General features: G+C 36.7%; 2 protein-coding genes and 1 long non-coding RNA gene across 4 annotated transcripts; 1 reads left to right on the forward strand and 2 right to left on the reverse strand.

Moving 5' to 3' along the window:
* Nucleotides 1–27,280: 27,280 nt before the first annotated feature.
* prkg2 (protein kinase cGMP-dependent 2) lies at nucleotides 27,281–71,818 on the forward strand. Of its 2 annotated transcripts, none has more exons than XM_088911314.1 (19): nucleotides 27,281–27,321; nucleotides 29,577–30,107; nucleotides 36,550–36,716; nucleotides 38,385–38,498; nucleotides 44,544–44,649; nucleotides 44,735–44,798; nucleotides 48,319–48,396; nucleotides 50,519–50,613; nucleotides 51,228–51,296; nucleotides 51,755–51,853; nucleotides 54,214–54,364; nucleotides 54,820–54,956; nucleotides 62,107–62,196; nucleotides 62,596–62,737; nucleotides 62,967–63,130; nucleotides 64,126–64,248; nucleotides 66,553–66,615; nucleotides 70,850–70,916; nucleotides 71,723–71,818. In XM_088911314.1, exons 1-19 carry the CDS (start codon nucleotides 27,281–27,283, stop codon nucleotides 71,816–71,818), a joined length of 2,397 nt encoding a protein of 798 aa, XP_088767440.1. The 2 variants fall into 2 exon arrangements, with proteins under 2 accessions (XP_088767440.1, XP_088767441.1); XM_088911315.1 differs by lacking the exon at nucleotides 27,281–27,321 and having other exon boundaries at nucleotides 29,590–29,643; nucleotides 29,713–30,107; nucleotides 54,217–54,364.
* A 21,550-nt stretch (nucleotides 71,819–93,368) lies between these two features.
* On the reverse strand, nucleotides 93,369–103,459 carry bmp3 (bone morphogenetic protein 3). Its single transcript, XM_088910393.1, has 3 exons — nucleotides 102,940–103,459; nucleotides 100,641–101,551; nucleotides 93,369–97,368 (listed from the first exon to the last, which is right to left on the reverse strand). The coding sequence occupies exons 1-3, from the start codon at nucleotides 103,223–103,225 to the stop codon at nucleotides 97,177–97,179; spliced, it is 1,389 nt and encodes a 462-aa protein (XP_088766519.1). The 5' UTR covers nucleotides 103,226–103,459; the 3' UTR covers nucleotides 93,369–97,176.
* A 12,768-nt stretch (nucleotides 103,460–116,227) lies between these two features.
* LOC148837775 (uncharacterized) lies at nucleotides 116,228–118,817 on the reverse strand. The gene is made up of 2 exons (XR_016090798.1): nucleotides 118,688–118,817; nucleotides 116,228–116,663 (listed from the first exon to the last, which is right to left on the reverse strand). It is a non-coding gene; the product is annotated as an uncharacterized LOC148837775 (long non-coding RNA).
* Between the last annotated feature and the right edge of the window lie 25,362 nt (nucleotides 118,818–144,179).

Raw genomic sequence — 144,179 nt, forward strand, 5'->3', positions numbered from 1 at the left:
TCAAAAGATTAATAAAGGAAAAAGGAACACCGACAACCATATTTGTCAGTCCTGGTCCAGGGACTTTGAAACTAAAATTATATTGCTACAGTAGAAGCATCAGAAGCAGCACTCTGGCTTTACAGCATAACCCCCCCGGTACCATAGAGTAAAACCCTTATATAAATGATGTGAAGATAGAACAGGATACAATGAGGCTAAAGGAACAACCAGAGAGTCCAACTAAGTGTTTTGTGAAACAAAACATGGTAATATTCTCAAAATTTTCAATGCTTCAATAAACAACATAACAAAGGTTTCAAGTGAGAATAGGCCATTTGACCCTTCTAACTTTTGTTTGCTAGCAGTTAATTTATTCTATGATCCTATTCTGAATAATGGGAAATCAATCTATGTATATTGTAACCTTTGGAATAAATTGAACGACAAAATGGGGTAATTCATTACAAAAATAAGTCATATGCTTTTAAAAACAACAATTGAAATCCAGTATGAAGGGTAGACAATAATTGTATTCTCAAGCTGCATTTTTAGGCAGTATTATGAAAGTGATTAATAATGTATAAAAAATGCAAAATCAAATTCTATTTAATTTGTACAAAACTGTCAGAAAGTTGCCTTCACTACAATACATTGCTGGCATAACAAAACATATATACATTAAATTAACTTTGGATAAAAAGTATGATGTCAGACACCAGCACATCAATCACATGAAAACTGAATAAAACAACAATATACTTTATCAATTCACATATCTACGTTATTACCACCAGCAGCTGAGAATGCAATATTTTTCATGCCAGCAAATGCAATTTACTGCTGTCAATTTGCATATAAATAATATTCAGTGTATACAAATGAAGAAAATACAATGCATTTTGAGTGCATTACCTCCCATCATATTAGTACTATCTATTCATTACTGTACTAGTAAAACTCTACTTATGCAGTGGAAAACAAATCACAAGATAGTAACAGTATTCACAGCTGTGGATAAACAGTAGGTGTTTTGAATAATTCCCCTATTGTTTACTGTAACTATAGGTCACAAAGAAAGGCAGTTCCACCTAGAGATTTATAATTTATGCTTTTTATATCAAATTATAAAAATGTATTTTTATATTATTTATTGCAAAATGTTACAAAAAGATGTCCATTCTCAAAATGTATTTCTTCGTAGTTTCCATGATTTGGTTTACAGTTAATTCTGAAAAAGTCCAGTTGTAACAGGAGCCGGTCCTGACTCCTGTATAGTTAGTATTTTAGGACCCTGTGCAGACTGTATAATCTGGAAGTGACTGGAAAAGGGCTAAGGGGAAAACAATGTTAGGACTGGAAGGGATGGCAAACAGGGGGTGGTGCCAACAGTGAATCCAGGTGCGGGCAAACAAGTCCAAAAACAGTCCAATATAGGAAATCCGGGAAGCAGTCCAAAATGCAAAATCAGGGAATACCATCCAAAACAAGACAATTAAAAACAGTAACAGGGGCATGGAACAAGGAAATTAAAAATGGAGTGACGAGGCCAGGCGCTCCGAGCCCGGAAATCAGCTTGGCCAGGACACCGTTAGGAAGTCTATGCCTTCAAGCCACAAACGAAGGGCAACTTGATGCTAGGTGGGCCTCCGGGCGTCCGTCTTCCAATGCAGAGCCCTGAGCTTCCAGAGCATCGGGTTTAAATAATGGACGGAACAAGGGGCAGGTGAACGTGATAATGAAACTAAAATACAAAAGGGTCGGAGAGCCCTCTAGAGGACGGATGAACATCGTGACACCAATGGGTTGACTTTGTCAATGGCATGAAGGATTCTGATTCCCCTAATAGTTTTCTCTACTTTTGAGTGAAAAGATTAGGTTGTTTTGGCTTTACAGTGTATGACATTCCTTTAATCTCAGCAAAGTGTCTTATATTCTTTAGTCTGTTTCAAGATCAGCAGTGTATTTTTTCTATGTGATGATTGATGATGAATAACTGTATATAACATTCTAAATAAGATCCTGCAGGTGCATTGTAAAATTTTAACATAACAATTCTTGATTTCAGTTCTACAGTTTTAACAATATATCTAAGTATGATATACAATAGGTTTTTTATTATACAGTACCCACGCTAAAGGATGGAAATCATGGGTTAACATAAACAATGACTACCAAGCAATTTTCAAACAAAAGATCAGTAAGGGAATGAGAAAAACAAATGCATCTTCACAAGGAATCTTCTTTTAGCAAAACAAATGGAAGTTCAGAAGAAATAACGACATCCAAGAATTAAGCATACTGAATGGTTTCTAAAGCCCTTTGAGTCACGATTGATTTTACTTAACCCGCTTGGCTGAGTGTCAGGCTCGTGGCCAGATGCCAAGGAGGCTATGACCCTTCTGCAGAATAAAGTGTGCAGGGGGCTGCTGTAAAGGTAGATATAGGATGGAGAAAAGATGCAAAAGATAAGGAAAGGAGAGAAAAGGATTACAAATAGTATATATAGTTTTGTATGTGAGGAAATGACACCCGAAATGATTACAAATCACTGACCACTGAGATTGATTGAACTTGGCTGCTGACATCCTAACCAAACCTTTGTTATAAACTCCATTAATGGAACAGCAGGGAATGTTATGCATTTTGAATGGTCAGTTTAAAAAACATGCTAGGAAAACATAAAAAAAATAATTTGGTCGATAGAAATCCTATAGACACCCACTTGTGTCTATAGAAAAGGGGGAAGGTATATATATAGTACTGTATATACTATTAAATACCATCATTCAATGCTTCCGAGGGCAGGGTACTGTATGTGAAAAAGTAATATCTATTCATATAAAAGTCCAAAACAGAGCAAGAGAGCTCTCAATCAGCCTCACCTCAATTACATCTAAAAATATTGAAATAAAAGATCTATATTAGAAAAGCTTTTAATGAACTTCTTCCTAGGAGATAGTCAACATGAAATTAATGAAGACATTTATAGAATGTACCAAAGCTATGAGATTTCTTTGAGCAAGTGACTAAAACAGAAAATAACTTTAGGGAATAATGACATTAGATATTTGGATTTTTAAAAAGCTTTTGCTAAAGCACCACATGAAATACTAACATTCAAATGTATCTTCTTTTAATAAGTGAGATGAACTGAACTTTTTCAAGGTTCAAACGGAGGTCATTTTCTTTCCCTTGTTGGACTGTTTTCACTCCATGGTGACATTTATATAAGCCCTTTGTGGCAATAACATAGGACTTCGAAACAAACCTTTATTGACCAAGCAGGACAAAGGGTAATTTAAGAATTTAATGGCGGACCACAGTGGCTATAATGACACTATTTTACTGTTATCACCCAACAACATAAACAACTACTATGAATCATTGGATAGTTTATGTCAATATCCCATAATTGTTCTCTCTTTTGAATTCTTCCCTTGTGTAACAAAATCACAGCACATATTTCAAAATTTGGCTCTCATCATTATACTGAATTGTTATATTCAGTAAAAGGAGAGACTGAACCATCAGAGGACTAACAGTAATAAAGTAATAAATAAATATCAGTAAAAAACTGACAGTAGCAAAATTTCAAATTCAAACTACCAATGAATTTGTGTTGTAGTTGTAATAACAATATAACATATATAGACATTTACAATAAAATATATATTTTTATTGTTATTATGCTATTTTTAGACATTTACATAGTGTCATATTACATATTACATAGATAATATGTTTTTTGTTTAAAACAAAAAACATATTATCATATTATTACACTCACTCTCTGTTCCTCAGGATGTGACAATCACACACTAGTTTCTGCTAATCTCCTCCAGTAAAATTGGAAGCTGCTCTGACCATAACTATTTTATGAGTTGAGTTTTCTGCTATGAAGCCAATGCGTACCTTTGAGTTCACGTATTTGCCAGGTACATTTGACTTTTAAAGGGTAAAAGGCAGCAAAACATAAATAAGTCAAAATTTTGCCAGAGTACCTCATTTTATTACACTGAATTACCAATCAAAAACCCATTATAGTAGTAGATTAGGTAATAAAACAACAGTATGCCATCAAATTTTGATTTCTATTATAAAAAGTAACTTAGTAATAATACATGATTAATGGAGAATTTAGAAAATAGTAAAACAGTGATATAATTTGTAATTCTTATTTTTGAACACATCAAATCGAGGTTATCAGCTATATCTTTCATCAGTGGAATGACCATAAAAACTAATAAAATAACATTTTATTTATCTACTCTAGGGCATATTTTGTTCATAGCTGAAGGCCTAACATATACATTATCAAAATGTTAAAACATATAAAGTGTATTGTGATAGTCTCATGTGTAGGCTGTAAAGTTGAATCAATACAGCTATCTGAAATAATCAGCAAAGTACTTTCTTCATTCACACCTAATTGATCAAGGACAATGTGTATTTTCATGATGTTTTACAATGTAAGACTGTTTAATATTTGCTGTATTACTTTGGACTGGAGTTCCCACATTCCTCCTTTTGTTCTCTTTGCTCTGAGAATAAATTATTTTCTGTGTTGACCTTCTTGTTTCTATGCTCGATTCTTATCACTGAGTTGAAAGACTTAGTGAATCAACTTAATTAATCATCCATGGAAAAGTGATTCATTTGATCCACTCTACTGATTTGTTCAGAGTGAAGGAATCATTCACAAACAGCACAGTTCTAGTCTTAAAAGTAGTATTTGTTTTAGACTTAATATGCAAATAATTCTTTGATTAAATGATATATTTTTCCAAATAAGTTTTTTCCCATAGCTATAGTTTCCTAAGAAGGTACATCAGTTTTTACTACCACTCTAGTTTTTATGAAAATAACTCTTTTGTATCTTTTATATTGTGTGTAATAAGATTGCCTGAGTCATGTTAGAATCATCCTGCACACAATACTACTATGGAATACATAGAAATTGAATAATTATGAAAGATTATGAAATATGAGTCAAAATTCCTTTTGGAAAGGCATTTCTTCTTCAAGCCAGTGATCCAGAAAACAGTGTGGGATAAAACTTGTATTCAGATCACAGCTGAAATCTAACTACCCAGCATTCAGTGGCATTATAAAATGAGTCTTTTTTCCATCCCAGAGTCATTAACACTCGTCAATCTCCCTAAGTAGTTCATATCTCCAATTTTCAATCCAATATCACTCAAAATACAGTTACTGAGCTACAATGGAACTCCCAACAAGGCTTTACTTGCATCAGCAGTACCACACAAAATAAAGTATTAGGACAGGTCAGAATCCAGTGATGGTACAGTTTTATATCAAAGCTTTTATCTATAATCATACCACCAAGACAGATCCGTTTCTGCTGTTGTGAGAGACACATCTAAGAGTCATCATCAAGAACAGTAAATGTAAATAGAGAATATCCTTACTTAGAATTATGGACAAACTGAAAGAAATCTGTTTCTAGAAATTTCAGTAACACTCAGCTCTGGGCTATTCCCAGCATGCTGCTTGGGAGTTTCATCACCCTGACTGCCTCTTGCCTTGCAAATGGGTTCTTCCATATTCTTGATTCATGCTAAGATTATGATTATAACTAGATTATGACAACAAAACCAAGGAAATTGATTGAACAAAGGATTGGCTTTGTTATTTCCAACAGAATCACAAAGATGTCAAATTAATCAGAGTAATGAAGGGAGCTCATGACTCTTAGACAGATCTCCTTCTTATTTGTGCAATTGTGTTTACCAAACTGGCTGCCGCACTTTTCTTCAAAAAAGCAATGTGCACAGAAATTCACAGTTGAATCACAGAAGGATCAAACCAAAATATTAGTAATCATTAGGGAATATCTCTCAAGCCTGAACTAAAATCAGAAGAATTTCATACCATTTAGGAAGACCTCAAGACAAATATCACCAAAAGCAAAATGATATATGCAGAACTGGTTTGTCAAAAAAATATATGCAGAACTGGTTTGTCAATGAACTTACTGATCACAAGTGCACAGTTTTCTGTGCTCCCAACTTCAAACAGGAGAAGCTTATCCATCAACATACAAAAGTGGAGGATCAAAGGAGAACTTGAGACAAAAACAACAGGTGGTAAACAGACAAGACTTCATTTTACAGACATGGCATTCAGAGTTGCTTTATTGTTAAAAGTGTTGTTTATGGCCTGAGTATCCAAGGACAAACACATTTAAGACCTAATGATGGAGATCTGATCAAGGAAAAACCTGTTGGAAGGAGTAAATCTAGAAGTTGGAAATCTAGTTCAGGTGGGTAGCTGGGTCAGCATGCGTAGGCTGCAAAGGAACAAGTAATAGGTTTATTCCATGCTTAATAGATTATTTTTAAAATCTATTCAATCAAGAATCCTTATTATTTGTTAACAGATTTCAGAACAGGGCAATAGATAATGAAATTGCATATAATAGGGAATTATTGCCAATAAAAATGAATGTAACTAAGTGGGGATACATTCAGATGAGCTCTTTATGATGCTTTTGTGGTGACTATCAGGAATTTGTATGTTATAAGAAACAGTGTAATAAGGCTGGATTAGGTTCTACTTTCAACATCTAGTAACACACATACCGTACATATTTTATATACTTCTGTGTGTTTTCTACAAATACTTGTTACATCACCAGTACCAAATTGATTTGGTGAGCTCTCGATCACCACATCATGCAGCCACATACATATTTTGGCAATTCCAAACTTTCATAAAAACATTTAAGTTTGAAACAGATTAATCAATATTAAAAATTGTTCCTTAATAAAGAAGAGACAATGTGCAAAACAACCATAAGGGGGTTAACCATAACCATAAGAGGAACAAATAATTCCCTGCTGAAATCGTATATTGACTTCTCTCCCAGTTAGAGATGAGCTTGGAACAATAACAATATGAAATAGAGCTTCCATTTTAAATGGTGCAATTATATGATAAACTTCAGATTTGTTGAGCAAATTATCATCACCATCAGGGAGGACCTTTAGCATCATGGAGTATATAAATAAGAAATGACTAATCTTATTTGTCAACAGGAGGCACTTCCTTATACAAAGGGTTGTGGGGGTATGGAACAACCTACCCAGTCAATGCCATCAGTTCTTTCAAGAAAAAGGCTGAATGAGATTCTTGGAGCAATTATCTACTAGCAACCAGAGAATCTAGATGAATTGATTGGTCTCTTATGTGCTATCTTTCTTATGTCCTTATGAAACGGACAAATGGGACAAATTGATAGATCTGTTGTTCAAGCCACTGTTAAAGTAGGCTCAAAACACATACATCCCTGATTAGTGTTTCAATGCAATGTTCATCTGTTTATGCCCCTGTCAGAAGGTTAATCGATTATTGTCTCAGATATTTTTATGAATTAAGATATTACAATTGATTATGTTAACAACATGGTTGGATTTCACAAGGGCAGAAGCAAAGTGCAGACCGATAGTTATTTACTCTTAGTTGGTACTGTTAAGTACTGTTAAATATCCAAGTTAGTTATTACCACAGAAGCATGATGATGTATTTACCAATCATAAGCATGACTGTGGTAAATCATGTCTTAACTCAAAAATAGTCATACTTATAATTTTCAAAAACAATATGACATTTAATCTGAAATCAATGATTTTATTTCTGTGGGAAAAGATTCTCTCTTACAGCCAGGGGTTCTAAGACTCTCCTTTTTGGCCACTGCTAAAACCTGAATACAGTCGCTCCAGGTAGTACACCTGCAGGAACAGACATTGTACATTCACCTTGCTTTCACAAGTTACTCCAAAAAGAAAATATGTTTCTGTTTTCAGAATATCTCATGGCCTCTGAAGTGCCAATACAGCTTCTCCTGTTTTCTTTTATGAGAAATTGGTTTAGGGATTCGAAAATTCTCCTACTGTTCTTAATTGTTGATACATTTGTCAGATCTATTGCCCTTTTTTTGAATGACTTTCTTCTGATTACAACAGCACTTTTACAGAATTAATTGGCTTACCTAGGAATTGCAGTTCCAGAAAAAGGAAAGTCTCTTGATGAGGCAACGGTGCACCTCATCATAAAACTAGTGTTGCCTGTTAAAAAACTGTACTTAGCTCTTTCCTCAACATTATTTGGCAACATGATAGGCTGTCAAATATTTTTATGCTATATTTGCTGTACATTAAAAACACTTTATGAACTGTTATAAATTGCTTTATATATGGACTACTAAACACACTGTAGCAAACACTAGAACAACTTATTGTACAGAAACAGGCCAAACCTGTACAGCTTTTATACTGTGATGTGTGAACTTCCAAAGAAGATCTCTTTACAGTATTTTAACAAGAATGACATAGTACATTGTGTTCTATGCACTTCTTCATACTGTCTGAGTGGTGTTAAAAAATAATATGAACCATGTACTAGACATTAGCTAATAACTGTTGAGCTGTAAAAGATAATACTTACTCTACATCACTACAGATCTGTTGCAAACATCACATACTGTACAGAATTACACCTGCTTTTAAAGTTATAAGATAATATGGTGTCTTCATAGAGGATTTTACACTGGGTTTTATTTTGACTGCACATTGAAAAAATACTGAATTGTTCCCTTACTAGGAAATTATGGGACATTTTATGCAGACATTATGACTTTTTTGCCTTTTAATGATGCACATGACTTTTTTAAAGTCACTAATGCCTCTTGTTTGTATGAATGCCAAGATCTATGAATGCCATATAGCCATATCAATGGTATTTCCCTAAGACCGGCAGGTGTAGTTTGATTCTATCATTTCTGTACTGATTCATGCATTGTGATGTAAAGTAAAAACATATATAGGTTTGAAATGTTTTTTTTTAAAACACAACACTTGACACCGATCAGTGCCTTATTGTTGCATTTATCCAATCCTTGACACACTTCATGTTGACAAAAACCTGCACAGTTAAGAAAATCACTGAGGTGCCCATATCCAAACATTACACTACTTTTACATGCTGAACCTCTGGGTGGTTATTCCAAGTAACTGTGTGTATCATGACAATGGAAGGATCCTCCATCTGTGTGTGACATTATGGATTCTAGCAGGGAGGAGGCAGGCTCATACTGACCTCTTCTGGAATGAAGTGGAGCTTCAGCTGGATTTGGCCACCATAGAAAGTCTAAACTTTTTGTGATAAGGTTGTCTACTTGCTTATGGTATTGGGAATCTAGATTTTTTTTTTCTTAAAAAAATATCCTAAAATGACAATATTTAATATAAATTGTAACTTCCAGAAGCTTCCAAATCCAAATGGGTGCTCTGTTGCTTATCACTAAACTGGATAGATTATGAAATATTTATTTCCATAGGAGATTTTTGAAATGGTGCTTACCAATGCTGGAACTGAGGTCTTCCTATCAGAGTATCAAGTTTCTGTGGGTAAATGGTTAAGTGGTTGACCATGACTAAATTAGCCAGTGCACATCATCTGAGACAAGAACTGTGAGCTTGTTTGTGCTCACTCATGCTTCAGTATTCCAAGCTGTAGCCTTAGACCTCAGCAAATAAAAGTCCACTTACAAAATAAATATTTGATTAACGCTAAGTCATTTTAATGTTTGCATTTTTTATTTTTTACACCAATAATTATCATATTCAAATATTTACAGAAGCATGTACTACTTTTTCTATCAAGCTAGTGCAGAACTCATGTTCTTTTATTAATAGTATAAGTATACTATATAGGTTTTGGGTTAGGATGGCTGGACTGGTGTCCTTCCAAGGTATATTCCATGCTGTGGCCCTTGCTTGCTTGGTTAGGCTCTGTTGTCTCCTGTAACTATGTACTGGATAAAGTAACTCAGAAAATGGATCATGGAAGTAAGGATGGACAGCAGTGTGGTGCAGTAATTAGTACTGCTGTGCTGTCAAAAGTATTCACTCCTCTTGGACTTTTTCACATTTTATTATGTTACTGTTATGATGCAGTTCCTGTCAAAAAGAAGATACAGTGTTTTGATTGGTTGAAGCCCAAGATAGCTCTCAGAGTGCTAATCAGGTAAAGCAGGGAGAGAGTGTGAGGGTGATGTGAGAGAGGGGTGATGCAAGGTGTAAACATCTCCAGGAAATAAGGTTGCCTGAGGCACAGTGACAATACTGGAGTGACTAAGCCTGAGCAGGAAAAAAACTCGGGGAAAACTGTGGGAAGAAGTGAGGCTCTCAGCAGAAAATGGCTGAAGGAGGTTGTTGAGCTGAAGTGCTGGCAGAAAATTAAAAAACGTTTTTTAGGTTTTGCAGTGTCAGTGCACCAGTAGAAGTAAAATAGAATTGTAGGGAGAAAATAGCCAGCACAGGGCAAAGTGTTTGCTTGCACTGATGCTGATTAGTTCAATTTCATAGCACTGACATAACAGAGTGAGCTGTCTTAAACAGGTAGTGGGTTGAGTTGTAATTTCCTGATTGCTAATTAAGTCTAATTGACTGGTGTCCCTACCTCATCTGCACATGTTCAGTTAAATGCTGGGAGCCAAAGCGAATGGGGCAGTTGTCTATGTGGTCAAGTGGATTTTTGCTGGGTGCTTCATTTTCCTCTCACTGTCCAAAAACATTCAAAGTGCCTATTCTAAATGCCTATTTTTCCCTATATGTATGTGTGCAATGCAGGAAAGTTCTCCTGTCAAAGGTGTATCTTGTCTTGTGCCCATTGTGTGTCACCCTACAACTCACAACTACAACTCACAATCCTTCAGATGAGACGTAAAACTGAGGTCCTGACTCTGTGGTCATTAAAAATAGTTCTGGTGCACTATGGCTGCCGTCGCACCATCCAGGTGGATGCTGCACATTGGTGGTGGTATAGGGGAGTGCCCATTACCTGTAAAGCGCTTTGAGTGGAGTGTCCAGAAAAGCGGTATATAAGTGTAGCATATTATTATTTATTATTGTGACTCTGTACTGGACTTAGCAGTTACTGAAAAGTGTTAGTTTAATCTTAAATCCCCCACTGCAAAGCAACATATTAATTAATAGTGAGTTTGTTACCTTTTATTAACAGATATTCAATAATCAAGTAAACACTCATCAAAGTAGCCAGCATTGTCAACCCTAATTTTCTTAATCATTAGTGATTATTAAATAAGTTGTTTGTTATGCCACAGCATGAGCATGATGTTTCTGAAACTGTGGTTCATAAAGGTTACCCAGGATTTTCCCCCCAGAAAGGATTTGACTTGGTGTGCTAATTAAATTTGTCACTCAATCAATTATCAATGAAAGAACAGATTAATTGTAAATTTCTTACCTCTGTAATGCTTCCAACAATTTAATCTAAATATTAGTATCTTCGCTATTATACTGCAAATCTGGTTTTACATAGGTCTACACTTCATATAATAATTTTAATTATAAATGGATTTTTAACTACAGGTGTTTTTCATATTTACTTTTAATTTTGTTTGAAGAAAATTGCAGATTGCATGCAAATCTAAATTAAACCAAGTGTAGATTAATTGTAGCATTTCAGCACCACCAGGTGTCCATGCCTGGTGAAGAAAATAACACTCTGCTCTTGTATGTTGAGTCTGATTACATGCTCAATGAGAATTTCAGAAAAGAATCCTAGTTTAAAATTTGAGAGTCTTAAATAAAAACTTTTAAAACAACCTCCTATTATTAAACTTTTAATGCACTGAACATGAGCCTGAAGTCCTTTAAGTTGAATGTTAAGGAAAATCAGCTCTGGCAGAACAAAGAACCAGAATTACAACCCATAACTCAGATCACATAGGCACAAAAAGACAAAAGTCATAAACATATGCCTCTGGGACCTTCTTTTGATCTTCCAGAATAAAGAATAGTCAGCCGGGTCTGAAACACAGAAGGCAGCCAAAAGCATGATCAGGCAAGCTGGGTGAAGCACGGGAGAACACAAATGATCACAATGGAAAATCTGGAGATGTGGTCAAAAGGAAACTAAATTGAGAGTACTAAGTCAGGGAATACTGAGACACAAATAGAGTCTGTGTGACTCTATGACAGTGTGGAGAATACTGTCATCACAAGTCTTAATATCACCTAGTAAACAGGGTAAGGTGGTCTCATACCCACTCTGATGGCAGTGTACCTGAAGCACTTCCATCACCCAGCAAGCCTCAACACAGCCGGGTGGCTGGTGGAAGAGATCGACATCCCAATCTCGTTGTTATGGCAAATTGTCACGAAGTGTCTTTCAGGACCCTACGCAGACAGCACAATCCGGAAGGTAGTGAACAGACATGGGGAAGAGACTGAGCTGGTAAACGAACAGGGGGGCGTGACGAAGGTGTTCGGTGCTTGGGGGGGCATGGTCCAAGGAAAACAAGTCCAAAGGCTGTTCATAAGGAAATCCATGGGATGCAAATGCCCAGAACCGGGTGGTCCATCTGTGGCGAAGACAAGACAGAGTTAAAAGCCGGAGCGGGATCCGGCGAAGGATCGGAATAAAAAAGGGTAATGGGGCCAGGCGCTCCAAGTCCCGGACCCAGATTGTCAGGAGGCCGTTGCGAAGCCTATACTGTCGAGCCACTCCTGGACTCACGGGTGGGTGGGCTTCCGGGCATCCATGTTCCAAAGCTGTGCCCAGATTGGCAGGAACGTCTGGCTCTTATAGAACGGGGGGCGGGAACCGGAGGCAGGTGCAGGAGATCAGGAAAACGAGAAAGGGCTGGAGCGTCTTTAGAGGAGAGGTTTATGATCGTGACACAAATGATGAATCCACAGGCTGTGTTGAGGCTTGCTGGGTGATGGAAGTGCTTCAGGTGAGCATTTCTGTCAGCGTGGGTATGAGACTATGAGTATCTGTGAATGTTAAGTAAAATTAAACACTCATTACTAATCTACAATTGTTTTGGCAAAATAAACTCTTCTTAGTGTTTCTAAGAATACTGTTACCAAGAATACAGAGCAAACCATCTTTATTTCATACATAGTTGACATGTCTGAACAGCCAAATAGTATAAAAAAGATGTTTTTGGTTCTTTGTTTTTGTTATGGTTACCCTTGAGCTGTCTGATCCTATGGTAAGTAACTGACCTATAAATTACCAATTTGTGTGACTAGCTCAAGACGAGAATTGTAACACGATTTTTTCAAAATGTTTTAAAATTACCTTTTTACCTAAAAAGATTTACCTTGTCCTTTTCTGTAGCACCTGGTAAGAGACCTGGATAGCAATGACATGTCCTTCCCAAACAGATGCATATTACCAAATATTACTAAACATGTAAACTATTAAAACACAATGCAATCTGGTTTTGTTTTCTTTGTAGCTCGTAAAACATTGTAACAGTATTTGAACAACTGTGTCATACGTAAAAAGGCCAAATATCAAAGAATGAAGTCTGTGTGTTACGTCCCAGTGTGTGGTCTATGTGTGTTTGTTGTTATGTTCCACACTGCTGACCTTGATTGTTCTCCCTCCCCCATTGGCCCACCATTTCACCACTGTTTCAGTATGACATCATCAGCAATCAGCCTCTCAGCCAATCAGAGTGCATCTTGTTCAGTATATAACATGCAGGTTTTGGGGAAGGATTGGCCTTTCATTTGACTTTGGTCCCACTTGGCTTTGGTTATTGCTTCTGATTTTGCTTCGGCTTTGTTGGTTTGTTGTTTTGCTGTGTGTGTGTGTGTGTGTGTGTGTGTGTGTGTGTGTGTGTGTGTGTGTGTGTGTGTGTGTGTGTGTGTGTGTGTGTGTGTGTGTGTGTGTGTGTTCTTATAGATTTGGCTTTTGTTTGTTTCTGTTCGACTTCTTTGTACTTTCATTTGTTTGTCTTTATCCTTGTTTCGCCATTACCTTGCCTTACGTGTTATATGTTCAACTTTTGTGTTCTTTTGTACCCTTTTCCTGTTGATTACTCTTGTTTTCCCTTATTTGTATTCCTAGTTCACTTGTGTTTTTGTGTGAACTTGTGTATAAGGTTAGTTTAGGTAGTTGGGTACATTCTACACACTTCGTTGATTTTGTATTAGTAACACTAGTTTAGTACGGGTGAGTGCCATTTGTCTTGTATGGTTTTGGGTAGTCGGTGGAGATTAGCTAGGGTGTTGAAGACGCTGAAGACCGTGTGTTTCGGGATTTCTTTTGTAGACAGGTTAGCTTTCCCTCACTTTCCTAGCCAGCTCCATTTTGTTTGTTATTTTCTTTTCTTTGGCACCACTCTAGTTCCTTACCCCTGTGTGTTATTGTGTCCTATTTTGAACCAGTCACTTATTCACCTTACAATGATCACTTTTTGCACCAACCCTTGTTATCATGCTTCCTAGTCCCTCACCAGAACCCACTTGCATCCAAAAATTATCCCAAATGTTACACCCTTTTACCCCTAGACACTTGGGGTCATAACATTGTGTTTACTCTGATATCAGTACACTGGACACTCCTGTCAAAACAATTTACAGGTAATGGCGACTCCCCTCCACTACGTCCAGCATGTAATACCCACCTGGATGATGCAACAGAAAAGTGCTCCCGTATGCTCACCAGAAATCAGCTTTCCGTTGGAAGGAGAACAGAGTAGTCAAACCAATTCATACATGCAGATTAGGAGGGCATGACTTGTAAAGGCCACAGGGAAATTAGGCCTGGACGTAGGAGTAACACCCCTACTCTTTTTGAGAAACCCCTGGGATTTTTAAAGACTACGGACAGACAGGCCCCTCTGTTTTATATCTCATCTGAAAGTCTTTTTTTATTGTATAGTGTCCCCATCATTATTAATGCCCCATCAGGGGCATTAAGTTGCACACAGCCCATAGCACTGAAGCACTAATTCCTTATTATTCTGTTGATTTTCTATGAATATACTGTATATTCCTGTTGGCTCCATTTATTTTACATATTTCAACTCCTGCTTTTTGTAGATACCCACAGCTCAGTTTGCCTCCTTCCCTGCTTTGAACTGAATTACATCTGTGGCTGAATGCACTTTGTGCTAAATGGCATTTTGAAATAAATTGGTCCACAGTGTATTAGGTTTATTATTTCCTTCCATTAGAGTCTGTTTTTCAGTGTTCTCATATAAGAAACATAATATGACAAAAATAATTAACAAAGATAATTGCCAGTTAACCCCTTTTCAACCCATAAATGTGGTTCAAATTACTTTGATTTACTTTTTAACTTTCTTCTTCTAATACATTACATTTATTAATATATCACATGCACCCATTGCTATATAAAAACATGCTTCTTATTCTGGTGGTTTTTCAGTTAATTAATCTGTCTCTATTGCTCAGGCTGCAGTATTTCCATTTTAGTCTCAGTAAAGTCTTTATGACAGATTATACAATATTGCAATTCACCTAACAATTCAGAAGTCATGACTAAAAGGAAGTTCATATATAACGATACTAGGGAAGACCTTGCTTCGGGTAACATGGCAGATATTAACCAGTTTGAATCCATATGTAAAACAGACCAGTAAGGTCTGTCTACTACCCTCACTTTTAACACTAACCTGTTGAAGTGGGACATTATTGCACATATCCAGTTCTTCAATATTACTACTTAACCACGGAGGGGAAGGTAGTAGCAGCTGCAGCAACCAATTTCCTTCCCAGGAATAACACTCACAAACACATGCAATAAAACAGGACAAACAATTCAACTTGTGTCACATATCAAAGGACAGGGCAAACACCCACCAAATTACTGTATCAAAAAACAGGACAACCTCTCAAAAAGTTAGGGGCAACAGACAAGCAAAACAGTCTGTGTTACATATTGTGGCACCCTCGTCTGGTGTTGCGGCCGAAGAGCGCCCGGCTATGTGTGTGGCAAAGGCCAGGATGGGAGTAATAGCCAGGGTCACTTGCCAGTGCGGCTGACCATCCGCATCCGGTGCGATGTACATAGTTGTACATACAAGTACTGTCAATCAGTGTGTAGATAGTTATTCCCAGTTTGTACCCCTTTATTCCTGTACCCATCTTCAACCCTATATTTATTTACCTGTACCCCGAATGACCATATTGTGTTGTACCTCGTGTTTAGCCCTGTTCTTGCTGCTGTTGTGCTGGGCGCACATCCGATAATAAAGTGCTTGTGCATTTAAACAAATGAGCAGAACTCCCTTTTATTCATCCTCGCCGAACCCGCCGCATTACAATATCAAAAGAAAGGACAAGAAGACAAGAAGTAATTACATATCAAAGAATGGAACAGACGGATTATGAAACAAATTTCTTTCTGAAACTGTATAAGAGTTGGGTACCCTTTGTAAGTTGCACATTTGCACATTGCACATTACTGTACTGTACATATTGAGCTCAATAATAACTGAATCTGCACAAGACTGCTTCCTGCTCCTCTGATGAAGAATTTCCTTATTATTATGTGCACCAGGTGAACTAATAAAGCCATTTTCTGTTTTAAAACTAAAACCTAATCACCTCGTTCAAAAGCTTTATGCCAAAAAATAGTGCTCTTTAGGTTGCTCCTTTAGGCAGGCTTTGATAGAAGTTCAGAAGTTTTCTCTGCTTTATGAGAGAGACGCTAATTTTCATGTCTGTAAATCAGACCACAACCTGTAAATGGGGCCATAGAGTGTGTTTCTGATTAATTCACAAATGAATTGAAAAATCTTCTGTAGGCTCATTTGTAAGCAAGTGCTTTGGTGAATTCATTAGGATATAGATATCGTAACGCTTACGGCCGACAGGCACTGTGTAAGAGCCGGCTTACCAGAGCGGTGACATCACCGCCCTTCCCTGTAATAGCAGGACCACAGCCGCTGGGCTGTGGGGAGATCTCTCTTTAGCTCACCAGGCTGGGTCCCTGTTGAGTGACACTGGAGGCCCCGGTTCGCATCCCCGACGGTGCGGGGCTGACCATAAGCGGCAACGGCAAGGGTGCCCGCCAGAACCCCGAAGCGTTACATTGGTGTCAGAGTGGGATGGGATAGCCCTTCGCTGAGGATGGCGAGTTAAGCGGGGAAGAGTGTAACGCTTATGGCCGACAGGCACTGTGTAAGAGCCAGCTTACCACAGCGGTGATGTCACTGCCCTTCCCTGTAATAGCAGGACCACAGCCGGTGGGCTGTGGGGAGATCTCTCTTTAGCTCACCAGGCTGGGTCCCTGTTGAGTGACGCCAGAGGCCTGGGTCCGCGTCCCTGATGGTGCGGGGCCGACCGTAAGCGGCAACGGCAAGGGTGCCCGCCAGAACCCCGAAGTGTTACAATATAAAACATTAAGTGAAATACAACATATCCATACTTTTTATAATCAATGTTTTTTCTGATAAATCACAATAATCACATATGGTATAATACTCGTTTACACAGATGATTCTCAAGACTATTTCTCTTCACTTAGATTTATATGTTTTGATTTATTTTATAGGGATTATATAGTTTATTTTTTGTATTATTATCTTGGAAAAGCTAGTTCTGGACATGAACATACTGTATGTACAATATAACCAAATCAATTACATTAGCTTTGGTTTTGCTCCCAATTTGTCCTAAGGTTGTTATCACTTTGCCTCTTTTTGCAATGCTCTGTCATTACTCCTTCCACACTCATCACCTCTGTAGCCCCAAGTCTTTGACTGGCACTTCTGCTTTTGCCAAAGCAGTCTGTTCTATCTATAAAGGAAAACGTCTGGATTTATTTAGTACACCTGAGATACAATCTGCTTATCTCTTGTCTGCTTATCTGCTTTAGACACTTGTACAGGAAGTTATTGTATTAAAGCATGCATTAATGATTACTTTGTGAGCTCATCTTGGTATCATTAAGAGTTTGCACTTCTATATCTGTTACAACAGCTTTTAATAGGTGATCAATTTAATGGTGATGAAAGGACAAAGTATCTTCCATTTTCCTTTGGATACTATTCAACTAATACAGAGAAGAAAATTAGGTTTGAAACTAAGAAATTGTTATGGGGTTAGTACAATCACATTTTTCTGGCAAAATTAAAAACTTGCCCCAGATAGGAAATTGATCGATCTAAAAGATCAAAACTCCTCTTAGTCTTTGTTGTACTACACTGTATGGAAATTGTGTGTAAATTACCTTGTATTCCTATGGCTCCTAATTGGAGAATTAATCTTTATGAGGGATCTTATCAAATATTTTCTGGAAACATTTACCTGAAGAAAAAATAGCACACAAGAAATCAAGAAGACACTTATTAAAAAGGATTATAGTAACAGTAAACCATGTCATGTTGCTGTTGGGTATGTGCATTTAATGCTGTTTTAAAGTTTTAACCTTCAGGCTATCAGTTTATCACTTATGTCCATTCAGTTTTATTCAGTTGCAAGATATTGTAATTAGAAACATTTAATCTGCAAATGGTAAACAAAGAGAAAGGGATTTGCCTGGCTGGTAAATATCACAATTTCGATAAACTTTTAAATGAAACTTCCCGAGATAATTTAAATGCCTTTCAGAATGACTTCAGAAAGTTTGGCACCACAGCTACTTTTCTTCCTTCTCACAAACCCATTTTGTATAAGAATTATGTGTAATCATGTACCTTCAACAACTTTGTGTTGTTGAATTTTTTTTCCAGAAATGGATAAAAGAATCAAACAAATTGTATCTTCAAATTTAATAATGTATGTAGAGAGAGTATGGGGGCAAAACAATAGAGTGGCAGTTAGCACGACAGGCACTAGCGGTTAGCTCTTGGATCCTGGGAGATCAGCTTATAAAGTAATAGTGGACAGGCACAGATGGCATACTGGTGTAGTGCTGTATATCCTAACTAGTTATACTATTATGGATTTTATTATATTACATATACATATACATATAAAATATGGATATAAGAATAAATCTCTCACAACATAATGCTGCAGCAGACAAAACTGTCTTATAAATATTACATTTAAAGTATAAAGTTAATTCTTCTAAATGATTTTCTAATTCAAATTGTCCACAAGTTGGGAAAAGAGCAGAGAGGTTTGTAAATTTATATTACCTGATTATGGTATCCCTGCAGTATACAGTTGGATGTGTAAATTATAATATAATACTGGGCTTCACAGCGGGTAACAATGCTGACTTGAAGCACAGGGGCCCTGGGTTCTATTGGAAGTAAATGAACATGGAGATTAGGCACAAAAGAACTCCCAATTTTCTACCAACCACAATAGATTTCCTATTTATAAGAATACTAATGTGTATCACTACATCAGGCAATCCCAGCATGCTCAGGAGGCACGAGGGACCAGGTCCACAGCTCTAGGAAGAGTGGATAGAGGTGCAACAGTGACCCATCTATGGGACCTCCTTGGTCACATCACAGATGCAGCTGCCATGGAAGACTCACCAGTAGGGGAAACCACATTTGGTGGGAATAGCCTTTACAACAAGCAGCATGTGGACTCCTTAGCAACAAACCTGAAGGCACATTAAACAATGTAAAAAATGTACCCACAATGCTGTGGGGAGAGCAAAAAATTGAACTTGACAAGTTGGGGATAAGTGCACATGTTTAAATAATTTCTTCCCCACCCTATGGTAAAACTAGCTAACATTTTCAACGTGTGAGAAATAAAACATTCACATGTGCAGACAGTTGATATGTGGCTTAACTTAACATTCAGGTATAATAAGACCATGGAAAATGCTTAAAAGGATGTGAACATCTGAGAATCAGAGAGAGAGAACTCCTGACTACAGCATCAGTCAAGGACTGCCAGAGCCAGTTGTTTTTCAATTGTTTGAAACACTACATATCTTGATTAGTAAGAACAGCACAGTTAAAACAAGTAAGATTCAGAAATCCATCTCTAAGGAGCTGGTAGGCTCTCAATGCAGCAAGTTAGGCAAGTGAAGGGCTAAGGTTAGTTCTCTTGTCAGAGGGCCCTGATTTGTAATGAGCTTCTGTCATTTGGGGTTTAAAGGGATGAAATCTCACTGAAGGAAGCCATCCTAGCTTCATCACGTTAGGCACTAGGTTTCTATGAAGATCAAGCCAGGGAGAAAATAAAGTATTAGCAGACTTGGTTGTTGCTTTGTCAGGTATGTCAGTAAAACAGTTATGGTAGAGCTGGCCAGGCCAAATGGGATCAACTAAGAGAGGGTTTACAACTGTTGTGGCTGGCAGCTAAATAATGTGTTTTAAAAAGATAGATTTCATCATGCAACATACACTGAAAACCAAAAATCCCTTATATGGCATAAATCTAAAGCCAATTTTAAATCCTGGCAGCTGCGAAGATACCAACCCAAGGTGATCTTGAGGCAGCCTTTGATAGATGTTAGTTTCCTTGTGGTCAAAATGTACTAGTTTATTTTCCTACAAACAACTAACACCTAACCTTATTTTTTAGCATAATTTAGCATATGTGTGAAGAAAGCAAGACAAATTTCTTCAAAACAACCTACTTCTGCTACTGCATACAGTATATGATTTATCAAAACAATCTAATATTAGGTTACTAATTTAACTTTCAGGAAGCTTAATGACCTGGGCATCAACACCTCTCTATGCAGGTGGATTATGGATTTCCTGACTGGCAGACCACTGTGAGGGTCGATGGAAACCTTTCTTCCATGCTGACCGTCAATATAGATCCTCAAGGATGTATGCTTAGTCCCCTGCTGTTTTTCTTGTTTACCCACGACTGTGTGGCCAGACACAGCTCCAACTCCACCTAGAATATGCTGATGACACTACCATCATTGGCCAAATCACCGCTAACGATGAGACAGCCTACAGGCATGAGATCAGGAACCTAGTGGAGTGGTGCCTTAACAATAATCTCTCCCTCAACTTCAGCAAAACCAAAGAGCTTGTCATCAATTTTAGAAAGCAGTGTGGGGAAACATACCTATTCAAGTCAATGGAGTGGCTGTAGAGATGGTTAACATTATGATTTAAAGTGGCCCCAGCATGTAACTGGAGCTACAAAGAAGGCACAACAGTGAGTTGAAAAACTTTGATCCATCTTCAACTGTTCTTAACACATTTTACACATGTGCTATTGAGAGTGCGCTACTGAACAAATACATTAAAAAATCCAATCCTTCCACACCCACACAAGCAGAGTACAATCACCAGTTGCACTGTGAGAGCTACCTGGTCCAACTTCTTCTGTGCAGAACTTGGCTAACACTGGATGAACCTAACAGGCGCCAAGAGCAGAGGCTTTGTTTATAACATGGTGAGAAGGGGCACTGGAAGAAACCTGACCCCACAGCAAGGGCCTAGGCCCTAGGCACTTTCACTCTGAAATGTGCAAAAAGAGGGGTAAACGCCAATTGAATTACATCGATTGACATGATGCACTTTAAACTATTCTAATGCTATTGCTGGAGCGGGTCGAGTGACCATCACTTTCATACTTCTAGTTTCTAAAACAGCCGCTACATAGTGTATGATTATTGTGACTGACTCTAGATGCTTCAAAACGCATGTTATTTCAGCTTGTTTTTCGGTAGTCACTTGTGTTTCCCTCCTTTTTAGGCCCTAAAAGCTTTGTAGGCCCTAGACACTGATAGGAAATCCGGCAGTGCCCACAGCTGGGAAAAGTAAGTCTAGTCCCACTAGTTTCCAGCAACCTCAGTCTCACAGTCTAGGCACTGGAAGGGAAGCCTATCAGCCAGGAACACATTTGCAAGAAGACTGGAGCAAGTATCCTTGACTGCTTTGACTTTTAGATGCAGAATGCATTAAAGTTCTGTGGTCTTGGACTGGCCTGGGAAGCAAAGGAACTCTTGGCATAGGTGTCCACCTACCAACAACTCGCCTTCAAGCAAATGTGTCTAGGAGGCATATATGTAGACATGTCTCTCTGCTGAATATTGTGTTCAACAAAACCAAAGTGGAGACACAAGAAGTACAGCTGTGCAATTGATCTCCTGCCTGGGACCACTCCCCTGAGCATTCGAGTCATTGGTCTCTCTCTCAAAGAAACTAAAGTGATGAAGGAGTACGTTCAGGAGAATCTTAAGACAGGATTTATCTGTACCTCCACTTCACCTGCAGTGGCTGGTTTCTTTTTTGTCCAGCAGAAAGACAGATCTCTCCACCCTTGTATCCTTAATAAAATCATAAAAACAAAACAGCACACTTTGCCACTGGAGAAGGCCAGTCAGGCTAGGGTCTTTACTAAGATTGACAAGAGAGGCGTTTACAACTTGGTCTGCATTATGTGAACTTCAACACCAGCTCTGGGCATTATGAATATCTGATAATGCCATTTGGCCTATATAATACTCTGGTAATCTTCGAACACCTTATAAACAATATCCTTTCGGACTTTGCAAACATGTTCGTCACTGTCTACCTAGATGATATTCTGGTCTTCTTTAGAAACCTAAAAGAACACATTGGACACGTCTGGCAAGTCTCATAATGCCTCAGAGAACACTGCTTCTATGCCAAGCGCAAGTTTCACTGGACAGAGGTATATACTGTCTTCCACTGGAACTCAGATGGATTCCAGTAAGCTTGCTTCAAAAATGGACTGGCTCACCCACACCAACGTCAGGCAAATCCAGTGCTTTGTGAGACTGACCAAGTACTACCGCAACTGTATTTGGAACTTCAGCACAGTGGTAGCTCAGATTACAGCCTTCACCAAAAAGGGACCAAGTTGGAGCTGTTGGATCTCCAGAGTGCAGAAGGCCTTGGAGGAGCCACTTCACCTCAACACTCATTCTCTACCATCTGGATCCCTCATACCCATATGAGGTCAAATTAGACACTCAGAAGTGGGAGTAGGGGCAGTCCTCTAGCAACGCATTGGCTCACACCCCAGACTCCCTTCTTATCCTACAAATCGTCCTGGTGGAGTGCAGCTATGATGGTGACAATGAGGATCTACTAGCAATAAAAATAGTCCTGGAAGAGTCAAAAAACCTTTTGGATGAAACACAAAAACCCTTTATGGTCTTTACCAACTATAAGAACTAGGAATATGTTAAGGCACAAAAGACTCAACCCTCGACAAGCACAATAGGCCTCACAGTCCTCCCAGTTTGATTTTTCTATCTCCTATTAGCCAGGAAGCAAGATTGGCAAAGCCAACGCCTTTTAAAGAATCCACATTAAGAGACCAGCTTCCAAAAGGTACCATTCCCATTATTCCTGAGGATCTTATTTTATGAGATGGAAAGGGCAGTCTTGGCAGCAACAGCTAAAACCCCAGCTCTTCCACATGCTCTGCTGAGACAAACTTTTGTGTCCCCACAGGCCAGACCTTAAGTTCTGAAGTGGGACCCCACTTCAGTTAGAAGTTAGAAGTACACCCCGGCGCCCAAAGGTGCTTCTTGGAACTCCTTGGCAGACATTTCTGGTGGCCTTCCTGAGGGTGGATGTCAAAGAATATATAGTGGCCTGCTCAATGGGACTCTCTTCTCCCTTGGGCTAAGTTTTTCTAGACAACCTTCCTCAACACAATGACAGGTATGTCCCTGTCTGAACGCTAGTGTGGGTTCAAACCCCCTCTCCTCAGGTTGAACCAATACTCCATGGGCATCACTGCTACTGACAGGGCTTCATAAGATCTGGAGGGGGATTGGAGAACCATGAAAGCCAACCTCCTCAGTCACTCCCTCTCTCAGTCTCGGTCAATGCATATTGCTGTCCATCAAATATCTTCGCCTTCACCTGATGTCAAGAAAGTTACCTTCATGTTTCTTCGAGCCCTGTAAGGTGAAGGAGCATGTGGACTCTATCTCCTACTGACTTGCCCTTCTCCAGCTTCTTCAGCATTCCATATTTCGGTTGTCAAACCCACACTGGGATCTCTAGCACCAGCCAGGGTGCCTGCTCTGGCTGTGAAAGGAGAGGAAGAACCCAAAGCACACTGGATCCTAGACTCCTGAAGGATACAGAACAGTCTACGATATCTGGTCCATTGAAGAAGCAGTGGTCCTGAGGAGTGCTCCTGGGTCCCAGCCCGAGACATCCAAACTCCCCGAATGGTGCATGCCATCCACATCTGGTTCCGGAGGAATCCAGAAGTCGGCCTTTAAGGGGGGAGGGGGGCACTGTTATCCCCGGATGGGTCAGAACTGTCAGGACAGTTCGCATTTGCATGAGGAGCTTGAGTTCTCCTGGCACCACCTGGACCCATGGCAGGCCCTTACAGCAACCTGGAGCTAATTACAGTAACAAACCCCACTTGCTACTGCCTTGGTGCTCTGTTATTCAAGCTACATTGACTCAAATTGTTATCTTGTGCCATGGATTACCAAAAGCTTGCAAATTAGCCATCAGTTGCCTGCACTTCCTGTGGCAGATTCAGCTCATGAAATATTCCCTTGTGTGCTGATCCCACCAGTCCTGTGTTTTTATTCCTTCAGCACCAGTACAGTGGCAGCCCTGTACCTCTGGATCATCACCCACTTTTTCATTGCTTCTGCCTTCATAACCTTAGCTTAGTCACCCCAAGGCTACAACTCACTTGGATTTCTCTGCCAGCCCTTGTGCATCCTCCTGGACACAAAACCCTTTTCATCATCTCTGTCTCTCGCAGATGGATCCTTTTTTCCCCTCAGCCACCCGCTGGCTTTTACACACCAAGAAGCAAAGTAACAGATTTTTTAAAATAATGACAAAGTAGAACTTTTTTTTTGTTATTTGTTAAATGAGGTTAGTTTTATCTGCTATTAAGATTTTCAAGTACAGTATGTCTAAATATGTTAAACCCTAAGATCTTAAGGGGATATACTTACTTTTTCACCACATTGTAGCTATATTCTTCCTAGAAGATAGTTTCTGTATATAATTCAATTCAACTCAATTTATTTTTATATAGCACCTTTCACAACAAGGTTGCCCCAATGTGTTTAACAATGCAAGTGACCATACATTTTGTTAATACAGAACAGAACACCAGAAGACAACGGAGCAGAGGAACCAAAAACTCCTTAGGAGAAAAAAAGCCTCTAGGGATCCAAGGTCAACTGGTTGCCCAACCCCTTTGGGCATGCTAGCATTATATAATTTTAAAAAAAGGAAATAAATGAATGGGGGTATTAGTTACTAATTTATTACTCCATGCAGATCTCTGTAGACCAGTAAATTCCTCCTAAACCATAGCTATATCCACAATGTCCCTCTTGGATCCATGGCAGCATCCAACTCAGATGGTGCCCAGCCTGGGCACCATCCGGACATGTGGGGAGGAGAATAAGATAGTTTGGTCAGAACAAATGCATCTGCTTGTACAGCAGCACCAGCAGACATGGTTGCATCAGGCTATAATGTAAGGTGTGAATAGGACAGGCTGGTAATAGGTCTTCAGTCTGGATTTGAACACTGAGATTGACTCGGCATCCCAAATATGGTGTGGGAGACTGTTCCATAAGCTAGGGGCCTTGTAACTAAAGGCTTTACCACCAACTGTTATTTTATATAAAGGTGTGATTGGTGCACTTGGGAGCACTGGCTTCAGTTAGGTGAGGACGTTGATGTTGTGCATCTTCAAAATGCTTGCAAGATTTCCAGTTCTTCAAGGAAATTCCTTCTATGTTGAATTTGAACATACTTGTTTCAGCACATATCTGGTATGTTGTTTGGATTGAAAAAGGCTGTCATAGTGACATTAGTTATTGCTCTGAAAACCAGAAGATAGTTAAGATAGAAGTTTGGATCATTAGATTAAGCAGAGAGAGGAAGTGAAGGATGACAGGCTGTCATCTTTCTCTTCATTTGTAAGCTTATCATAAATAAACTTTTAAAAATGTTTTCACTAAGGTTTGAAGGTCAAACACATTCTTTTAAACAGATATTTAGCTTTAGATAATAATGTCATCCTTCTCCCAATGAAAAAAAAAATGATTTCACTAACCTCTCTCTCTTTCCTAGTGTTTATCCCACATCAGCAGGGTCCACTTGTCAGCACACCAGTCTCCATTTGGTGGTTTGAACCCAATCTTTGAGCTGATGTTACACCCCTACTCTTTTTGAGAAACACCCTGGGATTTTTAATGACCACAGAGAGTCAGGACCTCAGTTTCACATCTCATCCAAAGGACAGCACTTATTTACAGTATAGTGTCCCCCTCACTATACTGGGGCATTAGGACACACCTGGACTGCAGGATAAGCACCCCTTGCTGGCCTCACTAACACCTCTTCCAGCAGCAACCTTAGTTTTTCCCAGGAGATCTCCCATCCAGGTACTGGCCAGGCTCACACCTGCTTAGGTTCAGTGAGTTGCCAATTGTAAGTTGCAGGGTGATATGGCTGCTAGCAATTTCACTAACCTGTATATGATTATTTCTCAGTATCAATCACACTTGATGTAAATTGTTATTTGGACCCATGCATGTTTTTGCAGTTACAAGACATTTACTATTGAAATCAAGAAGTGAGTCAATATACTGTAACATCCCCAGGACCATTGATTTTAGAATCAAACACCAATTATGGCCATGTACAGTATAGTGTTCCATTACATCGGTGTTGTAAGTGTTTTGTCATTTTACTTATTTGTGATAGAAGAGACTCATGCTTTACTCTTATACTCTAATACTATTTCTTTATTAGTAGTATAATAACAAACACCATCAAGGCTATTTCCATGAATTTACAACAAATTTAGCTGTCTTTCCACAACATTGTTGTAAAAACAAGATACAAATCTTCAGTTCAGAAAAATGTGTTGTGGAATTACCTAATTTCATAAAACCATTTTTCATCCACTATTCCAACATATTCTTTTTGACTAATAACGAAATTCCATGAGCCAAATACTGACAGTTAAGGACGTACAGTACAGTATCTACTTAAGCATAACAGATTACAGAGAAATGTATAATACAGTAATATAATGAGCTATCAGACTCTACGCTGAAGATCACAAGAAAAAGCGTTTTCTTCTTATTTTTTAATTCACGTAACAGGGTAACTTAGAAATTATGTATTTTATGTTTATAGCGATAGAGTAAGAATAACAAAATACTTCAATCCATTTCAAGCGTACTGTAGTTCATGCTAAACATGACCACTTGCTCACCTCACGTGACATCCCAGGTCAAATTCTACTGTTAGATTTCCTCTTATACTATTGGATATTAACAAGCAAAAGGATCGCTGATACATCACTTGAAAAAAAAAAAATGCAGAAATGGTGTTACGCTGATAACTGTCCAAACGGGCAGAGGGCTCAATACTAGCCTTATCTACTGTAGGTTGCCAAGAGAATCCAGCGAAATAGCGTGTCAGGCGACAGGATTTGTTTCATCTCACAAAACACGGTCTGTTCTTGGAAAGAGCAAGACATCGTTTTTGCAAATTAAGGGAATCGATTTCACTGAGCTACCGAAGTTTTTTTTTGCTCGTATTATTTCAAAATATATGAATGCTTTTAAAAGCGGACTAGACGTCACTGAACTGTCGTAAGTAAAAACATTTTATTAAACAAAGTTTATCTAGCAGTGTTGTTGATTCAAATACTTTATTACTTAGCAGTTGAATTTTTTTTCAAGCGTTAAACTGCAGTGTTTTAAATTACGACAGGTGCAACAGGATCAGGATAAAAGCAGCATATCGACAAATGCGTTTGACAACCGTATGACAATATAAATATTGAATGTAAAACAAGTCACAATTTAGTTTGTTTATTCAGTTAGTTTTACGCGAGTAAGAATTTACATTCACTACTGTTCAGTACAATGATTTCATTAATACATAAACGACTTAATGTACTACTACGGTAAATTGATATCAGAAAAATAAATTCTAAAGTAGCCCAAGTTAGTTTTGACCATTCTGACAAGGCTTGACATCACAGTTTCTTAATGTAAGACTAAATTTGAGAAAAAAAAAACAACAGTAATCTAGAAATAAAAATATGCATTAAAATTAAAATAGAGTCCTAGAAAAACAACCCCTATTAGGCGTTCTGAAATGACAGAAAAATTGAGCGAGTTCATTTTTTTTTGTCAGACATGGTCTAACCATAGCCAAATAATGTTTGTGAAGGGATGCTTGTATTTTCAATAATTTTTTAGTGAAGAAAGTCTTCTGTCGGTAAAGATTTTCAAGATGGTTTTAAAGTAGCGTTATTATTTCAGATACAGCGTTTAGTAAGACAAAAATAGCTTTGTACACTGACAATAAAGATATATATATATATTTTCATCTGTATTCATTTAAAAAATAAACGATAGGTTGCATACATACCCAGTAACTTCCAATGAAATGTGTAATGAAAAAGAATATATGAGGAAAAAATATACTGTTATAATATTCAAGAAATATAATAAATGATAAGAAGATGAAGAAGAAGAAGAAGAAGAAGAAGAAATTAGGATTAGTTTAAAAGTACATCATATTGGGAATATAGGATCTTAATGTGAGGTCTCATTTTAAAAGTTCTGTGTAAACATAAATCTCCTGTTGTAAGAAACAGCCTGGCCCATTCATTAATTATGACTGTACTTGATGAAAGTAGATCAGCCTGAGTTTTGTGTCAAAGTGTGGTCTAGACTACAGTATATTGACATTTTCAAGTGTCTTACAATGGTCATCAACATCCTTTAAATTCTGATGTTTTTTTTCCAATTAAATAATATTGGCTTTAACGTGATCTATTGGTAATAATAATCACTGACCAGTTATCAATTACAAGTCATATTGAAATAGGTCTTTTTCAGGATCTTCCATGCTGAACTTCTAATTCATATTTAACAGCTTAACCAAGTTCTCAAACAGAGAGGGATTCCTTCTCCTGGATCATACCTAACCTCTCAACTTAATTTAACATGAAGTTAAAGAAGGCATCTTAAGACCCCCAATACAGCTTAGTTTGCAGTAATAAATACTTAACCTGCTTTAGTTGTGTGGTAGTAAATCCTCAATCATTTGTAATAGAATGTTAGTATACAAGATGCATGCTATGGATAGTCAGAGTCCTGTATCAAAAAAGTATATCAACGCAGTTTGTTACAAACCAGTTGAATTTAGTGTCGTCCAGCTTTCTTTTTCTCATCCTCATTTGAGTGACATTGTACACTGCTACAAATTGTGGTAAGTACAAAAATGATAGAATTATTTTACAGTTGCTATTTTTCAAGTGATTAAAACTAGTGTTAAATACATTTGAGACAGGTACATATAATTCTGAAGTTTTCCTCCTTAGGGTGACGTGTGGTGACGTCATCCTGAGTACCTGATATTGTACTAAATGTTCCTAAGTCCAGATTCTTTTTAGTCAATAAGCAACCAATTCTGACCTCCTCACTAAAATGGTTTGCAAGAAAGTTGGTATAAAAACAGATGATAAGGAAATCAATATTTTCCTTAATTTTGAATACAACTAAACCAAACACCAGAAACACCAACTTTAAAAATGTTATTTTCATCTTTTAGCTTATTTTCTGTACCCAGAATAACTAAATTTTAAACTAAGGCTGAGTTTCAGACATCCATCTACTAACAGGGCAGACATTTCAAGATGTACATTCTTTGTGCCTTGAACTCAAAGGAAAACATACTTCTATCATAGGTTCTACAGTTTAGAAAGTCTACCACACTTAAAGGTTAAAATCTTTGTAGCAATATCCACATATACTTTATACTATGTACTTTTATCTTTAACATTTCGCTGCTCCTTACATGAAGTTAAAAATGATCTTGTACTTTTTTCCAGGTCCTCAAATAGAATGGGGAATGGATCAGTGAAACCAAAACAAATAAAGCAACCAGACGGGACTGTAGTGAGTCTTTCTCTTAATGGCAATGGAAACAAGCTGTTCAAAGATGCTGGTACTGGCCTTAATGTCAAGGGCACATCTGAAATCCTCAGATTTAAAGTTTCAGATCTGGAAAAGGAAAGCAAAAGAAAAGATGAAGAGCTTTGTGACAAAGATTACAAAATCAAAGGGCTTCAGGAGCAGCTTGTCAAGCAGACTAGAGTTATTTCTGAGCTTACTGAGGAGCTACAAAACAAGTGCATACAGCTGAACAAGCTTCAGGATGTACTAAAAACTCAAGGTGGTCAGAGCCTTCATCCCTCACCACTCAAATTCAGATTCAGCCAGCATGTCAGTGATTTTTTCAGTCACACCCTGAACAAGAGGAAGGGTGCAAAAGAAGGAGTGTCAGCAGAGCCCACCTCCACCTCCACTAGCAGATTTCCCAAGTTTTCTTTAGAGAATGTCAGGGTTCGGAAAGATTCAAGGTAAGCTTACACCCTTTTCTTCAGTACTATCTTTCATCTACTGGGTATAGCTGGGGTGTCAAACTATTCAAATCTATGTTCTTAATCATAGCTTAAAATCTTTTTTTTTCAGTTTTTGCAGGTTTTAGGAAATGTTCATTTTTATTGGGAAATTTGTGTAAGTTCATAATGTTAACGAACTGTTCATTGAGAATTTAATACTGCTGTCTTTGACCTTTTCATATAGCTGATACATCCTTTGAAACTACAAAGAATGGAAACTCATTCGAGTCTAGGCAGCAGATTTTCCAATGAAGGCAAAAGACCTCTCTGTAGATCACAGCCATGCCACCCTTGGATCTGATTCTGTCAGATCTCAGAAGATAGAAACAGCGGGATCTAATCAGTATTTGGATTACATCTCTGGGTCAGGAAATCATGCTGGGGACTTAATGGTGTCCATTGAGTCACATGTACCATTCCTCTGAAACTCTTGACTTTTAGTAAGTGTCTCTTGACTTTTAGTATCATGGATATTTTAAGATTTACTGCTATGAAAGATAGGTCGTAGTCATACACATTAAAGCAGTAATCAATATAAATGACTTTGTAGCTACATATTATAATGCAGGGGTGTCCAACCAGTCCTGATCGATGTCATTGTTAATGTTTGGCAAACAATAAATGGGCTATTTGAATATTTACTTTTTTTGATAGCCTAAAAATTCATTCAGATCTTTGGATGTAATGTCATACATTTTACTGCCCTTGTGTGTGTTTAACCCTTGTCGAATGGGTTGTAAAAGTCTCTTTCCTGAGTGCAGGCTGACACTGAAAAGAAGGCTACAGGAGCTCAATAAATAGTGTTGTGAGTGCTTTCCAAGAACGTTCTCTTGGTTGTTGCTGCTACAGTGCATAGTGAAGCGAAACAGACTGGCCGTGAAAAATTCGCCAACAGTTTGATAAGTTTGACTGCCTATTGATAGTTGTAGTGTTTGAGCAAAAATGATGAAGCAAAGAGACCAAAAACTTACTGTTACCACAAGGAATGGGAGCATGATAATTTTTTTGTACTTTCATATTCAAATCTGCAATGCTAGCATCTATGCAAAAAAGGGAAATATAGAACAACATTTCAAAACTGCACACAAAACGTATGTTGTGGACTTTCCCACTAAATAGTGAGTTATGGAAAAGAAAAGTGGAAAAATTAAAATCTCAACTAGTAGCAGTAGAGGCCTAATACAAGAGAGAAAGCGGCAGTCATTGCATCATTCAGTGTGTGCCACGTCCTGGCTAAACACAAAGTCATTCAGGGATCGAGAATAGAAATAGTATTTGCTGAGGCTACTGACTTGCTGTTTGGAGATTTCAAAAACAAACATTTTTGGTGAGGTTCAGCTGTTGCCTGAAATCAAAGAGTTTCCCAAGTCCTCAAAAGATGGTGAATATGCCCAATTAGAGGATGACCAGCGGCTACAGGATTTAACATTCCTCACAGATTTGACTGAACTGCTGAATGAGCTGAATGTCGAGCTGCAGGGTAAAAATAAAAATGTCATCGAGTCAACATCAGTGGATCTTACATTAAAAAAGACTGCCCTGTTATAATGTGAGATCGAGGAATTGTGTACTTAGTGGACAGTGAAGAAATAGGGCAGCTAGCTCCTGGGTTGCTATTATATCCTGTAATGATATGTACAAACTGGGCAAACTAATAGCAAAATACATGCTGTGAATTTTTCTATACACATATATTAATGCATATGAAAGACAAAGGCCATCATTTTTTAATTTCTATGACTCCTCTGTTGTCTTATTTTTAATAATTTGGGATTCCTGAAGTTATTCAAAGCAAAAAAGACTTTTTAATTAATCTAAAGAATGAAGTGGACAAATCACTTTTTTTTATTTGTCCTAATTTCTTTCTTTTATTTCTGGAAGCCTCTGATAAAAACATTTTTTGTATCTATCTTCCTGGAGCATGTAGTATGTCTTTTAAATAGTCTTTTGGGAAAACTCTGCAAATTGCAAGGCAGTGTGGCTGTGCAAGGTCAACAGCTGATACCACTATATTCCAATTCTGTTGCTAGTGTCATTTTTCATAAGACCATTATTTGTCTTTGTGACTGGAAGATATTTGGAAAATTTGAATAAGTGGTTACTAGTCTTTTCTATAGGTGAAACTGACCATCTGGATGTGTAACTCTAAGCCCTATTTTTGCTTAGTAAGGCATGGGTAAGACTGAGTTCCATAGCTCACAAAGTAATTGGCATTTCTTTTCTTCATGAGAAATGAGATTCATCAATAGAGTAAGAGAGCAGACAATACGTGTTAACTAACTGCTCTTTGAGAAAAGAAAATGTTGTTTTTTAAGCATATGTGGAATATACTGTACATCATACAAGGATCCCTTAAATTCTGTGAATAATATTTTGTTCCTTAGCAAGCGATGTTTTTAAATAAAGAATTCATAGCCTGACCATTTGATACCAGAAGTCCTTACTTTCTCTTTAAGAAGAAAGGGAAATTTCAAAGGGAAATTAAAAAATCATCCATCCATTTTCAAAATCACTTTACTCAGGTTCCAGGTATTGGGGAACACTAGAGTCTAACCCTGCAACCATACAGCCTGGACAGGATGCTAGTCCATCACAGGGTACATGTACACATACACTCTCACACCAGGGCCATGTTTTACAGGAGACAATTAACCTACCAGTAGGTCTTATTCTGTGGGAGGAAACTAGAGTACCTAGAGCAATCCCACACATGCATAGGAAGAGTATTCTAACTCCCCACAGGTAGCGCCCCAGGAACTGAACGAGGGGCCCCAGCACTGCAAGGCAGCACTGCTAACCACTGTGCCATTTTGCCACCCCAAGTTTAGTCTTTTATCTCAAATTTCCAACATATGAGGTAATCCCTGGAAGAAAAATGAGACAGCACAGGCAATCACTTGCCCTGACTTCCCAACCACTCCCAAGTGGTTTAAAAAGTAAAAGCACTCATTTGCATTATGGCTTGAACTCCATTGTACAGACATTACTGATTTCAGTCTGGACTGTGTCATTATACAATGGGTCTCCAGGAATCCCCCTGGTATTGGGCTAATATGTGCATACTGTATGTGCATTTAAATATACTGTAAATCTACTGTCTGATATATACCCTTGTCTTGCTATGCAATAGTAAAGGAACTCCTTTATCATCAGGCGTGTGTGCAATTGCATTACTTTCAGGAAAGGTCTTGAGATTCCGCAACGTGATACAAAAGTTGCTTTGAGCTTCCAAATTTGCTTGGAAAATAGAAGAATAATTGTTATTTGAATAATTCTGTAATGTACAGTTGGTGTTGCTTCGGATTAGTGCTGGGCGATAATTCGATAACGATAATTATCGCGATATAATTTTCCTCTATATAATTTTAACAAAAGTTCGATAAATGTTCAATATATATGTTTTTATGCTTTGCGCATGTGCACAAAATACTACGCGAGTGCGCGTGCATGTTGCAGACCGGGCAGCTAACGTGGTGTTGTTTACCCACACGGTGGTGGCTGACAGGATGTAGTTAGAGTGGAGAAATGAGTGACACTGAAGCAAATGTAGTGCTGCCAACGACCAGCTCGAAGGACGATTACATCGTCGACAGAAAAGGTCATTCAACTTTGGAAATTTGGAGATATTTTGGCTTTTTACGATCAAACATAAAACAGAGCACTTTAAACTTTGAAGTCTGTCTGAGCCATCTTCTATGTGTGTTTTATCACACTGCAGTATTTAATTTTTCTATTAAGATATTTATTTTGTAAATTTTACTCATGCATATTTTGACATAAAAAAGACTTGAATACTCTCTACCTCAGATTTGTTTAATGTTTCTGCTGATTGGCAAGTGTTTGTTGTGTTCTTAAAATAAAGAGTTGTTTAATTTACCAATTAACTGGTTTCTTCAACATTCACTCAGGAGAAAAAATCTGCCTTTAAACTTGAAAGAAATAATGATTTGACATTTATCGTGATATAATTATCGATATCGACTGATATGAAATTTTTTATCGTGATAATGTTTTTGGCCATATCGCCCATATCTAAGTATAATATTACTCTGGTGTATTCCATCCGTTCATTCATCTTCAGTCCATTTGTCTTGATGAGACCCACAGCCCTGTGGTTACAGTATTGTAACCACACTGTATCACTGTATTTATTATTAAGAAAATCCAGTGGTTTCATGTAATATTTGTAAGTTGTTTACTTTTCTTTGATAATATAGTCAGGCAGCTTGAGCATCATTTAACTCCTCTAGGTTCTATTAGTCTTTATATTTAAAAGTTTTTTTAAAAAAACTTTACACATGCTTTTTTTCATTTTTATGTTAATAGAAATTTTCACAGTATGTGATTATTATGGTTTGCCATATGCTTTTCAATACATAAAAGAACCATGCTGGGATTCATTCTTCCTGCTTTAATGTCGCTGTCTAAAACGTATGCTTGATAATGTTTAAAATGAACGGTGTCAAGTATTTTGTAAGTGGCTAGACATTCAAACAGAAAAAGCATGAAACTAACATTTAGTTAAGTAAATTATTATAATTGAAAGGCTTAAAAAGAACTGTTTTGATTATTAAGCATTTTAACCACGTGTTTACTTACTATTCGCAGTCAATTTGAAATATAGCTTCATAGATTGTAGAGCTTTTAGTTTCTAAATGTACAATGCACCTCCCATATTATTTACACTTACAATTCATTCAAACCATTTCATATTTGTATTTCCTTTTCTTTGCTGTATAATTCACGAAAATAATTTTAAAATACAACCCATCCCTTTTCTAGCCATTTTCTCATAAGGTCACAAGGAAATGGAAGCCTAATTTTGAAATATGTTTTTCATAATTATTTAAACTTATACTGTGAAAACCCAGAAACTGATAAAATGATTATATAATAAAAATAGATATAAATATTCTTGAAATGTAAATTCTAAGCATTCAGCAATAATCCTTTGACAACTGGAGATCTTTGTAATTTCATTTTTTTCAGTTATTAAAAAAACAATATTTCTGTCATGTTTTAACATTTGGTCAAATAATTATATAGCTTTTCAAAACTGGCAGGCTAATTTCTTAGTTGCACAAAATAATTCCTGTGAGGATTTAAATGATAAATTATTTTTTAAGACATTTCACTATTGTGAAATTACAGTATATATTCAGGTATGATGTTCTTGGATGGTTTAATCTAAAAGAAAAAACAGTAGTAATCATTTGGTTAATGCATTCTTACAGATAGTGACAAGTAAAAGAAAATGCTTGGGTTATTACCGGTACCAATATGTTCATAACAAGAATTTTCCTGTCATGTAATATAATTTGGCTGACAGATTAGATAAAAATAAGTAGTTTAAAATTCAATTTCCCCTTTCATTTAAATGTGGAAATGCTCTGTAACCCCTGCCCTGTCCTTTGGCAAAGCAAGCTTGCAATCTGTTAAAATGGCCTTAGGGCACTGATCACATATGAACACAGAAAACCTCACATCTGTCTCTTACAATACATGTAAGCACACTTAAATGAAAACCTCCTTCAGATGTACAAATCTACTAGTAATCTTGCTAAAAAGCAAGATGTTGTAACTTGTAAGCAAACGATACGTCCACAGTCTTATTTTATGTTGCTGGATTCCTGGTTTTACAATATAAAGCCTTTGTAAAGATATACTTAGGTTTGTGTATGGCCTATAGAATAGAAGAATGCAGATGCATTTTATTCACTGTGTATCAATAAATGTACCTCTCCTACAATGTTGGAGAATGCTGAAGTTCAAACAGTCTTAAAGAAGCCAAATATTTTTTTCAGAAATGCTGTAGGGATTATGTTCTAATTAATTTAATGGCTCCAGTAAACATTTAATCAAATCCAGTTTCTTTTGGGCAGATGTTCTCAGCTGTAACTTTATTGTTACCTGTGGGATGAGTAATTTGAATGTACTGTCTTGCTGCAAAAGTCCAGATCTCTGTTCAGCAGTTCTGACTTTTTAAGTGATATTTAACCCTTAACAATTTGAGTTAAATTCAAGATCCATAAAATGTCATAAAAGCTTTATCTTTACCTTTAACAACAATTGAAGGCAAGGAGGTTTGTGGTTTTACATTCCTGCTGCAATCCATCTGTTGTACCTTGGAAGAGGTACTTTACCCCAATTGCTCTAGTCTATCTTAGATGGACTAGATGGATGGGGGGAGGAGATGCTTATTCATGCTTTTCATACCATGGATAATATAAGCTGTGTCCCAATGAGCTCATGTAGCTGGGGTATGGAAATTACCTGTTTAATAACAGTTGGCTTTAGAGGTAGATGTTTTTTTAAGAGATTTGATATATACTGTATAACAGGAGTGATTTATTGTTGTTTTGTTCTATTGGCACTCACAGTTATTTGTTGTGTTTGACAGTGTGAAGAAACTGATCACAGAGGCTCTCAATAAGAACCAGTTTCTTAAGAGGCTAGAGACGCAGCAAATCCGAGACATGGTGGAGTGCATGTATGAGAGAACCTACAACCAAGGAGAATATGTCGTCAAGCAGGGGGAACCCGGCAATCATTTATTTGTTCTGGCAGGTACTGAAAACAATTAGAAAAATAATACAGGATATAGACATTTATCTTTTATTAAGGTTAACTAAAAATGAAGACATATTATTTATAAGGTATTACTATACACTATTACTACAGCTACCACTACATATAAAGATTCCCATTTTGGAATGGGTTAAAAGTTAATGGTAGCCCCTCATGATATCGCAGCAGGTATAATTAGGAGAGAACTACAGGAACACTTTAATTGTTGTGTTGAACCATGATTATAACCAATGAAAAAGGAATACAGCTTACAGAGTTTTCTGAAAACAAGAAACCAATAAAGTGTTGAAATTGTAATTATAATATATTACAATTACAAGTAATTATTTGGTCTCTGAAAGGGAAATTAAGATTTTCAATCCATTCATTTCCAGTAACTGTTTTATCCTTAGAAGTAAGCAATGCACCAGAGTCTACTCTGGCCAGCCCAGGACACAATGCAGAGTGAAAACCTGGACAAAACCCCTGTCTCTTGCATGACACACACATTAAGGCTCACAAATATAGGTGTAGTAATTTAGAGGTGCTAATTAATCTTTACAGAATGTCAACAGGATGTGGTAGGAAACCTTATCACCTGGGGAAAACTCAAGAAGACAGAATGTGAACATTTAAATACACACAGGTTTCTCAGCATGGTATTAAGCCCAGGACCTGAGTGCTGTGAGGAAGCAATGCTATCTGCTGCTCCACTTTGCTGCCCTGTACAATTTTTGTTTCATTTTCTAATTCTGAATGGTGTCAAGTGCCTTTAATTTTTGAAAGGTCAGATCAATTCTTGGTGATGTGGTGGCTCAGCAATTAGCATTTCTGACTCACAGCGCTGGGGCTCTGGGTTCAAGTCTGTGTGGTGTTTGAATGTTCTCCCCATGTTTATGTGGGTTTTTTCCAGTTTATATTCCCAAAACATACTGGTAGGTCAATTGGCCTCTGTAAAAATTGGCCCTGGTGTGAGTGTGTACGTGTTAATGTCAGTATCTGCCACACAGAAGGAACTGAAGTGCATGATTTTTTATGCTAAAAGATATATGTAAATATAACAATAATTTGGCTAAACTCCTAATATAATTTTTTAAAAATGTTTTCACCCTTGTTACAGGAATGTCTAAAATAATTGTTATTATATATGTGTAATGGTTAAATGGCATGTGTTAAAATTTTTAGCAACTGGCCTTAAATTAATATTTAAAAGCTTTATTTTTGTGCATTTTCTAGTGTTTATGTCCAAATTAAGCCGGCACAAAAGACTTCTTATTGCATGGAAAGTGGTTCTGTGTTTATTTAAACAGACAGTTTAAATTTGTGCCATTGAATTAAACAATTGAAGAGTTTAAGGGCGGTTAAATCAATAATGGAAATAATCTTGTTTCGATTAGGCTTCCTGCAACAGCCTTTATTTACTTAGCATTTCTCATACATTTTTCAAATTTGGCCTTGAGTGTGATAAAATGTCAGCTTTTTTCAGAAATCCTTTGACATATAAGTAGACCAGTTAATGGTTAGTTGGGAGATTAAAGCATTCATTACTAGTCAGAAAATATGCAGCAAAATATGTCAATTGATAATGTACTTATCTCTCAATCCAAATCATAATGATGCTCAATAATTAAAATAGAAGAATAATGTTTTTTCATATTCCTTTCACAGAGGGACACCTGGATGTCTTTCAGCAGAGCAAATTATTAACAACAATATCTGTGTGGACTGCATTTGGTGAATTGGCAATATTATATAACTGCACCAGGACCGCATCAGTCAGAGGTAAAATATACTTGGTTTATAATAAAAAATTGTCATGGAAAATAGGGAAGACATGCATATAAGAAAAAAATATTTTTTAAAAATGTCATACTCTACATAATTATTGAAATTGCATATACAGTACAAAATGTTAAAATACTTAAATATAATGAAAAACATTAAAATACAGCCAGTGAGTATTCCAACTAATAGCTTTTGTCACATTTTCAATATGTCAAAGGCCTTAAGAAGAATGGAAGCTCTGTCTAGTTAAAGTATGAGATTTCATGAAACTGCAATCAAAGAATGACATTGATACAACATTATTCTGGTCATAATAGATGGGCTCTTGTAGGGTTCTTTTCAGATGTTCCCTCAGTAATCGCTTGTAAAGTGCATGCTTTGCCCAGGTGCATCATTCTTCAAAGAGCATCTCATGTTCAGTTGAGTTGGGATTAATCAACTTTATAAACCAGACCTTTCTGGTGACTCCTTTGCCTGTGAGGTTTGCCTTTTGCCAGTCTGACATGATTATGCATTATACTTCTCTCTATCAGAGCACAAAGATTGAAAAATCTGTGATGACCCGGCTCTCTCTGTTAATAACAGCTGTGTTGTGAATTACCTGTAATTTTAATTGTCACTAATTTGTGAAAAAACACAACTCCTCTGCTCCTTGTTTCACATTTCATTATTCTCAGAATAATATTGATATCTCATCTAATACTGTAGGGACAAGATCTATTATTATACGTAGAATTAAGTTTTATTAAGTTCTCTGATAATCTTTGTGTGCCTTGACCAGACAGCTGGATCCAAAATACAGAGGATTGTCTAACAGTGTAATCATATATATTAATGGAAAAAAGAAACGCAACACCTCCTCCTCCACACTCTGGCCCTCCCAGCATATAATTTGCGTGGAACAGGCTGAAGAGTGACTCAACCGTGAAGAGGACCTGATGCCACTGCTGACAAGTCCATCGCAGCCTCTTTCTAGCCCAAGACAGTCAGTGTGATGTCTAGGAGGTGTGAGCAGAAGGCCTCTGACAGGTCGCCTTACTCTAAGGCCAGCAGCATGGAGCCTCACTGTCCTGTCACTGATGCAGGCACTCTGTATGAAGGCAGTTTCAGCAGCAGTATGGGTAGCAGATCTGAAACGATTTCTCAGATGGACCAGTCTGATGTGTGGGTCCTGCTCTGGTGTAGTCACTCGAGGGCGACCGGATCTTGGACGGTCATCTGTCCTGCCGGTCTGCTGAAACCTTCTCTGCAGTTGGGACACAGTGGAGCGGCTTACTCCATAGTGTCTGGCAATGCTGGCACATGACATGCCTGCCTTTAGCAATGGCCAATGGCCCTCTCCCTTGCTTCTGGTGACATTCAAGGCATTATAGAATGCACAGAAAACTGACTAACTGTGGCCTTTTTCTTGTAGTGACCTAAGTTTTGAATTAAGGCCTTTTTAAAGGTGACCTAATGAGGCACTGTTCCACCTGGACGTCGTTGGGTAAAAGTGCACTTAACAAGCTTTTCTTGTGATTGGCTAGTTGCAGTGCCTCACTGCACAAGCTGTATTGCTGTTTAAAGGGCTTAAAACAAATTGATAATTTTTTGTGAAAGTACATAAGCTATAACTATAGTATTCTCATTCCAGAAGATGTTGCGTTTCTTTTTTCCATCAGTATATATCGCAGATAGACTAAATCTAATCTGTAGTCTTTTTTTTCACAAAACCATGGGTCCAAGGTTCATCACTCAAAGGTAGGTCCACCAGTGAGAGATCTGCAATGTGGGTTCTAGAACAAAACCCAACAGCATCTCCAATCACTAACTTGTGTTGCTGTATCTTAAAAGCAGGAATCAAAGTCATTTTTGTTGGTTAATTCACTCCTTATCTCTCTAGCTTAAATTGGCAATCTGACTTTTCTAACCATGTGACTGCAAGCAGTATGAGTCAGGACATAAACTTTTCTTCAAGACACCAAGCCAGAGTAAGTCAGTAAAGTACAGATATTATTTCTGCAACAGAAAAAGTCTTGTTATCGTGAATTGACTGTTATTTTTGCCTGATCAATGGAATTAGACAGCTGGACTCTCTTTTTTGTCAACATTGAATATCCAAGCATATTCAATACCAAGCTATAGCTGGGACGAACCAAGTTTTCCCATATCTTGCGGCTGGACTGCAAGGAGAACAAACTGCATGCACAGACTGTTTTACAGAGTGTTTTTTAAGACCGAAACTCAGCTAGAGGCTAACTAAGGCAGAGCTGCTAAGCAATGCAAGGCAAAGCTCCCCCTCTCCTTTCTGGTACGGGGACTCCTATCAGAACAGAGCAGCTTGAAGTGGACCGTGGACCAACTCCAAGCCCTGTCTTACCAGTGGAAAGTTTAACTCATCGAGGGCGTGTGGCCAATGGATCTTTGAGTATAAAACTTTATATTATAATTCGGAAGAGTTACATTATTCCATACACATTTGATGTTTAGTTCATGAGAGTAAATGCATACAGTATATACTTGTAATATAATTGTAAATGTAATGCAATTATATATTGAACCTGTGAGTTCATTATATAATTGAATATGTGAATTATATATTGAACTGTGAGGTAGACCATAACACATGTTATATTCAATGTGTTAATTTGTAATCCCCGAGTGAAATATTAGCCATTTGTATCATAGCAGATTGTCACTGATATATTCTTTTAGTTTGTTATTGATGTATGTTCTGGTTTTAAATCAATAAATTGTATGTTGTATATTTAGAATCCGTTTGTGAGATTGTAAATTATTATTTTTGATGAGTTCCTAACAGTCATCAAGTGCTCTTACAATTTACTGTAACAATTTTCTGATATTTACAGTAAATTAAATCTCCACATCACCTACAATATTTTGTCATTAGAATCAAATTATTGTAAACATGATTTATTGACTTATTATACATGAACCAAGCTGCCCAGAGAATAAGATGTGTTGTTTCAACAAACAACAGACTAGTGCAGAGAATCCAGGAAATCATTAAGTGAGGGACAGTCTATGTCCTGGTTGACAAAGTGTTAGCCCAGGATGGTCACATCTACGTACATCCATCCATCCACAATGGTCACATCTATGTTTTCAGATAGTCGTGGCTATATCACAAGAAATTCTAGTAACAAATAACCCATACGGTAAGAAAACGATGTAGCTAACTGCATGAAAATCATTGCATGATTTGCAAAGAGATAATATGTTGACAGGTCAGAGATTATTCTGTGGGCCATAGAATATCTGGAATTGTGCCAGAGACAGTTATGGAGCTTTTTATTCAATGGAGTATGCTGTTTTTCCTTTAACAGACCGTGTTCAGAGATGTCAGATGTCAGAGTTGTACATCATGCGGACTATTGTATTATTCTAGAGCAGTGAAGTGAAATAATGAGGGACAAAGTAAAATTAATGCAAACATTTACAACATTTACTTTGATACAACTACATTGTGTGATGTCATGAGGTGTTTCTTTTCCTGTGGTTTAGACCTGCCTTTTTTCAAAGCTGAATTGCCCAACATGGTGGAAGATTACAGACTGTCTGACAGGACACCAGCAATCACTGGAGCAGGATCAATTGTGCATCCTGCTTCTGACAGTATCAATGGATCACTGAGCGGGGATGAAAATGGTGTTGACATGCATAAAAATCCAAGGTGGAGCCCTGTTAGATTGCCTAGCCTTTATCCAGCACAGACTGGTGGGCAAAGATAGCCAACTGAATCTGTTTCTTGTCTGAAGGCCAATTATTAATTAATATTTCCCCAGCTCCAGCTGAAAGGGCAGCTCTACACCTAACTTATTTTTCCCCAGCACCAGTTTAAAGGGCTACTGCTAAATTATTTTTCTGTAGAACTACTGCAGACTATTATTGTTCCCCAGCTCTGGCTGGAGGGCTTCACTTTCTTTGCTATTATTTTCCTCTCCAACTCAGGCAGAAGGGCAGTGTCATACAGTAGCTAATTATTTCCTCTGGGAAAAGCTCTATAATTTTCCCCACAGCCCTGTGGGAAGAGCCCTATTTTTCCCAAAGTGGATTGTTCTTTTCCCCAGAGACCAGTTGGAAGAAACTTATTTTCACCACAGGACAAGAGTTCTTTGAATAAAAAACATCTTTTTCACTTTATATTTTGTGTTATAAAGGTACTTTATAACTTAGAACTTATACCCCTGTTGTGGGCAGCCCCATGCAGCATTACAACTGTCAGTGTATTTATTTCTGGAATATTAAAATTCCAATTAAAAATTAAATTAATCAGATAAAAACTAAATAAAATTAATTATGTTACAAATCAAAATACTATTAATCATAATGTGAAACAAAAGATTTTGAGAAATTGTGCCTTTTGTACCACACTTCTTATTCCATGAACAGCGATGTTTTGACCACAACAAGATCCGTTGATATGATGGTTTAATTACACATTTTTCTTCTGGTGTAACTGTGCCTTTGGGGAAGCACATAATCGTATTTGGTGTAGCAAGATTTATTCATGAAACCTGAAGCTATGTCCAACTTAATGCTGATCTGGTCATTCTGTGCAGTTGAATCCAAGGACATTGTGTCAGTCAAATGTAAATCACAGTACAACATTACAACTGAATTTTATGAGAAATCTTAATGGCACAATACCTACAGAACGGTAAAATGTATAAAGAGTAAACGTACAGATGCAGCCATTCAAAACGCCCCTGTCGGTCATTTTGGCCAGCCAATCACGTACCGCGGTATGACACGCTATGACGTAATGATTTGCCTGCGGCTTCACCACTGGCCACTATCACCACTGGCTTGTGAATAAATTTATGTTCTATGTGAAATAACACTGTATAAATTTCAGATTTGTAAAATAGTGTGTATTATAACAATATGATTACCAAACACACACAATACTATATGTTGAAACTATTAAATATAAAAATAATAATCTGTAAACAGTGCATAAATGGGTAATGTATTGATTTTGTCTGATACTTCTTCTGTCTTTGTATGAAAAATAAATTTTGTATGTAAAAATTTGAACCAGAGGATTTACATATCTAGACTTAAAGTGATGCATTGTGTAGTCTTGAAAAGAGATAACTATGTTGGGGCTTGATTCAAAGTTATTGATTTATCAACTCAACCCTACTATGACCTACTTCAGAATCAACACTAAAACACAAACCAGGGGACACAAGTGAAAATTAAACAGAAGTTTTAATTTATTTTACAGTTTCTACAGTCTTTGCTAATCTGAGCATACACATTACTTTGCAATTTTAGAATGAATGTTTCATGAGTAACTTTATTCAAACAAAATTTAATATACTCTATAAATAATAAAAATCTTAAAATCTAAATACAATAAATTGTATGGATTACTGTTGTTGCTTGTTAAAAGAACTCTTAACAAGTTACAAAACAAACGCTCTTGTTCTAGAACCATACAAACTACTTGTCTATTTCAGAGAAAGGTATATACAGTATTGTCTGAAATGTTTATTCCTAGGACATACTGCAATTCAGATGTTGAAGAATCAGGTAGATTTATACTTTGCATACTGTACAACTCATATTTTTGTCAAATTGCACGTTGTTTTATGAATATTTTACCCCTTTTTGAAAGTTTCTTTTGAATGTTTTCATGTATAATTCTTATGAAGGGTAAAATACTCAGCATTTGTTCATTTGTGGGCACTATACCTCATTTTTAGATAAAGTCAGAGGAGCTTATTTTCCTAACTAAATTAAAAAAATTACCTTGGTATTGATATTAGCTGACAAAGTACTGAAGAACTATAAATTAATCTGAACACTTGGCATGCTGGGACTTGAAGGCAGACACCAAAAACAGTTGCCTCTGGTTCTTTGTTCTTAGACAAATGGAAACATCTGTTGTTTCTTTGGGACTATAATATTTTATGGCTATACTCTCTGAGTTGGGCTATTTATGGAGCTCTAGGTAGAATATGTGCATAGAATATGTTACATGAATGATATGAAGAAATATGTTTCCCTCACACACATCATATCTTGTTGTAGCTGTCACCAATGTCAAAACATGGGCCTTGGACCGGGAAGTGTTCCAGAACATTACAAGAAGGACTGCTCAAGCAAGACATGAGCAGTACAGAAACTTTTTGCGAAGGTAACTCAGTAGTAAGATTGTGTTAATCTTTAGTTATATGTTTTCTTTTTCAGTAAACTTAAAATTTGTTTTGTTGTTTTTTAAGTGTTTTTCTGCTAGCCAACTTGCCAGAAGACAAACTCTGTAAGATAGTTGACTGCTTGGAAGTGGTAAGTTCAGACATTTCTCCTTATAATATAAGCAAATGTTTCCCATAAGCTGAACTGAACAAGTTTGATGGCCAAGAAAATTCATGTTTGCTAGTCTTTATAGTGTAAGGTCAATCAAGTGAAGTGCTTGCTTTCTGATCTCTTGATGCGTGACTCTGATCCTTCACATGGGTTATAGTGGTTTAATCAGTCTTGATTATATGCATTTACTTCTAAGATTTATCATTGAGAGCAAGACAAAAGTTTCTGCTGTGAAGACCACAAAATATTTTGAAAAAAGTTGTTTGTTTGGGGCATTGCCTGAGCCCTATATTCCATATAATTGATTCAGATCTGGATGGTGTCTTCCTCTGAATATGATCACTGTTCCCTAAGAACTGTACATGACTGACTAATTCAAACAAATTGAACCAACTAATGCAGCAATCCCTTCAACTTGTCAAGTACAACCTTGCTTATATTTGCATAAGTTTTATGATCAAATCTGATTGTCTCGCTTGCATCATGAGACTTACAAGTTGAAAAACACCAGATGGCCCTGATCTTTAAAGAAATACACATATCCTCATCTAGTGACTCTCTACTGATACAAGAATCATAGATGTGAAGCCAAGATGATTGAGAGCTTATGAATGGACAGCAAAAAAGAATGAAAGCTTAAATTAATTTAGTAAAAGTGGATGTTCACAGAGAATTCTCAGCACCCATAAAGCATGGTTACGATATCATGTTTTAATTACAATTAACTGAACTTTTTAAGAAGCTAGCACTATAATCTATTGTTTTTTGTAAACCCAAAGAAATACATGCAGTATGAGACATATTGCATCAGACAGAAACAAGCATAAAATAACTGCATCTTTATTCAGTTCCCAACAATGGTGTTACTGTATTCTCAGCCTCAGGAGTCTCATTAATTCCCCCTCCACACTGTGATGCATTGTACCAAAAGTGCTGCACCGGGCCTCCTGAGGTTATACTATCTAGTGATCTTGACTTCATGGATTTTATTGTCAAGAGTCTTTCAATATCTTTATTTTATGGTCTCCTGTCAACAAAGCAAAATATTTTATTGTAATCTTCTAATGTCTATGTTGAATCACAGTGTGTTTTATTGTAACAAACAAAATCATTACGGTTATGATTTCTGCCATTAGCACACCTAACTACTAGCCAATTGGAGACAAATTGTACTGCCTTTTCATCTATGTGAAGTATGATCAATTAAACATGAAACTGTGACTGCCAGTGTAGCTCAACAGCTGATACTGGTGCGTTTAGAACTATGACTATAAAATAGAGGGATTTCTCAGCTGAATTTATAATAGCCTTTTAAAAATACTTTTACAATGAAAACTTCAAGGACATTCCTTTCAGTTTCTTGTCCCATGGGTGGTTTGGGAGAATTCTGTTATTCATTAATTTCTGATGGGCTTGATTATATTCAGTCTCTGTGGAATATTGAGTATGTAACTTAATACTACCACAGATGTTTCAGTTGAATAATCAGATAATAATGAGCTACATTATTATACTGACTTTAGAAAAGAATTATATTTGGCAGCCTGTGAGACCAAATATTCAGAAGTTCTGAATGCTAAGAGTTTTAAAAAGGCTTGAAGTTTGTTTTGGTAGAGAATTGTTTAATTCAAAAATGTTAGAAGGTGTTTCCACAAAATAAAAAGATTAGCTTGGATCCCATAGTTTGCAGGGAATCTTATTTATTATCAAATTACACTGGCAAAGAAAATTATCAAAGGCACGATCTCTAATGTTATTTATATTTTTATTATAGTTTAGTATAGTTTTATTTATATTTATAATATCTAGTTTTATTATGGAACCATAATATAGAACTTTAAAAAACAAGCAATTTTACAAATATGGTAAGATTAGACAATACATAATCACTAAATTTAATATCTAAACCACAAGCACAGCCTTTTCAGCATATTATTGTGAAATTATCATTAAAATCTGATGGAGATAGTGTCCTATCTTTTCACCCATTTGCAAACATTACAATTTGCAAAGTTGGGTATTTCTTGTAATTTGATATTCCACAAATAGTGTCCTTATAATATTCTTTAATTAAAATCTTATTTCATTTATTTAATACAGTCCTAATTTTCAAAATTGTGTAAAATGACAATAGCTGTTTCTGCACTGGATGTGATATAATCTAAGTCTGTCCTTAAGGAGCTATTATAGAATGTCTGGGGGTTTGTGGGTGGGTAATGAAGTCTGGTATGTATGCAGTAGCAGAAGGAATGCATAAAGAGAAGCAGCAACAACAAAGGTTCCAGATGCAGATGGCTACTCTGAGCTATTGTCACTTGCTGTGTTGCTATTACATTTTGCTATGTAGCAATTATGTAGTAATTAAACAGAAGCTGCAATAATATTCTTTAGTCATTTGCTTTCTGTGGGATTCTTGAGTAGTCTTATTTTGTTGTTATGAGAGAGACTGGTAGTAAATCCTTTTTCATCTCTATGAAGTGATAAACAATCACATTTTTGTATCCCACTGGGGAGAGGGTGATGTATTGAGAATGTTTGAAAGAACATGACAGATTGCTATTAGCATCTGAACTCACCTATGCTAGATTGTATTATTTATTTGTGTTGTTTTTATCCAATGCATTACGGTAGTTCATCGGAATATATAACTTCAAAGTGTTTTAATTTAAAAAAGCTGTTTTTGAAATTAGCTACTTTTGCACTGTTTTCATTCCCTGAGAATATGACAAACATTGTCACTATGTTTAATTTTTCCTGTTTTAATATTGCATTCTAATATAAGGCATTTTGCATACATTCACTGAAGGTGATCTTTTATTTCATAATTTACAATCAGTGTTATGTAATTAAAGTTAAGTATTTGAGTTAAACCTTTATTCCAGTGTTTTGTTTAGATAATTGCCATGGAGTTATTCAGTATTCTTTGCTGTCTCTTGCTTCCTCTTAAGTCTTAGAGGATAAGTGAAATAGTAATGTTTTAGCTCACAATATTTTAAACACTCCAAAGTGCTGAAAGCCCTCTATAAATAATGGAACTACACAACCACAGTGTTGTAAAAAAGCACAGGATATGGATCTTATCTTTATTAAAACAATGACACAGGAGAACTGTTAAAACTCAATGAACCCTGTGGTGAGATAGGATTAAGTTAATGATCACAGTAATATTTCTGGCATTTTTTCTGTTAATACCTGTGATAAAAGCTGCAGGATATCCCAGAGGTATGTCAAAATAGTAAACAAATATTACCAGCTTTTGTCTGCTGACAGACTTAAATAAAACATGTTCATGTTGAGATTTTCTTTCAGAAAACATATATCATCCTCACTAATTCTGTGTGTGCAGCATGCAGCTGACTATGTCTTGCTGATTGAACAGATACTATAATTACTAAAGCAGTGTTCTCTATGCCAGTAAGTGGAACTGCGGGTGGCAGTGTGTCTTGTGGGTTGGAAAAATCAATGTCTGAATTAAGACCTCTATTTCCTCTGCTGTCAGGAATATTATGACAAAGGGGATTATGTCATCAGGGAAGGAGAGGAAGGAAGCACTTTCTACATTATAGCCAAAGGAAAGGTAATTCCCAAACCTGATTCTTTACTGTCTCTTCTTGTATAACCTATAGTTCAGTGTCTTCCCATATCCCGTCTGTCAATAAAATCCCTAAAATGGACCCCAGACTCGCCTCATTTTGCAATTCGACACCAGACTTTATAGAACATTTTAACACTTACAGCCATGTCTGTGGGGATTGCATTGGCATAAAAGTGTAATAGAATCAGTTTGGAATGGGCAAGTAACTAGACACTTAAGATAGAAGCAAGATTCAGACACTACCAGAGTATTATGAGACAAATATGCATGTGCTAAATCCCTACGTACTCTGACAGGAAGATATAGTCAGCATACAATGATACTTTAAAGAGAAAGCAATATATAATAATACACTGCTACAATTATGGTGTATTCCCAAATGATTTAGTGAAATAGTTAAAACACAATAATAGAAAATTAAACAAAAATACAGATAAAAATTAATGCAAGGATTTTAGAATGAAATGTGATATGTTGTCACAATGGACACATTATCAGGCTAGTTTTAGGTGTAGTAGGGAGCAGTGCAGTGGTTAGGGCTCTGGTTGTTTTTAATTATTGTGTGGAGCACTGCTGTTTTACTCCGGAGAATGGTGTTTTGCTAATATTGCTTCATTAAATACCCAGCTTTATAAATGGGTGGAAGCTGTAGATACAAATGTCACCCAAGTTGATTAATAATAATTGTGGTTTTCCCAGAGAATAAACTCAGTCCTGGTTGCACTGGGGCAAAGACCTGATCAGCCTATGGATACACTGCTTTGAGATGTTCTACTACTCTTTCTGTGCAGCTACAGCTAGCTAGCGAAGGTTGGCAGGTTGAGGTTGTCTACTATTGATGGAATTAGCGAGTTGATCCCACAGATGTCAAGAGACAGAACTGGTTGTGGAAAGACCTAATTTTCTTAACCTTTTGGTTAATTATGGAACTCTATGGAAAACTCACTCTTCTGGTTGGCATACAATGATACAATGATACATCTGATTGGCTTGCAGGAAGCAAAGTGGGTGGCTGAAGAACTTCATCCATGTACTGTACTAAGCAGTAAGACTGCCCTTATTCTTCACTAAACACATTCTTGCCCTAAAGGAGATTCCTTCTCACATCATCACTCTTTCACTTCACCTTAGTTGGTTTGAACAGTGCAACAGTCAGTATAATGTGAGTTCTCTTTGTTCAGGTCTGTCTAGGGCAGGGGTGTTCAACCAGCCAATCGCAATCGACCAGTCCATTTGACTATTTACTTTTTTCATTAGACTAAAAATTCATTAAGATCTGTGTAATGAATCTGTGTAATGTCATACATTTTACTGCCCTTGTGTGTGTTCAACACTGGACAATTGGGTTGTAAAAGTCTCTTCCCTGAGTGCTGGCTCACACTGAAAAAAGGCTACAAGAGCTCTGTAAATAAAGAGTGTTGTGTGTGCTACCCAATAACGTTCTCTTGGTTACTGCCGCAGGAACACCATGTTCGCTAAAATGCATAGTGGCAAATGACAAATTTGTGACAAATTCACCAACAGTTTGATAAGTTTGATTGCCTATTTGATAGTTTGATAGTGTTTGAGCCAAAATAATGAAGCAAAGAGACCGAAAACTTACCATTACCACAAGGAATGGGAGCATGATTATTTTTTTGTACCTTCGTATTCAAATCTGCAATGCCAGTGTCCACGCGAAAAAGGGAAATATAGAACAACATTTCAAAACTGCACACAAAACGTATGTTGTGGACTTTCCCACTAAAAGTGAGTTACGGAAAAGAAAAGTGGAAAAATTAAAATGTCAACTGTGAGAAAATAATTATAAAGAGCTATTTTTTATTCAATGTTACACTTTGGAGATGATAATTCTGAAATTGCAGGAGTAGCATGCATGCACAAATACATAAAAAAAATCAAATAACAACAAAAACTGTTTAGTAGAATGTAACATTACTGATGAGTCAGATTTATTTTGTCAATAATGTAAATAAAAAACATCCAGTTTCTTTTGCAATAGGTCATTTGCAGTTGCATCAATATGAGACTAGGGAGTAATTGTATTATAGTTATAGAAATCAAACTTTATTAGTAATTAAACTTGTCAGTTGATGTGGTTCAGGTTAAAGTGACCCAAAGCACACAGGACCATGTGGAACCCCAAACGATAAAGACTCTACAGAAAGGAGACTACTTTGGGGAGAAGGCTCTGATCAGGTCAGACTGCTGTATTTGTGGCTGTTGCTCACAGGTTGTATTCAGTCCACCCTAAACTGTTACAAAATATATTCCTTTTATTGGATTTTCAACAACAGAACCAACGCAATTCTGTTGTTGGCATGTTTTATTAAAAAAAATAATTGATATGGAAAAAAACTAAAAGCACAGTTCATTGTAACTCTTTTTGTCTGAGAAATGAAAGGTTTTCTTTTCAGTTGGATTTTGTTTTATTTAAAGTTAAATGGTGAGAACAGCCAGGTAATGTAATAATGTCGAGTTATTCTTGTGGCTTGATTATAAGAAAAATAAAAAATGAAAAGTATCCTAAATGACTTGTGGAGATTGAAACATATTTTTAACCTTTTTCAATCCCTTTATATCTGTAAACCCAGTATTCTTTCCACTATCGTATACAGTATACTGTACATATATTAGTCTAGAGTAGTATTTTCTACTCTTGCACAATAAATGTGTATCAGCAGGGTTTCAGGCAGTGGACAAATAAAATTCTGTTTGAACTCCAGTCTCTAAAGAGTTCAACAGCAAGGCTTGTTATTTTAAAGTGTGTTTGATGTGTGCCTGATGCTCTGTAAATCTGCTCCCTTTCGCAGTGATGATGTGAGGTCTGCCAATATAATTGCTGATGAAAATGATGTGGAGTGCCTTGTTATTGACCGAGAGTAAGTAATATTCTATCTGTGGACAAACAATAGAAGGGGCCTCAATACTCAAGAGCTTCCAGTTAGCTCAAAGTTAACTTCAAAGGGTTATTTTGTGTTATTATTGATTAAATACTTTGGTCTTCCATGTTTAGATTTATACCTGATTATCAGGAACTTCAAACCATTAAGAGAGGATTCCAAAGAATTAAATGGTTGCACAGAACATACAATATGCAATGCAGAAATTAAAGACACAATCAATATTATAATGTATGTACAATATCAGTATCAGTGATTTACTAAATAATACAAAATAATAAAAAATAAGAATATACATACACATTTTAAATTTGCTTGACAATAGAGAGGATAGAATATATGTCAGACATTGCTCTGCGCTTAGATGGCTTGGATCATCTTACTTCTAACTGTTCTGTGACTTGTTCCCGTTATTTCTTTGTATATTTTCTTTGCAGGACATTTAATCAAACTGTTGGGACTTATGATGAACTTCAAAAATATCTCCAAGGGTATGTGGCAAATCTCACAAGAGCTGATGAAAAAAGGCATGCTAAGTAAGTAATGCAAGTACAAGACAATATGAAGACTAATTGACACTGGAAATTGTTTTTCAATTTAATTATTTTCAATGAGAAACTCTCATTCAACTGTAATTAGTAGCATAAATTTATAGTAGGCCCAGAACAATTTAAAACCTCAACCCATCCACCAATCAAGTTACAAACCCATCAAGTACCGGGTTTTAGAATGTGTGATTAGAGAGCAGTTTGTAGGTTTGACTTGTTTTGTTTGTAGTACAGTACATGCTACACATTATTTTGCTGCTGTGGTTTTAAATTGCATTATGGCCTCACCCTTTTAGGTATCTCTGCCTCCTAAATAAGCTCGTGTCTCACAAGTCAGACAAGCAGAAAACTCTAGGCTAGAGCAACCACCCGGCAGTTGTGAAGATTTGAACCAAACTATTTAAAAGTTTTTTGTTCGTCTTTCATTTAATGATGTTGATATTAATTATAGGACTGGTCTTGTAGTTGCTGAAGATCACTTGTAGTGTTAAAGTATATGTAATTTGCTTATCTGCATCATGAATGTGCTTATAATGTTATTTGCTTGATTGATGGAAGCAATTCTCTCTGCTCAATTTAGCCTTTACTCTGCAATGCAGAAAGTAAAGACACAATCAATAGTATAAGGTTGAACAATATCAGTATCAGTGATTTACTCAAGGTTTCCAGTTTTACCACTTTTTACTCGATGTAAAACATTATTTTTTTCTTTTAAAACAACCTGTTATTCATCAAGCCTAGTTTGGATGCAAAGAAAACAATCAGAATCTTCAAACATGAACATTACAAAACTAAATATGCATTAACCCAATAGTGTTTTCCTGAGCTAGTCATACTGTAAAGTAAAACTAACAGAATATCACTTTTTCATTAAGTATAGTATACACATTTTTTTGTGTAAAATTTTATTTTGATTGTAAAACGTATTATACATAGTGGCTTTAAAAACATTGTATTTAAAAAGGAGGTTAAAAATGCTGTCACATGAACTGCTTGGCATCGAATCCCAAGTAATGCCCAGGCCCCTTGTCCCTGTAATAAAATTTAGTTTGTATACTATATTGACATGTTTATTCATTTAATATGCCTCAGTATTGTAAATATTAAATTAATATTTTTTCACAAAGCAGGATTACTCAGACTCATATATACAAAATAGGCCATTGTGAATACAGTGCTTTTTTCAGGTTTACATGCAGGTGGCAGCCACTCAGAATGCACAGTATTTGTTCCAAATACCTCAAAAGGCATGCAAAAATGTTATGCATGTTTGTAGCCACAACAGATCTCATGTAGATAGATAATGTGGCTTATATGACATTCAGACAACCTAAAATGTGATGAAATGTAATATTTTAAGTGTTTTCTCAAGACTTAAGTAAGTCTTCAATACAGTAGTGGTGATTTGGGGTTCCTTCTCAGCCTTTATATCAAGAGGTTTATTGCATTTAATAGTGGTATATCTCAGAGAAAATGAATATTCTGTTAAATAAAAAAAGAAATTGAAATCTTTCCATCCCAATCAATTTTTATTTAGTTTTAGAATACATTATAATACTGTTTTTGATAGACTCTCAAAAGGTCTGTATGCATTGTGGTTTATTTAGGCTCAACGATTACCATGTTTCAAAACCTTGGAATTTCAGTCTCTAAATTATTGTCTTTATATGTATAAATTAGATTACTTGAGATTACTATCTCAGCAATTGAAATCTGAACATTATCATTTCAAACATTATGAAGAAGAAGCGAGAAGCACTGGTTTTATTTCTGATGCCCTGGTATTGTGGTTTCAGTTTTGAACTGGTAGACTCCACTGTGATTCAGTAAGTTGCCATTTCAATCGGTGACGCAGATCCTCCTTCACAAGAAGGGATTTATCAAATGCACCCAGCATGGGGGTTCAGAGAAGCAGGGGCAGGCTTTTCTTCTCCTTGCCCCTGTGTTTTTGTGATATCTGTGGCTGCTTCACGTCTGTTTTTTTTCAAGCACAGTAGTAAATTCCTCTTTCAGACTATGGCTGTAATTTATTTTGAAGTAAACATTGGAGCTTGTTACTCTGTCAAAGAATTAGCCCTTAAGATCATAGCTTTAGATCATAACCTGTATCAGATGTTCTTGAACTTGCAATTTGAAATGTATCCAGAGGAAATGTTAATTATAGAAAATGGACTAAAGGTTTTGCATCAATTTGAATGTCTATTGTTAATAATGTTTAACTTTTTATTGTGAAATCAGATGCATCAAAAATAATAATTAATGTTTTCTCGTAAGTTGTTGTGATTCTACTGTGTGTCTTAGTCCTTAGAGTTCTGTTTATTTTTCTCTTTCATACCCACCTTTTGTAGGAGATCAACTTGTATGCACTGGGCTCCTGCTCTTTCCTTGGAGCTGATTCAGCTGAAGGAAAAAGTATCTAGCTTCTCATCCAGCTCCCCATTCGAGAACCTGGAAGTCATTGCCACACTAGGGGTGGGAGGTTTTGGCAGAGTAGAACTGGTATGTTCAGAGTACAGAGCATACTGGAATGTAAGACATACAATACAAAGCATTGAGTTATGTGTGGTAGGCCAAGTATTCTGTACTGTACATAAACAAATGTGTTAATATAGATGCTGACTTTACTTTGTACTGAAATCTTTCTATATTTTGTATTATATTCTTGCCTCTAATCTACTGTAGTATTAGACAAAGAATTGCCTACATTACTAAGCCTGTACAACACAGGAACAAATATGTGTGTTTTTGGGTATTAAGGAATTGAAGGCCATATTAAAAAAAGAAGTGCTACGTAAATATATTTTTCATTATCTAAAAGAAGATGCTGTTTCTTTTAGAATAGATAAGAAATGATGTGAAAGTTCATTAACACTTGTTTGTTTATAGTCATCTTGTGTTTTTTGCAAGTACTTGTGCTTAAAACATTTAATTTTATCATAAATATTTTACTGCAGGTTAAAGTACGAAATGAAGACATTGCATTTGCTTTGAAATGTATCAAGAAGAAGCACATTGTTGATACCAGACAAGAGGAGCATATCCATTCAGAACGGAAGATTTTGGAGGAAACCTGCTGTCCATTTATAGTGCAGTAAGTTTTCATTATATTAACAGTGTGTAGATTTTTCAGGGGGTTTAGTTCCAGCAGAGCTTTGACTATGGATTACAGTGCTTATTTGTAAGAATAAAGCATAACGTTTTTTGAGTCAGTTGTTTCCTATACAAGATGAATTAACCATATGAATATTCTAAATAATCTAGTTATGTAAAATGCAGGCAATGTGCAGTATACAAGAATAAACATTATATAACTGAACACGTGTTGGAACTTCATAAGGATGACGACATCCAAGGTTCAGATGCTTAGCAAATTTTTATTGAGTATTTAAGTATAATCAAGATACTTAGGATGAGGAGGTTCAAGAGAGAGAAGTTAACGAAAGGCTAACTGCAAAGGTGAGATGGGTTGGAGACGGGATGAATATAAAAAATGCAAATGAAAAGTGTGTGCAAGAGTTATATACTGTATATAGTGAAAGTCGATTGGTTGAGACAGTCTTGTCTGTCTTTATACTTCCCAAACTTCAGTTAAGTACTTCCATTTAAAAGCAATTATTTATTGAACCAAAAGCATATCTCAGAGGTCAAATGTACTGTGCCAGCGTGATTGCCTTAAAACTCATACCGACTGATGCAATGTGAAATTTGCTATTTTCATATTTATATTTCAATATAAACAAATTGCTCATACATGGTCTCAAACTATTTTTTTATTTTTAATTCCTCAAAATTAGTATATTGTAAATATTTTTTAAAATAAAAATGTCAGTAATTACTTAACATATTCCAAAATATACTGATGGAAAAATAAACCCAACTCCTCCTCCTCCTCACTCTGGCCCTCCTGTCTGTGTGGAACAGGCTGAAGAGCAACTCATCTTTGAAGAGCACCTGATACCACTGCTGACGAGTCCATCGCAGCCTCTGTCTGGCCCAAGCCAGTTGATTGTGACATCTAGGAGGTGTGAGCAGAGGGCCTCTGACAGGTCACCTTGCTCTAAGGCCAGCAGCATGGAGCCTCACTGTCCTGTCACTGATGCAGGCATTCTGTCTGCTGGCAGTTTCAGCAGCAGTACTCGTGGGAGATCTGAAACAATCTCTCAGATGGACCAGTCTGATGTGTCGGTCCTGGTCTAGTGTGGTCACTGGAGGGCGACCGAATCCTGGACGGTCATCTGTCCTGCCAGTCTGCTGAAAGCTTCTCTGCAGTTGGGACACAGTGGAGGGGATTGCTCCATAGTGTCTGGCAACGCTGGCACATAACATGCCTGCCTGCAGCATGCCAATGGCACTCTCCCTTGCTTCTGGTGACATTTGAGGCATTATGGAATGCACAGAAAACTGACTGAGTGTGGCCTTTTTCTTGCAGTGACCTAAGCTTTGAATTAGAGCCTTTTTAAAGGTGACCTGATCAGGCATTGTTCCACCTGGACCTAGTTGGGTTAAAGTGCACCTAATGAGCTTTCGTGTGATTGGAAAGTTGCAATGCCTCACTGCACAAGCTGTATTGCTGGTCAGAGGGCTTAAAACAAATTAACTTCTTGTGAAAGTACATAAGCTTTAACTATAGAATTTTCATTCCAGAAAATGTTGTGTTTCTTTTTTCCGTCAGTATATATGGAACAACAACAATATATAATATATATAATATAACAAAATGTTAATTTCTAGAGTAAATATCCACTCAGGATGGTAGGAACTATAACATATCTATATAACAAAACTTTGAAGCTGCACTTATTCATATCTAACACATCCTTTGGCTTTGCCACATTTACACCTCATATAAAATAACATTTATGATCTTTGGGTAGAGAATGTTGGGGTGCTTGTGAACATTTTGTTTTATAGGTATGGAAAACAGTCATTACAGTTTTATTAGAAAAATAAAAAAGTAATATTTAAAATTATGGTAAACCTAACCATTCTGTCTATAGAGTGTTATTTCTTATTTGAGGTCATAAACATTTGTTTACAAGCTTCTGCTGTAGTAAGTCACTTTTTTATTTACTTATATGTGATTTTTCTTTATCATTAATTATTATACTTCAAATCATTAATGACCATTTATATAGAATTGTGGATCATATATGAGTTACTCACTATTATTTTATTGGGTCGCTCCTTTTTGTAATATTTTTGACAAGTTTTAACTCTTTTAATTCTAGAAAATAATGGATAGAAACAATTGACAGAAGGGCAGTGTTTTATAGTATGAATATATGTTTTCTAGTTTCTAGTTTCTGTTTTTCTGAACAGACCATATGTTTAGAAAATCATGACAAATCTAGTTCTGCCATCTACCATTGCATCTCTAAATGAAGAACTGTCTTTATTTAAAGAGGAGATGTCATTAAAAACACAAACTATAATTATATTTAGTTAAAATTGTAGAATTTAGATCAAGGGCTATTAAATTTAAATTCTAAAACACACAAGTGGCCTAATTTAGAATACTGTGTACAATCTAGGTCACCTTGTTATAGAAAATATACTTCTGCTTCTGAATTAGTCCAGAGAACAGCAACTGTTCTCCAGACACATTCTTAAGGTACACCCACAGGGTAAAGGAACTGAACCTTTTTAGTCTCGAACAGAGACGATTATGAGGGAACCTGATACAAGTATTCAAAATTCTCAAAAGCATTGACATTGTCAACCCAACAGACTTCTTCAGACTCCCCAGTTTAACATGAACCAGAGGACGCAAGTAGAAACTACATTGAAGTTCAGCTTAAATGAAGAATAAGGGACATTTCTTTACATATATAGATGTGAGAGTATGGAACAAATTATGCAGCCATGCTGTTAAGGCCGACACCTTGGGTTCTTCAATAAATCACTGCATGAAATGCTTGAATCAATTAGCTACTAACTACCAAACTGGCTAGATTGGCTGAATGGCCTCCTCTAGTATGTATTACAGAAATAATTTGAAAAAAAAACAGACCTGTTAGGCAGTGACTTTAGAGGTATAAACAACATTTTCTGCAAAATTCTTTGCATGTTGGTGTAGTGGTTAGCATTGCTTTCTCATAATGCTGGGGCCCTGGGTTCAATTCCGGACTTGGGGTGCTATCTGTGTGGAGTGGGTATGTTCTCCTTTTGTTTGTGTGTGCTTCCTCCCTCTGATGAAAGATGCTGTCCAATTAATTTGCTTCTAATTGGCCTGGTGTGGGTGTGTGTACAGTATGTATGTGGGTACCGTGTGATGGACTGGTGTTCCATCCAGAGTGTATACTGCTTTGCGGCTGTTACTTGTCAGGATAGGCTCCACCTCCCCTATGGCCCTGTATTGGATGAAGCAGTTATAAAACGGATAGATGGATGGATGAACTACTGAAATGATGGTGATAGGAGGATGGGAAGAAATAATGTGTTAATTTGAACGAATTGTAAGCAACCTAAGTAATTTTATCATTTACAGTGTGCACTGTTATGCAAGTGTCTTGACAGTTTACATACAGTAGTTCTGCTCTTTTAATTTGAATGTTTTTCCTTTTTTATGTGGAAACAATTCTTTGATAATGTAGTAACATTTTATAACATTTAATGTATGCAAATTCAATTTCATGTAAATCCACCATAAATTATTTATTGTGGATTTACATCATTTACTAGTGTCCATTTAATCAATAAAAAAATGTTTTAATTTCCGAATACAGTGTATTACTTATATTACAAAATGTGTTTGTGTAAGTTTAGTCAAGCATTTAGGACAGAAACCTACTGCTAATAGAATATACAATAGTGTGGGAGCCATCACTAAAGCCTCAGTCCTTCCATAACCTCCTCTGAGTTCGTGCCTGGATTCTGTCATGCACAGGACTTTTCTGGAGCTTGCACCAGTGTATCAAATTCTATTAGAGCTGACAGCAGTGTTAAAAGCTACAAAATGTGACCACAGATGATCACAAAATGTTTTAAGCACATATGTGCAACAAAGGCAACAGATTCTGATGGCATCTCAGCTTTTCTTTTAAAAATGTCTGCTGATGCGTTCATTTTTAAAATGTAAAATGTTCCTGCACACTGGAAAAGTGCCATTCATTATACCGGAGACTAAAAAGTCCTGTCCCTCGGACAATAACAATTTTAGACCTGAAGCTCTGACATCTATTGAAATGAAATGCTTTGAAAGAATTATAGCTTCTATGCTTAGCTGAGAAGTGAGCTGCTGGAGGCGTATCAGTTTGCATATACTGTAAATGCAGACAGGGCACCGATGATGCAATTAACAGCATTATGCATGTTGTTGTCAAACACCTAAAGGACCCCAATGCCTATGTGGTATTTGTTGACTTGAGTTCTGCATTTAATACACTGCAGCACCATCCATTGATAAGCAAACAGAAGTTTAATCTTATTATAATCAGATTAATATTATTCATTTTTAACAAACCGTACACCATATGTCAGTCAATATGACTCTCTTTGAATTACAATTTATTAGTATACAGTATGTGCCCCTCAGTGCTGTGGAAGTTCAACAATTCTATTCACACTGTATGCAAATGAATACTCAAGTTGTAGTCAAGGCAACTATATTGTTAAATTTTCAAATGATAAGCTGTTGACCTAGTGTATAGAGAAAGCAGTTTGTCTATGTATATGTCTGAAATTCATATGTGCAATGGTGTAACGAACATAACCTTATTTTGAATGTAAAAAAACCTAAAGAAATGGTGTTCGAACCCAAAGCTGTTGGTGACCATTAATGTGTAGTGATTCACAAAGAACGTATTAACCAAGTTAATTCATATACGTATTTAGGAATATACATACACAGCAATCTAATTGTTTGCTCCAAACTTCAGAGTCTCAGGCTGAGAGTGCTGCAGAGTTCAGCATGGGTGATATTTTTTAACAAAGTGTTTGGAATTGGACAGAAAATAATACTCCTCTTTAACCATTGAGAGTGTTATTAGATATCCTATAGCAGTATTTTTTGGTAATATATCAGTCCAATTAATCAACAATCACCGATCTTGTCTATAAAGATTATGGGAGTGAAGCAGTACTCTTCCAAAATTTTTGAACAATCCATGATTAGACAGGCAGAAAAAAATTCTCAGATACTTTTTTTATTCGTAATTCTGAATATAGACTTCTTCCCTCTGGCAAACGTTTAAGGATTCTGTAGATCAAATAGATGCAAATATGTGTTTGTTCCCTTATCTATCAAAGCAATTAACGTGCTTAAATGACAAGGTTAAATGCAATTGTGTCAGTTCTAAAATGATTAAGCTTAAAGAAAATACATATGTGTAATATGTCATGACTATGTTGTAACAAGTTATGCATGTGCAATAGATGTGATGTATAATGTTTTTGTGATGTATTCAGAAGTACAGAAGTGCTGTGTGTCCGTAAAAAAAATTCAGCTATGACACAATAAAGTACATCTTATGTCATACATCTCTGACTTTTGGGAACTGCTGAGATTAGTGAACTCAATCACTCATATTCATAAGTCTTTTCTGAGAAGTAGCAGTGGGAGATCCTTTACTCTGTAAATTACTGGTACACCTCTCCATTGTGTCCAGCCACCACTGCCTTTACACATATCTCACTCACAGCTTCCACTGCATCTTCGTTGCAACTGTACCACGCTGTTCCACTCATCTCATTTATAGCTTCTGGTGCTCCTCCCTCATGCCAAAACCTCACTGTCTTCACACACATATGCAGTAGTGGTGTCCTCACACTTCTGTCACCACCACATTCCTTCAACACTTAAGGGAAATAACTCTCTTCCAGTGCAATCAATAGGGCAGTGCTACCCCTTAGAGCCAACCAAAGGCAAGTAGCTAGACAGAACCCCTTCACATCACTCTTTACTCCATATGTAGTGAGGGCCCCTCTATTACACCCCTGCACTCTGGTTCTCACAGTGCCAGAAACTAGCAGCTAGTAAGATCCTTCCATCACTTTGTACTTACTGTCAAACGTGAGGGTCTTCCTGTCTATAATCCTGCTCTCTGGACTTCACTCGCTGACATAAACCTCACTCATAAAGCAGACCTTATGTTCAAACAGCCCTGTTCCCACTGTGTCTACTGAATAGGCTGTGATTAAATATCAGTTCCCCCTGGGATTTTTGTTGTTAAGTTGTTCACCTTCTGGGTGAACCTTTCTACAAATACTATCTTATCGCCTCTGGGTTCCTCAATCTCACATCTCCCCATCCGGGGGAGATCTTTCACTTTCTCGTAAACTCCCCTGTGGGAATTATAACCAGGTGGTCTTTGTCCTAATCTCCTAGTTACGTGGCCCCTTCCTGGGGTGGAACTGTAGCCTGCTTAGTCTGCACTCAGCTCACACATGCAGTCACACACTTTCTACTGTATAAGTCACACAGATGGCAAGCCTTTTAACTTACAACAAACAGCCGTCTGCTCTCACACAGCACAGACCGACTCTCTCACAGCACATACAGTGGCAGACTCTAAAGGCTGATGCTTACACAGACAGACACTGACCCGTTCTATGATAATAGACCTTCTTTCACTCTCTAATAGCCATGCCTCATCATGAGTCAGGTGGACTCATATGGTCTGGCTTCATCAGGTTTTCTGCCTTGCCCTACCTGTGCTGGGACTACTGTTCACTACTGTGCATATTAGTCAGGATATACTATCTTATCTCTCTGTCTTGAGGTTAGCTTAGGAAGGTAGCCTAGCTTGCTCTCCTCAGTGAAATAAGCAGTCTGCACTTATAAGACTGCCCACAGCTGTGGCTCCTCATATCATATACTTCTTACAGCTGTGGTTGCTTAGAAAAACAAGCTTCTCTAGTAGAAGCTCCGGCCCTCTACATTGCCACACCTCTGTGAAATTACAACAGTAAGCATGCATATGTTTATGCATACCTGCACATTCAACTTACCAAATAATTGGTATTAGTTTATTATTTTTTTATATTGTTTTATTTTTCTTGATGTACATACAAAGATGTTATTAAATTATCCATTATAGCTGCAGCTAGACAGAAATAAATGGCGGTATCCACATTATTAGTTGTTTCTTGTTTTGCACTCAGCTTTGTTTTCAAAAGCTGTAGATCTGTAGCAGGTCTGAATTCAAACACTGAGAAATATAATGATTGAGGTATAGCAAGTGCAATTTATTGAGAATAGCCCAAAAAACAAAATCACTGCTATACTGTACCATTTGTTTCAGGTTGTACCGTACCTTTAAAGACACCAAGTGTGTGTACATGTTATTGGAAGCTTGTCTTGGAGGGGAAATTTGGAGTCTCCTACGTGACAGGTAAATAACTCTGGGATATTGAAAATAGCTTGAGACACCCCTTTGATTTTTTATTGAAGGGATATGAGATGTAAAAATGTACAATATGAGAGACATACATAATTCTTTAAACACTGTATATGGGAATAACATAAAAATAAATATGTTTAAGAAGTAATGAAAGAATTAAACTTTTATTTTAAATAAATATTCATTTTACAAATGGGTATACATCTTTTTTTTAATTTACCAAAAAAGGATATTATTAGAAGGATGTGTGTATTTTGCAAAGCACTGTGTGGACAGAGCATGTAAACATGATACAGTATATACAGTATGTGACTCACCCCTGATTAATGTCATGAATGCTTTTAACAGAGTTTTCAACAAAGGTACATTTCATTTATATTTTAATTACAGGGGGAGTTTTGATGATCATACAGCCAAGTTTTGCACTGGTTGTGTGACTGAAGCATTTGATTACTTGCATCAGAACAGCATTATCTACAGAGACCTGAAGCCTGAAAATCTCATGCTAGACTCAGAAGGATATATTAAATTGGTAAATTTCTTCCAGTATTCTACTACATACTGAAACATTTAAGTTCTAGAATGCACATAAAAGTACTTTGTAGATGTACCACCTTGTTAAATTGATATAGTAAACAAATTAAGTAACTTTAAGTGACTTTCATAAATACTTGATATGATCTATTGATACAAAGCTTATTTGTTTGAGTTTTTTTATGAAAGCATAGTGTTAAAAAATCTTTCGTATTTCTCAATCTAAGGTTGATTTTGGCTTTGCAAAGAAAATTGAATGTGGACAGAAGACATGGACATTCTGTGGAACCCCAGAATACGTTGCACCTGAAATCATTTTGAATAAAGGCCATGACTTTAGCGTGGACTTCTGGTCACTTGGGATCTTGGTATTTGAGCTTCTTACGGGCAAGTTAGTATGCTTTGTTTTAGATTTTTTTGGAGGGCTTTTACAAGTGGAGGATTATAATATCTTTCCCGAAAGCATATGTGTAAATATTCATTGCAGGAACATACAATACATTGTTTTATTGTGAATTATGCTATTAAATAAAAAAATACTGGATAATTAATTAAAAATAGCAGTGATACACTGTGATTTTTACCTTCCCAGTACGTTTTCAATAACATAACAATTTCTTTCATTAGGAATTTATCTTTTTGCATACCCCAGCTTGAGACACGGACAGGGAGAGAGAAGCTTGGGGTCAGAGCACAGGGTCAGCCATTGTACAGCACCCCTAGAGCAGATGGGGTTAAGGGCCTTGCTCAGGGGCCCACTAGAGTAGGATTCCTCTGCCAGCTGTGGGATTTGAACCAGCTACCGTCCAGCCACAGGTGCAGATCCTTAGCCACAGAGCAACTGCTCTGCCCTATAGTAAGAAAACAGACACTGGAAATGCAATGTTCCAGAAAAATTCAAATCTTAGGAGAACATAATCTTTGATCGATTGAAAAGTGTTATTGTACTTTCCCTTTTTTTGTTAGAAAAAGTGTAGAAAATCTTTGTTTATCCATTCTGTGTTAGCTAATACTTATTTATGTAAGTGATGTTCCCCATTTGGGTCGATAAATCAATTGAAACACTATCTTAATTATCTGTGTCCAGTAGTATTTAGCTACCTAGCAAAGTTTTAGAGCATCAGGATTGTAACAGACAAGAAGGTCTTTTTTTCCTCTCTAGTCCGGTTGCTAGTATATCATTGACTGAAGCTAGAATATTATCATGTACTGTACTTAGATTATTCTGAATAGTATAATGAAGTATATATCTTTCATAATATAATCACTTACAGTATATTTTGTAAATCACTGTCTAAAAAGTCTGACTTCAGTTTTGAATCTACACAATGAATTAAAGGGATAAAAGGATAAATCAATTCAATTTGTTACTATTTTTTCTAACAGCCCACCATTTTGTGGATCAGATCAGATGATGACCTACAATTTTATACTGAAAGGTATTGAAAAAATTGACTTTCCAAAGAAAATAACAAGACGCCCTGAGGACCTGATTCGAAAGCTTTGCAAGTAAGATTATCTTCAGATTGATTTCAGAAACACTTTAAACATAATGACCACAGGCACAGTTTTACATTTTAAAGCATTACTCTATAACTTCCTGTGCCATAGGTCTGATTAGGGTATCTCTTTGAAGGTAAACAGTTCATTGTCTACAACAGTGGTTCTCAAACTGTGGTACGCGTACCTGCAGTGGTACGTGGAGTGCCGCCAGGTGGTACGCCAAATGACCCTGGAACTGTGTTGTGTGCGCTGAAAAATCGGGACGGGTTTTCATATTTTGTATTTTAACACATGTCGAATACGCAGCCTACGTACTACGATACAGTGTGCGCTACTACTTCAGTGGACACAAGAGATACTCTGTAATTCTATACCACTCTATAGGAATGCGTGCTACGGACATAAGTGACCAATTGTATTTAAAAAAAGCTACTGTATCTCCAGCAAATAGGGAAGTAAGAGAATGTGCGTGATTTTGGAACAATGCCAACGTTGTAAACACAAGAATGCATAGAAATACGTGCTACGAACGCTGGTAATCTTGTGAGCACAGGAAAGTGTGATAGATAACAGAAAAATATTTAAGAACTGTTCTAAGTTAATTTGAGAAAAATACACCGAGCGTCTCTGTGTTTCGCTCCCATGCGCATGAAATAAAAACTTAAATACGGAAATAAAAACGGAAACGCGGAAAAATGCAAACTTGCTGATTCCTAAAGTAGGTAAGCCCCACACTATTAGGTGTGGAGAAAAAGCTGCTGAACAGCTCGACCTGCTGCCCCCGTTGAAAGACACAGTCATTCATAGAATTATTGAAATGAAGGATTATATCAAAAGTACGCTGATAGAGCGCGTTAAGATGAGCAGATGCTTTTCACTGCAATTAGATGAGTCTGTAGTCGGCCAATTTGCTCGTTTACGTTAGATACGAGTTTAAGGGTACGTCCCGTGAGGACTTTCTGTTCTGTAAACCGCTACCAACAGGAACTACAGAAGAGCACATATTTCAGCTTCTGAATGAATTTATCGAAGAGAATAGCATCGACTGGATAAAATGTGTCGGAGTTTGTACAGATGGTGCTAGAGCGATGACAAGCCAACACAGCGGTGTAGTTGCACGAATTAGGTTGCTCCAGAAATGAATGGGCACATTGCAACATCCACCGCGAGACCTTTGCTGTCAAGAAAATGCCTGACGATTTAAAATCTGTTAGACTCTTTTGTGAATTGTATCAAGGCTCGAAAAATTAATTCACATCTGCTTTGCTCGACTAAACAGGCTCACCCCTCTCACTGAAATTGTGCTTTTTTATTATTTTTATTTGTTGTTGTTACTGTTTTTTTTTCTGTAAAACACTTTGAGAAGCCACCTTTAAAGGCGCTACGAAGTTTATTATTATAATATTTATTATATGTATGTGTGAGTGTGTGTGCACGCGCGCTCATGTTGGTCATTGAGACTTTCTGGGGTTCCTATGAGATGATGACTTGTAGGTGGTACTTGGATGCTTTGGTTGGATTAGGGGTGGGACTTGGTCCAAAAAGTTTGAGAACCACTGGTCTACAACATTAAACAATTTGAAAAAAATTTAAAAACAACATCAACAACATTTGAGCAGTTCCAAAGCAAAAAATTGGGACTCTTATGAAATAATTCTCTGAATATTCTGTAGTTCTTCATCAAAATGAGTTTTCATCAGTTCTTCTCCTAAATGAGCTATTAATTTGAAGCAACTTCTGCTTCATTTTCAAGCCCTTTAGCCCACTTGAGGCTTAATACAATCTTGTATAAAATAAATCACAATCTGTAAACTTGTTACCATCAGTGTTTGTTAAAAACCAAACTAAACTGAAAGAACTTGAAAACATTAATTTGTTATATAATTAATGAAAAAATTAAACAATAATAAGTCAAGGACTGCAATAATAAGATAAAAAAACAACACAGTAATTTCTCAAGTTGTCAGGGTAATAATGAGTTAAAATAATATTATTGGACAGAGAAACAAGGAAGTAACAAAAGATAGATATTCATTCCAGTAGATGACATTGTATTCAGAACATGAATCCAAAAAGAAGTATTTTATCTCCATTTACACCTTTATGATTCATATTACCCATATCTCTCCTTGCCAGTGCACTTCATTATAATTTATTTCTAATACGTCTTGCTGCTGAAATGTTTAGTCTTGTTTGAGGCCACTCCGCTGTTAATAGACACATTTTAATTTAATTAAAGTTTTTATTATCTTTTTTCTTGTTATGTTTTTATCAATTTTTACCAATTGTTTAACAATTTTTGATTAACAGACAGAATCCAACAGAACGCCTGGGAAACTTGAAGAATGGAATTACTGATATTAAGAAACACAGGTGAGTCATTATGTTGTAAAATTTATTATAGAGTTCAGAGTTTGAGATAGGAGATGTATTTCATGGATCAGCAATATCCCAGTCTCTCCACACAGAGACCTAAGCTGGAAAGCATTTATGAAGCATTTCTTTAACTTAAAATAACAATTTGTAATGTTGCCAATTATTGAGGTAAACCTTGAAAGTCTGCCTCACGACCAAGCACTGCCCTCAGGGGATAGAAAGGAGGAGATAGCCCCTTGACTCGCTGAGAGTCGCATGAGAGGTGCTGCCTCACGACTGGGAACGAATCCGTCAAGGGGGAAGAGAAAGAACCCCTGACTGGAAGAACCACTTTAAGAAGCGCTGCTCGAGGGGTTGAGAATGACGAGAAAGCTGCTCGCGAAGGAAGAAAAAAAGTCCCCTGACTCGCTGAGGTGCTGCCTCGCAACTGGGATAAACTTTCAGGGGACCGAGTAAGTTAGAGTTCCCGAGAATAATGTGGCCGGGGGTCCCCTCTGGCTCGCACTTGAGAACCTCTTCAGAAAGGGTCGAGGTGGCGCTGCCATCCTGACATCGGGGAAGTGAGCTTTACTTGCCTCCCAGAGGGGAACCTGGATGCAAAGGCAACATGAAAGAAAGAGGAGGAGGAGGGAATTTAAAGACTCTAGATGTGTTTGTTAGCAAAGTTACGGTTTATATAGGAAATAATTTGAATGATAGATGAAGGGGCGGAACAGCCCCAGCTTCTCCCCTAGAACTCCGCCTATCAGATTCTATTTCATGGGGAGAAGCAGGGGTTACTAAAGTAGAGAAAGGAGCATCTGGACCGCACGGGGGAACCCAGTAGGCTGATTGGGGTAGCTGACTTGGCAGCCTCCGTAGCATGAAAACATGAACACCCCTGATTTCCGGAGAGTCGCTTGAGAGGCACTGCCTCATGAATGGGAGCTAGGCCCTCAGGGGTAGGGAAGGAAGAGGAAGACTCCCCTGACTCACTGAGAGTTGCTTTGAGAGGCGCTGCCTCACAACTAGGTTATGCCGTCGGGGGATAGAAAGCGAAGAGGAAGACTCCTCTGACTCCTTAAGGGGCGCTTTGAGAGGCACTGCCTCATGACCAAGCACTGCCCTCAGGGGATAGAAAGGAGGAGATAGCCCCTTGACTCACTGAGAGTTGCATGAGAGGTGCTGCCTCACGACTGGGAACAAATATCTCAATGGGGAAGAGAAAGAACCACTGACTGGAGGAATCACTTTAGGAGGAAGGTGAAGAGGCTATGTGTGAACCTGACCGCACAGTGGAGAGGAAAAAAACCCTACATGCCAATTCAGGGGAAAACCTCCAGTGGCCCCAGAGGAAGAGACACCCCAACTCTGGGCATACTAGCAATAGATAATGAGTAGCTAAGATGCCTGAGAGAGTGGTGTTGATGTAAAGGTGGACTGTAGAGGAGGATGACTGGCCCATTGTGTAAATATGTTGAATATCCAGGATAGCTCGAGCAGTGGAGATGACAACTACAATTCTGAAGAAATGAGGAGAAAACTGAGGGTTGAGACCAGCATTGGAGACTGAAACTCACAGCAGAGGAGAAAACGTGTATATGGGTACTGAAGTATCCATAACGAAGTGGATCAGGCTAGAAAGAATGAGAGTATACAAGGGATACAAGTCAGGTCACTCAATTCTGGAAGAATGAATACAGACAAACTGGTGAATTGAGGCTCTTAGAATCTGTGGCAAACACATTGCATCCATAAGAGCATCCTTGAAGGGTTAAAATGGCCTTGTCTAAGGGAAAAAAGTGGAGGATGTTGGAGGAGATAGGCTTCCTGGAAGGAACTCTTAGAGGTGCTGTCTCTGGATTCCACGAAGTGCAAGATGGAGTGCTGGACTAAAAAGCAGTGAGGACATTAAAGAGACTGAAACGTGCGGCAGAACTGAATCCCAGAGGTAAGATCCTGTTGCACTTGGAAAACAGCGAGAAGATCGAGGTTAAAATAGAAATAAAGGAGGTTGGTGGAACGTGGGAAAGGTAGAGCATGCAGTCCTGGCAGAAGAGTAGGCTGTGTGGGCAGAAGGGGATAAAGCATGTAGTAACATGTCCATTAAAGCTGGGTGGAGATTTGATTCTAGACGACAAAGGAATGCAGAACTTGGAACTTGAAGGAGAAAAGAGCTGAGATGGGCATGAAGATGAGATGACGAAGGAAGAGGAAGAGTGGATAAATTACAAATCAGTTCGAACTGAAAATTTAATTGGGCAAAATAAAGAACCACCTTAATAACGACAAGCAGTAGTAGTCCACTCCTGGCGCCGAGGAGGGTGGAAAGAACATCCCTGAAAAATAGAAAAAATTCAGAATAATTTTGCCAAGAGTGAAAGCTAAGACGTGGATCCCATGATTTAGAGCAACTGGAGATCTCCAGATTCCACTACTCAGTAATTGCGATCAGAGACATCTAATATGAGAGAAATGGAATTGATATCTTTACCTTCAAGGATCTGGCGGCGAAAATTAGGGTAGCCTAGAGCAGCATAGAGCGTGAGGCTTTAGCTGTACTGAGGGTAGAAAAAAAAAGAATGGAGAGGGGCGGGTCTGAAAGAGGAGGAGCTGAATGAAAGGAATTTTCAAGCTTGAGCAGACAGGAGTTAATATTGGCTACAGAGCGAGAAAGTGGTTCAAGAGTTTGAGAAAGCTGGTGGGAAATCTGCACAGAAAGAGAATCTGCTAGAGCTGTGTGGCTTTGGAGGAGATGAAGGTGGAACTGGAGAGTTGAGAGGAGGAGGAGGGGCTGTACAATTTTCAGAAGGTGGAGCTGCAGGTTCTGCTATAGAGAGAGAAGGATGGAGGACTGGTTAAGCTGAAACCGAATTCCATAAAAGTAGAAAAAAGGGGGCTAAATGGTCAGAGTGAGGTGGAATAGGAATACATCTGTCAAACAGTGATCTGAGGAGCCTTGGAAGAGGCCAGTCCTTGTAAAAGAGACAAGTCGGTGTATCCGAGGTGGTGCTGCGGTGTTTGAAAGGCGTAAAGTGGGTGGCTGGATGGGAGAAGCAAAAGCATCGGCGATGGTTGAGAGGAGAATTAGTTTGAAAATTAGAAGGTCGTGATGGCGAAACAGCAGAAAACAAATGGCATGGAAAATCTTCAAGGTATTGGAGGAGAGAAAGGTGGTCTGGAGATGACATAGAATTAGGCTTGCGAGCCATTATAGGTCTAGTGTTTAGAATTCAAGTAAGTTGTGTTAGCAGGGTTAGGGTTTAAATAAGAAAGAGATAATTGAATTATAGAGGAAGGGGTGGAGCACCCCCCGCTTCTCCCCTAGAACTCAACCTATCGGTTTCTATAACATGTGAATCAAGTGTTAGGATACTTCTGGACTTCTGGTGTAAGAATGGTCAGGTTTCAAAGTGTACATTGCTGCTGTGGAGTCTACTCTGTTTCAGAAATGCTGTCACTCCCCCTTGGCTTCTGCTCCTTTTGGTTTCTGCTGAGATCTTCCTGTCCCTTGGGCTGATAATGACTAGATTCTGCCTTAGTAATTTAATTATGTTTTTTTTAAGTCTTAGCAGATGGTTTTATTTTTTTTTAAACTGTGCATCCACCACAACTTGCTAAAGCAGCAGTATAATTTGTTTAGCATGCTCAGAGGTAGGGACCCTGAGGTCATGGGTAGTTTGCAATGCAATACAACAGCAATACAACAGTTAGAGCCTTATCCCTTTCATTTTATTGCTGCTGAATTCTATTGTCTCAGAATCAATAAAAACTTCAATGTATTTATTGAAAATTAATATATAGTCTTGACTTTATGTTTTTGTGATCTTTATATTTTAAAATTCTGCCTATGATACGTTGAAATAATGAAGCATAATTGTCCTTTTACATGGCTGCTGGATAATAAATTATTAGTCATGGATAAAAGGTTTTTTGATTATCCAAATTTCAAAATTGATTAAAAGGTAACCCATGTCATGTGGCTGTAAGGTATCATTTACAGTATACTTTCCTTCTTATGTAATGTTATATTTTCCTTGGCTATTGCCTTTAATGTTTTATTGATGAAGCACATCAGCATTATCTTCAGAAATTTTAAAATGTTCATATGAGTTCAGAATCATGCCTGGAGTACATAAATTGAATTTTAAAGTTTTCTCTTATATATGATCATTTCAATGTAGTATAGGGAATATTATCTGGATGGAAACTGATATCATCTTTAATTAATATGTGTATAAATTATTTACAGGTGGTTTAACGGCTTTAATTGGGAGGGGCTGAAAGCCAGAAGTTTAATGTCCCCACTTAAAAGAGAGGTAACAATGTATATTTGTTTCAGGAATCAGGAAAATCTAACATTCGTGTATAAAATTTCCCTATCTTAAACAGATAAATGAAGGTCCTGCATGAATTAATAAGTAATGGAATGCAGATTGAGCCCTTTGATCCACATGTCACTTACTGACTGTAAACTAAAATCCCTCAGCATTGGCACACAAATGGCAGAGTGCCACTGCAGAAGGGTTAAGAGGAGTAAGTGCTCCCTACGCATTTCAGCAAACAGTGAGTCCTGTGACCTTAGGAGAACCAGTGATTTCACCAAGTGTTGTGTTTCCCCTCCAATCTGTAAGAAGTCTTCTATCAGGCACCAAAGCACTTACAACAAGTTAATTGATTAATGGGTGATCAGGTCGGCATGTTAGAGGAGCTGGTCCATATGTCTCCTTGTCCTCCAAGTATCCACTGTGAGATGTTGCCAGAGATCCAATTCTTAAAACCACTATGCGTGGATGTGTAATAAAAATAATTTAGTTGAGGTAATTTATTATTTAACAAACATTTAAAAATTTACAGTTTTGAAAATCTGTTTTAATTAGTCATGACCAACTATTGGCAGTGATTTCTTTACTTGTGAAACTATTTAAAAAGGTGAAGAGTTATGTAAAAGTTTACTTGTGAATACATATTTTACAGGTACATCTCTGTATATGTAAAGTAATATTTGTTTTAAATATCTATAGATTTTTTAAGTAAGAGCCAGTGTCAGGTCAATAGATAGAAACAAAATTAATCATTAATTAAAAAAAATAATCACTTAATAATTTCATCTTTTTTATTGCAGTTAAAAGGCCCAACAGATCATAGTTATTTTGACAACTACCCTCCAGATGTCGACATTCCCCCAGATGAGCTGTCCGGCTGGGATAATGACTTCTAAGACATTCTGTTGTTCTGTCATCTGGAGAACAAAGCCACAGTTTTATTACTAATAATGGCCATTCTGTGATGTTGCTTAGTGTCAAGCAGTAACTCTTTCTATGAATAGTGATGCTTATAAGGTGTGTAGGATCAATTTTACAATTTGCAAATAGGAGTTTGTAAAGAAGAAAAATGAAAACTGAACAGGCTATGAGTTTTCATGTCTGTGTTAGCAGTTTTCTGAAACCTAGGAAAAGTGATTACCTGTGCTGAACTAAAAGTTTTCCAAGGGTTGAATTGTGAAGATGATGAAACAACTAAACTCAATTTTCTTTTCAGTTTCAGAGAAGATGGCTCTATGTGTTATCAACAAGCCTAATTTCTCACAAATTGCATCTCTGCAATCAAAGTCACCAGAGAAACGAATTAGTTTAAAAACAGTTATAAAGACACTTTTCTTTGTATGTATTAGATATTCTATATATTGTGAAGGATTCTGTGAGTAAGCTGTGATGTCTTAGAAAAGGTTTACAGTAATTTCCTGACAATGTTTGAAACTATGTGTTTTTATTAAAATATTTTACACTTTCAAACTCCCAAAAGACTCACCGTCAGACTCACCCTCACTGGATGGCTTTACATCCTCCAAATGTGTCTGAAAAATGAAGGTCTCTTTTCTGTATATCTATTTTTATTAATATTAGCAAAGCCCATGCATGCATACAGGAGTATTTCTGGACATTTAAGTTCCTAAAGCTCTTACGGCACATTTAGCTTTATGGTAGTAGCTATTTTTTCCAAAGATGTCATCTAGCCACTTCTTGAAAGAAGCCAGGGAATGAACTTCGGCAATGTGGGTCTGTTGCTTGTTCCATACTCCCACAGCTAATTGCATATATAAGTGCCTTCTTTTCTCTGTTTTAAATGCATTGTCTTCTGATTCATGTTTCACTATTTATTCTCAAGAAGTCCACTGGGATGGATTTGCCAGTGCACTGGAAGATTTTGAATACTTGGATCAGGTCCCCACATAGTCTTTGTTCAATACTGAAAAGGTTCATTTTCTTTGGATTGCCAATTAGGACATTCCCTTCGGCCCCATAATATATTTATGGACTGATTCCAAAGTAGAAATATATTTTATTGAATGGTAATTAAATAGTACACAATATTGTAAATGAGGTGTTACCTGTACATAGTACACATTTAACATATTTTTAAAAAAAGGAATACCAGTGTTCCTTGAACAGATCCCTGTGATTCTCCACTAATCACATCACCCAATTTTAAGCATTTACCCTATATTAACCAATTCACAATACAGTCACCTGTATTTTTACAGTTGCCTACTAAATATGCTGTTGTAATTTTACTGTATATATTGTGCATGTTCATGTTTTTGTTCTTCAAAGTACTTTGTTTTTTATTTAAACAAGATCTCCTTTTTAGCCATCTGCCATCTCCCTTTCATTTTCTAGTTTTCCGATTATCATTCCAAATACATTTAATAATAATAATAATAATAATAATAATATTTACTGTTATTTTGCTATTTGCCTATCATCTCTACTTATGGTTGCAAATCATTATACTCATTTTCTTCCAGGGGAACCATTAAGAAAAGTGTTTTTTTCTTTTTTTATTTTTCCTTAAAGAATCATTTGGCATGCTGTTTTTTTAACTTTTGATTTACTCCTAGAATAAATCTGTTCTGTTTCAAGCTGAATCTGTTTAAATTGTTTAAGTTTATTAAGTTAATTTTTTTCTGAAACATGCTTTCTATACAAGAAGCTCTAATGGCTAAACCATTACTGTAATAGGAAGATAGGCATAACTGTACTATAGAAATGATTTAAATTATGACTACAATTATTATAATAATTACAGAATAACAGGGAATTTATCACCATTATAGAAAAAGAATGCTATGTATTACCATGCTAAGTTTTTTCTTCTTTGCATATGCCTATAACAATTTGTTTTGAAATAATTCTCATTTCTCTTTTAAACAAAGGTATTTTTTCTGGAAATATTTTCCAGCAAAATATAGCAAATACAAATGGGAACTCACATGAAGAAAAAGCTAAAAACTAAATAATGGGGGTAACTCAACAAAGCCCAAAGGTGTCAAAAAGCATCCACCATGCTATCATATTTTTTGTAGTATCATAAAGGAACTATGTTTCCTGTCATAAAAGCTATTCTTGCAAATTAATGCATCCAAATGTAATTTACGTTAACCTCATTCTCCACCCAATGTTGGCTGCAGTTTGACTTGTGTCAGAGTGCATCTCTGACAAAGAAACAATCTTCACCTGCTATTTTGCTACACACATTCTATGAACAAGTTAAAAATGTTTAACTGGTTTTGACTGAAAGTGCTGTCAGGCTGAAGACTTGAAGGGAAACTGCTGAGTGGACTGTAGAGTCAAAGGGATGCAATGTCAGGCTGAAGACTTGAAGGGAAGTGCTGAACAGGCTAGGGTCAAAAGGATGCACTGTCAGGCTGAGTTGGAGTAAGCAAATGAAGTCGAGCAATGGACGGAAGATGGGGGCCAGTTGAGTGTGGTCCAGGTTCCAGGGCAGAGAATCAGCCCAGGAAAGCTGCTGATGATTCAGCCCACAATATCATTACCACAACCCTAGTGGCTTCACATCATGTACATAATAGGTCTGAAAATAAATCCCATAAGGCTGCTAAAAAGGCAGTTGACTTGCCTTCTAGCTTCCAGTGAGTATGCAATGGCATAAAGAAAGGAAAACTGTCCTGTCATTGGGAACAGAAAAACAGTTCTTTTTGCAAAAATTTACAAAGTAAAGATCATATTCAGCAGGTTATTTAATGTGTTAAAAGAATGATACCTGAGAAAAGAACAATTCAAAATAAAAACAAGCAGTTTTAGAAATGGAGTTGTTTTAAGGTTTCTCTCAAACCATAAAAAATAAGAAGTAAGCTAACTTGTTTTTTTAACCAGGACGTGACATGATAATTTGCAGTCTAATTAAATTACCAGAATGGTGCTGTAATTTCTAAATGTATCCTCAATTTGCTGTTTAAATTAATTAAGACTTTGAACTTTGATTGAGACCAGGGGATGCTGACAGATGTTCTTGCTTGTTTTTATCTGTCTAAAGAGGCCTATTCCTTATTTCATTATAAAAACAGACCTTTTCTAACTACAAAATAATTTTCTCTTCTAGTTTTGCAGGTTTTATGTGTACATTTTAGCTGCTGCAGTTATTTCTTCTGATAAATGAATGTCTGTCATTGAGATTGAGAACTTGAACACCAAACCAACTTTTTGAGGCCCCAAAGTGATGTTATTAAATATTCTAGCAGATTGCAATATGACAATCAAGATGTGAATTTTATTTTCAAGTGAAGAATCTAATGGCAGTAGTGTATACATTTTTGTAATGTTTTCTTTATGTTGCCACAATATTATCCATCTATCCCTTTTCAAACCATTTCTTCCAATTCTGGGTCACAGGGTAGATGAAGCCTATTCCAGCAAGCAATGGAAAAAAATGTAGGGTATACTCTGGAATGGACACCAGTCAATTGCAGGGCACACACAGACATGAGCACAGTGTGAGGATTGACCTAGGGGGCTGCTGCAAGGGTGGCAGGAGGGATGAAAGAAAAATACGCAAAGAGAAGCCACTCTCGAATGCTAGAGGTGTAATGCACCGTACTGTGAACATAACCAATGCGGTATGACAAGACATACCATTCAACACCTTTTTCATTTTTTTGAATAATCTGTTGTAGGACTGCAGTACTTTGTACAACTGTTAGGTGGTCCAGTGAATCCTTAATGCACCATGTGTCAGCTGAATCTTTTGTATACAGTACATTTTATTTAAGATTAATGATAAAACATAATTTTGTTCTATATTTTGATTGGTAAAAATATATTATGCTTACAGTAACACTTTCAAATCATATTATATTTTAAAGCAAATAAACATGCAAAAAGCAAAAGTTACTGGGGAGTTGAATGACTTTATGGTCACGTATTGTAAGTTGCTTTGGAGTTGATGCTGTCTAAGTCTGCACTATATATATATAAAAAAAATTCTTTAAGATAACCACCCTTTCTCCACAGAAATGCTGCAGTAGCTGTGATAAAAAATATTTGATAATAATAAGCTGTTTTAGTGTTTCTCTGTAATTCCATGCATGTTTTCATTTAGCATTTTTTTTATTTTGAAACACATCCCTTTGGTTTCACTTCCTCAGTAAGCAAATATAACATCAGTAATTTTATTTATGTGCTGTTCCTTTATGTTTAGAAATATATATTATAGTACAGATCCAGCCACTCAGAATGTGCAAAGAATAATGTGGCATAATGTGCCAAACAGTGCGTTTCAACTTGTTTTTTTTTTAAATAATTGAATATTGGACTGCACTACATTGGAAAACCACCAGGTGCTGCAGTGAATGCTTAATGTGGCATTTGCAAGTTTTAATTCTAGTAATAATTCCTTACACTTATGTAGTGCTTTTCTGGATATTCCACGCAAAGGGCTTTACAAGAAATGATGACTACACCACTCACCTGGATAATGTGGGTGAACAGGAGAACAGAATTCATAGATGGGGATTATTAGGAGGCCATGATTGGTAACACCCCTACTCTTTTCAACAAACACCCTGGAATTTTGAGTCAGGACCTTGGTTTTATGTCTCATCCATTTTAAACAGAAGTTATTAGCCCTACCTAATAACCTAGTTCACACCTTTATGTGAAATCAAAGTGTGCTCAGTGGGTGTTTTGTTTTGATTATACAATGTATTTGTCCCTGATGCATACTGTACCATCAAAGGTTTTGAAATTATAAATACAATTATAAAAAACCTGTGATTCAACCCTTGCTGATCTTGCACAAGAAAAGGCCAACTTTTTGAGAAGCTGTATACTGTTTGCAGTAGCTGTTTTTGTCAAACTTATTTTGCATGAAGAATTTAAAATCTGTCTGCCTGACACTATTGCAACGTATTTAATTGAAAAGAAAGTTACCTTGCTCTTACAAGCAGCCATGTTAGCAGATTAGCTGTTAGAAACCTGATTGATTTGACTTTCTTTTGTCTCATTTAGCTGAAACAGAAAAAGAAAGTGTTCTGTAGTTGTTAATGTTATTGAAATTCGATTTACTATAAAACCACTAACATCAACACAGGAGCAGGACTTGTGGCTACTGCAATTAATAGCCTTTCATTAACTTACAAATGTGCTGAACTCTACGACACTGCACACTTTTACTGGATATACAGTATTTCCAACAGCTTTTTCTAACAACTCAGCCAAATTATTAAAAAAACTACTAATATAATAATATAGAACTGATATAATATAATTACTAGTAAGAAGAAAAAGGGCAGCAAAAACACATATAAAAACTAACATTTAGATTTACAATTTATAATTATAAATTAAAAATACACATAGTGTCATTACAATTTTTATTTAAAACTAGTGCTGTGTTTATGTGATTTCTGTTTAAGGGAATCTTTACATTCCCTCGCTCTTCCTGAGCATCCTGGAGATTTCTGGTCTGGAGGTCTGGAAGTGCATTTATATTATTAGTTTATTATTATCTTATTTTAATGTTTCAAAAATAACCACGTGGTATTTTCAGCTACCCAAATTTCTTTAGTTACATGATTCCATGTTAATAATTCATATTAAGTGATATTAAAACCTCATTACAGCTTTTTTTACAACAATAACAATAGCAAGTACAGTGTTCTCATTATATATTCTTAGAAATTGTTAAAACATTATAGCTTTTTAAGTATAAACTTTATATAAGTAGAAGGACACATCAAAACTTTTCCAAAATAACCACAGTAGGTGACCAGGTAAAAGACTTTGATGCAGAAAATGTTTATGAAGAAGGTGGAATACTGTTGCATACTTTATTTTTTATGTTTATAGTAGCTACCAGTACCAGCTACTGCATGTACATGAGGCATAATATATTTATATTCATAAATTTATATTGTATATGACATTCATACAGTAGATGTTATACCAAATTTCCCTTTAGTTGCATAATTCCTATTATGTGGATTTAAAGAAGCACAGTAGAGAAACGTAAAATTAAGCAATCGCTTTACTAACATCTAATGCATCACAAGTGCCACCAATCGTCTTTGGACAGTGAGTCACACAACGTTTTGTGCCCCAATACCGCAAAGCTGTACTAAGAATTGATATGCTTTCTGAGTGGCTGCAATTGTACGTAATACTGTTTTTTAGTGTAGTGTAAGTAACCACAGCAGGTGATCAAAAAGACTTTGATGCAGAAAATGTTAATGAAGAAGGTGCAATATGTTGTGTACCTTATTTTTTTTATTTTTAGCTACCACTACCAGAGCTACAGTATATATTTCTAATTATTATTCATAAATTAATATCATCAATAGAATTTTGAGACATTGTTATACTTTGGTTATTTTTATTTTTAGCTACCAAAATTTTCATTTAGTTACATAAATCCATATTAATCTTCAATATTAAGTGGATTTTAATAAGTAAAACAGTAAAACAGGTTAAATGAAGCAAATGTAAAGCACCACAAGTGCCACCTATTGATTTTTTTTTCAGCCAGTGAAAAGTTGAATTTGGTGTGCTAAATAATGTTGCAGTATGCAGACCTTTGCTGCGCATTCTTATTGGCTGCATCAGTACAGACAAGCAGATGTGTATAAGATTTGGATCTAATCTTCCTCCCAAATTTCTGTTATAAGCTTCAAGTAGTATGTGACCCAGACTTTTTGTGTAAGCATTTGACATGCTATTCTATTGCCACTTTTAGTCTCTGTCTGTTCTCATGGGGTTCTGAGTTAACTTTTTTGTCTTCAGCATATAAATGCGTAATGACTTGATGATTATGATTTAAATCCAGAGATTGACTTGGCCAGTCTAAGATTTCCAACGTTGTTATCCTGATGATCTCATCGTTATCATCATTAGATACATTCATATTAGTTCAATTTCAATGTTCACTTCCATAAAATCAAAAGAGAAACACGATTTTGAGGAAAGAAGACACTCCTAAAGGATTGTGGGATCAAGCTACACTAACGTTATTGAAGCTAGTTCTCTGGCATATTTCCAGAAACAGTTGAATGAGATCCTTGGATCTCATTATTAGGTACAATTAGGTATTAACTACCAAATGGATTAGATGGGTTTGAACAGACTCAGTCAAGATGTTCTCCCCTTGCTTATATCTGCTGATTTCTCTTATGTCCCATCTTCTTTCAAGCTCTTCCTATAACATTTCATTGGATTGAAGATTAGTGAATTGGTGAAATGAGTGCATTTCTTCATGTAAGTAATTTAGATTAGTCTTATTTTGTGCATGTGGTATATACTGTATTAAAAAAACAAAGAAATGCCAGAAACGTTTTCTTGAGAAAAAAATCATAACTTTGAGGACTAGAATTAATTGTATGTTTACAAATGTGCCTTCTATATTCATTTTATCTCCTATTTGTGCTCTGACAAAAAAAAACCATCATGCTGCCACACCCTCTGTAACGGGAGCTGGTCCTGACTCCCGTGAAGTGCATAGTTTAGGACCCTGTGCAGACGATGTAATCCGGAAGTGACTGGAGAAGGGCGACAGGGAAAACGCAGTGAGGAATGGAAGGGATGGTGAACAGGGGGCGGTGCCGACAGTGATCCAGGTGCATGGGGGGAGCGCAGGCAAACGAGTCCAAACGAGGGAAGTCCAAACGGGAAACTAGGGCGCAGTCCAGGGTCCAAGTGCCGGGAGATCCATCCAAGACAGACAATTAAAACCAGGAACAGGATCAGGGACAGGAACAAGGAAGTTAAAAACAGAGTGACAAGGCCAGGCGCCCCGAGCCCCGAACTCAGCTGGTCAGGACGCTGTTCGGAAGCCTATGCCATCAAGCCGCGGATGTAGGGCGACTTGATGCTAGGCGGGCCTCCGGGCGTCCGTCTTAGAATGCAGAGCCCTGAGCTTCAGAGGCACAAGGTTTAAATAATAAAAGGGAAACAAGGGGCAGGTGAACGAGATAATGAAACTAAAATACAAAAGGGTCGGAGCTCCCTCTAGAGGAAGGATGAAGATCATGACACCCTTTTTATACTATTAGACAAAGGATAATGTGGGGATTCTTGCTCCCAGAAAGGAGATAAAATCAAATATATCGTAAATTCCATTCCATGAGAGAAACTGAATGAGAATACACAAATCATTTAAAAGGCTTATCAACTTATTTTTCTGCTCTAAGAGTAAATATGTTGAAAACTAACTCTACTCAATAGTATTCCTTCTTTCGTGAAATCAATAATCTATTCCTGTAAATTGGCAACACAGTGGGACAGTGGGACTGAATTTTTCTCTATGTTTGCATGGGTTTCCTCTGTGTGCTCCGGTTTTCTCTCACAGTCCAAAAACATACTGGTACTGTAGGTTAATTGACTTCTGAGAAAAGTGACCCTAATATGAGTGTATCTGGATGTGCCTTGCAAAGGACAGGCATCCTGTTCAAGATGTATCTTGCCTTGTGCCAGTTGCTTCCCAGGATAGGATCCAGCTCCCCTGTGATCTTGTATTGGATGAAGTGGTAGGAAGATCGATGGATGTTGTTTACTGCTTGATGGTCATTGGTTTCATTCTCCTTTGGACAAGTATAGCACTTCAAACATGTGCCTGCTTCTGTTTTGCTTTTATTGTCATAAGTCCCCCTGTATTTTGTTTTTGTTTGGTGTACAAGAAAGCCATTTGTCAAGTAAGAGCACATGTCATATCATTTAATTCATCCCCATCAAGTCTTTGAATAGGCTTTGAACTCGCCTTTGAACTTGGAGATTGTAGTTTATATATACAGTCAGATAAAGTCAAATGTAATTAAGAAAGCAACAGGTTTAAAAATTGATGTAAATTTCCCAAGTCACTTAACATCAACTGTATTCAAGAGTTATAGGATGAGCTTGACAGAGTAGTTGAAAAATGTATTTCAGACAACATAAAATATGCCCTGGGAGATGATTAGAAACAAATGCACAATTGGTGATGACAAACTGATAAACTTCCCTGTCAGAATGCCTTGATCAAGAACTGTTGACTGCTACTTGTCAGATGTTTTTAATCTGATTTAAACTGGCTACATGTTTAAAAACACTGGATTGGGCTATACTACAGGAAACAACAGAGCCATTGTGTGCTAAATGTCAGAATTGATTATGTGATAATTGGAGGTGATGATACTGATTGCATTTAAATACCTTGGGGAAAATCAGATATCTATACTGGAGAGGGCAACCCTACCAGAACCAAAAGAAAATATTATGTGCTAAAGGTGAGAACTGATTACGTGTTAATTGTAGTCTAAAAGGCTGATAGCATATAAACAGCTGGAGAGAATTTATTTATTATGCTGGTTCTTGTCTAAAAAATAAAATGCTGTGTTCCCTAAATGAGTGTACATCTTGTATTGCATTAAAATCCTATGAAATATCTACCTTCAAATAATTAGTGGATACACAGCATTCTGCAGGAACTTATTTTACATGGGTCTGATTAAAAAACATTCAAGGGCGCGATCTGCAGTAGTCAGCAGAATGCAACAGACCATTACAAATATCAATTACAGTGTTTTCTTTCTGTATATACAAAAAGTTTAAAAGTATGTCAAAAGGAATAATGGATTATATTAGAAGATTTGAAAATTTTCCTCAAATAGATTTCCATTTAAACGAGATAGGATTACATTTAAATGAGAAACTTTTTGTGTTTATACAAGATAACATTGTGTTAAAACATGATATATGCAATAATATTGTCCCATACAAACTAGCATTGACTTTAACAACAAAAAAATATTGTCACACCATGTAGAACACCATGTCAGCATTCCTGCTTTAAACACGTTTACAGTTTTTATGAAAAGTAGAAATGAAATGGCTTTCCAAATGTGTGTTATTCTTGATGTGAAACATGTACTGTACACGGGTTTTTGCCTAATCTTTAAACACTGAATGGAATACATTTACAACTTGATAATAAGACTTATACCTATGGTTGGCTTACTTTTACTGATGGTTGTTTTTCAACTACTGTGTTAATTAGTAACTTCAAATCTCTTTTTCTGAAGAAAAAAATTGTAGAGGTGCTATTCAAACAACTTCACTTGTTCATTTGGGGATTAAATTAAGTAAAGAGCCCTGATGGAACACAAAACAGTGGGTGTGTGAGTCACTAGAACTGTGACTAGGAAACCATTATTTTGTCTAATGAAATAATCAAGAATCTTGATTAGATGATGAAGATCTTAGGACAAAGAAAGTAGAGGTGAAAGAACCATTGGGCAACTATGACCATAAGATGGATAGCTTTGAAATATATTTTGAACTTCTACAGGTAGAGTACAAACAGCAAAACTACAGATGCAGCCATTCAAAGTGTGCGTCACAGACACGTACCGCAGGTGACGTCGCTCAGTATGACGCAAGATGACGCGTGGCACCGCAGTAAGCGATTGGTTGACCGACAGGGGCACTCGTGGTCCGTTGGTCTGTCGTAGAAAGACTTACAGTAAAAACGTCTTTGCTGTGCCCGTTGTAGATATTGAATTTACCAATGAAGGGAAATCTTAGTAGCTGAGCATAAAAAGAATAGGAGCATACTGTAACGCGTGTGAAGGCCATAAACGATATTAATTTTGGAACATAAACATACAGTATATAGCTGGTCTTGGTACTTTAAAGAAAAAAATACACACCAGTATTCCATTTCTCCCTAAACATTTTAAGCTTTGAAGTCTTTAACTAACGTGATACCGGAGTCAACAAGCATACTTTTAGAATTTGATTAAAAGGGAATATAATATGGAATCGCGTATCTAAGGAATTTAATAATGGTATTCGTGTGCTGCGACAGGGCTGTGTAGGGCTGTTTCGCCTGCCTGTTCATGCGAGCTGTGTTGTAGCCGACTGGTCTAGGTGCGTGCCTAGCAACTGGTAGGTTGTGTGTTCAAATCCAGCTGGTACCGGACTTTTCTTTTAACAAACATTTCTTCGAAAAAATAGAATAGCGATATTATGGACAATCAATTGACTTTTATATTTCAAAATATCGCAACATGATCGATATTTGCGATATTTTGAACATATCTTCCCTTCTGACAGCGGTTCCTCCTTCTATTGTGTGTGTGTGTGCAACAGAGTAAATTTTTATAGAGAAATGGAGGCTGGACAGTATGCGTTACAATATAAACATTTATATTGATTTAAATCGTGTTCTGATTTAAATCGCAAACGCGTGTTTAATTATGTGTTTTTTAATCATAATCAGGCTAATGCATTTCTACATTTTCTGTATGAACCAGCTTAGAGGTTCATACAGAAAGACAGCTTGTGTTTAAATTGAGTGTAAGGTAATTTATGCTTCTAAAGTCATGGTCAGCATTTATTATCGTACTGTGCTGTAAACTTTTTCTGTGCCTAGTCACATTATTTTATAGCGTTTTTATTGCGTTATTAAATCTGGTGGCGCTGTGTGTTACAGTAGTTTCGTGACTCCCATGTCACATGGTCTGTGATTGAATCCCATAGAACTATGACTTTATTTTTTAACAAACATTTCTTTGAAAAAAATGAAACGTTTCCCTTGGTCAGAGATTAAATAAAACCTCACTCGCACCAAACAAATTTATATTTCTAAATATCACAAAATACGTTCATTGTCTTCCAATCGAGTCGAGTTGACATTGGAAGCCTGCCACACCCGGACTCTTAAACCAACGCATTAGCACGTCAAAGCCCATCGAGGGTATTGAGCCAGTATTGGCTTTAGTATTCCCCCCCTCTCCCCTCAATTCAATTCAATTCAAGGTGTTTTATTTGCATGACAGATGGGTACAAGCAGTGTTGGGTATGTATATTGTAACGCTTACGGCAGACAGGCACTGTGTAAGAGCCGGCGCACCAGAGCAGCGCACCGAGGGAGCGTCTGCATTTCTAACTTAGTTTTTAAAATTAGTCAAGCAATATGAAGCATCCCCTTTTACTTTGTGCCTGAGCATAAAAAGAATAGGAGCATACTGCAACGCGTGTGAAGTCCATAAACGATATTAATTTTGGAACTTAAACATACAGTATATGGCTGGTATCGGTACTTTAAAGAAAACATACACACCAGTATTCCATTTCTCCCTAAACATTTTAAGCATCGAAGTCTTTAACTACCGCGATACCGGAGTCAACAAGCATACTTTTAGAATTTGATTAAAAGGGAATATAATATGGAATCGCGTATCTCAAGAAATTAATAACGATATAATTATATTCATGTTGCAAAAGAACTGCAACGGACATAAAAACTCCCTTGCTTTTAATAGAGCGTTCCATAATTTCTAACTACGAAAATGCCAGGTGAAAGGATTTGTAAACATATTTTGTTAAAGCAAGTCAGTTTTTTCCGCAACACATAAAAGACATTTTTCCAAGAAAGTTTAGCCTTTGTCACTAATGAAACCACTAAATAAAGACATAAATATAGAAATCTTAAGATTTGTTTTATTTAATGTTGGTAGCAGGATGAACTGTCAGAGTGTATATTTTGTCGCAGAGTTGCTGCAAGATGTTAACAGTGAAAAAGGTATTTAGAAATGAGTTATTTCAAGATGAAAATTTTCAGAATAATTGCAAATCTAGCAGGATAGAGAAAGCACAGAAAACTGGCAGTTAGATTGATCAGATTAGTATGAAAAGTCATTTAGCAAAGGGAATTAGAAGAGTGACAAACTAGTATACTTTAGATCTTTTTTTTCTGAACCAGGGACAATCTGATCATGTTTCCCTATAACAATAATAAAAAACTTTATTTGATATATCACCATTAAAGGTGGCATCTCAAAGCAATACAGTAGATGTAAAAACAGATAAAAGGACCACAGATTACAAAGTAAATGCATATAAGAAAGACAAGCAGGTAGAGGTGCTACCAAAATTAGAAAATGAAGCAGATACAGACACTAAGTCTTCTGAAAAGAAAGGTTCTGAGGTTAGATTTAAACTGGCCCTGGTGTGTGTGTGTTTGTGTCTGTCCTGTGATGGACTGGCGCTATGTCCAGGGTGTATTCTGCCTTGTGTCCGTCGCTTCATTCATGTGCATCCAACACACAGTTCAACGCTAGCAACTACACAAAATCTAAAATATGAGCTCTACTTGCCACTTACAGTACCAACAGTACCAGCTAACTTTAGTAGTGACATTTTCATGGATCTTTTTAACAATAAAATTTACAACATCAGACTTCAGACACAATTAAACAGGCCTCAAAAAAGTCTGGTACAAACATTTTCAGCATGGAATAAACCGTTACTTTAATGGTATAAACCTTAAATGGATTCATATTCTCAATAAGATTTGGTGCTCAGTAACATGACTTAGAAAATGACAGAAGACATACGTATCATGCTTATCCTTCTATTTTTCATAATCGTAAACTCCTTAAGGCAGTTACATTTTCTCTGTTCTGACCTGGAGTTACAGAGAAATTTAAATTCTAATAAGAGATTTGTAATGAGGAAAGTCATACCAATCACTCATACAGTACCAGGATTTGCAATTACAATACAAATACTTTCTTTCTGTATGTGTTTATTTTGCAGTTTGAGTCTATGGCATTCCTTTGGGGGTCTATACTCCAAGGCATGACTTTTTTATGTATAAACATCAGTGTTTACTGCTATTAATTACTGTACGATTTATAGTTGAAATCTGAGCCTAGATATAAAGTTAAAATCTCGACAAAGCAATGTAGGAAATACAGAGAAAATAAATCCTTTCTGACATCTAAAATCAGTTTCGATCAAGGTCTCTAAAACGAACAAGAAAAAGAAGATTTTCGGAGGGCAATTACGCTGTGTTTATATAGAATAAGTGATTTATGAGCAATCTAATTTCTTGTTCGTTTAAAACAGTGAAATGTCAGCTGTAAAAGATCGCACCAGAAACAGCACTCTCTCTGCCTGTCATAGACGTTCAGGAAAGGCTGAATGAAGTCATGTCAAGTACAATAATTCGGAGATCAATAATACCAGTTGTAGGACAGTACATAAGGAGGATAAGGATTTTGAAGTTGACTCGAAATCTGATAGGTAACCAGTGCAAGGACTTGAAAACAGGTGTAATGCATCCCTGATAGGATTCTTGCTGTCATATTGTGAACATATTGAAGATTGCTCAGTGTGGATTTAATTTCCCCAGTGAACAGGATGTGCATTTATTAATTCTAGAAAAAAAGCCTTTCTTGATTTCTCTAGTTCTTAGTTTCTCTAGTTCCCTTTAAAATAAACTATTATTCCACAATGCAGAGTATTACATGGCCAGTATTTACACATGATATTTGTGATTTAAAGAAATTAACACAAGCAGCTTTTGGAGATTTAAGTGTTGGCTGAGTTATTGCAGGATAAAAGACTAGAGATGTTGGCAAGAAGAAGATAGTTTGGGGAAAGCTGAGGAATACACTTATAACAAGAACACTTCCTAATGGGGTTAGGCATACTTTTGATGAAGATGATGAAGTTAACAGACTATATGTTTACATAGATACTGAAATAAGGATTGTATTTTAGATTATGTGTAGTTGCTGGCATTGAACTGTGTGTTGGATGCACATGAATTGAAGGAATGGGCAAACATAGCTGATGCGGATCCACAGAGCCAGCATATTAAGATGTTTATAATTAGAGGCAATTTGTTTAAATAACTAGGTATGGATACTGATGTGCAAGAGAGGTGGAAAGGCTGTTTCCTTAAGCCAGCAGTATAAAATATTTTATTCTCAGTGAGATGCTGCCATTTCATAGTGGGTTTCTAACACTGTGTATAGTTCCATCCACACAGTGCCTTTACTTCCATTTCTAATCTCTTTATCCAGTACAGAGGATTTGGAGCCTATCCCAGTAAGCAACGGACACAAGGCAGAATACACCCTGGACATAGCGCCAGTCCATCACAGGACAGACAGACACAAACACACACAGACCAGGGCCAGGTTTCCCATAAACTAATTAACTTACCAGTATGTTTTGGAGTGCGAGAGGGAGTCATATCACACATATGGAGAAAAACCATGTAACCCAGAGAGAACATGTAAACCCCACACACACAGGATGGCAGGAATTGAACCTAGGACCCCAGTGCTGCAAGATAGCAATGCTAACCACTTTGCCACCATTATAAATGGATGGATATCTTAGTTATCTTTCTAGTTCACAGGTTTGCATGCATAATTTAATTTTGAAAGCCACTGAGACATCAGGTACTACTGTTGTATTTATGAAAAAGAAACAAAACAAAAAACATACTAACAACTGTGCCATCCTACTCCTTAGCTAATACATTTTATTATTCATAAACAGTTAACATTGTTAGCAAAATATTTTGAATTATATTTAACCCTATTTTTTCTTTAGTTTTGTATTTAACTTATTATATGATAGTCAGACTTAATGTATATTTGAACAATGAAAATATATTTTTACAAGATTTTACATTAAGCACTTAAAATTAATATGGTTAATAATAGTAAACTGTAACATGCTGTAACAAGATCGGTTAAACAGCGAAGAAAATGCTTTCAGAGAAAATGTTTCAGGTGTGAAGAACATAGATCTCCAATGCAATTTCAACCAAACCTGTTCCCACACACCCTGCCCCCACTACCATTAGAATATACACAAAGCACTCAAATCTTTCGAGCTAATGATCAGGTGACCCGAGAGAGAGCGAGAGAAACACCAAGGGGTGCGGAACCAGGGAACTATTTACATGGAAAACGGGCGATCTCCCCAGACTGTCCGCCCGTTTCACTGTTACCTGGATACCTCTTTATTTAGAACTCACTAACACTGATTTTTAGTTTAGAAGGATTCAAGTAGGGTGTTAGATGAAAGGCAGCGACCTTAATCAAGCCCAAATCATAATTGAACCCATTCAGAGCCTACATTACATTTTAGCGTTTCATTCTGAGCAGAAGACCCTCACACCTGAAGAAGGGGGAGGTGTTTTTCGCTGGAAATCTCGCCTGCTTCTACTTTACAACCGGAGTGCTGGCTGTGACGAATTAAACCGGTATTACAGGTTTCAATCACAGACCATGTGACATGGGAGTCAGGAAACTAACACCGCGCCACCGGATTTGATAACGCTATAAAAACGCTATAAAATAATGTGACTTGGCACAGAACAAGTTTACAGCACAGTACAAAAATGCTGACCATGACTTTAGAAGCATAAATTGCCTTACACTCAATTTAAACACAAGCTGTCTTTAGCCCTCTAAGCTGGTTCATACACAAATGTAGAGATCCAGGCTCAGAACACACAGCTTCATTAGCGAATACATATGCAGGACAACTAGAGAAGACGTTTTACAGAGGATGGATTTTTAGAAACATCCCATCAGTGACATCACTGAAGTCAACTCCTAGGTACTGTAACTGTCGTGTGGATAGTTTCACAAGAATCAGACAAAGGTTTAAGCATCGCTTGTTCTAGATAAAACTGCAAAAAAAAAACAACCACCCATAATGTACTTCTTTGCGGCTCTGTTTGCCCAAATCATATATTCACAACGTGAAATCTAGAACATAATATTACGTAACCAAAATCCGCAATATGGAAACAGAACCTGTGTAATTGTTGATAGATGATGTACTCGTAACATTTTTTCAAGACGAACTACAACATTTAAAAAATGACTTGTATGTACTTGATATCTCTAATCAATCCACGGGTCCCAGCACGAAACGAAACTAAAACGCATACCGTTTCGCGCTTCTTATTAGTTGCTCAAAAGTAATTTGACCGTATGAAATGCATAATATAAACCTAGAAACATATACGTGAGTAGTACTTAAGCACTGTAGTATCTGTGTTAAGACATCAGGATGTCTTCTATCTTCTTCAGGATGAATAAAGTGGGCCTATTTATCTATCAATCATATTTAAATAACTAGTGTTCTGTACCGTGGTACCCCTAAAAGTACCACACTTGTACCATACAACAGTAGTACCTGATGTCTCAGTGGCTTTCAAAATTAAATTATGCAATAAATAACCACATGTAAGACTCTGATGCTTAAAATGTTTAGGGAGAAAGTGGAATACTGGTGTGTATTTTTTCTTTAAACTACCAATACCAGCCATATACAGTCTGTAACGTAGGGATTTCTATACGTCTTTATTTAGTGTTTACATTAGTGACAAAGGCTAAACGTTTAGCTTCAGTAACGTGTACATATCTCCCCTTTTTATAAAACGACATGGTTGAAAACTGTTCCAGAGCCACTGTTGTTTCATCAGTGAAAAGTACATCATGAAATGCCTCTCCCTGTTCAATCCACTGGAAAAAAGAAAAGGAGCATAAAGCTTCTGATGGTCATAAACGATATTCATTTAGGAGCAGCATCAGAGGTATGTTTTTAACTGCACTGCATTGGAGAGAATACCATAGTGTGTTTTTTTTTACTCCCTGGCGGAAACTGGCTTCCAGAAGAATCAGTATGGCTCAGAGATTAAATAAAACTTCACTCGCACCAAACAAATGTATATTTCTAAATATCACAACATGATCGAATTTAAGTCATTTTAATAACAATGAATAGTCACCTATGCGTTACAATATAAACATTTATATTGATTTAAATCGCGTTTAAATCACCTTTATTTAAAACCCATAAATAAAGCTGATACTGTTTAGACTTCCAATTATTTAAAACTGTATTAAAGCAGCACGATACACAATGCAACGTAAATCGCTATCTTTGTCTTCTGTGTGATAATGTTCACCTCTCTGTCCAGCAAATTTACAGGTTAAAAACAATACTGTTAGGCTGGGAAAACGATTTTTCTCCCCCCCCCCTCAAAAACCCAGTAAGTACAGTACTTACTAGTTAAAGGCTAGGCTCCCGACTACGGCGAAAGGAACCCTTCTTTCATTAGAATACAATGAACATATTTTAGCCCTGAATGAATAAATAGCAAACATGGTTTACATAAAAGACATTTTTCCAAGAAAGTTTAGCCTTTGTCACTAATGAAACCACTAAATAAAGACATAAATATAAAAATCTTAAGATTTTTAAAATGCATGACTTTGCTAAAATTTATTTGAAAATAAAAACAATTACAACCGCCAGGGGAGAGAGAGAACAGGGGAGGGATGTTGGTTTTGCATAAGGGGCGGGGCTATGGAAATTAGGTCTGTTTGGGAATGTGTAGTTACATGTTCTGGCTGTTTGTGAATTATCGTTGTTGAGTATGGAGTGTTGAGGTATTGATTTTGTGTAATGCTTTATGTTGAAAATTGAGGTGGATTTTGTTTATGATAAACAGGATAAACTGGGATGGGAGGAAGGTTTGGTTTTGCATAAGGGGCGGGATTATGATAATTGGAGGACTTTGCGAGAGTAAAATGGTTTGATATATTTGATTTTGTATTGTGGTTGTTATCTATGTTTTTGGTTGGTATTATGTTTATATGGTTGTTTTTGTTGGTTGGTTGTTATTATGGTTATTAATAATACGATCTATAGTTGAAATCTGAGCCTAAATAAAAAGAAAAAGCAAGTGATTAGGTTTATGAGCAATCTAATTACTTATTCGTTTAAAACGCTATATAAAATAAAGTTTATTATTAATTTGCTGCACAGAGCGGTGAATATTATTATGCATAAGACAAAGATAACGATCCTGATCAGTTTAGAAATCTGTGTACGCTGTAAGGTTTTTACTTCTTAAACTTTTAAAATACACGTTTTGAATAGAAAGAAATCCTCTTCCTGTTACAGTATGTATAGCAAACTAGCACGTCTTTTTTCTCCAATCAGAGGGGTGTCAGATGGTGTCAGCCAATCACCATTCTGCGTTGGGTACCAACGGGTGACTGTTAAATAATTTTTTAAAATTCAATTAAACGGGCACAGTTAAGACATTAAATATACATATACATACTGTATACAGTACAGTTTGCATACGGTAATATGTTACGCGATTAAAAAATAAATAAATAAAACTGGAAGGTTCAGCACCAGCTGGATTCGAGCACACAACCTGCCCGTTGGCAGGCACGCACCTAGACCAGTCGGCTACAGTCAGCTCGCATGAGCAGGCAGGCGAAACAGCCCTACACAGCCCTGCCGCAGTACACGGATATAATCATACCGTTATTAAATTCTTGAGATACGCGATTCCATATTATATTCCCTTTTAATCAAATTCTAAAAGTATGCTTGTTGACTCCGGTATCACGTTAGTTAAAGACTTCGAAGCTTACAATGTTTAGGGAGAAATGGAATACCGGTGTGTATTTTTCCTTGTGATATTTTAAGCTCTAGTTGAATGATAGGTGTCGCATTTTAAATCATTTTCGTAGTTAGAAATTATGAAACGCCCTGTTAAAAGCAAGGAAGTTTTTATGCCCGTTGAAGTAAAACAAAATGCCTGACAAAGTATGGTTTGGACAGATTCCAAGTGCTTGTACAAATGTGCTAAAGAAATTATACTTTGAGTATACAGCTTGTCCAAAGTCATCCATTATTAATACTATTAGTAATATCTTCGGTAAAGGCTTTGATGCATAAATATTTCTGATAAAGGTAGGTTGTGTACTTTTGTCCAACTGAGCAATCTTGCTTTCATAAAATATACCAACATTTTAATGACTGAAGATTAACATGCTGTAATACACTGTTCAAAATTAAAGGCTCAAATGCTGTACATGAGAGGTTAAGCTCCCCCTGGCGGTTTTACAAGGTGACGCCGGATAGTTTCCGGCAGAGCGTCAAATGACGCGCGATTAACCACGTCACACTGCGTGACACTGCGTGATGCCGCGACACGCCCACCGGGGTATGCCGCAAAATAACGCACGCATTTTGAATGGCTGCATCTGTATAGTTTAAGGCTATGAGGAAATGAGAAAGAGTTTATTTTTAAAGGTACAAAATAAGATTTTATTTCAATTTTACAACAGCAAAAAATAGTATAATAAGATAATAACTATAATAAGAGAAATAATATTTCTCAGCGATAATAATAAGAAACCTTTTGAGTTTGACATTTGTATTAAAGGAACATATCTCATATGATAAATTACTATTAAACTAGGGTGCTTATCAATGAAGAAATTACAACCTTTTCCAGGCTGAGCAACAGCTGTTTAAGTCCTGTATTAAAAAGTATTAATTTAGAAGTAACTCAAGGATTAGAAGAACCTGAGAGTAAAAAACATCTGTTCTTTAGAGTTTCTGTTAAATGGTGTTTTTACTTAAAGATACAACATATGTTATTCGATTATTAACAGGACTCTTCTAACTGATACTCAAAACATGGGTTAATGTGATTACTGGTGTACTGTAATACCCATTAACCTGAAAATTGCTATTGTAGCCACCATTCATAAAACGGGTAAACTAAAGAATATAGCCAAACTTAATAATATAGAGCAATAAGCCTTACTTATATTACATTAAGCTTATCGAAATGATAACTAGAAATAAACTACAAATATGCTGTATGGCAACAAGATTATAGGAGTTACTCAACACGTATTTAGAAAAGGCAAATCTTCATTACGTAACTACACGTCTGAACAAGCAACAGTAGTGTTCCACATATATCATATGGTACAGCATATTCAGAATTGTAATAAATCTCCTAATAAACAATTATTTCTTAAATTTCAATGGTGTTCAATGTACTGCATGTTTTTTGGATTAAGAATTGGTTAAGGGATTGGAAACAGAGTACAGATACAAGCTGAATGCTCAGATTTGGTTGAGGTAATTAGTTGAGTATAACAGGAATCTATTGTATATTAGACATTGGCACTTCTTAATGTACATCCATGATCTACTGTAGGTTGTGGTATAGTTAATAAAGTAGTGAGGTCAACACGTGACACCAAAATACACTGTACTACATATCAAAGAGACTAAAAATGTAAATAGTTTTTGCTTAGCATTGCTATCAATAGGACTGGGATTAGTTGTCCAGGGTACTTTCAGCTCTTTTTTTAAGAAAGCAAACAACAATGAAGGATGTGCCTTTCTTCCAGTCAGCACCACTGTCATAAAATGTGTGGCTCCACAGGTGGGCAGGACAAAGGAGCCTGTCTCTTCATTCTTTTTCTTATTCTCCCTGTGTTGGTGGAGGGGTTGCCAATATGAACTGAGACTTAAAGACAGAATTGAAGATTTTGCAATGGATATTAAATAATAAAATCAAAGTGGTAATGTCCTATTGCTTTCCATCACTAAAGCTATACTGTTACAGGTATTACCCAGATATGCTATATTTTAAAGAGAATTGGGCATCAACTCAATTGGGACTCAAAAAAATGAATGTTCTTTTCCTCGGTATGTGCAATGTATTATATTTTTCAATCAAATTACTATTAATTAAAGCTACGATATAACATTTACCATAACAGTATCTATACTATAGGTTTCTTTTACACTAAAAAGCCACACTACAATATCTTATTTCAGAAAAAAATGCAATACACTGTGAAATACATAGCTTTATTAATTTGATAGTTTATAGAAAGTGCTGCAGGGAAACTCAACAAAGAAGCAAGCTTAAACATCAGTAGTGACAACTGCCCATCACAGCTTGACTGTTCACAAACTGTCTGTAATAAACTATTTTTTTCTCCACTGCAACAGTTTGCAAAAAACATGACCTGCCATACAACCACATTTTAAAATGAATAATAAAGAAAATACATACAATAAATAAAATGCTTTTAAACATTTCTTTCCATATACAAATATATTTTAGCTTATTTTACAAGCATTTTCTTTTACTTAGAGTTTGAAATTTACATGAAAGACTTTACAGTGTATATAAAGCTTTTATTTATATATTTAAACCATATAAAACACAAATGTAAAAAATGTGTTCAAACAATGAGCATTTACTCCCAAACATGTTTTATATACTGTATATGCAGTATAAAGTTAAGTTTAATGTTAACATTTCTGTTCTGTTTTTTTTTCATTTTATTTTATTCTTAAAGCACCTTAATTTCATTGCATAAAGCTCAAGTCACAACATGTTACACAACAACTTTCATTCTTTTGAAACATGCAATAGTATAATTTCTTCAGACCTGTATTAGAAACAGACAGGGATGCAAAAATTCTGAAAGGACAAATATCAAACAAAATTGTTTCTAAAGTATGTAGGAGATATGTGTTAAGTATATAGAAATATTTCATCATATATACTATATCATCATATACATATATAAGTATATATGTCTTATATAGACACATATAAGCATATAGTAATTAGTATTTATATAGAAGATTCCATGCAGTGAAATGCTTTTTGCTCAAACAAAAAACATGAAAAATGACAATATAACCTGATATCAGTATGCTCTCTAAATTAGAATAACAATGAAAAAAATGGATTTCCCTTAAGTCATAAATCTATGTCGTTTAGGTCTTCATTTAGGACTTAAGCTGTATGAGTAGTGTATATTACCATATTTGAGTTAAAATGTTAAAATGCTTGTAAAGTAATGTACTGTAAGTATATATACAAAATCAATATACATATCTATAAATTGTATTCAACTCTTAAAAAACGTTTTATAAGTATTTGGTTTAAGGAATTCATTGTACTGTATGTGCTTGTTGACTGAGAATGAGATAAGGCCGGAGACACAGATAAAAACATTTGAAGTCGGAGTTAAGCCAGTTATTGAAGGAACACATCAGGGAGGGCCTAGTTATTTTTCCATCAGCAGATCAATAGGAACAACGAAAAAGAAAAGGATAGAATAAAGTTCTACAATAATCAAAAGGTTCAAATGAAGTCATACTTATTAAGATCTGAACATAACAGACAAAATAAAATCCCACTAAATATTGACAGTATAATTTTTAGAGCAGCAGTTGAATGCATATATGAAGCCTACAAATAATTTTGAAAAACACAATTCAAATAGCTATTTCAAAGGTTAAAAATACTTCTTAATATTGAACTATAGCTATACATCTATATATATATATGTCTCTGTATATATATATACTTACATGTAAGCAACAGAGCGCACATACAGTGAATATCATGTCACAAATATTGCTTTCTCCCTCTTTTCCATGAGTTTCTCTTTGAAAGTAGTGACATTGAAGTATTGCATGTTACCATATTATCATACAGACACCAAACACTTTTAACAGCTGCACAGGGATGTATTAATGATATGATAAAAATGCATTTCTAATACATGGACTAGCTTTAGATTTTCTGAATTTTGTAAAGAAAGAATAGAGGAGATGGTTTGGGGTGGATAATGAAATGTCAGAATCACTAAGAGCATAGACATTTATAATATCCTACCAGCTCCAGATGTGTCTTTCTCTCTTATACTTTCTCTCAATCCCAGTGTAATGTGTACCAATATTTCCATATTAAATAAACTTCCATACTCACAGTTCAGCAACAATAAGTTTCTAAAGCCTTCAGTTCCATAGAAAAGCTGTAGACTGCTTCTATTTAGTCTCACACATTTCAGTATTCATCTCTTTTTCGTAACATAATAAATGAAAGAAAGATGTTGACATACATGTATACGTGTTAGAAATAAGTATAAATGACTTGATCAAAAGCTGTTTTCAATTGTCTATATGCCACCTGCATCATCTCTACTCTTGCTGTGCATGGATGTTTTGGATTTCTAACTCTTCTCAATGTAGATATGACCATGAGGTGACAAACTGTGGTCAACACATCATACAGAGTTACATCTATAACTTTTAACTGATACACCATATCTCTGTAAAACACACAAATGATCTTCATCCTTGAGTTTCATAGCATCCCAAAATTTCTATGATGATGATTGTTGTAATTATTTTATTAATCAGATCACTAAATCGGCCATATACAATTTCTTGAATTAGGAATTTATCTTTTCACATACCCCAGCCTGCTCTCCATGAGACACACAAGCAGAGAGAGAGAAGTTTGTAGTAGGATTCCCCTACCAGCCATGGGATTTGAGCCAGCAACCTTCCAGCCATAGGTGCGGATCCTTAGCCACAGTGCCACCACTCTGCTCATCAGTTATTAAGCACTCTTCTAAATTTACTTAACATTACAATACTCAGGCACATGACCTTTCTAAATACTAGGCAAATGTCTTACCCCTGTTCATCTGTTCAAGATCCTTCAAGGGACAGCTTGATGAGATTCCAAAATTAATTAAATACTACAAAAAGTGTCAGGAAGCCCATATGGCCTCCTTTCATCTACTTCTTTTCTAATGGTGACACATGGTTAAAAGTGTAGTGAGTACTAACACTTGAAATATGAAATCCATATAAAGGGCACACAAACACTAAGAAAATGAAGGATTTTAAACACAGCTTTAGAAGTCGAAAAAGGAAGGATTATATCATGTCAACTTGTAAGGCATGCAATTCAGAAACAAATACAGCATCAGAGTGCTTGTACGTGACCTTACATAATCCCTTTACCATGCTTAATTAATGGTGTGATATCATTAGTTTCTTAAAGACATTACAAAAATCACAAAAATAATCCAAATTAAATATTTTCTACTTTAGAATAAACAGTTTTGACTACATTTTGTCTTTGGAATCCAATATTATTAGCAGCCACAAATGTATATTAAAAGGAAAATATATATACACAATTTAAGTGTGAAATATTGGAAAAACAAAACAGAGTTTAATGTTAAGTGACATTAAAACAATTACTCCAAATATACAAAAATGCATATGCCCATGATTGATTTTGATATGCCTGAGGAAAAAAAAGGACAGCATTAATATAATAAATGAGCAGGCAGTTATAGTGATTGAATGGGTGCTTAAAGCATATTTCTCTTGTTTTGCAGCTCGGCTCTTGTGTCCATAATCTACATTACAGAAGAACAAAGCATAATGTAGCAAATCTTTCAAAAACACCACAGTAGCACTCTGAATAATCAGTGGAGAATAACAAAACCCAAACTCTAGTTTGCCTTGATAGTGTACAAAAAATATACTGATAGCAACCATATGAGTTATGAGATATGAGATAGCAACCATATGGTTTCTAATGCTGAGGCTTATCAAGTTCACAAGAAGAAAAAGGAGTGTTCTTTAGATTTGACTTTAGGAGAATTAAGAATATTCTCTGTTTCCTATAAAGAATGAGTATGTTTCAAGCTTCTAAAAGTGAAAATCTTCATTTATTTATTATTTTTTATTTAGTTTATTTTTTGTAGTTTCTCTTCCAGTGCAAATGAAAAAAAGTCCAAGGGGAAGATTCTTTTAGTTGTTCACTGCACTGTTATCTGCAGGCACAGGAGTCCACAGTCATGTTTGGATAGACTTTGAGGACAACATTCTTGTCTTCATCAAAAAATAATATACTGAGGGGAGACATCCTTTCAGGTACACAGCAGGGCTCTGGAATGCCAGGGACAACTCCCACTGCCCTGACAATGCTCTGGATGGTGGCATGGTTGGAAGGCTTTAAAGACTGCAAGACAGACAAGCAGATCAACAAAGAGCACAACCCCTAAATTATTGCACGGTAACACTTTGGCTTTGGATGTTTCACTGACAGCAATTCAAGGCGGCAAAGTCTTGTTTGGCAAAAAATATGCTTTTGTTTTCCCAAGAAGTTAAATCTAGTTTCCTTTTTCTATAACCCACCATTTTCAACTCACTTACTGCCAATCAGCACAACCCACCTCTGTACCAAGCCCATGACTAGTACCACCATAAAAGGGATGAAGATCATGGATGCCTTCATCGAAAATGTTCGCTGTTGGATCAGCAATACACAGGGGTTTCTGTGTGGTGGCAAACCAAGGATACTGCTGACTCAAGGCTATCCAACTTGAGCTCCCGCTCCAGGCTAAACATGAACTCAGTGTAAACATCTTCACTGTTTAAGCTACAAGAGACTCTCCTGTACTTTTTCATCTTCGTCAAAAGGCACTTTGTCCACTGTGAGTTGCTGATAATGTAAAATCTGTCATCACAGAATTACTCAATAGACAGAATTAACAATAGAATTGTTATTTGAATAGGCCTTTCCTCACTTTATAGTGTGAATTTCAAAATGCTTTACTACTGCCCCTAAAGTCATAAAATAATGAACCTCAGAACCTTCTGAAACTGCTGTCAAGTGAACACATCTACACAAATTTGGATAATAAAAATGAGAACTAAGTGCATATTTTGTTCATGGAAATACATTATTTAAAAAAGCAAAAAAAAAGGAGTGGAATCTTTTTCTGTCCTATTTTCTTGTGTGAGTGAAAACGTATAACATTTTGTGAGCTTAGTTAATAATTTTACAGAACAAGCAAAAAAGTAAATTACTCATTTTAACATTAATTTTGAAATTCTAAGTGAGGGACAATGTTAAGTGGGTGAAAAAAAACAGGTGATATCCTTTGCTCCAGCTGCTTCAGATACTCTACTTCTCATACTCCACTGATCTGTGTAGTATTTATAATAATAAACAGTCCAGTAAAAATACTTTTATAAAAACATCTACAAACTAAACACCTGGCTTAATATTTCGAATTAATTTAATCCACACTGTTTAAAGACACTTTTGACTAGGTTTCCAAAGATAACAGATCTTCCAGAGATACTTATGTCATGACTCATGTTTTATCTCATGCAAACTTTAACAAAGCTCATTACATACGGTAACTGACTCAAACTGTTTGTCACTCTTAAAATATCATATCAAGTGTTGCTGGAAAGAGGAAAAATAACACAAAATAAATCTTCTGAAGTGTTTTTAATCTTATTTTCTGACTCCTAAGTCTGCTGCTGCTTGTACTGCATTTTACTATAAACAATACTTGTAATTTTCTACACGTTTCAGGTTACAACTTCATTATGAAGCCAGCTGTTCAAAGAATATCTAGCTTAGCAATAGAAAAATCCATTTTCATTAATGTTGGAAAGAAAAAGAAACTATAGAAACAACATCCAAATCACCAAGTGGCCTACATACATTCTAGCTACTGTGCAGTATACAGTATGCCTATGTTAGGATTAGTGAATGTATTGTTATTCAGATTGCATACACATATAGCTGTTTTATCTGCCAAAACTAAAGCTCCCCTAAAGTCATCTTATTAAACATGTCCCTGAGATCATAATCAAAGTCTTCCGGTACTTATTAATTTGGAGGAAGCAAATTACAAAGCTAAATCTCCACACTTTCTTGAAGAGAGACTAACTTTTACTTTGTGAAAATATCACAGATGACTTTAGTAAAATTCAACACAAATAAATAAGTCAAGGGGTTCAGGTTATACTTCTGCAGAGAACATTGGGAATTACGAGAATTTGAGAGAGCCAAGGGGCCTTATGTGCTGTAACTGTATTAATAATAGAGCGTATTTATTTTTGATAAAGGTGAAGTGTTCACAGAGATATAAAAAGCCGTCTGCCACAAGATGGCACTATTAATTCATCTTTCAAAATGAAAACATAGAAAGTGCACCAAAATATATTTAGCTCGTTGTGATTAGGTCTCTGATAGTAATTTATAATTACCATTGAGGTTAGTAGAGTTAGTAATTAAACCTAAACTTTATTTTGGTTATCTTTGAAAATCTTTATTTTGGTGATTGGTGATCTGTGAAAAAGACATATATGTGAATACTGCCAGCTGGAAGGTATAGAATTGAAGTTGCTTCTGGAAGCTGGAAGTTGCTTCTTCTTGAAGGAACAAATAAACAAGGGTACATCTGTTCCTTTAATCTCTTTGAAAACACCACTTAACTTAAATGAACATTTTTTTTGCTTCATTTTGCTAAAGTTAACCAAAGAGAATATATTGTTTCCTATCAAATATGCTAAAACACTCTTGCTTCAATATCCCCAGCCTAAGATTGCAATCAAATTCTTATGTTGGCTGTTCATTGGAATTGTTCAGTCCAACAACATAGATTTACTACTGTCAAATAACCATGTTTCAATAGTGTCAACATAACTAGTGTCCCAAACCATGCTTTGCTCATTATCATTTCTTAGTTGTCAGGCATAGCCAGCTGTAATCTGGTAAAGCATTCTCTAGAACATTTAAACTAAATTTAAAACAGAAACATTTGTAGCTTTTGAATGTCAAACTCAAGATTCCTCCTGAATGCATTCTTAATTCTTTATTCGGGGGGAAGACCTATTTAATGGGTATTTTTTGAGCTTGTGTTATGCAAATTAAATAAGGAAATGTCGTCATATGGTAATATATTTCAGTAAGCATCTGCACTATGTTCAGTTCTGGGCCTTTTGTAACTCAGTGTGAAAACAGCTCAATGAATGACTCAAAGATAAGGTTATCTTCAAGAATGGAAGCTTTACCAGATGAACAGTATATTAAAGCAGAAGCTCTAAAACTGAGATAGGTATTTATTATCATTTGATACAGGGAAGCAAAGTTTACTGCCCCATTGCTACAATTTGCAATCCAAATAACAAATTCCATACTTTTCATTCCTTCATTTTACCAGGTAAGTTCTTTCATACAGCAGGGTATTTCCTGGAGCAATTTATAAAAGGGGACAACAGCAGCATCCCACCCAGGGTTTGCATCCATGACCTCTTGAGGTTCAAAGATCTAAGCATTACTCCACATTGCTACAAACATAAGCATCAATAATGTTTCTAAATAACAGGTTTCTAGACACTGGATATTAAGTAGGGTAATTCTCTTCAGAAACGACAAGAAGCACAAATAAAGTCCTATCTGAGTCCTATCGGGCAAAGACAAATACTCACCTTTGGCATAGGAAACTGGCAAGACCCTGAGCAATAGAAGGCGTCAAAAGATTTTGGTGAAATAATCCATTCGCTCCAGCCAATATCTGCAAAATCAACCTTCAGATATCTGCGGGCACAGTTCCGTGGCTCATTCCACTGCTTCTTTCGGGCTTTTTTTAATGTCTGTTCGTCAAACTGAAGCATTTGCACTTTATGTCGGTTGTTCTTTCTTTGCTTCTTTTTGTTCCTCTGCCGCTTAGGCGGCTGAGTCTCCAGATGCTTGGACAGATTTGTCTCCTCCCAGACTTGGGCCTCATTATACTGATACTCAGCACCAGGCAGCTCGTTGTTCTGTAGGGGGAGCAGGATGTTTGCAGAGCGCTTTGCCCTCCGTTCAGATGTATTGTTCCCAGCACGCATTCCCATTTTCTGAAGATCCAGAGCCACCACTCCCTTGTGCCTCTGCAGTGTCAAAACCACACTTTCAGGTTCAGAGATTGCAGAGTCATTAGCATACACTAGTATGTAGGGAGAACGGTCATAAAGTAACTTTTTCCAGCCGTTGTGGTCTTGTGAGGCAATGTGAATCCCTATAAGGAACTCATCGTTATGTTTTGCTTCACTTAGGACATGTGTAATATCCTTCCATTGCCAAGATATGAAATCCCTATAGACAGTTGAAACATTGATAAGAAAGTGGCCCAGAGTCCTGGTTTTGTTATCCGCAGAAGCAAAGCTCCAGATGCCAAGATGGATGTGGGCCTGCTTACTGGAGCCTGGATGGGGAACACAGTTGTTGTGTCTGATACAGCCATGGGTGTTGTTCAGTATATCCCCGATGTAATAGTGCAGTGTGGCAGAAAGAATGTCTTCTGACTTGGTAAGAGTAGTCAGATTAAATATTTGGAGTTTCTTATTGCTAATTGTGCCTAAAATTAAAAAAAAAAAAAGATTGAAACATTTTCAACAATAGTCCTGAGCAATAGTCTAGAGCTATCTTAGAGGATCAAAACTGACTGTTTAGATGCGTCACTGCTGTGTGGCAGTGACAAATGTCTGTCTTCTGATAATAATTTGACATTTTAAGTAGGATAGGATATCAGAAGGTGATATTTATTAAGCTTAATAATAATTGAAGCATCTTAGCACTCAAGCTTGAAAGTAAAGCTGCTTTACTTGTTATTATTAAGCGTCATAAAAATATTGTAAAATCCCAACAAAAGTTTAATCTCTGCAGTATTAGTGGAGCAATTAAACTACCTTTAACTAACTCCTTAGTACAAATATTCAAAATCCTGGTAAGTACTCACGAAGTTACTTCAAAATTAAGAGCAGGAAGCACTACTCATATACAGTGCAAATGATGATGTATAGGTGTTTGGAGTTACTAGTTCACTGCAGTTCAGTTAAACCATTTACCATTCAGTTGTCCTGGAGTTTCTTAAGGATTTAGTTTTTTGTTTTTAGTCTCCAGTTAGTTAGTCTGATTTAGCAAACCGTAATCCTCTCTCTCTCTCTTTTCGGCATGGGAGGCAGACAATTACAGTATATGAATTTCTTTGTATCACCAGTAGGAGAGGGTATTTTCTCACATATGCTAGATATCAACTCCTCAAGCGAGGGGTTAGCTCTTTTACTCCGCTCTGTAACAAAAGTCCCAAGAGCAATAGCAGGAAATTCAGAAATTAAGCACGAAAGTACTTATAATCCAGATCACTACTATTTTGATGTGTGAAACCTAGTTCATATTTGGTCTTATTCGGCGTCTAATAAAACAATTTACCAAACAAATATATTTTCATAAGATAGCCGAAGCCATGACATTAATATTCATATTTTTTTAATCTAAGTATGTTTGTAATAAGATTCTGAGCTTTCATTGTTCTTTTAAAATGTTAATTTTCATTTTAATCTCTAACTAAATGTATTAATACGCTACACGTAAGATTTCTCATTTTGAATGCGAATATTGAATTCTATTTTTTACAACTTTAGTGAAAAAGTTCTACTAATATGTTGGCTAACATATTGGTATATATATATTAGTGCTTGTCCCAAAAGATACGTTCTCTGTTGTGAGCTTCAGCTATGTTTCTCCGCTTGGCATTTCTAATAACAGGTGTATTCCTACTTTTATTGCCAAAGGCTGCAGTAACAAATTGGAAGCTTGAAATTAGTTGAAAGTTATGATATGTTCAGAAATAATGCTACAGTACATACATTAATACCTAACCACACAATCATATGCTTTGTAGTACACTTTTGTCATTTGCAAATGAAATTTACACATCCTGCGATTAAAACATACAGTACATACCCCAATGTGCTTTAAAGCTGCGCACTGTATTTCCGTCCTTGAAATGAAATCCTGCTCTGTTGTATTTGTCATAGAGCATCCGCATGTGATCTGAGACAGTATCCCGTAAAAGCAGGTCATCATCGGTTTGAATAGATTGATGTTTACTCCCGGTCCTTTTAAAACGCACTGATTCTTCGTTTCTCTTCAGTCCAGATAAATGGTCTTTTAACCTAAAGCAAGATCCGCTGTATAATATAAAACTCCACCCGAAAAGCAAGAACAATCCATGTCGACAGCTAGTCATTGTGGATTTCTAAAAGCTTTTATATATATTCAGCTGTAAAAGTTTCGCACAGAAAAGTTTTTCCAATGTAGTTAAATCGCTATGATCGAATGTCATAACCTAAAAGATCACTTTTAAGAATACTCCTGTTGCCGACCTCCTGGAGCCTTCTGTCGCTAGTGAGTTACAGTCTATCCCAAAGTCCCCAGTTATCTTTTTTCTGCCTCTCCACCTTACTGAGAGCTGTTGTAATTCAGAGGGGTAGCTCTCTTGGTTTTGTATCTGAGATCAGGGCAGATCTCAGAATCGACAGCCAATCGCACCACTTCTCAACTTTCATTGAAGGTAAAGCACGTTCTGTATGGGAATAGACTAGAACACGTGAAACTATCTGTGTATTTCAACTTTTGCTCAACTACTCCAGCAAAAAAAAAGAGTACTACAGTATGTTGGACGCTATACTACTACTTTAGCACATATTGGGAATTGCATTTACTAGTACAAAGTAATTTGAATAAAACCTTAACAACACTTATAGTGGAAAGCATTTCTGTAAAAGACTGTTTTGTCATGACATTTAACCAATGAGGATATGGAACATAGATTTGTTTCATTGTGAGAAAAAAAATCAGACTACATTTTCTTATGTCTAGTTAATTATGTAAAAACATTATGTATGTTTAGTTAATGTTTAAGGATTTAGAAAAGTGTATTAATGAGCATACCTCCGAACATCTTGGTTGAAATGTTACAGTAAAAATATATTTAGAATCTCGAAATGTCGATTAATTATATATCAAGAGTTTCCATACTGCATATAACCACCGGAGTGATTCATCAGTACTCAGCATTTATACAGCAAACATCTATATGATGTATGGGATGACTCTTTTTTAGATTGTTAATTACTGTATGTTCAACGTGAAATGTATTGCAGCAAAGCTGTGTTGAGGATGTGGTGTTGAATAAAGTGGATTATTATCGGCATTAAAGGCTCTCTCCTCTATTTTTCGAGTTCAATAGAGTTCAATAGAGTTAAGCACACACATCCTGTACATCACAGTCTGATCCGGATGCAGCACAACCCTTACACACTAAATAAGATCCATATAGTTTAAATACCCCCTTTGACCAGTTCTTTTTCAATTGCATTCATGAGGAAATAATTATTTCCCTCTTGAATATTTGATGTCAATAATATCTGCATGTTGTGTTTTAGATAACTGTATTGTTTGGGGAGATCTGCACGGTTTTAGGGAGTTGTCCCAACATATGTTACGCGAGATTGCTTGCAACATTCTCTTCAAGTCTTCCCAAAAGTTCGTCAAAACCCACAGTCTTCAAAGTGAATTACATTTTATTACATGCTATTGTAACAGCCAATGATTGCCTGAATGAATGCCGTTAATTTTGCATGACTATTTTTGAAATCGCTACGCTAAGGTTAAAACCAGTGTTGCTTTGTGTTTTTAGTAGATATTCTTATCTTTTCCGAAAAAATATAAAACCACACAAATGAATAACAAAATTCGTTTGAAACAGTGTTGTTTACTAATAAATTGAATTCAATTTAGTTTACTAAAATTATGCTTTCAATGCTGTATTTTCAGAGCGCATTTAAAACGGATTCCTTTTAGTGAGCAGCAGTGAACAATTAACGTAAAATAATGGAATTAAGACAGAGTAAAGTTCTTATAGTTGTCTCTTTGTTGTTCTTTATTTGCATAACATTTATTTTTACAGGGAAAGGGGGATTTTAATCCAGAATGTATTTCCATTAAATGATTTTAGCCTTATAAAACACAATTACAAATTTCAAAAACTTCAAAGAGCATTTAATACTTTAAATGTTCATGAAGAAGCTAATATTTAAGTGCATCGCTATCTACAAGCATATCAGAAACTAAGAAAAAGCATTCAAAAGGACATTCTGTTACCGTTTCTCCTGCTAAGAATGATAATGCGCCAGTGGCCATTTTCTACAAAATAATAAATTAACGGATTTCTAAAGTGTCTTTATTGTTTTGTATCTTTTAAAGATAACTTGATTAATAATTGTAGTCAGTAGTACTCCTATTGTATTATACAGTAAGTATATTGGAAATAAACAACAGAAAATGAACTGCACTACCTGACAAAGAGACATTAATTAGAAGTTTTGAGGCTTCTACCAAATGTAGGTCTGTGCTTATTTTTTATAAACAACTCAACTATCGGTTTGAAGAGGTCTTTGTATTCTGCAAAATATGAAATAAATGAGTTTCCTGGAGAAGCATGATGCCCTTGAGGTGGCAAGAGGGGCACTACACCTGTGTACTATTGGATATGTATTTGCACATGGTACAGTAGCTTATTTTACAGCAAGAAGTGTCTGGAGTAAACGGTGCATGTGGACAGTTAAGGGAATTATGGATAGGAAGTCTGTGCAGCTAGGAAATAAAGATTGCAGAAGATGGGTCATTCTCTAATAAAAGGAATTAGGTTAAAAGGGAAGAAAAAGTGGAATCTAATTCAAGGATTTGGTATTCTTCTTGGTGTTAATGTTCTGATGGCTGTTTTTAATTCGGTTAAAAACCCTGTCAATGATGTGCAAAGAATATGTCCTGTCAACGAAAAAGATAACATTGTGAGGACTTGATTTTGGAAGTCAATGTCATTTCTGCATTTCTCATAAAGTTGCGTTGAACATTGACAAATACTTATATTTGGTCTTATGTGAAATTTCAGTGGTCCCTTGCAAAGATGATACCTTTTCATTGGTTTAATGAAGACTTACTTTGCAAGATGAACCTTTCCTTTTAATGAGAACAAAAATTGAAAATGTTACAAATCTATACAGTACATGTAATTTCATATAATGCAAGGAAAGACTGATGTGATCATCCTGCCATAAAGTGCAAATAAAAGATAAAGAGAAAGTGGCTTTGTAAATTTTCAGTAGTTTTTCAAAAGGCAGGTGAAGTAAGCCTGCTAACTTATTTTATTAATAATGGAAGAAACATATTGCTCCCTTTCATATTATTATTCTTTCACATGGCATCAAAATGGCATCAGTTTGTTTCTTTACTTTACCAGATAGACAGTTAAAATTAAGAATGTACTGTATGTCCCCATCATACAAAATACGTTTGGTGTTAATTATTAGCATTTATTAAAATAAAAGCTAGATTGGGGTAGCACAATGTGGGAAGTTAGCTTTTCTGCCTCACAGATTTTGGGCTCAGAGATTCTGGATTGATTCGACTGTAATACTTTCTGTGTGGATTTTGAATGTTCTCCCCATGAGTAAGCTTCCACAGAGTATTTTGATTTCATCCCACCTTGTACAGATATGCTGCTTATGCTAATTGATGTCTCTAAATTGTCACTGTGTTGTGTATATGTGTCTTGCGATGTACCGGCATCCCATCCTGGGTTGTAGGCTGTAACCCTCAACAGAAATAAGAGTAAATAAGAGAAATTCTGATAATAGATTGTAAATCCTGTTGAAGAAACATTTTGTTGATTTCCCCTTTCAAAGGAACATCTGCTTCTTGCTAGGTGATTGAATGGCCAGTACATGTGTAGCTTCAACTCTGGTAGTAAAAACTGGGCACTTTCTTTAGAGGTATTGCACCATATAAATAACTTTTGGCCATGATAAAACAATCCATTTTGAATATGGGTGAAAACCAAACTTGCTACCAACCTCTTGAAGCCTGTATTGTGATGTAATCAAAATGCCATGGCCAGATAACAAGAGGCTTTGCCTTGACTGTGTAGTGTTTCATAGCCGTTCAGGGACGCCAAATATGTAATCATAGTGGCTCTCTGAAGGCACCAGTTCTGTAGGGTTTGGGCATTTACTGAGACAATTATTAATTGTAGCAGTAAATCACAAAATTGATTCTTTTGATGGCTTTAGAATCCAACCATGCGACATAACTCAAACAACGCACACACACAGGTACTAATACACGAGGATAAATTTATTAATACATAGAATATGCATATAAACCTAACAGATCTTATCGAGAGGGTTATCAGAATACAAAAGGTATATATTCAATCAGTTACGAAGTGTTACACATCAAGAGGACATACGTTCAGTATATCATTCATTAAGACCGTTTCGTAAAGTGAACTTGGTTACAACTTCTACATTAGATACTCAAAACAAGTACATAACTCTTAGGAATTAAATTGATATCAACTGGTTGGGATAGCAATTGAATTCTCGAGCTGTAATGCATTGAAGTTGAATACTCATCCAATTTCTGGGGATTCAGATCTCCTGCAGGCACAAACAATCAGCTGCAGGCTTGTTGCTGTCCAATCCGCGCTCTCTGGCTCCGTGCCAGGCTGTGCTGTGCGGCTTGCGACGGTGCGCTGCTGATGCTCACTGACCGGCTAGTTAGTGTTGGCTTTAACTAGCAAAGTTTGTGCACAGGAGAAAAGATGACTGTGGATCCCAGCAAGTCAGGAAGAGGACCGGTTCGTTCCTGATGAAGAGCTAGTTCTGAATAGTGATTCAGCTGTCCACAGTTCTGACCTGTCCACGAGGCCTGCTGCTGGTTACTCTCTGGCAACCTCCACTCTAGACTCTTAGAACAAAGGAAAGTTCTGGCACTCGGACACACTGGCCGTTCCGTGGTTGTCCGGGCTGAGTCTCAGGATGGTCAGGAGGCGCGCTGCGAGAATGTCCTGCCCTTGGGAGCCTTCTGCTCCTGGGCCGTCCTGCCCTGGAATTCTCCTTTGAATTCCCTTTAGAACAGTCCACAGAATCCTCTCCAGAATCTTACTGAATCTCCCGAATCTTAATCTTGTTGAATCTTTCAGGCTCTCTGTGTTGCCTGTTTTTACCTGGAGGAACTTCAGCTCGTTGATTGGCTGAAAGTTCCATGGGCATCAGAGTCCCACGTGGGTTACTCAGCCCTACCAGTCCCTGATTGGTTGATCAAGGTGAGATATGAGTCACTTAGTCCTGACACTTAGTAATGCAGTCCAGATGTCCATCCGGCACTCCCTAGACTGATAGGCGCCAGTGGATGACCATTGATCATGATAGCCAGACTTAGCTAAGTGCATCCCCCTTTGGGAGCTGTCCTAGGAAACCTTAAATCATCTTGCATGAATGGTCTCTCTGTGGCTGCTCCACAGAGATGAACAGAGAAATGGGGCCTCATTTGGGAAGCTCAGAAACACTTAATTCTGCCTTATTATTAAGCCTCGCCGCTACATATCCCCCCTTTTTGAAGGTCACGAGGTCCTGAGGCGTTGTTGCCTTCAAAACAAAAACAGAGTTAAGTGATGTCCCTTGCCATTAGAACATTAATCTTAAATGTCCACATTACTCCTCGAGAATTCATACCAGAACCAGCATTGGATACAAACAGGATGAATAACATCTGGAGTATGTATAAACACGGTAGGAGACATTATCTAAGTCTAGGAATTACACATCAGGAAGTTCACTGTCAATATCTGATACCTCTGTGGTAGATATTTGGGGAGAAGTCACTTCCTTTCTTTTGACATGCTACCTTTGACTCATTCATGCTACCCGGAGTACATCTTGATGTGAGAGTACATCATTCAGAGTACACTGTCAGTCATGATCCAGCTACCTGGCAGTAGTGTTACAATAACAACAGTTCCTGTTCCCAGCCCCCCGATAAACCACAACACCTGTGTTGGGTATCTGCTAGGGTGGTTTGGAGGTTTGTTCCATTAAAGCATAACTAACTACCTGTACCTCTTCAGGGCTTACTGTTTCTTGGATTTCTATCCAATTCCTTAGTGTGGCACCTGAAGGCATCCATGACCTCAAGTTTGGTCTTATGTTGTCTGGTTCTAGACCGTACAGTGTTAAGTTACCATGCTGTACTATGGCCTCCTCAGGAACTTAAAGGAACTGTTTTATTAGGTAGCTGCATCATGCCTGTCACAAGTCACAGTGTCAGTTAAACGTGGTGTGCTGACCAGCCACTTACTTCCCACCTGCTCTTCATGGGGTTCATTAACCTTCCTCTGCTCGTTAGTAGCTTTACACCCTTCATTGGTGAATCGTTTAGACACAGCCAATGGATAGCTTTGGTAGCCATACCCATCTCAAGATTTGGAACCGAATTCAATCTTGGTTTGCCTTCTGGGTGAGCTATGAACGATGGGGTTAATGTCACACACTCCTCTACTGAGAAGAGTGGAATCAAGTGGGTTGGGAATTGTGCCGTGGTTAGACTGGCTACAGTGGCACTAAGCTCCCTTAACAGGTCTTGTGTCAACATTCTGGCCTGTTGCACACAAGCATAAACCCACTGTATAACACCAACAATCATGTCCACTGGTTGGGGAATAAGGTTTAACCCTGTTGCATAGGAAATTGCCTGTAGGGTTTTCCCTAAGCTTTCCAACTTTTGATGCTGTCGATACAGTCTGTCACTACCCTCTGGTATCTCTGACACCTGCCTTCTTGGGGCAGTCAGGGTGAGAGTGCCAGTAGCACACAAACCTACCAGAAAAAGCAAACGTGCAACAGTGGCGGCAGCAATCAGTCCTCCCAAAAGTCTTTTCGGGTGGCTGATCCCAGTCATCTCCTTCTGAGTGACTGTCGCCTTTCTAAGCTGGCGCAGCGTGTACATGGTGTCTTTCTCAGTATGCCATGTGGCATCTTGGGCACCAACATCCTGGAAATCTGGGGAGATCTGACGCAGCTGCTGATGCTGCTCCTCCTTTTCCAGGGCATCTACTTTTTCGATTTGTTCATGCCTGTGCTCTAGGAAACCTGCAGGGGGCGGTGCAGCGGTGGAGCATGCCTGACCCTCGGCTGAGTGGTCATCTGGAGCACCTGAGTGATCTGGGATTGTTATCCCATTCTCACTGTTCAGGTCCACCCTGCACACTTCCTGATTGAGGAATCCCTCTATCGGCATGTTTACAATCGTTAGCTGGGCGTGGGTGTAGGACACCTGCTCGCTCCCCCCTTCCCTCGCTAGGGGTTCAGGGAGCTGCCCCAGCACTGGGATAGCTAGTTCATTGTCTTTGAACTTACTATCACCCACCAGGCCCATGTCAGTGCAGGCGGGGATTCTGACACCCCTCCTTGCGATGTCCTGCACTGGCAGGCGGGTGACTTGACCATCCAGCTCCAGTCTGGCTGAACCACTGTTGGTCAGACTCAGACTGACAGACTGAGCTGGTGGCTGTAAGAAAACCGGCTCGGCTTTCATTCCCTGTCCCTTCTGGGGGACTGGGTGTGTTGGCAACCCTGCCGTTGAGGCAGGAACAATCAGGTCAGTCTCACTCACTACCTGGTAGTTGTGAGAAATAATGTTACCTGACTGCAGGTTCCCTGGGTCACAGCAGAGGGAATCGGCATCTGGGATCAGGTGTGTCCACAGCGCAGTAGTCTCAGCGTCCAGCTGGACCTCCTGTCTAACCTGTGAATGTTGCACCAGGGGCACCTGGCGGTGGCCCTGTGACAGCTGCTCAAGCAGATCCTCACTAATAGAGGACCTCTCAGGGCTAAGGGTGAGGGCTACATCACCAACCTGCTCTCCTGCCATCTGGATCCCTTCCACCACTGCAGGGTGGTGTTCCTGACCCCTCTTGGGTGCCAGGGTGCACAGGGAAAGCTCCTTTTCATCGCCAGGTGGGGAGATCTGCTCCTCTTTAGGGATGTAAAAGGTGTGTGCTTTACCTGGTGGATCAGGCGGCTGCTCGGAGCACCGCTCCTGTGGCAGGGAGGCTGTTGTGACCTCAGCCGGGACACGACTTCCCTGTATATCCGGGGAACAAGAAAATATTTTTATTTCTTGTCCAGAGGGAACAGAAGGAATCTCCGCATAGGCTTCTGTGTTCGGTGGGCACTGTGTGAGCACAGTCTGCCTCTTGGCCCCCCTTTCCTTCTGTACAGAAGGCTTAGGAGCCTTGACCTGTTTCCACACTTTGCCTTTCTGGTGATCCACCAAAGGTTCCACTCTGAGTCGCATGCCCTTTTCTTTTTCAACCCGTTTGAGCTTGCCGTGTGACATCAAACACCTTTCAACCTCAGTGTCAATCAGTGTCTCACTGGGTAAGACATCTCCCATGGCAGCCTTGAGGTAAAAGCTTCGTGCTTTTCCTCTGTGTTTTACTGCCTGCTCTGTGACTTCAGGGGTGGAGTCAGCACTCGCTTGGGAGTGGCTGACCTCATCCAGGCAGGAACCCTTCCGCTCAATCAGATAGACTGAGGGAGTGGGAGGGGGCGGGTCTCCGCCTCCTCCAGTGGAGAGTATCAGCTCATTCACGCTTCCGGCAGCCTTGGGGAGCGGTTGTTCCTGTCCTAATAAAGCTTGTTCAAGCCTGGCCAGGCGGGTGGCTACTGAATCCTTTTGTTCAGCCTTTTCTAGCCCTTTCCCTCCCCCGGTGTTCTCATGGCACTTAGGACGCTGGGTGCGGTCCTGTGTGAGTGCTTTGGAACGGGGCTTAGCCAGCTCAGGAGCCTGTGCTCCTTCGAGCAGGGGGGAATTAACCCTGCTGGCTCTGACGGCGAACACAGTCGCTTTAGCAGCTTTTTGCTCAGAGCGACTTTGGACATCATACTCCCAGGCTTTCTGCGCGAATCTCTTAATATCAGTCATTTTCATGGTCTGTGCATCTGTATGCATTAAGATCATCTTTCTGACTGACGGGTGGAGATTCGCAATGAATAAACCCTTGAAATGTGTGTTCTCTTCGCAACCCTCATAATTTTGCCCTGCAAAATAAGTTCGTCTAAGTCTCTCGTAATATTCGCGAGGGGACTCTGCTCTCTCGTGCTTAATGTTAAGAGCGGCGGCTATCGCAGCAGTCGGGTCAATAAACGCACTGTATTCTTCGATAAGTGCATGACATAGCTGCTCAAAATCATTACAGACTTCTTTCATCTGCCTAGCCATCCACTCATGTACAGCTCTGCTGGTAGTTTTCCTGACCAGAAACATTTTCTCCTGTTCTGTGGCGTTTGGCAGGTACTGCAGGTTATACCTGAGGTCCTGAATATAACTCTCGATATTATTCTCTGACACTGCGGGGTCAAATCTCTCTACGTCCTTCGCTAGCTCTCTCAGAGAATGGAGATTTATTCTTCTAGCTTCTCCGCTGACGGAGATATGGAAGAGATTGTGGTCAGACTTGTCGCTGCTAGAGAGAGTGCTTAATAGCGACTCGAATTCAGACCTTTTAGCAACCATCGTTAAACTTAAAGAGTATTACTTTTAAGTACGAAATCACAGTTTTACCACAGAAAACCACAAGATCAAGTATGCAATCAACCTGGTAGATTGCAAAAGATCACAAAACAATCAAGCACTGCTTAAAGAGCAAGGGGAACTTTTTCTTTCGGCTTTCAGCACACTGTATTATCGTGTATGAAACCCGCGGCGTTTTATATGAATTATTCCGCTTGGTTGATTCATTTCAGTCTTGCCACGCCCACCCAGGGACGCCATAAATGTAGTGTTTCATAGCCGTTCAGGGACGCCAAATATGTAATCATAGTGGCTCTCTGAAGGCACCAGTTCTGTAGGGTTTGGGCATTTACTGAGACAATTATTAATTGTAGCAGTAAATCACAAAATTGATTCTTTTGATGGCTTTAGAATCCAACCATGCGACATAACTCAAACAACGCACACACACAGGTACTAATACACGAGGATAAATTTATTAATACATAGAATATGCATATAAACCTAACAGATCTTATCGAGAGGGTTATCAGAATACAAAAGGTATATATTCAATCAGTTACGAAGTGTTACACATCAAGAGGACATACGTTCAGTATATCATTCATTAAGACCGTTTCGTAAAGTGAACTTGGTTACAACTTCTACATTAGATACTCAAAACAAGTACATAACTCTTAGGAATTAAATTGATATCAACTGGTTGGGATAGCAATTGAATTCTCGAGCTGTAATGCATTGAAGTTGAATACTCATCCAATTTCTGGGGATTCAGATCTCCTGCAGGCACAAACAATCAGCTGCAGGCTTGTTGCTGTCCAATCCGCGCTCTCTGGCTCCGTGCCAGGCTGTGCTGTGCGGCTTGCGACGGTGCGCTGCTGATGCTCACTGACCGGCTAGTTAGTGTTGGCTTTAACTAGCAAAGTTTGTGCACAGGAGAAAAGATGACTGTGGATCCCAGCAAGTCAGGAAGAGGACCGGTTCGTTCCTGATGAAGAGCTAGTTCTGAATAGTGATTCAGCTGTCCACAGTTCTGACCTGTCCACGAGGCCTGCTGCTGGTTACTCTCTGGCAACCTCCACTCTAGACTCTTAGAACAAAGGAAAGTTCTGGCACTCGGACACACTGGCCGTTCCGTGGTTGTCCGGGCTGAGTCTCAGGATGGTCAGGAGGCGCGCTGCGAGAATGTCCTGCCCTTGGGAGCCTTCTGCTCCTGGGCCGTTCTGCCCTGGAATTCTCCTTTGAATTCCCTTTAGAACAGTCCACAGAATCCTCTCCAGAATCTTACTGAATCTCCCGAATCTTAATCTTGTTGAATCTTTCAGGCTCTCTGTGTTGCCTGTTTTTACCTGGAGGAACTTCAGCTCGTTGATTGGCTGAAAGTTCCATGGGCATCAGAGTCCCACGTGGGTTACTCAGCCCTACCAGTCCCTGATTGGTTGATCAAGGTGAGATATGAGTCACTTAGTCCTGACACTTAGTAATGCAGTCCAGATGTCCATCCGGCACTCCCTAGACTGATAGGCGCCAGTGGATGACCATTGATCATGATAGCCAGACTTAGCTAAGTGCATCCCCCTTTGGGAGCTGTCCTAGGAAACCTTAAATCATCTTGCATGAATGGTCTCTCTGTGGCTGCTCCACAGAGATGAACAGAGAAATGGGGCCTCATTTGGGAAGCTCAGAAACACTTAATTCTGCCTTATTATTAAGCCTCGCCGCTACAACTGTAACATATCATTGTAAGTAAATAAAGATAAAAAGGATAAGATGTTGTGCAATCCAAATGTTTCAAGGAATCAACTGTGTGGAATCATATGTATTACTGCATATTCTTAAGTAAGTAAGACAGAATGTATCTTATTTTCTCCCTAATACAGTATTTATTCTGAACCCAAGTGTTTTACTTTATGTACAGCATAAACAGTGCCATCCATAGGTATTGGGATAACGAAATCAAAATGGTTATTTTGCTGTATTCTCAAGCAGTTTGATTTTCAGATGAAAAAAATAATGAGGCAAAAGTACAGAATTTCACCCTTTTCTGGGTATTTATGCTCATATACGTATAGTTTAACATTTTAGAATAATACCGTTTTTTTAATCCACTCTCCATTTTAGGTGACCATAAGTATTGGGACAAATTAACTTAATTAAGGTATAAAAAAGTATTTGGTTGCAAATCCTTCGTATGCAATAACTGCATCAAGCATGTGACTCATTAACATCACCTTTGTTCATTTGAGATGCTTTGCCAAGCCTTTGCTACAGCCATTTTGAGTTGCTGTTTGTTTTGGGGGTTTCTGACTTTAGTCTCCTTTTCAGCATGTGAAATATCGCCTTGATGGGATTTAAATCAGGAGGTTGATTTGGTCAGTCTAAGCACTTCCACTTTTTCCCCCTGATGAACTCCTTAGTTGCATTTGCAGTGTGTTCCGTATTATTATCTTACTGCATAATGAAGCTCCAGCCAATGAGTCTGGATGTTTTTCTTGTACATACTTTAGGCAGACAAGAAGTGTACAGAAACATCTTAAGCTATAATAATTTATTATATCGTCAATAAAGATAAGAGAGCCAGTTCCAGAGGCAGCCATGCATGCCTAAGCCAAGACACTACCTCCACCATATTTTACAAATGGATTGTCTGCATTTCATTCCTTTCTCCATATTTACACCTTGCTAACACTTTGGTAGAGGTTTATTTTGGTAGAGGTTATGGTACATTGGTAGAGGTTATGGTACCATACATTATGGTAGAGGTTCTCATCTCCCCATAACACTTTGTTGCAGAACTCTACTGCCTCATTACTGTACTTTTTAAATTGTAATTTGGCTTTTCTATTTTAGGTGCTGATAAAAATTTTGCTTCTTGTGGTGTAGCCTTTATAATTCTGCTGTCAAAGTACTCTGAAAGCAGTAGTTTGTGGTACCTTCACCCCTGCACTGTAAAAGTTGTTTTAGAGTTTCTTTACACCTGTGATAACTTTTTTGTTATCAACAGCAGTTATATTCATCTGCCAACCTGGCCATTGCAGAATGCTACAGGTAAGTACACTAGTGGGTTCTGTTTTTCAAAATATAAGAGATTTTTTATTTTGCTATACACGGTTTCTGTGCTATAGTTCTGATTGATTTTTTTGTTTCTTTCTGCTTCCAAATTCTTGCTTTTCTTTTATAGACAGTTTTCTAGTCTTCATGTTGGTTTAGGCCTAATGATTAGTGTCTACCAAAGGCAGACACTAAAGGAATCACCTCACCACAAAGAAACACCTGGTGGTCAATTGTCCCAATTCTTAAGGTCAACTGAAATGGAAGATTCAACACAAATATGGCTTTTATTCTAAAATGGTATAGTATATAAACACAGAAATATTCAGAAATAAAAGGTTACGTTCTGTACTTTTGTCTCATATTTATTTTTCATCTCAAATCCAAGTTGTTTGAGTATACAGCAAAAATAGCAATTTTGACTTCACTTTCCCAATACGTAGTATTTACGCCCTTATTTTGTATATATAAACAGCACACACATTTCAAAGTGAAAATGCTGCATAAATCAGGTCCCCAAACAGGTGACTATTTCCTAAGTAAGTTCTTTTAAGAATCCAAATAAAAGTAGGCAGCATTCTGAAGGGAATACAATTAGCAGCTTGCATAGAGCCTGATTTTAGATTTTAGACAATGAAAAGAGTTATATCAGAGTTATTATAATACTAAGCTGAGCATCAGACATAAAAACTTCAATACAGTCACACACATCTCTTGTGAGTTACATGAAAGGAAAAATATTTTTTAAAATGCACATAATCTTCATTTATGACATAAATAATATTTTGAACATTTTTATTACTTTTCAGAAAATAACAATACAACAGACATTAAGTCAGTCATTTAAAAACCTGTATGTTTTATAATATTTCAGCTCCTACAAATGTGTATGTTTTGTTAAAAATAGACACTGTGTACGAAAAGAAGGATTCAGTGAACTTACATGCATAATAAGAGGAATTAAAACATAACACATGTTGCTGTTTCAAATTTTCATTTGTTGTGTTTTAAATTGTTTCAGTACATATTAAATGGAAGGCTTCTCAAGCTTCTCACCACATTTTTAATTTGATTGGTTCATAATGTGTTAATGTATGGCATTGGAAAATCTAATCACAGGAACCTTAAGTTTTCCTCCTAGTAATGTGATCATAAATGACAACTTGAATGTAGAGGTCTGATTGGATTGGTGTCCTTGCAGAATTATCACCAGGTGATGCCTTGAAAGTAAAAAAAAGGAAACAAAAAAGGTTTCAGTTTATGTCCAGTCTTCAGAGATGCTTTTGTTTACACAAAGACTATAATCCTCATTTAGAAGTAATAATTTCCCTTTTGTTATTATTAGGAGTTTCATGGATTTGCATTCTTTTCATTAGACTCCACACCTGGTGAGGAGTGGCTGCAAGCAACATGAGGATTCACTTTCTCACCTGTAAAAGCTTATTACGGACGTTTGTCTAAAATACTGGAGTACTGGTGTAAAACAAAAAAAAAAACACCATTTAAATTTTAAAAATTACAGATCTGAATCTTACTGGCACCTGTCTTTAAATGAGAGTGTCGAGTTTTCTTTTTTTTCTGGCCTTTAAATGCTCTAAGGCAATTATTGCTTTATTGGATCCTATGTGCAAGGACAGTAATTTTCAATGATGAGTTTAAAAGTTTCTTGCTTTTTTCTTTTTTTTGTAGAGAAATGTAATGCATTACTACTCAATAACAGTAAGCAGCACTAACCTAACTATTTAGCCATATATTATAATTAGCCTTGTTGCTCTGTTTCTGTTACTGTTACCATACATCGGTTTGCTTACAGAGAGTACATATAATTAAACACTCTTACTCTAGCTAACCTAAGTATTATTGCTCACTATTAAAAGCCACAAATACATTTCTTTGAATCACAGTCTTTTAGTATATTCTCTATAGTTTCATACTGACTGACTGAAAACTTACATCTTTCTCATATACTCTTGTTAGAACTAGTTTTTTATGATAATTATTTTTATCTTTTAATTAATCTTACAGTATACATGAAAGTATTTTTTACTTAACATTCATCTAGATAAAAGGGGTCAAATTGTTGAGGCTGCAGAAAACAGACACTGGTCAAGAAAATTTGCCAGTAGTTTATTTTCAACAATTAGCAAATGTTAAGAGAGTTTCTGCATTAAAATACACTGCAAGTTATAAGCTGACAGTGTTTCCCTGTCATGTCAGGTTTCTCTTACAAAGGCTAAATTAAATCTGTTGACACCTTATGCTATAACGTATGTTAATGAAAAGTCCTTGCCTCATTCTTTGTTAATGCTCTATATTGCATTCTCAATAAAACACAGAATTTAAAGTATTTTACAATAATGAAAATATCTCTAAAATATTTTTGTAAGTGATTTTAGGTAGCATCAATATTTTATGGAAGTTATTTAATTACATAATGTTACTTAAAACATTATTGAAGCATGCCGGTACAGTGGCATAGTGGTTAACATCACTGCCTTGCAGCTGTGGGGCACTGAGTTCAATTTTAGGGGTGCTATCTGTGTGGTGTGTGTATGTCCTGCCCATGTTCTCATGACTTTCCTCAGAATTCTCCAGTTTCCTCCTATAGGTTAATTGGCTTCTAGAAAACTTGGCTATGAGTGTAAGTGTGTGCATGTTTGCTTCTGTGTCTGCCCTGTGATGGACAGACAACCCATTCAGGGTGTATCCTGCCTTGTGCCCATTGCTTGCTGGAATAGGGTCTAGCTCCCCCATGACCATGTATTGGATACCTTGGTTAGAAAATAGATGGATGGATTATTGATGTATCTTTAACGGTTCTTTGGGTTTCCACCCCTGCCGCTCCTGCCCTGCCTATTGAGATTTGATCAATAAAAGTAGAGTTTATACTTAACTTGATTCCCTTTCATTCTAATGGAAAATATCATCCCGATGTCTTCATCATATATTGTAAATTTTACAAGTTCACTGTTTTAACAGTCAATAAGAAAATATAAAAATAAATAATAGAAATTCTAAAATGAAAATGTAGAAGTACTGTTAGTTATAGACAGTCTAAAGAAAATCTATAGCATAATATACTGTTTTAACTGGTTCACCAGAAAGTGTTTTTTTAAAACTATGTTGATTATTTCTTTATCATTTATTGTGCTTGGAATCAATAAATAATTGTGGCAGTGTAGGTTTCAAACATCTATCATAGCATATGTCAGTCTTGCAAAAACATGCTACTGAGTTACTATACCTTTGGATCCACATTCAGTATTTTTCTGTCTCTTTTGTTCTTAAAAAGCAACCCATTTGAATTCTCTGCCATCACCTGGTAGTTTGGACTGGGATTTGATGTAGAAACATGGGTTTCCCAGTTGTAGAAACTGTCAAAGAATACAAAAGATGTGTTTTAAAATGCACTTGGTAAACCATGTAGAAAGCAGCAGCTGTAATAATAATAATATTAATATAAAGCATGGCAACATAAAATGCAAGATTTATGTTATTATTAAATATATAAAATATGGTATGTTTTTAAGTAAAATTCTTAGGTTATACACTAAGCTAGTAACTTATACTCCTTCAATACTTGGTATAGAGCTAGACTCCATGGTGTAGTTTACTATTTACAGTACTTGGAACACATCCTTACTGTAAAATGAACTTCTTTCTAATATTCCTTATATTTAAATGTTCTCTCTATGTATGTACAGTAGTGCACATTGTATGGTTCTGTGTGTTTGCAACATCCTATTCAACAATCCTTTTAAATATTATAAAATATACAACAGTCTTGGAAAATCTCAGCCTATTTTGACTATATTTGCTAAGTAGAGACAATTCAAATGCTAAAAAAGAAAAAAAATGGTGAGGCTGTTTCCAATTTGATAAAAAATAATTTTGAATCTCACAAAAAAGCCAGGAAAAAGGTTAAAGCTCCGGTTATAAGAAATTTAATTTGTTTAAAGATCTAGGTTCCAAAGTAAATTGAAAATTAATTTATGGCATCTGATTCAATCCTTCTTTCCTTTTCCACTTACCTATATTGACATAAGTTGGAAAACAACAGTGTGTAATAGCACAAGTATGTAGGAGGGCCAAAGTTAAAGGAAAATAACAGTGAGAAGGTTTTAATTACTGTATAATAATGAAATACAATATGAATACAATGTCCAAGGTTAGGATAACATTTACTTAATGTTAATCTAGATATATTTTAAATAAATAACAATAAAATAATAGTATGAATAGTTATGCTTTATAGCTATAAAACATGATTTTAATGCAAAGCAACAAGTAAAGGTTTATTCCATGCTGAAAAATACATACTGTTAAAATACACCAATTATCATACAGAATTTGCTAGATATACTGAATGCTGTGTTCATGATTTCTGCACAACAAGTGTGTTAAATATTTTATTGCAAATATAAATACTGTATAAACAATTGAAATAAATTAAGATAAGGTGGAATTAATCCCCTACATTTAAATTAACATTCTACTATTACTACAATTGCAGTTTAAAAAACAAAAAACAAAAAGGGAGTTGCTGAAATGCTGTTACAAATGAAAGTGCACCCATTGTTTTTCCTTCAGTGAAATGTTTCCACTTGTCAAGGTTACACCCTCATACAGTATGTAGTTTGAGTTGCTCTCACACACGCAATCTGCCTTATCTTTTTAAAGGTTTGGAGGCTGTTGAAGAACATGTGAAAAACACTGCAGTTTCTTAAGATAACATTCTTCTTCATAACCATTTTTTGACTGAACAAACTTTATAGGACTAATTCAAGAAAAGGCTCTTCTCAATGCCAATGTCTCAATGAATATCTGCCAAAAAGAAAAATTGTACTACATTTTCAATATCTTTTTCCTACACCAAAGCAACTGGGTTTTGTTTTAGGGAGTAGAATTTTTAAACACCTTGCCTCCAAGGCTTCAGGGCAACAGCTCTTTGATACTACTGTCTTCACCAGGACCATTGATATACAAATCTTTAAACATCTACATCTTTTTTAACACTGATTCACTAATTTTAGTATTATACAGACAGATTTATGATTACCATATTTTTAAATAAACAGGTGTGATTAGCCTACTGGAATGTTTTAATATAGAAAAAAATGTTTAAACCTGCTTTCCTCACTATATATCTTTGTAACTGAACAATTATAAAATGATGTCCTTTCATTCCATCTATATTTTTTTCTGTTTTTTTACATAAATGTAATATTCTGGTATTACATTTAAGAGATTCCATTATTTTTAAGATAATATTTGGTTACAAGTTTTATATTTTAATATTTTTACATAAGAAAACAATATATACAATATATACAATATATAACAATACATACAATGGATTTTAATCCAGCTAATCTAGGTCTCTAGCCCTTGTAAAACTTTCTATCTGAGGGTTTATTTTACACTAGTGAAGAAGGACACACACAGAAGAAGTTAGATGTGTATGGTGGATTTAGAAGCAATTTATCAGCCACTGGATGGGTCGATTAAGTAAAACCTGTAGACATGAAGAACTGAGAAGTCCGAGATGCTGATAATAGAGATCAAGTGACTCTCTCTCAGATCCTGAAATATACACAGGCAATTGTCATCAAAGATATCACAAATCATGCTTAAAGACCAGGGAAGGTAAAGAGCTTAAGAGTTAGCAGGAGTATATTATTCTTAAAAGGTGGAAGATTCTGAAATTTGAGTCTTTGACCTTCCAAATTACCAGTGGGTTAGGAATGACTGGACCCATTCAATGGGAAATAGTACTGCCCTTGGGCTCACAAAGTAAAAGATAATTGTCATGCCCAGATTGGCAGCGGCTTGCAGCCCACAGCTGACCCTAGAGACCACAACATTCCCACGAGTGATCACATTTCTTCCAGGCCTCAGATTCAAACACTGTCACTGTAGCCAGAGGGCGCTCCTACTCTTTCCTGTCCCTAGTTTCCTGTGCTTTGCTGTCCTTCCGGTGTCTCTCTCTCTGGGGCTATATATTTCCAGGACTCTCATTCACCTTGGCTCAGCATTGACATTTGGATGTCCCTAGACCCGCCTAGCACCTTGTCGTCCCATGTCCGCTGCCTGAGGGCATTGGTTTCTATTCAACTCCTGAACTGCTGAGCCCAGGCTAATCCCCCGTTCAGCCACTACGCATATGGGTTTTTTTCCGCTCTCCTGCCATTCCACAGTTCGTCCCTTCCGACATCCTTGACAGAATGCTGAGCCTCCTTCTGACCCGCAAGCGGCACTTTTTTGTTTTTCTGCAGTTTTTTTTCTCTGGGCTTTTTTTTCTCTCAGCTCTCCTATTCTAATCGTGGGATGCTTTTTTCCAACTCCTGTGCCTGTGAGCGGGCTACAGCCTGGCTTTCCTCGGTTGTCATTCCTGCATCCGTGATTGAATGTTGAGCTGGCCCTCCAGTCCTCATCACTGGATATTGCTTAGGTCATACGTGCCTGTGAGCGGGCTGTGTGCCTGGCTTTCCTCGGGTTGTCCACTCCGATATCAGTGATAGAATCTGAACGTGCCTATTGCCCAGTCTGTGGTATTTTTCCCGTGTTTTTGTGTTTTTATTTTTGTTTTTTGCTTGGCGTTTTGTTTTTTTCACTTCCTGGTTTCCCCTCCTCTCTGGTCCCCCTGACCTCTATGTTGTGGAACTCTTGGTTCCTATTTGTTTGTTGTGGTTTGTTACCCTGGTCTCCCAGGTTTATTTCTGTCATTGTTTGTGCTTGTGTACTTGTCTTTTTGTTTTGTTTTAAGTCTCCGGAGCTCTCCTTGACCCCCCCTTCCTCTACCCAATAAAGGTTTATACGCTGGAGGAGGAGGCAGCTCTCACCAGTGGACTCCCGGAGGTTTCCTTTCAGTTAAATGAGGTTTTTCCTCCCCCCAATGCTGTGCAGCTCACTTATTTGTATGGGTGTCAGGAGCCGCCCATGAAGTGGGGGGGGGTACTGTCATGCCCTCTGTAGCCAGAGGGCGCTCCTACTCTGTCCTGTCCCTAGTTTCCTGTGCTTTGCTGTCCTTCCGGTGTCTCTCTCTCTGGGGCTATATATTTCCAGGTCTCTCATTCACCTTCGCTCAGCATTCTGTCACAGATGTCGGAAGGGACGAACCGTGGAATGGCAGCGTAGGAGCGCCTTCTGGCTGCAGAGGGCATGACTTAGGGCTGTTCTAGATTTAAAGTAAAAGCAGTACAACAGCTTCCAATAAAATAATAACCTCTTAGAAAAAATGAGGATTAATCAAATGAGTATAGAACCTGTGCAATCACATATAAGGATTAGAAATATCTCGGGGGAGGAAATATTCTGCACCAAAAATTGAGACAGAAAAATAGTTTAAATAATTTCTATACGAAAAAGAGTGACATATTTTACAGTCTTTTTTTTAAGTGCCAAAGATCACATATATTAAAGTCTAAAACAATGGTTTATAACTTGGTGTAACTTGGTAATGTATAACTTAGTATTGTGTGACCTTTCTTTTTTAGGTAATGCTTGGACCTCAAGCATTCCTATCATTATATTTATGTTCATATGCTGTAGTTCTCTTGTTTCTGACTTCATGTCCTCTCTCTTTCTCATGAGGGCAGGTTTGTGCATTGTGACACTACTACATACAGGACGAATGGCCAGCATCCATTCCTTCTCCCACACTTCTGTGTGCATCTCCTGGACCATATCTGCCACGGAAGTAAGGGCTGTCATAAGGCAAGAGCCAAAGAGTCTCTTCCTTTAAGGCTTCTTTCTGAGAACCTTCCTCTGCCTTCAGATTATTTTGACCATGGAAAGGTATAAGGCAACTTTAATGGACACAAAGGTATGCAGTTCCTATTTTTATTCAGCTATAAGGTAAAACATGCTCTTTATTATACATTGCATGCAAATCAAATCTAAATCAAATAAAACATACACAAACAAGCTCTTTTCAGAAATCTACCTTGACAAAAGTGCCTCTATAATATCTGGGTAACTGAATCATTTTTAAAATCACAACAATCTAAAAACAAATGTGGTGTTTAATAGTCCAATGGTGTCCAGTTGGTTGATTACTTCCTTCTCCCTTATCCATCTGGTACAATCCATTTGCAAAAGATCTGCTCTCCTCCTCTGCTTCCTGTTTCTAACGTCATCCAGCTAATTGTCTTCCACTAACTTTTCAAGTTACTAAGTGTGATAGGTTGTTCCCCATAGCTTTCTGGAGAATGCAGAACATACAAAATCTCCTATCTTGTCTGAACCTGTCATTTCTATCACAATACGCAGTCATGGTAAAAAGTATTCACACCCACTATTGAGTAGAACTCATCAAAAACAATGCTTATTCATAAGTTACTTTGCACTTACAGATCTATTACTTTTTTAACCAAGTTGTGGCATCTGTAGATGACATTCCATCCTCCCCCAAAGAGTCTGCCCAATGTTTTTGCATATTTCACTCAGCTCTACTACAACGGAATGGTGATGCTTCAGTACACTGTTTCTAATGTAAGTCCATATCATCTAAATCAATCAAGATATTAAGAGGGGCAATAATACGTGTTTCTTAAAAATCTGTTTTTTTGTCAGGGGTTGTTGGGTCACTTTGGACTGTTGATTACTGACTGATTTGTTTTGTCTTCTGAACTATGTAGCTAAAAAACTTCAATAAAGAATGTGTATCCAAGACCTACTAAAATCAGAACTTTAGAGACCAAATCCTTACAGGTTTAGTTATTAAAATATTAGTGTTTTAAAAATTTAATGTCCTTTTTGATGTTTTATTCTAGCAAGGTCCATAAACTGTTCATTGTTTCTCACAGTTTTTTTTACTTGCTCTAATTCCAGAATATATGTTCTTTAGAATATTATTATGTATTGAATACATTAGGCCCCTGAACAATGAAGGTACAACAAAGAATGCATACTTTATATGTATTGTCAATTATATAAGAGTGGAAAAATAAACCAATAAAGTGGAATATATTATAAAAAAAATAATTGGAGGCTTTCATTCAGTTTCAGTATGATTTGAAGTATTTCCCTCACTTGGCTGTCAGTGAAGGTTTCTTGAGAAGGTTTGTTTTTGTTGTGATTTCTTATGAGATATGTCACATTTTTTATTTGAACTTAAGCAATAAATATATTCCTTGAATCTAAGCACTTTAGACTTAATAACCTTAATATTTTCAAGGTAACTGCAGTAATATTTTCTGTATTCAGGCTCTCAGAAATATTGCAAAGAGAAAATGACATAAAAAATTATTTGGAATTGGAAAATATTTTTCAGTTTTATAAAATCCTTGTCTGGAATCAGTTAAACAGACTGTCTCATTACCACAATTCCAGATGCAGTGGAGATCAAGTATAGCTTGCATGCTATAAAATCCAAAGTACCTTACAAGAGAGTTATCATGGATTGGAGAAATTATGTTTCTCACAGGTACACAGCAAATCCCAAGAGTTATTGTTGTGTAGGAAGCAAAACATAACATTGCCGAAGCAAGGTTCACAAACCCGCCTGTTCCTGGTTAATAGTTTAATTATTTTAATCCTGATCACAGTAAGAATCCAGTATAGACTCTAACCACATTTTACAGACTGAAGTGCTTACCCTGTGCTGGATGAGCATGTTTGTATTTTCATGTATTTCATAAAATGACCTTGTTTTTAGTTTCCATAGCTGCCACTCCTACAGCCTTTTTTCATTAAATTTGTTTCTTGAATTTAACTATTTCATTAAAAATGTTCTTGAAGACTCATAACAAATCAATATTTTGTGGTTTTCTTGTTTGTCAATACAGCAGCTCCAAAGATGGATGGATATAGTTTCATCTGCTTACAGCTGTTCCACTTCATTTGTTATTGCAAGATCTACCCCTGCATGTATCTTTGTCTAAAAATACAACAATGTTAAAATAATAATATCAAATATAATATAAATGTGGTAATATAATTTACCTTGATTTCTACTTTGCCATCGAAATATTGTAAGAAATAATGTCACATTTACGCTTTAAAAAAGAAACAGAAAAACTGTCCATAACAATTAATAATAACCATGGATCATGTTTATAGTCTTTGCATATCACCAAGACCACCAAAAATGCCTTACATGTGCTTGGGCTTTGAAACAAAGGGTTTACACTTTTTAGTGCTTGGGCAGCTGTCTTCCACAAAAAAAAAAAACAGATTTCAACAGATTACCACTGTTATGGATAAGCACAATTTCTTTCTAGAAGAATCCTGATGAACAGAATTTATAGTTTCATCACAGACCACCAACTGTAATCATACAACTGCTTGCACTGCAACCCACACTGAAAGAGATTGCCACATTTTGTTGTGGTTTGTGGTTGGTTCAATGAAAATTCATGTGCTGGTCCATAACACACCCATACAGTACATAGCTACTGTCTGAGAACTGTGAAAATCTGGAATAAAATGGAAACATATTTTCCAAAAGACAGATGGGTGTGGTAGCATCTACAGTATGTTTCCCACTAATAAACAGCTATCAATGAGAGTGGGAGTACTGGTTTGCATCTAGATGTTTTTGAATTGTATCCATGATAGCAGAAACATAAATTGGAACAGCAAAGTCAAAACTGTTATTTTAATAGTCAAGGAATTTATATTGGTGATAATGAGAGTAATGTGAAAGTACCATGTAATGTGCACTTTATTTTCAGATAATTCCTTGAATACATTGAACATACTGTAACAAAAAAACTTTGTAGTGGAATGCTTTCACCTTAAGTAAATGTTGGAGTATAAAAGTCAGTATTTGATTGAGTCTGTGACTCATTGAGCTCAGCAAACTTTAATCATTTCAGGGGCTTTGGTGCAGCCCCTTCGAGTTCTTGCTATTCTTGTGGTAATCTGATATAAGTTTTTTTAAGCATCTAAGCTGAATGCTCACTTAGTTTTACATCTGGAGATTGGCATGGCAGTCTGAGATTTTGCTTAGACTTTCTAAGATTTTCTTTTGATGAGCTCCTCGGCTATATTAGTCATATGTTACTATTCATCAAGCATGAACAAAAAATATAAGAAGATGTGCAAAATGGAGGCCATTTGTGATGCACAGAAGTCATCTTAGTCAAGTCATTTCAACTCAAAGTTTGATTTCTTTTAAAGTTTAAGTTTGAGATAAAAAGATATATAAAATCCTTAGGGCATTAGACAGGATCAATAGTGAAGTAAGGAATAGGAAACACTTCTTTACACACAAAGTTGTAGGCATTTGGCTGTGAATAATACAATTTTTATCTTCTATATTACCCATACAATATATACTGTACACATATGTGTGTAAATTTGAAATATGCCAGTCATATAATCTTACATTTGCTATATACTTTCTTGGTGTCATCATACAGCTACTTGTATCTATGTCTACACTAGATGATCTACTGTATAGCATACACCTAGTGTAATGGTGACCTCCATTAGCCAGTCCTACTGTCCTTTTGTAGTCCATTACAAAAGACTGGTTATGGTATAGTTACATCCTGGATGTAGTATGGTTCCCTGAGTGTTTTTTTCTGGCCTGTGTCTCTTCTAATAAAAATTAAAGTATGCCATGTGACTAGAATGGCCATCAGAAATAATCTGTTTACATAAAATCTTTAGGTATGTGCACACAAACATTTATGTTTGCAGATGAACTGGTTGCCGAGAGGTAGCAAAATTACTCAAGTTATGAAGGAACCATCTTCCTCTGGAAAAAGATTATAGAGGAAGCAGTCAAAGCATAGAAGCAAATCAAAATTTAAAAGGGTTGTTTCATGAAGTGAGATTAATCAGTTAACTGGGTAACTTTTGTAAACACGTTGCCAAAAGTCAGGATTTTATTTTACAAAGCAAGATTGAATTTTATCCGGTTAAGTAACCAAAGCAATATATCCTCTATTCTTAACTTGCTCCAATGGAGGTTAAGTTAAAATTAACAAAAAATGATGTCACCTTTCTTCAAGGATCCAGTATCAAGTTAAAATTACAGCTTTGTGCAAACAACAAGTTTAGGTGGGTAGCTGCGTCAGCATGCGTAGGCTGCAAAGGAACAAGTAATAGGTTTATTCCATGCTGAAAAAAAGAAGAAAGAGAACACAACGTTTCGGCTGTGGAGCCTTCTTCAGGTGTGAGAGAGACAGGGCAGTAGGCAATGGTAAAGTAGCGGGAAAAAATCATTTCACCTCTGACGGCCACGACCACTCTAATCTCTCCGTCTGTGTTCTCAAAGACGGTTTTCCGAACTCATACATCAGAAAGACCACCGAAACCAAAATTATTCTGCAGCTAGGATCACACATTCTCCCTTCTCTTAACGACAGACTACTGTTCTTTTAAATTTTCTCCATTCATTGGAAGTTTCATTTCACACCTCTCTGCACCCATTCTGACTTCACACCTCTTGATTGGCCTCTCTTTCTGTCCCCTGCTCCCGCCTCTCACTCCTCCTCCCTCCCAACCTTTGTTCTCCCACTACTTTACCTTTGCCTACTGCCCTGTCTCTCTCACACCTGAAGAAGGCTCCACGGCCGAAACGTTGTGTTCTCTTTCTTCTTATTTTCAGCATGGAATAAACCTATTACTTGTTCCTTTGCAACAAGTTTAAAGATTGCTCTTTACAGTGTGCTAATGATTTTATTTGAAAGATACTGTTTCAGCAAATAAAGTATACTTCACATTCAGGATCTCTTAAGCCCACACATTGTTAATACTGCTCCTAGCTAAGCATTAAAAGAAACTCAGACATGCATATTGCTGAGATTCCTTGTGACTGGTGAAGTTGTTTACTGTTTTCATGTCTTAGAGCACTTCAGTAAAGCAATAGTGTGTTTTATAATAAAGAAAATGCCATTTGCACTGAAACAGTTGTGTGCATTCATAACACTTCCTGGCCATACATTACTAAATACCTTCAAACAGGTGTGACATCACAGTGGAAGTGGCTCCACTTTGATCATGAACAGGTGTATCTGGAGCGAGGGACATGCAGCTCATAGACTGCTGGGGAACTTTTGTCACACTTGTGCACGCATTCTCCTCCAACAGAGGTGATATTCTCAGCTTCCTCATTGGGCCACCAGGACACGGCTTCTCTACACTATGACAAGTACTGGTCTTCTCACAACCAGTCATGCCACAAGCTGCCAGGTCTGCTTCCAGCTGATGACCTTCTATAGCCACCAGGCAGGGCCTCACACACACTGAGAGGCTGCACTGCCTTACTCTCGTGCCCAGACTTCTCACTCTAACTATACACATTGAGTCTCTTAACGAATTTCACTAATTGTGCTCGGACTCAACACATTTTCCCTAACTAAACACTCACACCCACAGCACTGGTGCCTCACTCTTATGCCATAGCTGCCAGCATAACTTCTCTGTGCTCAGCCACATGCTTTTATACATTCATGCAGTTGCCTGTGCACCTTCCCAGTCCCCAACCACCACCAGACGGTCTACAGCCCCACTCTGTCCCCTGATATCCTGTAGTTGATGGTCCCTCTACTGCACCTGATACTCTTGCATACACACTCTGACACTCTCTCAGAACTGTAAAGCAGATGCGCTCTTGTAACAGCACCCACACCAGCAGCACCTCACACTCGCAGCTGTCCTTCTTCGGCCTGGCTCTCTCACAGCCGAACCTCTGCATACTGGGATTGTCTCGGGAGCCAGAGGCTAGCTGTGGAGAGACTGGCGGAACAGGAAGACCCTTTGCGTAGTGGCAGGAATGGAGCAAACGAGGGGGTTTGCTCCGGGCTCAAGGTATTGGGTGGAGTCGGGGAAGAGACAAGAGCCCTCAGACAGCGGACGTAGGGCAACTAGGTGAGGTGAGTCTCAAGACATCCGATCCCAATGCCGAGCGAGGAGGACAGGACAGACCGGAAATAAATAGCATACCTCTACCAGATGCACCAGAAGAACAAGAACAGGCACAGGGGATCAAGAAACAAGACAGAAAGGTGGAGCGCCTTCTAGGGGTAGGAAGAGGGTCGTGACAAGGACCTGATCTCCCATGTCCTCTCTTGCCTATAGCTTGCACAAGACTTAGGTCTTGGCTTGATCTCTTCCCTTGGAAGTAATCAGTGTGCTCTTAAAGAACTCCCACAGCTGAGACTCATTAGCTTTTAAACTCCACTCAGCTGTGGTTACCGAGGCAATGTGTCACTCTCTTTTGATAGCTCTGCCTCCCTGCTGAACACACTCTATATCTGCACACAGGAGTTTCATGAAATAACTACTAACTACTAATGTTATTATATTTAATTCTATCCATTGTAAATGTAGCTTCTGTTCCCTGTACATATGCACCGTGATCTAAACATTTCTCGCAGCATTTCCTAATATACTGTAATAGTGTCTCTGAACTGCAAAGACATCCTCATTAAAGCCAAATACTGCCTGCTTTTTATAAAAAAAACAACCAATTCACAGCAACAATGCACAGTTAAAATATAAACCTCTTGCCTAAAAAAAAATTGTCTTAAGAATGTCTGCAACTTGGGGGGGTGGGCACCTTATCTATTCTTGATTTATGCCACAGAAATGTTAAGACAATATTCTAATAAAGGAAAACATTCATTATTGTGTTGATGATGAGGATTCCTCCTCCAATCTTTCTTCGCTCCGTTCTTGTTGATTAAAATTAGGGAACATTTTAATTCAAAGGATTGAACTACAGTACCACTGTGGATGATATTCTTGTATATTGTCTTGACCCTCCATCAGGTCCTCCTATTGTAGTCCAGCTACTGTAAATGCATAAATTACTGTAGCATAAAAAATATATTATACAACCACACAATAGCTTAAATGGGAGCTCCACCTCAAAGCATGAAAATAATGTAAACTAAATAATGCCAACATATGCATGCTCATAGTCATAATTAACCATATTCAATTTATCTGTGATTTTTTGCCAGGTGTTTTCTCTGGCTTTTGCAGCAGCTACATTATAGCTTCTTGTTATTACAACAGATTTTATTCTCATAGTTTCCATAAAGAGCTGTAATTCATCACTGGATAAAGACACACTTTCTTTTGCTGGGTTTTGCTCAACCATTCTTGCCTTCTGAGGTTGTGGCATGAATGCACAGTTACTCAAATTGTTGAAATCTGAGTTCCTTTAATCGGATAAGTCAAACCACAGTTTGCCTTTGCCAGTTTGTGAAAGTGAATTAACCTGAACTCAAATACTGGGTTAAGTCTATCCGGATAACTTGAGAAAAGCCTGAGTTAGTTAAACCTGTTTTGTGAAACAGTCTACAGGTGAAGATTGGGTTTAACAGACTACATAAACAAGCAATGAGGGCAGGAAATGAATCCAGCACCCTGGAACTGCAGGACAGCAGTGCTAATTCCAAGACATTAATACAACCCACCAACTCACACACATAAAACATTGATTTGGTATAATTAAAAAGTAATATATTTTTAAGCAAAGTAAATGGTCTCAATTAAAAGTAAAATAATTTGAGCAGTATGTATATTTTTTTTTAATGTTTTTATTTATTGAAGAAACCATTTACACGTAAAATACATGTACAATGTTTAGATTTTTTCTTCACCATTAGTAAATTTTAGCAGATTTTCAAATCTTGTTAGCTCAGGAAAATAATACATAAATAACTGGATGTGTGCTCAAAATGTTTAAGATTTTGTCATCATGGCTTATTTTCAAGTGGGATTATCCAATACATACAGCTTTCTGCATTATATAAGGCAGTAGGGTGTAATATATATTCAAACATCAAGTGATTAATAACACCTCTGTGCCAAAAAAGGCTATCTTTATTATAAACTCTAGGGTCAGTTATAAACAGATGCCATAATACTGTTATGATTTTTTAAAAAATAAATACCCTTTTCCAAGTCTACAAACTGATTGCAGGGAATCTGTTTATAATAAAATCTGATTGCTTAAAGTAGAAAAAAACAGATTATTTCACAGAATTGGCAGATTTTGTCTTTTATTTTAAGAGTAGAAAAATCTACAGTGCTGGCAGTCACTGCAAAATTGAAACTGTTGGCCTCATTCACAAAGTTTATCATAATATATACATGCAGTATAAGGTTTCCCAGTCTCAAATATATGTAATAAATATTAATATTATACCTGAAAAGTAAATACAATTTTTGCTGTAATGTATTTTTTAATTCTTACATTCCAAAAAAAGCTAATTTGTGAACTTTTAAAATATACACAAACATCTACTGTGAAAAATAATTCACTGAATTTTATTAAAAAAATCTATTTTATAATGTGCACTCAATGTGCGTATCAGCACAGAATGCTGAATATTATGTTACTAGCCAACAATTATGTATCATTGCCAGCAACTTCACTTTTTGTCTTAGATAGGATATTACGCAACACCCCAGTTAGAACAGTGCTGCAGGGGTGCCTGGTTTCTCACCAGGATATGGAATATACTAAAAGTTAATAAAATATAACAGCAATGTAAAGTTTTTTAAACAACAAATGAGGCCAGGCACACAGGTGCATCGCAAGGAGTGAACATAGAAAAAATAAGTTTTTTGGTTTAATGAAAAAACTGTTTCTTTTTTTTAAGAAGTCTTTATAAGTATATCACACTCACACAAACATATACTGTACTGTATATTACATACATGAAGAAAATTAAGAAATACAAAATACAAAATAGTGATATCTTACAAGGCCTGCCATTAGGATTATGGTGCTTGTTAAGAGTAAGTAGGTCACCTGTTATGATAAAGGGAATATTTTATTAGTTTTTTTACATTAGTTAAGAATTTTAGAAAGCAAAAGCATCTGAAGAAATGTTTGATACCACTTCACTTTAACACTGAATATACTGTAGTTTGTTTGTTGCTCCTGACAGGCAAGCCACTGTGTTCCCGGTTGTAAAACTGTAATCATTTAGTAAACTATCAAAAATCACATTTTGAATACTTTTATGATCTGGAAGCATGCAAGGAAATATTTCAAATTAAAGAAAAATAAAACTTTTGTTATTTCTTAAAAAACAAAATCACATTGGAAAATTACACAATTTTAACTTTTTTTTTCTTTAAGAAAATTGTGAAATGAAATGTAAATCATTTTGAGTGTTTCCACAAACAAAATCAATGAATAATGCATATTAATCCATTATAAAAAAGCTAACTATTCCTGGAAAAGAATTACATGATATTCCATAGCAGCCTATAGTTTATTTTGAAAGCATAAATTGTGCACAAAGTGGTACTGTGATGTAAATTCATTCTTTCTTCTGCTAACATGTTTTACATTTTAGAAAACACAAGAAAAGGTCAGAGATTTGTAAAACGGCAGATTAGCAAAATGAAACTCATAGGCACAGGTAATGAGAAAACAAGGAATAATCATTATGTTTTCTACAGAAACCATATCCTGTAGTGTTTCTTATGTGGAAGAACAGTAGGAGGTTCAGTAGGTGCAGCAGATAAAACTGATGGCTGGCTCTGTAGGATATGGTATCTGCTTGACACAGCAACAATTCTGCCCAAATGTTCTTGGATAAGCAATGGTCAGAGTGCATAAACAGATGGTCAGTCCGTAATGGAGCATTAAATAGAAATCAGAGTTGTTTAAAGCACATCTGGAATAAAGCTGGATGAGTATAGAAATCTTGAAGGACAATTAGGTGAGGACTTTGAGAACAAAATATTATTTTATATCCGGTACTATCTTGTACAATACATGGCCCTACTTCATTTATGATGAACAAAGAATAATGTGCAGTTAAGGAATTCCTGTCACACATGCCTAGAATTGTACTGTAATTGAATGGAGATTTTTAAAGGATTTAACATTAACATACTTAACCCATTTTACATATCTCATTCCAGGCTGTTTATTGAAATAATAATTTTTCCTGCAGGGTTTCTACAGACCTTTTCAAAAGCAGAATGCAAAATAGATGATATTACACATTAAACATACAGTATGTAACCATTAAGATTAAATTATATATTGAGCACCTTTAATTACATCCATCCATTTTCTAACTACTTTATCCAATACATCCAGGGCCAATTTTCCCAGAAGCCACTTAACCTACTGTACCACTATGTCTTTGAACTGCAGGAGGAAACCAGAGCACCAAGAGGAAACCCATGAAATCATGGGGAGAACATACAAACTCCACACAGATAACACCCCTCTCCTGCAGCTAGGCAGCAACACTAACCAGTGTGCCACTGTTCTTACAGAGCACATTAAAATTATTTTATAGTGAAATTCACTTCACTTCACTTAGAAATGTGCCTAAGACACAACTTGAATACAGGAACTGACTGCATAAATTATACATGCATACTGCTTAGGTTCAGCAATAGGTTAGGTTAGTGTAAAGCTGGTGGAGCCACCTATTTTAGTTCTGTCAATTTAGGAGTTGTATGACAAGACCAGAGGAATTAGAAAATACACCTGTCAGATAGGAAGAAATATAAATTGCATATCAGGATTGTTAGAAGATTTTATGAGCATTATGCACAGTCAGGTGTCACGCACAGTACACCTAGAGGGTGCTCTACTTTCCTCCTGTTCCTAGTTCCCTGTGATTATTCTTGTCTTTCTGGTGTGTCTTGTTGTGTAGCTTATTTATTTCCTGCTACTCGCTCAGCATTGACGTTCGGATGTCCTGAAACCCACCTAGCACCAGGTCGCCCCACATCTGCTACCTGAGGGCATAGGTTTCTATACGGCATTCCCTGAACAGCTGAGTCATGCTTATTGGTACCCCCCATCAACTTCGTAAAGCCAGTCCTGTAACCCTGTCTGTAGATGGCTCTGTACTTGAGCTTCAATCAAAATTGAAAAACCTTGGGGTTATATTCGATTCTAGCTTAACATTCGACCCACATGTACAGCATACTGTCAAAACATCTTTTTTTCACCTTAGAAATATCGCAAGACTACGCCCTATGCTATCATTAACTGTGGCTGAAAAGCTGATCAACATATTTGTATTCTCTCGAATTGACTACTGCAATGCTCTACTCCCTGGGGTATCTAAATCTACTCTGAACAAGCTGCAGTATGTCCAAAATTCAGCAGCCAGAATCCTGACCAGGTCTAGTGCAAGTGTTCACATTACTCCTATCCTGGAGTCCTTGCACTGGCTTCCGGTCAAATTCCGCGTAGACTTTAAAATCCTCATGCTCACCTATAAGGCTTTACATGGCTTGGCACCTCAATACCTGTCTGAACTTTTATCGCCCTACTCCCCACCTCGCAACCTCCGCTCTTCAAATTCTGCCCTCCTTACTGTCCCCCAAGCCCGTTTACATTGTATGGGCGACAGGGCCTTCTCCTGCTATGCCCCCAAGCTCTGGAACTCTTTGCCCAAGGATATTAGAGAGTCACCTTCTCTAAACTCCTTCAAATCCAGACTCAAAACCTTCTTCTTCAGAAAAGCCTTTACTTAACTGGTTCCATTCTTCACCCCTCTGCTCTTCTTAATACCACCTTCCACGGTCTCCTCTATTGTTATTGTTGTATTGTTGTAATTATAATTGTCTCCTATCTTGTGAAATCTTCTTATTTATTGTTGTAGTCTTCTTATTTATTGTTATTGTCATCCTGTAAAGCGCTTTGAGAAGCCACCTTTAAAGGCGCTATATAAAATAAAGTTTATTATTATTATTATTATTTAAAAAAGTGCATTGTAGTGCATGAGAAAAGTATATAGTGCTTGAATTATAATACACAATTAATATACAGTACGGGCATTAGACTTTCTAAGTCCATGAGGAACAAAAACTCTTCATTAATTTTGACAATTCTTTAAAAAAAATGATACACGCAGTTATACACATAGTTCCTAAAAATCATACACTTTTAAATAAAACAATTTCTATGAATTTCAACAAACAGAATTTGTTGGTTTTTTAATTGAATGTTTTGATTTTTGCCTCACATTGTGTCTATATTGATATTTCTAATTAAGTACGGACATAGGACAAATGGAATCCTTTCAAGATTTTTCTTATTTTTTTTATTAGGACCTTTAACAAAATTGCTATTTTAATGAGGTTTAGAAAACAGAAAAAACAATACAAATACAGTCAAAGACAAGTACTGGCATCCATCACTCCTAGTGAGCCAGAACCTGGCAAGCAATGGGCGAGGTACACCATGGATGTGATGGCAATCCAATGCAGGCCACACACAAAAACACACACTCACATCAGAGCCAATTTTCTCTTAAATCAATTAACCTAACAGTACGTCTTTTTATTGTGGGAGGAAACCAGAGCACCTGGAGGAAACCAATGGTAACACAAGGAGAACATATGAAATCCACACAAATAGCTCCCAAGGTCCTGATTGAACCCAGGTCCCCAGCAGTGCAAGGCAACAATGCTAACTGCACCACCATGCTACCCCTCACTCCAACAGAGTTCAACTAATTTGTGTATAATAAATAATTTGTTAAACTATATGTTTTTACAGTGAATTTAATTGAATTAAGACAAAGTGTTTTTACTCATGAATATAAATGGAATCTGTTATTTAGATTCATGTCCATCTGTAGAGTTGCAGAAATATTTTTATACGTTCTTTAATATCACTGTTACAAGACAAATACAGCCTTTTTTTCTACTTCATGCACTTCTGTTTCATACAGGTGGGGAGTGAGAGTAATATCTCACATGCTAAATGCTATATGCTAAAAAAATGAATATTGCTAAACTGAATTTTTATCTAAAAGTATAGTAGTAAATTAAGATTGTGCACAGGAATATTTTATATTATTCAGCTTATGTACTGTATATTATTGTTCTCTCTTACAAGATACGGTACCCCCGAGTTGTTTTCTATTTGAAGTCAGGTTTACTTTTATGCTAAAATACATAATGTACATGTAGAAAATATTAAGTATCCATATAAACTTTAAGAAAACATGCAATGTGCAACCTTGAACATTAATTTCTAAGTAAAAAGTGTATCAGTTTCCATAAGTGTTTAAAATCTATGGGATGCAATGAGGTTTGAGGGTTTATGGAATGTCCGGAGGGGGCATAGTTCATTGCGGAAGTAGACTGGATACAGGACTTTGTAAGCAAGACAGATATCTGTGCAAATACTTTTATTAAGAAATAAATTCAAAATACACACTTTGACATTTCTAGAGACCTCTAACCTTTGTATTACATACTAAACATGGTCCCACATTGTAACTTGCTTGTAATGTGCCACTAAAATATAAATTTTAAAGAGAGTGAATTCAGTAGTGAAGAAAAAGGATTTTAAAATCTGTATTTTACATTTTATCTAAGGATGTCTTACTTTATGACAGTCTCAGTGATTTAAATTCTATACATTTTGGTTATATGTAGGCCCATATGCTAACTAATGCTTTTAAAACTAATTCATTTTAATTCTATCGTACTGGCAATACCATGACAAAACATATGCTGTACAATAAAGACTACATTAAGCATAAACATTTAACAGCTCATTTGATGTAGACATTAGCAAGCTGTTGAGCATTTAATCTCTGTAAAGACGGGAATGTAAAATTTGAAAATACATATGTAAATGACTAACAGCTTTGAACTTATTTTAAATTTAAAAATGTAGAACTGAAATAAACACATTAATGATTCTGTGGTATAATAAAATAACTGTACCTTAAATCAGTCAGTCTTGGCAGAAGTCTTTTCTTTCCACTGAAGTATGGTTCAAATTCTTCAGTTTTAAGTCTGTGGGAGTAGTCTATATACCCAGATATTTCCTGTCCATGAGAATTTCGGTCCCTTATGAAAATGATAGACTGTAAAAAACAGAGAAGGAAATACTGTATAAATAATTAAGCACAGATTACTTTCAAAACTCAACAAATGGTTGACATCAGTCATCAATAATGAGCAGATATAAAATCTATACTATAAATCATTTATATATATATCAGTGTAGCATTCTTTAAATTATACTTTTTGATGATGTTAAAGTTTATAGTACAGTATATTGCATACAGTTAAAGACTACACAGCTATAACATTATGTTTTTTCTTCTTTTTGCTCTTCAGCATGAAATTAACCTCTGACTGTTTCCAAATAGTGTACATTTCATACTAAAGTCCTATTAACACCACATTACTAAATGTGGTTTTAACTTGCTAGAAAAATGGTATTTGAAATATTACTGATTCAAAAATCTAGAAAACACACATTGACATATACTGTACATATTCATATTTAATATTGGAATACTGGAACAAGAGCCTTGATAGAGCCACCTCCCCCAAAATTGTAATTGTAAAATTGTAAAATTACAATTTTAACTAGTACTAAACATGGTTGATACAATTTGAAGTACATCATCATATTCATTATACACCATTGAGAATGGCTCGATTTAAGGCTAATTTATCATCTGAGTGCACACATTGCAAATCAGACTATGCCAATATGATGGGTATGTTTTCGAATTGTGAAAAATAAAAAAATGGAATTGCATATATATATAATTATTTATAGCACTGAAACATTAAATACCAGTTTATCCACATTTATCTGTTTTGGGTGAGTTATGTACTGTATATTGTCAAATTTTGAAGATGAAAGTAAAAAGATTATACTTTTGGCAATGACTGCAGCTAAGATATCTATAATGATATGATTATGGAAAATGAATATCTCGCCATTTGTAAGACAGTGCTAGAATGAGCTTTTATCATATTGTACACAGTTATAAAATATTTACAATGTAAAGGAACACCTGCCAAATTTGAAAAAATATGGGGCCAATTGTAACTAACATCAGTATGATTGAAAAAACAATGTGTGAATTTCATTAATCAACTTACATTACCTAATTATGTCTCTTTTAAAGTTTGTATACATTTTAAATGTTGTAGAATTATTGATTACTTGATATTAGCACATATCACATAGCACAAAGTGTATACTTTACACAAAATACTAGATTTTTAAATCAACGTTTTATTAAGTGATGACCTTGTAAACGTGTTAATTCCTTACGTACATATACTGTGTACAGTATATACACTGTTCAAGTAGTTGAATTAAGTATGGGATGATTGTTTTTGCAAGCAATTGAAAGGGTTTGGGGGAGGGGAAAATAAAGACTAATTAAAGGCGAAAAACATGGGGAACAGTTTTCTTTGAAGCCACATAACCATGTTTTATCTTTCAAAATGTGTAAATCAAGTAATGATACAAGGGTGATATGCAGTGGTTTATAAGTGTTGGAAACTTTCAAAAGCTCAGGTACCTTCTACATGAAAGATATCTGATATCTTATTGGAGTGCTTTACTTTTACTAAATACAGTACCTTTTCCAAGGAAGCAAATGTATTATGGTTTTGCTCATCAAACTTACCTCTAAGTTACATTCTTCACCACTGACCAAACTGAGAAGATTCCAACAGAATATTAATTCTGATAATATAACTTTGGTGCTGCTTTCATTAACATTAGCCCTTATAGATATTATTAGTTTTGAGAGGATGAAAACAAGACAACTAGCACCCAAAAGCTCAAAGGAAGAGGAATCTTCTTTATATTTTTTAAACAGATGCTATCAGGCTCAAAGCTGGCTGTGAGCCGAGATAGCTACAATATCTGCAGCTTCTGTAGACTTGCACCAGCTTCAAAATAAATTAGCCAGGTGGAAACAAAGAATTATAGACGGAAGAGGAAAGCATGCAGATCAGTTTTCTACTTATGATATCAAACCTTACAGCTCCCGACTGTATTACAGAGAAGAGGAAAGCTAACTCCATTTATTGATTCTTCTCTCACCAGTTCAAACCTCATTAAGTAACCTAAAGCATGCAGGAGTTGGGTTCATCTAAAATAATAGGGATCCACAACCTATTAACGGGACCTAAACAGGTGTTTCACCTCAGCTGCAAAACCTTGAAAAAGCATGATATCTTCTGGTGGTGTAAAAGTTACAGGAACATATCACTCATAATTTGCAAGGGAATGAAAATGATATGTCAGATTCAAGTAACCCTAAACATTTGTGATACTCAATATTTTAGAACCTGCTTTGTTACCTTACAATTAAAATGTATGCAGTACAAATACAGCATGTCACTTAATATGGCTAAAAAGGCAAGTAACCTGGAAAGAAAATGCTTTACAATCACCACTGCAATACTAATCTTGGTTTATTTAATGGAACAAAGTATAGTTGGCATTTCTGAAACATTCCATTAAAATGATGTAATGAAGTACTCATTGTCTTCCCTTACCCCTGAATTAAACCATAGAAATACACATTGGAGATTTACACACACTATCAGAAATTCTGGATTCTTCTCTATTTACAAGATATTCTGTACTTTATAGACTGTTAACAATGTTAGAGTATTTGTGGCTCTCGCATATCCTATGAGTAAAGATATTAATATTCACTCCAGAACATGTAATGCAAAAATCAGTCTTCTGACATAATCTACTTAATAGTTAATGATTTAGAAACTGGTTATCTAGACATTAGTGTGAAGTCAATAATCAACAATTCAATTAAACCATTAGAATCCCTACGACTCCAGGACCACACTCACTTTGTTGATTAAATGTGCTAATGTTGATAATTGAGTATTTTTCAGCATTATTATACAGTTATTAAGTTATGGAGTTATAAGGTTATTAACGTTAAATTTAATATTGTGAACTTTTAAACAGATCATTTGCTTTAGCTTTCACCTTAAGTGAGGTACATTGTTATTTCTGATTTCTTTGATTTTCTTTCTCAGTATTATAAAATAGCTATTCTACTTATACCAGGTACCTAAATCACTGAACTCAATAAGAACTCATAGCTCAACTGACACAGAATTTGCAGATTTACTCCTGACTCTATAGGTCCAGTGATATCCAGACCCTACTGGATTAGTATCATTATGCAGTCTCATCAGTAACTGTTAGGGCAGGACTTTGAAGCAATTATTATAGCTAACATTCACCACCTCAGTGTATTATTAATTATTGTATTCTCAAATTTCTAAAAGTGAGCAATAAATATCAGCACATAAAATAGAACCTCTAACACCTACTGTATACTGTAAACTTAATATAAGATCTAATACAAAAGACAAATGTTGCAAAAAGAAAAGCTTTTCAAGGTCAGTTCTTGAAATTATATTATCATTGTCTAGATCTGAAGAAGAAAAAGCTGGATTAATGTTCCCTTCCAAAAAATAAGAGGTATATTCTGTGCTTAAACTGCTCAAGAATATAAAGAAACAGTTGATATCACACTTGAACATCAAACAAAAAATAGCAAAATACAAATATTACAAAATACCTTGCTTGTAAAAATGGGATATTTACAAATAGTCTATTAATCATCATAATCTCATCATTTTCAATAGCTGCTCATCCAATTCAGGGTCACAGTGGCCTGGAGCCTATACTGGGAAGTTCTGGGCGCAAGGCAGGATACACCCTGGATTTGACACCAGTCCAGTTCAGGGCACTAGCCTATTAATATAAAGACAAAATCTTGTTTCATACTATTAGAATGCAGTGCTCCATAAAAGAAATAATGAAGATAATAAGACCAATGGCAATTACTACAGGTACTATACTACTACATGCACAGCTGAGGAATGAGTAAAACTAGAGTACAGATGAGGAAATTAGTAAAACACTTCATTAGTATTCTGCAGGGGTATTTTTTTCACTTGAATTTTCCACTGATAAAGGCTGCACCTTATGTACTAGGATGGCTGCACTCTCTGTAAATCACAATTTAACAGAAAAAGTGGGGAATCCCAGTGCCCCAGATCCTCAGAACAATCATACATTGTCAGTGACCATGCAGGTGTCTCTGGGTGTCAGTGGATTTATTATGGGTGTGGTTTGGTTTAGGAGGCATCTTGAGCCATCACTAACAAATGTGTAAATTTGTTGAGGTAATGAAAACATGGCTTGTACAACAGGAATGTTTGAGGTCAAGAGTCCTTTTTTTTGGCAGACTTACCCTAGTTCTTCTGTAGGTATCCCTTGAATGAAAAAAGGTAGCTGTTTAATTTGGAAATGACTTCACACAGAAAAGCTGGTGTAATACATGCAGCAGTGGAAACCAGATGTGCTGAGGTGTGCTGCTTGTTTAGGATCCACCAGAATTCCACTTCCTCTCAATATCTGATACAGATTGCTCTTACAGAGACAGTTTATGTATACTAAGTCTGGCTAATAAACCTTGAGGGCTGGCTCACAGTGAAACAGAAAAATTATAATGCACCCAGAAAAAAGTAATGGTAATTAATATACAGCACCATATATACTAAAAGGCATTCAGAAAATGCAAAAAAAGTACTCATTTGATGCATTTTAATACTTTTAAGTGAATCTTGTGCATCAAAAGAAACCAGTTACTCATACCCAGAACATCACACTTAGAAAATGATGTGTTGATCTTGAAAATGTGTTATGAGTTTAAAACTGGGTTGTAACACCTCAGATGGCAATGCTTAATGAATGCTTAATCAAGTCCCTCATGTGTGGCAAGTCAGATTAGCTCCAATAAGGACAAAACAGCTTTTTGTGGCTGCTTACTTTGATTTTATAGTCACAAAAGTAGAATTAGCAAGCTTCTTGCAAGTATTGTGAAATGACCAGAACTAATTAGTATTAATTTCCATTATTCATTGCAACATCTTGATTATGAAAAGACACCATAAGGTTGAGATGTGATCTTTGTAAGATACTGTATATATCTATTATATACAGTACATAGTGGCAATCATGTGGACAAGGCTGAAACCAAGACATTGGGTCTGGGGATGAGATATTTGTCTTGACAATGTTGAGGACATGCTTTTTTCTAAAACTGACAGACACCAATACATTTTCGGCTCTTAAAATTAACTGTGAATTCTGCATTTAAAGAAAATAAATCAATGTAAATTTATTTTGAATAACATGACAATTACAGAAAAGAAAGGTATTGTGAAGATTTCCTTGTAAAAAGATCCCTTAGAAGTCTTTTAATGTAATAGATTTACACATTTACACATACAGGCCTATACAGTATATTACATTTTATATACAGTATATCATCATTTCCAGGACAAGCTGAATTTATGTCTGTACATGTACACATCCATCCATCAGTTCTTGTTAGGGCTTTAGCAACCAGAAGTCAATTCCAGAAGCATAGAACACATGGGAAGAGCATGAGGCTGTTTTTGCTCTGGCCGGGAAGTCAGTCCACTGCAGGACTACAGAGAAAGGGAAAATGTAATATAGCCAAAGACATGCAGCTAGCATAGCTTAGAAACTCCACATAAACATGTGGAAACATGGGAAAACATGCAGGCTCCTTACAGAAGAGGCCCTAGCCCAGAATCAAACCCAAGGTCCCAGAGCTGCAAGGCAGCAGTGCTAACCACCATGCCACCATGCCACCCCCACCCCCATGTATGCAATGAAGATGAAAATAATCACAAGACAGTGTTCTCATTGCTCATAATTATAGGGTGTGCCACAAGGCATAAGAACCAAAAATGTAGGACTAAACCATACTGAAAAACTACACGCAGTACATAGTGGTTAACATTTATGTGTATTTTTTAAAGTATTTTTAAGCATTGTGAGTTAGGTTCCATATTTAAAAGTGGATTTAAATTCTTTTGCAGAATCAGAAATACTTACAGCCACCAAATAAATATCCAACTGCCAGTGGCTCTATAAAAACTAAAGTTATATTTTTTAGTTGAAGTAAATATCATTTTCCTCATAGCAAGAGCATGAGGATTGTTTTCCTCATGTCTTTTCCTGTGAAAAGAGGACTTGTTAAAGCCATCCACTACACGTTATACAGTACTGCAAGTTCCACTGAGTCAACAGCATTGATAATCTTTAAGTGATACTACTACAGACATCCAGTAAGTTAAAAAGATACCCTGGTCATCTTAAACCTAACCAATCTTGTCAGTGCTTGCCCAGTTGTATACAACTGCCTGGGTAATTCTGGTTACGGTTCACTAATGATAGTGTAGACTCAGATTAAGTGATATTTGGACTAAAGGGCTAAATATTTGCTCCAAGTATTCACTTTTAAACATTTAAGAAAGCAGAAAAATAATGTGCTAGTCTTTTAAAATTATGATACATTTTATAAAGTGTATATTACACTTCAAATTGAAAGTGAGATGGGAGAGCTCACCTTCCTTAAAACGCTCTGTATTTTATCAGAGAATACCCATTTTACAGTACATACTCTTACATAATTTTTACATTTTACATTTTTACATAAAAAAAACATTTGCATAACTAGGTGTTCTCTCATCCTTTCTGTAAAGATCCAGTAAAAGACAGGCAAACCCTAGGTTAAAGATGGTGGAAGAACAACTGTGGTCATGTTCCAAACCAGAAGCAAGTTAGTCAATCTTAAATGGGTCTTAAAGTTGTAAATGGAATCAAGGCGATCTTGCAATCTTAAAGCTGTAAATGGAATCAGGGCAAAGAAAAACTGCTCTCATCTGGACTCTTCCTTTTAGAGAAGTCATCTGTAAAGCCCAAACCACAAAATAAGAGGCTTTAATTATCATAGTTTAAATTACAGGGAATTCAAAAGCAGAACAGCCTGCTTTGCAAATGGTGTTTTAAGAGTTTTATTATTCTTTATCATGAAAGCAGATTCTTTACATATACAGTATTTCAAAGCTGCCATATTTTTTATTTTCAAAACCCTGTCAATAAGACTCAATAAAGAAATTAAATAAAAAATATTAATTTTTGC

This window comes from Atractosteus spatula, chromosome 3 (genome assembly GCF_055471065.1).
Source record: "Atractosteus spatula isolate fAtrSpa1 chromosome 3, fAtrSpa1.hap1, whole genome shotgun sequence".
In the NCBI taxonomy this organism is placed as follows: domain Eukaryota; kingdom Metazoa; phylum Chordata; class Actinopteri; order Semionotiformes; family Lepisosteidae; genus Atractosteus; species Atractosteus spatula.

Excerpts from the sequence above, each read along its gene's own strand:
- prkg2 (XM_088911314.1), top strand. The coding sequence starts at position 27,281 with ATGAATGCTTTTAAAAGCGGACTAGACGTCACTGAACTGTC. Across the intron at positions 27,322-29,576 it reads CTAGACGTCACTGAACTGTC|GTCCTCAAATAGAATGGGGA; the intron begins GTAAGTAAAAAC and ends ACTTTTTTCCAG. Across the intron at positions 38,499-44,543 it reads CAGGACCGCATCAGTCAGAG|CTGTCACCAATGTCAAAACA; the intron begins GTAAAATATACT and ends ATCTTGTTGTAG.
- bmp3 (XM_088910393.1), bottom strand. The coding sequence starts at position 103,225 with ATGACTAGCTGTCGACATGGATTGTTCTTGCTTTTCGGGTGGAGTTTT. Across the intron at positions 101,552-102,939 it reads CAGCTTTAAAGCACATTGGG|GCACAATTAGCAATAAGAAA; the intron begins GTATGTACTGTA and ends TTTTAATTTTAG. Across the intron at positions 97,369-100,640 it reads GCCAGTTTCCTATGCCAAAG|TCTTTAAAGCCTTCCAACCA; the intron begins GTGAGTATTTGT and ends TCTGTCTTGCAG.